Genomic DNA, 142,941 nt, shown 5'->3' on the forward strand with positions numbered 1-142,941 from the left:
ACATCACCAGTATGCTGAACATGATAGGCTGTCCATTGCTGCTGGCCTGCATGTGTGTTGAGCGATATGTGGCCGTGATCAAACCTGTGCTGTACCTGAGAGTCAGGAGATGGGAGTATCGCGTTGCTGTTTCTGCTGTGGTCTGGCTGTTTACTCTGTTCTTCTGCTTGGGTACAGGTGAGATGCAGCCAGGAATTCAGCAAATAAATATAAAAAAAATTAAAGGAATTACTTTATCTCTCTCTCTCTATATCTATCTATCTATCTATCTATCTATCTATCTATCTATCTATCTATCTATCTATCTATCTATCTATCTATCTATCTATCTATCTATCTATCTATCTATCTATCTATCTATCTATATAGTTGTTTGATCTTGTGTTATTTTATCTTAATGCTTTGGAATTAAAATGTTTTAAAATCCTTTGATGAAATCCACAAAAAAAATTTGCAATGTCATTTATTTTAGGATTGTATCGTATATGATCCGTTGGGTCAATAGTTTAGTTTTTGTTCGCAAGAATGTTAGTGTAACCCTTGTGCTAACCGAGTTGGGTCATCTAGACCCACTGGACAGTGCTCTGAACCTTTTTTCTTCAATGATTTGTGATCTTCACTGGTGTCCATGGATTACATGAAATCTTTCCACCTTTATCCACCTTTGTCATGGTAGGGAGAACACGTCAATGGAAGGGTGGGGTCATAGGATAGCACAAGGGTTAAGATGCAAAAATATTAGCATGGGTTTTCAGGAGAATAGCACCTTATTTACACCCCTGTCATAAATTTGATCTAGACATTTTTAACATAGTGTAACTTTGTCTATGAAGACTCTCATTCATCAAAGTTGATTCCATCATAGTAGTAGGTTTAGGGGCTGTCATCTGGACTTAGATTTTTAAAGTTAGAAGACGTTTCAACTCTTATCCAAGAGGCTAAACCTACTACTATGATAGTGTAACTGTGTTTTGAAGAATTATTTTTGTCAACAAATGTTACATTCTTTCAATGCAGAAAGTTGTCATTTAAAAAATAAATAACAAAAGATCATTCATTCACTCTATAAAGTTTAGAAAATTAGCTAAACCTCTCCCACCAAAAAGGGTTTTTGAAATTTCACGGAAGCACCCGTTTTGAAATGAGCAAGAAAAGCCCTTCAACTGCCCCTAGTGGAATGATGAGGAACTACAGGACAGAAAACAGGAAAAGTTTGATACAGTGGGTTTATGAGGGAAGTTTGAGATAGGGGACTCAGAAATACATGTAACAGATACGACATAAAAGGTTAAATAGGCTGAAATGATTTTTTAAGACCCTTCATTATCTAAGCTTTTGTCTCTCACAGCCTGAAGTATTTTAAGCCTAATTTTTTGGTGTTTTTGTTGACATTTGCAGGATTGTTGAACGACATGGTTCTCACGATGGTCCCTGTGACCATCATCATCTGTATCCTCTTCGTCCTGATGCTGGCCAGCCTCGTGGCCATGATCTGGTCGCTCCGGAGCCAAAGTCCCGCCCTGATCAAAGGGGGAAATCAAGGCCAGAGCTCATCACCCATGAGGAGGAGGGCAGTGGGAAATGTGATGGCTGTGGTGATACCTGCAGTGATGTCCTACCTGCCCGTCTTGGTGATGTTGCCCCTGGTCTTATACAAATTCTACTGGAATAATGGCATGGACAATGAGACGTGTACCGTGTATGAATTATCAAAGCTCTTTCCAAAGTTTGGTCTCTTAATTGGACCTTTTTTCTATCTCTCCAAGGCAAAACAATTCTGTTGTCTTAGCAAGAAGACAAAAGTCAAATGAGTAGAACCACAAATGACTGAGCTCTGCAGTGGAAAAAGTAGGCTCCACTGCCCATAAACATGGCTTTAATAGTAAAGAAGTAGAACATCGTAAGATGACCAGTGGAGAAAGTACAATCAACCAAACTCAAATTTTAAAGCTTACTTAGGTTTACTAGCATAGGTCGCTCACATCGGAGAAGCAAAATGTCGAAGCGGTGAAAAACTGGTGAATCTCGCTCCGGGCTTTTTCTTTCACAGCTTTATTCTAGTACATGAAAGACTTGGTGTCATAGGATTCCAGCCGGGCACAAACCTCAATTACTCATTTCTCCTTCATGATCAACGGTTGGCACTTCTGTGAATTAAAAGGGACATATGGACGACACTAAGTCACCGATTGGTTTAACTTTAACGTGGGTTCAATGGCTGCACATTTTGTACAAAGAAGTCATAGAAACGTGCGTAGCAATGCATGAAAACAAAATTTTGAATGTGGAAGCCCGACACGCGCACATATACGTTAACGTAGACTTTGCCTTGGAAGTGCTCGTTTCAACGCTACTTGCGGAGGCTGGTGTGAATGCAGCTTATGCAGCTTAAGCTACGGTCAGCTAAGCAAAAGTGACACCATGCGCCAACTTAAATGCCAGTTTTTCAGCAAATTTCATAGGTGGCCCCGCAATGGCCATGTGGAGGAACAGGTAATCAGGCAGCTGCAGTCGCATTTTTCCACCCGTACAGCGGCCACCGAGGTTTAAGAAAAAGTTCAAACTCAACGGTGACTTGACGATTTGTTGACATTAGTCAGTAACCTTCCTGGCACATAGGGCGGTGGCTGTCCCATGGAAGGAATGCTCCCTCTAATATCACGCAGCGGCAGCTAATCTTGAAGATTCCGCCGATGCGTCTCCATCGCGCGGTGGCCGTTGTTTATCTAACCGTAGCTTCAGGGAGAACAAGAACAGTCTGGGTTTTCACGAAGCTGACTGTCAGAAGTCAGAATGCTGTGTCCCTTTCTGGTCACCGGCGGGAGCCATCCCCAGAGTTCTAGACACACTACATCTCCCAGCAACCCCAGCGCACACTTCTGGATGATATACACCTGACAATCGTGTACAATCAATCACACAATCCTAAACACTGTACTGAGCCTCACTCAGTGCGTAGTATTGTTCTGCCTTTTTTACAGAGCGTTATATATCTGGATCTGATCTTGTTTTCTGACGCTGCTTCTGTCACTGTTAGCTTGCCGCCTGCCCCGAATCTCGCCTGGATCCCAACTACCCTGTCTCTCCTCTGATGAACTTATGCTTGTTGTCGACTCTTGCCTGCCTGACCCTGATTTAGCTTTGCTAAATTGTAGCTGAGCTAAACAACCTGCTGCATTTGGATTCGACCGTCTGCCTTCTCTTGTGACACTGACTCCGGGTGGTTTCAAAAGGCAGCTAAAGGTTTTAGTTGTCAAGACTTTTTGATGTCATTCTAAACCTTTTTTGTCTTTTGCGGTTTTTATTTCTTTCCTCTGAGTTTGTAACACCCTTTGTGTTGTCTATTTGGAAAATGTGCAGGGCAAATAAACTTTCATATTTATGGACATTTTCAAAGATTTGGGTTTTCTAAGGAATTTTGCACCAAGGGCATAATTTTAAACTCAAAGCGTAACATAACCCCTTCATCCTTCTGTTGTCTTTCACATCACACGTCCACATAAACTTAAAAATAAGAGAATAAGAATTGTAAGTCACGGGGTTTTCAAAATATTGCCCTTAAATCCATCATAAATTCTTTGAGGAGTTAAGTCTGAATAATACACACTTCAGAAACCAAACATCTGTCTTTTCTTAACAATTTGTATTACTAGCACATTCTTCTAAGGACATCTTGAGAGCTTTAATTCTATAGATTTAGGTCTAATTTTTTTGGCAAGAAAAAAATAATTTTCATTTCGTATTGTGTGGGAATTGTACCACAGTTCAATTATTTAAAAAGGTAAACTGCATCTCTCTGTTTCTGAACTTTGCTGTAAGACTGAATGGGGGGGGGGCTATGCTGCCTTTATTTTGTAAATAATGGCAGCATTATGGAAGTCAAAATTTACATTTTGTAAATCACTTTTACTAAGCTCTGGAAAATAAATCCCTGGCAACATTAATAAATGAATTATATTTTAGTTATTGCTTTTTGGCTAAATCATACATTCATATATATCCTTTAGTTGTACTCTAATAGATTTGTAATAACTTATGGTATATTTTGAACAGGTTCTACAGTAATTTTAAATTTCAAATTACTTCTGATGGGCTGTAATTAAATCTGAGTAATTCATTTTAACTAATTTCAACCTAACGTCTGCTCATTTTAATAATAATTTTTTTCAAATAATTCCAACAGTTTATGGAGGAGAGGTGTTGGCTGTGTTTCATAAAACAAACTATCATCTGCATAACAGGGCATTTTATTCTCTCTTTCAATGACATCTGTGCTTTTGCTTCACATGTTGTTGTTTATGGGATAACCATAAGCGCATATTCATTGGACAGATAATCTAATGTTATCTAACGGATGCTGCACGGCAAACATAAAACTTTAAGTGGCACCCCCAACTCAATGACATTCTAAAACTGGACTTAGTACTGTTTGAGGGTCTGCTGGCTTCCTCTTTCACAGCCTGACCTTAACCCTTGTGCTATCCTAGGCACTTTAACATTGGGAGTTGGGTCATCTAGACCCACTAGACAGAGCTCTGAACCTTTTTTCTTCAATGATTTGTGATCTTCACTGGTGTCCATGGATTACATGAAATCTTTCCACCTTTATCCACCTTTGTCATGGTAGGGAGAACACGTCAATGTAAGGGTGGGGTCATCTAAGATAGAACAAGGGTTAAGCTCAAAGGAACTTGACATGAGGTGTCAGACAAGACAGATATTTGTATAAAAATTTATTCAGTATTGCATTTTTTAAAGTCTTTGTGGACTCCAGTTGGTTGATGAACAGTTTTGCAAAAGCTGTACATAAAACTAGTTTGCCGAAGCACCACAGTCAGCATTTCAGTCACTTCTATACAAGTCCATCTTTGACAAATTCAGATGTTGGAGTCTAGCTTTAAATGAAAAAAAAAACGTTGACAGTTTATCAAACTATTTTACCGTCGTTCACATGGACTTCCATTCCTAGTTACAGCAGATGTCTGACGAGTTTTCACCTACAAACGGCAAACATTTAGTCTTTTGAAAGCGGGCTGTGATCCGAGGGCTCCAGGTTCCATTTTCAAACGGCACAGATGGCGACAGCAGGGACCATCAGAACTGTCGATTTGCAACAGAACCTTTGTCAGAAGCAACAACGGCATGAGGCAATTCAGTCACATGATATTTCTGAGAACCACAGACGGTTCTGGAGTGTTTCAGAGCCGGACTCCATGTTAGATCCACACACAGCTCGGCCTTCACTTTTAGTATCTGTCTACAGGGGTTCATTTCTCCGTTGAGCTTCTTTTCTCCTGGGGTCATGGTGTTTGGGTGAGAATAACTGCTTTTCCCCCCATCATCTCCATGGCAAACACAACCTGTTAGCATGAATGAACCTGATTTAGATAAGACTTGAGGAAGCAGGACTTTACATCTCTCATCATCAGAGAGAACCAAAACCCTCCAACTACGAACATTTCTCATCCTTCTAAAGTTTATCAAGTTGAAAGGTTTTAGGTTAAATTCCTTTGCCTTTGTTTTCTCTGCAACTGTTTTCATCCAGTTTGCAGCTAAACATTTGATTTTTGTCTAAAACTGATATGTTTAAGTCTGAAATTCTCAAAAACAGGAACTTAACCCTTAGCGGTCTGAACTCGTTGATGTGTTTGCCAATCACATCGAATGATAACAATGATGTAGGAATAACAGAGACCCCCTTATCAGTACAGTTTTCACTCATAATTTGATAAGATTTCAAAATATTAGTTTTGAAATCTTTCATTTAAAATAAACAACACAGAATTGTTACAAACTTTGAAATAAATCCAGTTAAGTGAAGCTTTTTAGACATTTTATAACAGTTTTCGTCTTTGCTTTGTTTTTGGATATGTATTTAACCTTTGGCCTTTGTTAGATAACCTGAAAACTGTTTGCTTCTCAATTTATATGATTTTTGCAGTAGGAAGTGACTTGGAATTAGCCTTTTTGTACAGTTTTGGGATTATATCGGATGTATTGTGCAATTTAATATAAAATGTATCTAAAAAAAATTCAAGAAGCTGGGGTCTCACTAAAAGAAAGGATGTCAACCATTGCCGTAAAACCCAGTTATAGATTAGATATAAGATTAATTAACAAAGCAAATGGAAAGGAAAAATACGGTTAAGTTGCTGTTTTTTGGACATCTGATCTGTTTTCTTGATTTAGTCAGAAACATATTTTTATGTAGCTCTTGACCTTCTGAACTCTCAAGAGCTAAATCAAGGATAACGAGTTTCCACGTCACGTTTTCTTTGCTCTTGTGGTCACAGAGGAGTGTTGGATTCTAGAAATGTCAAGAAGAAGGTACCACTAAGTGCATCTGGATGATCTAACAGAGGGAGAAACTCGCTCGGTTGGAGGTCATATTGCACTAAACAAGCTGGGACCCGCTGAGGACCTAGTGCCTCCCTCCACCTCCTGCCGTCTGGCTTTTCAGTCTTTTTAGTGCGGCGGATTTGTTTTGCAGTTCTGTGTTATCGTCACTTCCTTTGTGCACTCACACTGCACGCACACATTACAAGGATTTTTAGGGGCGGACTACGGTTGGAGTGGATGCACTGTCAGACCACAGGAGCCTGATCCACCAAAGGCTGATGATTTGAATAAGTCAGGGGTTTGTAGTGTTGGTTAATTTCTAAATGTCGTCAGGTTTTAACAGGATAATGCATCCGTAATGACGGAAAAAGCCACGTTTGCTGGCTTTGTTGGATTTTATTTTGAAAGGAACTTGGATGTGCTGATGGCAAAAGCAAAAGAAGTTATTTGTAGAAAAATATAACCCCGTTATAGTTCAATGTTTGTTGATATTTAAAATCTGCATGTTATAAATGAATGGCTTCATGGCCACAGAGTATTTTTTAACGATGACTTGGGACTTAACGGCTCTCGCTGAGTTTAGATCAGTAAAAAACTGAACCAAATGGCTCCTTCACTGTCAACAGTTGCAGAGCCCTGAGCTAGCCTCATTAGCACTGCAGGCTGTTCAGGGAAATGCTTCTCCTGTTCTGTCCTGTTAGTAACACACTAATAATGAATGTGTTCCAAATATTTTTGAACACAACGCGGGAGAGTCGAGGGTTTCTCTAGCAGCAGTGCGCATGGCAGTCGGATCGTGGTCACCGAGGCCAGCAGAGCAGACGCATTGTTCTGCTGCAGTAGGCCGTGGCTTCGGGCCCCTTCAGATAATGTCTCAGAGGAAGACACTGGGCCACCACAGGCTCCAGGGGCACTTTAACCTCGCCTTCCTTCAAGCAAGAACCAGGCGACCGTCAGGGGAGACTCAACAGTTCCTATCAGCTTCTTCCCAGCGGTCATCAAGTATGAAAAGTTGCGGCCTTTGGCGCCAGTCTAATGAGTTCAAGGCCGGGTAAGTCTTCAGACGATTGACTGGACTGTGAGGCTCTCGCCGAATGGCAACAAACAAAACGGCACAACGGAGGGGCGCTGAGCTCCCTCTAGAAAGGCCAGTGAAGGTCTTCAAAGTCCCCCGATTGACCCATGTTCACGTCCGTCTCCAGCAGGCTCATGATGACCGCCATGGCCGCCTCGTCGCTGCTGAAGCTGCTCAGCCCCGAAACCCCCATGATCTCCAAGTCCAGCTGGGAGGACTCGCCTGAAATCCAGAAAAAGTCGGAATGAAACAAGTTCTCAACAAAAGATCAGAGGAACAGAAAGGTTTTGTTTGAAATGACAGTAAAGATGACCTCCTTCTACGCCTTTATTCATCATCACAGTGACTCAATTTTTAAACCATCTCCCTGCAGACTTAAAGGCTCCACTTTTAAAGGGACAAAGCATTCAATGAAAGCAATCTTCCTTAATGCCTTGCTCAGAAACAAAATGGTCACTGGACTGAAAGACCAGTGGAAATACTCAGGTCTATCATCTTGTATGTATTGATTGACTGCGTATCTTTTTTTATTGTTTGTTTTTTACTTGAATGGGCGTCTAAAGTTGAATGTTGGGGTTGGAGGGGGGGTTGATATCCTTTTGCATCCTCTGGCTTTTTTGCTTAAATTGTTTAAATGTTTTTTTTCTGTCTGAATTGTTCAGATTTTGAAAACAATAAATAAACAAATTGGAAAATAATAATAAATAATAATAACACCGTACACACATAACATAGAAAATTAGTTAAAAAATCCAGGATTGCTTTGCTTTTTTGGAAAAAAACACTTTATATTTGAGCAGTCGGTGCTAAATCAGCTTCAGTTTGCGAACACTAAAGCTGTTTCTATGACATTGTTCAGCACCAAACCTGCTGCTATTTGCTGTAGAGTAACCTCACAGACCCTGAGCTGTCCGAGCTGCACTTCTTATGAAATTGTGTTTTTTCAGCCCGAAATAATGAATTTTTGCGTTTCAAAACAACCCCCTCCTTTAGGTTGCTATAAGATGCTGCAGTTCCATAAGTTACCACTAGAGGCTGGTTTTAAAAGGGAGATATTTTTCATGATTCATCATAGAGTTGTGCATCTTTCCCTCTCACATGATTGAATACACATCCCTTCTGCTGCAGCTACACATATATCTGTGTTACCTTTACACCAGAACAGAGTTAGGTTCTAAAAATAACCGTGATCGGTTAAATCTGATTCCAGACGTTTATGGCAGTAAAACTCCTCACTGCCCACTTTCTACACTTTTCTCACACAGACATGAACATTTTCACACTTTTCTCTCTTATTTAAAATCTCAAACCTTCTTTGAAATCAAGTCCAGGATCTTAGAATCAAAACAAAGATCCGATCGATCACAGATTTCTGTGGACCTGAAAAGCTCCGCTGAGTTTGCTGCATTTGGAGGTCGTATTTACTCAAATCAACATCTATTCTAATCAAAAACATCTTCATTGGTCAAGTTCCAAATGAACATAAGAGCTTTTTTTTCAGCAGCTTCACAATCCCTAAAACCGTTAAACTTTTTGGAGACTTTCGGCTTGAATTTCTTTGGAGGACGTCAGAATAGCCTCTTTGAGCTGCTGTCTGGATGTGAAATGCCTCCCTCCCTCAGGGATACTTTGCTTGAGGATGTTCCTAAGGTTCTCAATAGGGTTGAGGTCAGGGGAGGATGGGGGCCACACCACGGGTTTATCTCCTGTTCTGCCCATAGCAGCCAATCACAGAGGTAGTCATTGGCTGCTATGAGAGGGTGCAGTGTCATTCATGAAGGCTGTCATTAGGGATGGCCCGTTTGACACGACGCCACTACTGCGCGGTTCACTTTCATGAAACAGAGTGTTTCGGCACAGCGTGTGTCAACTAGCGCAGATCACATGGTGGATGACGTATGACGTGCCAAATGCTTCGTTCGGTCGAACCACGCTTCAGATGTCACTTGTGTTTTGAACAGTTGGGCGCGCTATTCTCTAGAAATCTGAAATGAATCCTGAACGTTTCCCCGACCAGTTCCATTGTTTCCCCTGTATTGGAATCAGCATCAGTTCATTGCACTTTACCATGGCTCCCATTAAAAACGTTCTGTGGCTCAGGATTGTTTCAACTTGGTTTTCCTAATGAAGCACTACATCATGAACGTTGTGTATAGAAAAAAAACACTGCAATGAATCTTTGATGGCACGCCATTTTCTTGTGATTAGAGATAGCTCAGTGGAATAGTCAATGGCGTATACAATCGGAGGTTCTAGGTTCAAGTCTAGCACTATACATATTCTTTCTGCATGTATTTTTTCTTCATGTGATATGTATTTTGCTGTGTCAAGCACTTCTCACAGAAAGCGTCACATGTTGTGTTGTTTGACATTTTTTTTATCATCATTAACAAAGTTTTTCTGTTTTACGTTTTGTCATCATTATTTCCACACTGAAGTGTTACAAGGAGCTTTGTTGAAACGTATGTTGAAATACAACCAGTCCGCCACCAGATGCCGCTGTTCTGTGTGGTTTCAAAGCCCTGAATGGGTGGTTCATTTTTCCGGCACAATTACATGAACCCCAATGAGGCTTCATGGGGCTTCTGTTCCCATCCCTAGTTGTCATACCTTGTCCAAGGCATTTAACAACTGTACACTTTTCAGCAGCAGAGATCCTTTTCCTTTTAAAAATGTTGGTCTGCTAAATAATGTGGAGCGTCTTTCTTTAGTAGTTTTTCCTTTAACTGAACTCACCTGGTAAACTAATTATCACAGGTGTCTGAGATTGATGTCGATGATCCAAAGAGCCCGAGGCACAATATCATCCAGTTTAATTGAAAAAGAAAGAATTCGATCTTTTTCACACTTAAATACAATTTGCATAATACTTTGGAATGCACTGTAGAACCATCTATTAACCCTCCTGATATGTTCATTTGTGAGAAACAGAAATTATGTTCCCGGGTCAGTTTGACCTAGTGCATGTTTAATTATCCAAAATAATACTAACAAGCAGTGTGAATAGTTTATATATTATCAATATTTGTGGTTCAATTATTAGATAATTCACTCGTTTTTCATTAAAAATATACATGTTCAAACTTTTTTTACTTTTGAAAGACCAACATATAAAATACAATAGTTTTACATAACATTGAAACATAAAATAGAAATTTTGTTTTACATATATGCACTATGAACCAGAAATGTCTGTGCGTATGTGTGTTTGGGGTGAAATATGTTTCACAGCTGCTAAGAAAGAAATACTCTGACATTTCCAACACCCTTGTACCTCCAGTTTGACTGCTGGGTCAAATCGACCCGAACAGTATCTATGTCATATAACATGCAGGTGGGGGTTGTAAATATGCAAGATGAACCAATTTTATATTATATGTTAATCGCACTAATTAAGGCAAGCAGAAGAAGTTTGAAACTGAAAAGATAAATTGAACTATTTTCCCTACATGTTCAAATATTTTTAAACGGATCAATTTGACCCGTAACATAACAGGAGGGTTACATGTTTGTAGCTTAATTAACAACTGAGTGTGTGAGAGGAAGGGGGGTTCATGATCTGTAGATCTCTGCCTTTTTGTTGGGGAGGTTTTAGCCATTGTGGTTCTGTATGTTTAACCTTCATAGTTCTGACGGCTTCCATCAAACCCACCTGTGTTCTCCGACGCTGCACCGCTCACACTTTCGTCTGTCCTGGAGCCCGACTGAGACTGGGAGGAGCTGCCCGCTTCCTCGTCTCTGCTCGCCTGAAACGATCCAGCGCTTACGTCAGAACACACAACATGTAGATCCCCGCTTCTAAATTGTGTTTAAAAAACACACAGCCAGACCTGAACAGGAAGTACTTCTGCCTCCGGCGGCGGCTCACTGGCGCTCTTACTAGCCGGCGGACATTTCTCCAGCGCAGGGCCGAAAGGACTTGAAGCACCGCTTGATGGAGACGAGTTTGCTCTGAGAAAAATGGACCAAAGCTGCAGTTTATTCACATGGAGACAATTAAAAAAGAAAACATTTTGAAGATGCTGCCCACGATTTTATGCATATGTGAGAAATGCACCTTTCAGTGACAAAAAATAAGTTTGATTGAATTTAAAGTGGTAACTTAAGTTAAAAAAGAAAGACATAAGAAGATGAGGTTATTTCCTGTAAAAAGGCACTTAATTTTAAATAAATAGAGTTGAATTGAATGATGTAACTTTTTAGTAAAATGTAGTTCCTGTCTGAGGAAGAAAGCAACTGAACTTAAACCACTTTAAAGAGTCACTCCAATGAAAATTGTGTTCTTGTAGCATTTGTCACATATTGGAACAACTCACAGAGGAATTTCTAATGAATTCTTGCCGTTCTGCAGAAACTATGTCCTAGAAAACAACACGGGTTTTTGGAGTTTTGCCTGAAAACGGCATCATCACAGTTAAAATAATTTTACAATAGAAAAAAATATAGTTGCAGTGGGACTTTAAAGGATTTATAACAATTTCTACATGATTTTATATCAATCTATTCATTTTCCAAATCCACTTAATCCTTTTTAGGATCATGGAGTTGCTGGAGCCTATCTTGGCTACCGTTGCCTGAAGACGGGGTAGAGAGGTTACCGGTCTGCTGCAGGCCTACAGACACAGTCACTCCAGAGAGATGATCTAGAACAGGGGTGGGCAATTATTTTAAGTCGCCACAGTCGCATGAAGTGAGAATAATTTAACATGTAGAAGAAAACATTTGGATTGAAAATTATCTTCTAAAACAGAATATTCTAGAGTTTTTGGTTTAAAACTTTTGTTCCCATTTTAGATCAATTTTTTATGGTGAAGCCCTTTGGTTCCTTCAAGGAGTTGTAAAGTGCTACATGAATAAAGTTTCATTCATTCATGATCCTTTTAATAAAATAAATAACATTATTTATGAAATAAAACAATGACCAAATAACACTTTCTATGATTTTCAAAGAAAAATATTCAGGATAAATATACCGACACATTAAAAAGAAAAACCAATAAATAGTGGATCCTCTTCTGTCATTTTCCCGCTGAGACTTTTAGGGCTGCAGCTCCTCACGTCTCAGTTTGCACTAAAACTGAGCAGCTGTGTCCTGCACGTCTGTTTCTCATCAGGGATAATGAAAAAAACACATTTCTATGTCTTCTGCTGCAGCTAAGCTTATATGTGTGTTACCTTTTCACCAGAACAGAGTTCCCTCGTTTATTGCAGGAGTTATGTTCTAAAAATAACCGTGATCTGTGAAATCCACGGAGTCTGATTCCAGACGTTTATGACAGTAAAACTCCTCACAGCCTAAACACACTTTTCTCACACAGACATGAACTTTTTCACACTTATGTCTTGTTTAAATTCTCAAACCTTCCTAGAAATAAAGTCCAGGATCTTAGAATGAAAACAAAGATCTGATCGATCACAGATTTCTGATCTGAAGAGCTCCGCGTTTCTGTACAGGAGACACGGAGGAGATTGATTGACAGGGTCTCCAGCCAATCAGGACACAGAACAGGGTGCTCTAGTTAAAAAAAGCAGCATGGTCGCTCTAAAAGAACGAGCTAAAGATGAACTGCGACATAGAAAAGAAAGAATGTCTTCTGTTCTCTTTGACAGAGACTTTTAGGGTTTCAGGAACAAAACAAACAAACACGGGTCTCTGATATTGTTCAGTGGGCCGGACCAAACATGGAGGCGGGCCGGATCCAGCCCTCGGGCCGCAGTTTGGCCCCCCCTGCTCTAGAATCAACCTGTGAAGCATGTTTTTGGACTGTGGATGAGGAGAACATGCAAACTCCACACAGGAAGGAAGCGGCCGGGATTTGAACTAGGACATGGGTTCCTGGGTGAAAAGCCTCGTCGTTCTGCCTGCCGTGGTTTTCGTACCTGCAGGTGTCGATGAGCTCGTTTGCGATTTGAGTCCCTATGCTTCCTGCGTAAATCATGGTGCCAACGCTGTCGGCGAGGCCGGGGATGTCGCTCAATGTCTTCGCTTCTTCTGGGAAAACATAAAATGAAGTCCATTAAGGATTAGGATCTAAACGAATTGCGTTAGAACTGCGGGTCATTTTTACCATGAAGTGCTTTTGAGGCTCCCGCCTGCTCGTCTTCAGTGCGACCAGGCCCCCTGTTGGTGGAAACCAGTAGCCGACCTCCATCATGTACTTCACACAAAAGACTATAGGAATGAAGCGATACTTACGAGATAACCCTGTTTAAAGACACGATAAATTCCACTTCTTTGGTCCACGGATTGGTGAAGCTGAACCACTGACTTTGGAGGGAGACATAGGAGCCGTGTTTTGTTTTGAACTTGTAGCATTGCGTCTCAATCTTCTCTTTGCTTCTAAGAACTGTGAAACAAAAAGATGCTCTACAGTCAGAATCGGGTGGAAAAAGCGATTCCTCTGCTGAGTAAAAAGGCGGTGTTCTTCATCACCCTGTCTGTGTTTGGCTGCGAGGTGCTGCAGGTCGTCCTGGTGGAAGTATTCGTAACAAGACGTGCCGAGAACTTCCTGAGGCAAATACCCAATAACGGTCGTGGCTCTGGGGGAGAAAAGAAAAGAAAAAAAAAAGCACAGAGATAGTTCAGCTGCTCCGGAAGGGCTGCGGCTGCTGAAACATGTCAGTTTGGCTCCGCTGCAAGGACCAAACTCATTGGTCTCAACTGGGAAGAAGTGCTTCCCGCCACATATGTACAAAGGTGTGTAATTACTTTCCAAAAAATGAGAAGAGCATTTCATGTGATGCCATCAAGGTGCACAGCGTCGTCTGAGAAACAACGGCAAAGACAGAAAGGATTATCTGCACTGACGGTCGAACGGACAAAACTCATGCTGGTCCTGCTCTCTCTGCCATTCCTTTCTCAGCAGAACTGTGTCGGCCACAGAAATATGCAAAGATGCGAAGAAACTGGAAACTCACTGCTGATCTACAAAAGTGAACTTGCCGTCGATTGCACAGCGGGTGACGAACTCCGTGGCTCTGACGCGGACGTCTTTGGGGGCCTGGTAGGAGGCGTGGGAGTGCAGGCGGCACATGGTCACCAGGCAACTCATGCTGGAGGTTTCCTTGTCGACGGTGTCGCCCTCTGGGTCCAGCTGGCCGCTCGGCCAGCTGCGCATGTATCCGGTGCAGTGCAGTGTGCAGTATCTGTAACCGTCTGCGAGCGCAGAAAGAAAGACCGATTCACAAGCGAGGAGGGATTTATTCCCATTGAATTTCCAATCATTAAAGCAATGAACCCATTTGCTTTTAAAATATATTTCTATTCAGTCTCTTAGTAATAATACAAGTATAAGACATTAACAAGCATTAGTAATGTGTTTAAAAGCATTTACAGGACATGTAGTATTTGTTCATTGCTTTTCAATGGTCAGTTAATCTAATATCTGTCTTTCTTAATAGTTTTATTGTTTTGCAGTCTCTCAGTCTAAAGCCTGGTTTTTACTTTACGGCTCCATTCTGATTTATGAAAGACTTGGTGTAATAGAATTCCAGTCGGGCACTAAGCACAAGTATTAGTTTCCCCTCCAGGATCAATTTTCAAACGGTTGGTACTTCCATGATTTAAAGGGGACGTCATCCGTACAACGTGCCCGTCTCTCACCCTCACAAGGCGTTGTGTTCTGCAGCCTCCTAATCTAAAGTCTGGACGGCGTCTTGCCACAAAGAACGACAACAAAGAATGAACATTTACTGTAAAACACGTCAAGCCACAGACATGCAACAACACTGTGATCATGTGTGGAACAAATGCAGTTGTGTTCATGTGGGACAAAGAGATGTGAGTCGAAATGTTTCATGTTGGTTGCCAGAACTTTGTTAAAAAATTGTGCCAAGTGTGTTACTTTCTACAACAATATGTTAACAGGACAGGTACTTCCTGTGTGTACCTCTTGTTATAGTCACAACTGTCCTTATGGGTGGAAGCTGGAAAGAAATGGTCAAACCTGTACGGAGCTCGCACAAAATATCAAAGTCATAGGCCAAAATGAACCCGTAGAGAAAAAATGTTGCGCACAGTTTTTTATGGCATGCTGCAAGCGACAGGTGACACATAAGGGTGACGTAGGTGAGACAAAAGCATGTGGTACAGATCCTGCAGGCAGCACAAGAAGCCCATTGGTGCTGTACAAGTGACAAGTGCACGTTCATTGCAAGCTACGTTCACGCCGCCGTCAGCAGGCAGCCACTTCCCATGAAAAGTCCACGTAAACGCACTTCAATGTGCCTTTCAGGCTTCCACGTTCAAAATTCTCGCGTTCATGTGTTGCTACACCCAAGACAGTTTTAAGCTCTGCGTACAAAACGCGTGGCCATTGAACGCCCCGTTGAAAGCGAACCCAGCTGAACTTTGAACAATCAGGGACTCGGGTTTGGTAGTGACGTATGGACGGCGTCCCCTTCAATTCCGCCAACCGTTTGGAAGTTGGTCATGAAAGAGAAACTAATAATTGTGGTTTGTGCCTGACTGGAATTCAGACAGAAAAACAGTTGTTTGGTCTCAAGGAACCTGCAGGACCAGATTATCAGTCATTGAATCCAACCGAAAATCTGTGGAAACACAAACAATTCTACAAAGATGCTCAACACTCAATATGAGTAAGCGTTGCGCCAACAAAACAGAAAATTGCTTTAGACATTTACAAGAAAAAACAAATAAAACTGAGAAATTATAATGAGACATCAAAAAGATCCAGCTAAATCTTGATTATATGTGATTTTCTTTTTTTTTTGGGGGGGGGGTTATGACTTTATGCTTCACAGCCTTTATGCTAGATCTGCTGGAAAGACAAATGTTGAAAGACAAGAGTGAAAATCTGACACTAAGATATCTGTCCATCACTACACTGTGGTTAGGAGGAGGGATGAAGCAGACAGGAAGCAGTGTGGTTTACCTTTCCAAAGGAATTGGAAGATAAATGAGTCTAATGATTTGAACCAAGTGGTTGGCGGAGGTGACTGTTTGTAGTATAATAGATAATGGGTTTAGATAGTTGCAATTAATTGGCAGAATTGTGCTTTTAGATCAAAAGTATTCCAACAGCTGGGACAGGGGTCGGCAACCAGCGGCTCCGGAGCCGCATGCGGCTCCTTCCTCCCTGTGCTGCGGCTCTCTGAGTTTTTGTAAAATAACTATCACGTTCTCAGATTGTCACGGTGCCTTTAACACCGTTTTTTCCCCCTTAGACTAAAACCACCCATTTCCGCGTAAATTGAATTAAATTTGCGTCAGGGCGCCCCCACTATCCTGTCACCTTGCTGCTATGATGACCATATGTTGCTCTGTCTGTGTAGAACACACTGGAGCCCCCCTCCAGCGTGCACGCGGGGGAAAACAATGAACAGGTAGAGAGGCGGGGGCGGGGCTTGGACTCACCGCTTGTGATTCCAGACAAACTGACAGCTGCTTCCTAATAAAAACTAGTTGTCATCCATAAAATTAATAATTTCTTTTTTACTCTTTACTGGATTTAAAGAAAAAAAAATAGAAAGCAGTCTGCATCAAAGTGAATTTGTTATGAAAGATGGAAAAGTCTATTCAAGGTTGTGGAAAATGGACAAAAGATCAAAGGAAACATCACGCTCATAAAGAATAAAAATAATTAAAATAAATATTTAAATAATTATCCTGACAACATTTTGAATCCATGCAAGTATTGCCAAATGAACTATTGCGATATATCGGCAAAAACATTTTTTCCAACACCCCTATTGTTGCGGCTCCCTGTGCTTTCATCTCAGTGGGAAAACCGATCATAATGGGTCTTTGAGAGGTTCAGGTGGCCGACCCCTGACCTGGGAGAATGTATTACTTAGGGAGATGGTTTTGCAAATGAAAGTTTGCTAATTTGGAGTAAATATTAAAACATCATCTGCGTAAAGACTTATTTTATGTTCTACATTTCTGGTCTGAATGCCTTCCATATCTTGGCTTTGCCTGATTGCAGCTGCTAGAGGTTCAATAAAGAGTGCAAATAAGGAGGGTGATAGTGGACAGACTTGTCCGGAACCTCTTTGTAAGTTAAAGCTTGATGATCAATTGTTTTGACACGAGCGTTAGGAGAAGCGTATAATATTTTAATCTGGTAAATAAAGGATTTTTCAAGGCCAAATTTATTCAAGGTGGCTATTTGAAATTTCCAGTTGACCCGATCAAATGCCTTTTCTGCATCCAGTGACACAATGGTTGCTTCTTGGTTATTGATAGTTATGTATTTTATGAGGTTGATTAATCTGTGCATCTTGGTAGATGAATGTCGACCCTTTATAAAGCCTGTTTTGTCAGGATGTATGAGAGAAGACACTACCTTCTCCAGCCTTCCTGCCAAAGCTTTGCAGATTATTTTGAGGTCTGCATTAATCACAGATATGGGTCGATAGCTGGATGGTGATGTGGGATCTTCCCCAGGTTTCAGAAGTAAAATAATGTTTGCAGAGTTCATATTTGGAGGTAGATAATTGTTTTCCTTAATTTCTGTTGTCAAGTTGGCCAGAACTCTTTATAAAATGTATATAATGTATATAAAATATACTAATATCATAGTCAGAAGGGTCAATTTGGGATGAGGCAAGACATTGGCATAAAGTTTTTAAAGACAGAGTTTATTGCAACGGGACCATGTGATCTATGACTGATCAAATAATCGTCTTTTCTTTGTTTAGTTTGAGCTGATTTGCGAAATATTTGCCAGATTTGTTACTGTGACCAAGCCACTCTAAGCATCATTTTGTGTAGTTTATTGATGTAGTTCAAGTTTAACTTTCCTTATTTGTTGCAAAGTTTGTTCATCCAGAAAGTAGCTGTAGGCTTCTTCTAAGAATGTACATTTTTTGCTCTAAATTCACAAACTTAGAGTTTTCCTTTTTTGTTTCTTAAAGGATGAGAAGGCGATTATTTTGCTTCTCTTGACCGCGTTGTTCCCATTGAAGGCATAAGGGAAATTCCTGGGTGTTGGTTCCTTTGTAAATATAGGACCATTCTGTAACAAATGATGTAATGATGATTTTTATGAGGAAACTTCCAGTATTTTACAAATTACTGACACTTTAAACTGCTTAGTACAGATCAATGAATGTCCCTTTGCCGCTGGCAAAAGAATTTCCCTATCAAGGGATAAATAAAGGCTTATCTTAACTTATATCATTTGAGTCCACGTGAGTCCAATTTGTATTCTTCTAATTCAAACTGAAATTTAAAAAAACATTGTTGTAATCATATTTAAACTAATAGTTTATTATTTTACATTTTCTTCATGCCTTTGCATCACAAAAAGCAGATCTAAGTATCAAACTGATCCAAAGTAAATGTCACTTAAATAACAGAGAGGAATTTTTTTTAAGAAGTTGTATTAAATCAGAATTAGTTTACTGTTGTTAGATTTGATCTGTAGATCCATTTACAAATGTTATTAACTCCTAAACATCACAACTTTGTCTTCATGATTAGTGTTTTTGCTTTGAGTCTGGCAATTTTCTTTTTCTTTGAAAAAAGAAATGCTAATTGACAATAAACAGAAGTCTGCTTTAATGGAGGCTCAGTGTGTGTCAGTCACAAACTTTAAATGTATTTCTCAGTAAAAAGTTATGTTTTCGGCTGATTTTGTTTGCTTTTGAAACTTTTTTTTAATTTTTCATGTAATATTCTTATAATATTCACAAATGTAAATGCAAAAGATTGACTTTTTGAAATTCAGATGTTGATTATTTAAGCTCTCAGACAAAATTGATGTAAACATGTATTTAAGGTTTAAATTGTAATAAATATAAAGTTTTCTTTTCAACGTTAACAGGAAAATGTGATTTAAGTCCATTTATTTAAGAGCAGCAACTAAAGTGCAGTGCTTCAGGTTTGCCACAGGTTGGCGCCAAACCTTTAGGTTTGGTTGTTAGTTGCACCGTTTTCTCTTATTTGTAGAATAAATGTTATTTTATCTTTAAGGAAAAAGTTCAGAGCATATTGTTATCCATACAACAGAGACTCCCAGCAATTTAATTGGCAGCTAAAGATTTTGAAGCAATTTTTTAAATGCTGAGCAAAGATTTATAACAGTTTTGTGATTTAAATAAGCTTCTAAACATCTCAGGATTCTGACATTATTTAATTGAAAAACAAACTAGAGTCACGAATACGATTAAAGCAGCGAGTGGCGTTGTATGGTCCGCAGACGCCATTCCCCTCCACCTACCCCCATCGGCTGCTACATGCCCCTCACTCTCTCCCTCACACCTTTTTCAAAATGGCGGATTTTCCGTTGGTTTTATCTCCATAGCAACCATATTATGTTTTGGTCATCTGGAGGTCACAAACAGATCTATGTAATCGTTAGAAGGAACGGCAAAAGTAAATTTTTGGATTTCCTTGACAACTGCGGTTTTTTTTGTTAACCACGCCCACATTCCTTATATGTTGATATCGTCTGTTATATTATTTCATTCAGCTTGAGCCAACGATTCAGGTATTAAATGTTCACAATATTTCTGTTAACAATGTGCAAGCAACGGGGAAGGCCACTTTTGCGAGCTCGCCACGCGATCGCCGTTCAAACTCTACAACTTCTAATTCCAATGGTTTTCTTCCTCAAGCAGCTTCCCAGTGATGGACGAGGAGTCCGGAGGTGACGGATAGAAAACTCTAAGAGGAGTTTAAATTATTATTTTGGTACTTAAGGGGATTTTTGGGGGGAAAATTAAAGATGGGAGCCTCATCCTTAGGGGTCAAAGGTCAACCCGAACCTTGGTGGTGGTTGTAGACTTAATCTTTGAGTGTAAAATTTCGTGACATTTCTTGAACCAAAGTTTTCCATAAAATGTGAAATTTCCCAGCTGAAGATGGTGTGGCCATCCCATAATAATTTCAAAACTTCCTTTGGAGATGCCAAGTTTCCAAAAAATGTAAGCTCCCGTTCGAGATTTTTGGCCGCATTCACTGTTTTGACGGTTTCTGCTGCTGCGTACGAAAAACAAAACAAAAAAAAAACAATAAAAGTAAAAAAGAAAAAGAAAAACAGTTAGTGCTAACTGGTCCTTTAGGGGCTCCGTAGCTGTGATGTCATCGGGTTTGTTTGTTGTTGTTTTTTGAGGATGTGGTGGGGGTCAAACTGCCCAAACAATCTGATCTTTATTTTCTAGGACCAGATTAAACCACCTTACTTATTTCAAGGTTACTTGATTTGTTTTCATATCAAAAGGATTCAAGCATTTCAGCCATAGTGATCATTATTCAATACCTTGATAAATGTTCATGATGCAAAGGCTTCTCCCAGTTTCACAGCCTGCGTGTTTTACCCAGAATTCCTCACAGAGCGGAGTAGCAGAGCTGGATCTGAGCATCTGCTGGTCATGCGAACCTCAGAGCTGCTCCGCTGGGATCAGTCGATAAGCATCGGCCGGTCCGGTCATGCCTCCCTATCTCACTCCCCATCGGCAGCAGCGCGGCTTTCAGCTAACCGTCACATGTCCGCCACAGGGGCCACAACCTGACGCTTCACCTGCGGAGAGAGGAGCTGGCCTCGGCCCCCACTCACCTTTCTTTTTGGAGGCGTTGGGCAGAATGTGCTTGTCCTCGTGCTTCCCTGCAACCCGGCTGTGCTTCATGCGGCAGAAGAAGGATCGGCGAGCTCCGGTGGACATGTGGTGCGTCCGGACGGGCGCCTCCACCGGGATCTGAACTCCAGCTACACACAGAGGCGACTCCAGACTTTAGGGACTTCCTGCTTACTAACCACATACAGCAAATGATTCCTGCCAGCGTTCTTACTGGATGCGTCGATGAGGCGCTGGCGAGGGAGCACCTCTGAGGACGACAGCTGTTCCTTCACTTTGTTGATGTCTTTGGGGTGGAGGAAATCGAACAAGCTCTGGCCGGTCAGATCCAACTGCAGACGAACACATCTCTGAGCTGGTTGACATGACCTCTGATTCCATTTAAAGCACGTTTATGTTTTCTGAAACTGAAGAACTTTAAGAGTTTAAACACCAAACCACACAGAGAGGCAGCTCGTGCAGGTCTTTGCGTATGGCAGCAGTCCTGGACACAGTTCTTCTTTCATACAGTGTCTTGCGAAAGTATTCGGCCCCCTTGACCTTCTCAACCTTTTGCCCACATTTCAGGCTTCATACATAAAGATATGAAACTGTAATCTTTTGTGAAGAATCAACAACAAGTTGGATATTTAAAACTCTTTCGACAAATAAAAAACTGAAAAACTGGGCGTGCAAAATGATTCAGCCCCTTTACTTTCAGTGCAACAAACTCTCCGGTCAGGATCTCTGAATGATCCAATGTTGACCTAAATGACTAAAGATGATAAATAGAATCCCCGTGTATGTCATCGAGTCTCTGTATAGATGCAGCTGCTCTGTCATGGTCTGCCGGTCTCAAAAGGTCCGTTTAAAGCGCAGTGAGCATATTTGGCTCCAAGCTTGCCAATCTGGAGGAGGTGGTGGGGGACAGACTACTGGCTAAACTGGGGACCATCATGGACAATCCCTCCCATCCCCTCTTCAGGGAGGTGGACCAACTGAGAAGCAGTTTTACTACCTTTCACAGTTTGACTGTTTCAGTGCAGTTTTGCAAGTCTTTTCTCTCTCTCTCTCTCTCTCTCTCTCTCTCTAGGGCGCACCCTGTTCTGCGTCCTGATTGGCTGAAAAACCTTCAGTTTCTCAGAGTTGCATAAATCTTCGATCACAATCAGATTTTTGTTTTATTATTCAATAAAACTGGACTTTTTTTTTCCATGACGGCGTGAACTTTGAGAGAAAAGCGTGAAAATGTTCACGAGAAAAGAGGATAAAGTGTGCAGTGAGACTTTTTACAGCCTTAAAACATCTAGAAACCTACTCTGCAGACGTCACCTATCGTGGATTATCTATTGTAAGAATGTAATTCCTCCCATTAACACTATGGTGTAAGGCTTTTGAACATTAGTGTTGGACGCTGCGTAACACACTCCTAGTGAGCCGTGGAGGTCATCGGTTCCTTTCCTCTTTACAGTTTTGTCCAAATTCATGAAGTTCACGGGGCAGCTATCTATTACAGCCCTTTAAAGTTCCCTTTCAGTGATGATTGCCTCCAACTGGCCCGTCGTTGAACCTGGACTGATGTCTTTTCAGCTGTCCTGCTGCCGGTTTGTGTGTTTGGGATAATTATCCCAACGGAAAACTGACGGTGATCCTTATCTCGCCTGGTTTTAAGCCGAGCCTCAGCTGTCAGACAGATGGCCTCACATCCTCTGTTCCGCTCTGCGTTACAATGCGGATCTTTGTCTCGTGGCGGCAAGGCGAGCCCACATCATCACCCCTCCACCACCATGTTTGGAAACGTGCGTTTGTGCCGACGTTTGGTTTTTGTCTCATCAGACAAAAGTGACACTTTGTGTTTGGTTTTTTAAAGGTTCAGGAGCAACTTTCACATTTTCAGAGGAAATATGATCCATGTTGTCAAAGTTCTGTTAATAAATTAATCAACTTTATTAACAGAACTAATAAGAAGAGAAATCAAGTTATTCTGGGGTCAAACTTTATTTTATGACAGAGTATTATAGCCACCATGAAAGAGGAAAAATTATATGAGTAATAAAAGAAAAAAGTCATAAAGTGACGAGAAAAAAGTTGAACTTTTGGGAGACCAAAGTCATGAAAATGTGAGACAAAAGTTGAAGTTTTACTAGAATAAAGTTATGAGAAAAAACGCCATAAAATTAGTTGAAAAACAGTAAACAATTTACAGAACAAAGTTGTAAATTTGTGCTTCAAAATGTCATAATTTTACAAGGAAAGTCCCACTTTTTTTTCAAGATAAAATGTTTCATTTCGCTTTTAAAATGTTTCAGCAAAGACGACGTTTTGATTTTTCACACAGATCTAGAATCTCACTGAATTGAATGGCATTTTTTTTTGGAATAAAAGCTTTATTTTGATGAAATTACAGCTTTATTTTGGAAAAAGCAAGACTTTGGTCCTTTTTAAACTATAAAATTCTGATTTTATTCTTGTAAAATTCTGACTTTTCTCATACATGTATCATTTTTTTTCCTTTTTGGTGGTTGTAATACTCTGTTTTAATGCTTAGTTCAATTGGAATTTAGTAAAAGAGCTAAACCAACAGGGATGTGGATGTATCCAGCCCTGGATGAATGCTTAAGTCCCCTCATCCTGACCTTTGGTGTCAGATTTCTTCAGAAGCTTTTCCAGTAGATCCCTCCTAATCTCCGCTCCGATCTGCCCGCTCAGAGTCATTAAACTGAAAAAGTGGTTTCCCTTTCATGGCTCTGCTGGGCCAGATCACAGAAAGTCAAAAAGGATTTGACCTCCATGAGGAGGACGACCTTCAGACTTTGCTAAATCGGGAGGATCCGACTCGGATCGGGTAACCGGAGGACGTTTCTGCGGTCAGTGAAGGTGCAACACACCTGACTGAAGTTGAGGATCTTGGACACGGACTCGGAGATGAAGAGGATCTTAGCGCGGTCGCATCTCACGACTAGCAGGAAGCCGTTGGCCGTCTGGTGAGGAGGGAGAGCAGGTGTGAGGAGGCAGGCAGACAGGTGGGGTGGGGTAATTAAAGAAACTCTTGAATGAGCGCTCACCCGGAGCAGAAGGTGCCAGAGGTCGTCCTGAGGCAGCAGAGAAGGCTTGCAGGTGGAGTCTGCGAAGGCGCCGCTCGCCCCAGCTGTGAACACAAGGAGATCCCTTTGCCGCTGACATTTTCTGCAGGCACATGGTGCATTGTGGGTTACCTTTAAGGGATTTCAGGTACTGGACAGCTTTTCGCAGCACGGTGAGCTTGTCCAGTTTTCGAGCCATGGGCTGACAGGCGGGGATCATGGCGGACAGCTCGTCGATGAGATTGTTCATTTTGTCTCTTCGCCGCTTTTCGATCTGGCGGTGAGGCTCCCTGCAGGCACACAGACCCACCACATACGAAAAGACTAAATGTTGCTCAAAGCAGGAAACTTTTGTGCTTTAGACGTGGCGCCGAAGCGGAATCAAAGCGCACAGAAGAACTGGTTGGAAGAATTCACCTGAAACATTTCATTTTGACCTGCTGATCCTCGCCTTCAGATCTGCGGAGAACAGGCTCGACGTTTAATTTGAAACCAGCAACGTCAACACACAAAGACGAGCGTTGAGTGTACCTGCTGACGTGATCGTCCATTTGGCAGTCGTGCCTGTAATCAGATTACATTCTTGAGGAAGAAGTTTGAGGTAAAAATGGCGGCCAAGCGTGCGTGACAGAGCGGGCTCTTACTGGGCGTCTGACCTCTCCTCCACAGCTCCCTTTCGTTTTCTTGGCTGCTCGACAGCTGGCGTCGAGGATCCCGCCGTGCACGACCCCTCCTCCTCCTCCTCGCCACGATCTGACACATGCAAACAACCATTAGAGGGAGGGGCTAAACAAAGCTCGAGATGTTCCTGATTTATATAAACAAATGGATGAAAGGGAGACTCGCTCTGTGGAAACGTTCAAACCTCTGGTGAATCTGAGTCTAACATCTGGGTCAGAGAGGTCAGGACCATGTGGCAGCAGACGCGTGACAGACGGTAGCTGCTTCAAATATTTCTCTCACATGGTCGGCTAATCCTAATCTCAGATACACACAGGCAAAAGAATGGAGGAGCACGGTGGAGGCAGTGTGATGCTAAGGGCAACGCTGTTGTCAAGGCGACAGCAGTCTCTTTGCTGCACGTCACATCTGGATTTTCAGACAGAACTAAAACCACAAAAAGGTTCGTTTTTATCATATTAACAGTCGATCCCAGAATCTGATCAACTGTTTTGACTTTTTTTGCATAAATTCAATAGAGTGACTATAAATACCAGTGTTTATGCATTATCATGCTGCATTATTATCATATTTTCGTGTTTTTAACATGTTCTTGTGGTATTTTTCTGATGAAGGAAGACACCCATAAGTAAAATAAAGCTTAAAATTGAATTTCTGAGTATTTTCTTTTATTGAAAATGGAGCAAATCAGGAGCAGACGTAACAACGCCGCTTTTTTGTGATGTCGAAAATGGGCGGGGCCACAAGCTCCCTGCCCCGCCCCATTCTGCTGCATCCACCTGCAGACAAATAGATCCATGAACGTCATTGTTTTCCTGGTCTGAGCTGGAATCTGGATCAGAACTGGACTGATGGATAGAACTGATACGACTGGCCCTTTTTGCTGCGCCGCTAATGCTATGTTGGTATTGTGAGGGGCTGTAAGCTAGCAGGAGAGCATGTAAACAGATGGGTGTCAGGAAGTGGGGGTGGACTTACTCCGCCCACAACTCAAGAGGTAAATTTCTAATAAACTCCTGCCGCTCTGCAGAAACTATGTGCTAGAAAATGACACGTTTTTAGATTTGGGCTAAAAACAGCCTCCTGGTAGTCAAGAACTTTTACAATGGATCAAAAGATGATCAGAGCGGGACTTCAACCGTCCACCTATCATAAACAACAAACAGACACCTCCCCTGGCGGCATTCATGTCTCATCCCGGTCTGAACGCAGTGGCTAAACGCCACGGCGAATTGTTGCCAACTCTCCTCTCTGCCGTTTGGGGGGTTTAGAAGACCCGTCAGGATCCACAGGGTCCTGGCTGCTTGTCTTACTGCTCAAATAACGCTGACCTACTTTCTTCCAGGATCAAATATTTCCAGTTGTGACATCATTTCAGGCAAAACCGGGATAAAAACTCGTCAAGGAGACCAGGACTCCCTCTGCTTTCTCTCTAGAGAGGAAGAACTTGGGTGAAAACTGAAAACACGTTGATCCAGGTGACTAAAAACTGTTTTTCACTTGTTCTGAACCGATTTCCCGTGAAAAGGAGTTTCAGTGACGTTGTCATTCTTTGGTTGAATCCCTGCTGTGGAGTTTAGTGGGTCATGATGGATGTGGGAGTGAAGGCCTGGGAGGCCGATTTCCTCTGACCTCGTCATCCCGGACGTTTCTCCTCCTCACCTGTGTGAGTCCTTCCTTCCTGCCTGCCTGCCCACCCACCCACCACCACCTCCACCACCACCACACTCCGGAAGTGACGCCCCCGGCTTTCGGCACGATCCGCCGCCAATAAAAGTGAGTCACGCGGGAGCACTGATGAAAAGACCGGGTCTGCGGGACAGCGGGGGACACGCCGCCTCACTGAAACACGCCATGAGCTCCCGCCGAGGAAGAATATGCAGGAGATGACCCACAAACACGTCTGCACTATTGTGGGCCCCTTTAATACCCACATGAATCACTTCCCAGTGAACAATATCTGACCCAATTTAGATGAAACAAAAGCAGGAAAATCACAGCAAGCTTTAATGAGAAAGCAGTAAAACACCGATGTACTGGAACATCCTAACTTCAGGAAATTTGATTCATTTTTCGTTGAATGTGTTACATATTGACAAAAATGACCTCATTTGGATGTAAATCCAACTTTGTTTTTTTTTCCCGTCCATTATTATTTTGATTATTTGTATGTGCTTTTACTTCTCTGTACTTTACTCTGGAGTTTTAGTGTTTTGGTCCTCCACTCAGTGCCCAACCCTTCTGGTGGAATGGCGTCGTTGCAGTGGGACCTCCAGGGTGGGGCTGCTCGCCTCGATCAGGAGGTAACCCACGGTGACGTCCTTTGTGGTCATGACATGTGGCGTGGATGGATCCCCAAAAGATCATCAAGCCAGATTTTCCACCTCAGGTTCTATTTCTATTCCTACTTTGAGTGCGATTTATGTGCCGTTTTATGTGACATGATGTTGGGTGCGGGGGCCCCAGGTGTGCATCGATGCTAACTAGATACATAGACCACAATGCAATGCGTCGGAACAACAACCAATACTATAATTTCCATTTCACTGCAACAGTTCAATCTAAATAAGAGTTAATCCTCGTCTACAGGAGGGGAACATCTAACATAAAAAGGGCGCCATCCCATTGGTCAACAGCATTGGCCATCTCAGTGGCTCTGTGGAAGAGTGTCTGCCCTATGACTGGAAGGTCTTGGGTTCAAATCCAGGCTGAGTCATACCACATACTCTAAAAATGGGACCCAATGCCCCCCTGCTTGACGCTTTAAGGGGTTTGATTGGGGGGGGTTAATCCACCAAATGGTTCTCTAGCGCGGCTGTGTCTGCAGCTCACCGTTCTCCCAGGAGATGGGTCAAATGCGGAGAACATATAGATATCGCAGTAACGATAAATTTGCGTTTTTTTTTTAATAGCCCTAATTTAAATGTATTTTTTTAAATAAAATATCAACGTTTTTTATCTTTAGAAGACAGTGGATTCATAAATGGTCGTCCGAAATCATCCGTTCGATTTTAACTTTGTGAAATTGATGACGTCCTGATTCGCCGTTTAAAAAAAAAAAGGAGTGAACATGGGGAATGAATTGCTTTTAAAATCCACGGCACTAGATAGCCCCACATGATATCGTTTTTTAGTAGTCAGGGAGGGAATTCAGACACAAGTTTCATCTCCAGCAGCATTTTGAACCTGAAATCTGTGTGCAACAGCCCAACCGGGCCACATGGGGGCGCTGCTGCTGCTGCTGCTGCTGCTGCAGGGTTGGTCGTCTCAGGTGTCACCACATACTTCGGATTTCTTGGATTTGCTCAGCAAAGGTGGTTTTAGTTGTGAACGACCCCACGACAGTTCTTTGTTCACAAAAGAGGTTTAGCCGAGGCGGCAGTGGATGCAGTTTGTTTTTCCCAGACATTAATGTTACTTTTAAGGCTTTTTCGTCCATTTGACTTCAAACAGAGGAATAATACCATTAAATAAGGGGGCTGAATTTAACAGGGACAACTCAAAGTCCCACTGCAATCAGCGTTTGATCTATTGTAAAACGTTCCCAGCGAGCTTTTATTTATGATTATTCCGCTTTTAGCCAAAATTTTAAAATAATGTTGTTTTCAAAGGCAAATTTTCTGCAAGGTAGCAATAGTTCAGGAGAAATTTGCCTCTGAGGTGTGGGTGGGACCGGAGTAATTCCGCCCCCCTTCCTGTTGCTAAGAGCTCGGACCAGGGAGCTTGTGACCCACCCAGCATATTTTCCACATCACAAACAGCTTTTGTTCGTCTGCTCCAAATTCACATGGATTTAAGTAGAGAGATATTTAGAAATGCAATTTTCAGCCTCATTTTTTTTTATAAATGTCCTCCATCATCAGAAAAATGCCACAAGAACATGTTAAAAAAAAAACATCAAAGCTTTATAAATAAAGCCTGCTACTTCTTCCATCCTCTTTCCTTCTTCTCGTAGCTGAAACTGTGTCACAATAAATATGTTACAGGGGCAGCTTTGTTCTGCGTTGCTGTGAATTTCCATGATAATAAAATCTCTTTAAACTGCAGCAGACAGAGAAACGAAGACAAAAATCTTCTGAAGTCCTCTGAAGCTTTGACTGCTAAAATCTATGACATGATTCCCTCTTTTCTCCGGCTCAGTCCACTGTGCTCTTTATAGACTGCTCTCCCAGACACGATCTCGTTTTTCCAGAGCTCAGCATCGCCGCTCGCCTCGAGGATCGCACTAGTGCTATAGTTTTGAACCCATCCAGGGAGGTCAAGCGTGAAATTCTAGAGTTATTGTGCAGCAAAATCTGGGTAGTTTCTGCTTGAGTCACAAATGGCAGAAAAATTAACCTTGTTTTCTGTAGCTTTTCCATCACATGTTTGGTTATGAAACCCACATGGAGGAGTTAGCGGAATATTTGGGTTTTTTTTTTTTTGTAGGGTAGTGTTTCGTAGTAGTGTGTAAAAGTTTTTTTTTCATCCTAGTTTCTTTTTTTTTAATAATAGTTAAATATTTTAAATCATGAAAAAAATTTAAATTGTAAAAAAGGGGAATCAAAAACCTTAGCATAAGTAACAGTACAGTAAAAACTGTAAAAAAACAAAACATCAACGTTCCTTTATTTACCGGTAAACAAAAACTTGAGTATTTTTGAACAAGTTACTGGCTTCTACAAAATAAACAGTATAAAGTATTACTCGTTTAAAAGAGGTAACACATTTTAAAATACTTGTAAAGGTAATATAACCTCCCCCCTCCCCCAAAAGCCCCTATGACGCAGTCATTTCGAGCATTTAATTGAAGTTTCCTAGTAGGGTTCTCCTGCTCAGGAGTGAGTGGCTCCCTCTGCTGGACGAAGCGGGTATCGCTGCTCCACTGATCTACTGACCCACTTTCTGCAAGGAAAAGGGGGGAAAAAAACTCGTAGACGCACGTGACCCAACGCCCTCCACCCCCGATTTGCTTAACGTTTAGATAGATGCATTTAAATTCCTCAAAAAAGGAAAGACCTCCACGATTTAGCGGGAAGCAGGAGGAACGAACGAACGAACGTGACAGCGGAGAAATGTGTCGTCATGGTTACGGTGACGTTCCATTGAAGTTTTTCGGGAGGCTACCCCCCACCCTCCCACCCCTTCTCTCAGGGCGCGTGCAGGCGGGGACGAGCACGTAGTACCAGTGGGTGAAGGAGGGGACCGTGACCGTGAACCATCTTCTGGTACCGGATTTAAATCCCCCGTAGACTAAACTGAACAGTCACTTTTTTAAAATAAGAAATAAAAAAGTTTAACCATCCCTTCACATGAGTTAATGGGGGAAAATGTTGCAAATTGCTCAAATAATAATAATAATAATAAAACAGAAGATTTCGTGAATAGAACCGGCAGCAGCGCTGCAGCATCAGCGTAAATAGAAATGATTTACCTGCCGGTTTGTCCGCGGCCGGGTCCGGACTGTCGGCCGACATGCCTGCAGAGCGGAGCCGGCGGTCCCGGTGGAGGCTACGCGGAGCCGCGGCGCATGCTGAGCCCCCAGCGGCAGTGGTTCAGGAGAGGAGGGAGCTTCATGGAGCCGGGCGCTTGTATAATTGACTTCATTTTCCCTCTCCTATCACCCTCCTCTTCCCCCTCGTCGCGTGAGAGAGGAGGAGGAGGAGGAGGAGAGGGAGGAGGGGAGATGGAAACGTGAGAGACCTCCGTCCTGTAGGAAAGGAGGGCAGGGTTCACGCGCGCGCGCCTCTCCTCCTTTTGTCTCATTCATGGCTCGTTTCAGGTGTGTGTTCATTCATGTCTGTCCACGCGCGCGCGCGCGTCTGTTGGTCGCACGTGAGCTCGTTTAAACTCCAAGGCTCATGTTCTGAATGGAGACCTAAGCTGGGGAGGGACAGCCCGAACTAAGCCGGCGACACATCGCTCCCACGGTGTCCCGCGTATTTTTTTTTTTTTTTTTGGGGGGGTGACCTGAATAAAAGCCTCGCGCGCATCACCGGTGGGGTCTGACTTTGCTCCGAGTTGTGCTAGTTGCCTCGCGCCTTGACCTCGGCGGGAGTGACGTCTCACTCTGACTCTACTTCCTGGTCTCCTCCAGCGGATGAATACGAGTGTTGATTGACGGTCGGACTGCCCGGACAGGAAAGTTCACTGTCGCACTGGAGTATCCGTCCGCGCTGAGCGCAGAGGATTTCTGCTGTTACTACATCCACTATCAGCGCTTTCAAACCACAAATATAAAATAAATTCTTTACATGTTTTTATAAATACAAATTAATGTGACTAATGTCCCAGTATGAACAAAATTAACTTCCGGTATGTTAAAAAGTTTGTTTTTATGCAAAAAATAAAAATAGATCCAGTCATTAAATGACAAAATACCAAATCGATTGGGTTTTTATTACCAAATCCTTTTTTTATTTCTTTTCCAAAAAACATCAACATGTTGAAAACAACAGCTTTCATTTGACTACTGTTTAAACATGCATTGAACTGTCTCCATACATGTATTTATTTGCATTAGATTTCTAAACAAAAGTTTTTAGAAAATAAAATCAGAATTCATTAATGGTTCAAATAATTCAAGTGAAAATCTGATCAATTATGAATAATCATGTTTTTCTCACTCACTGTCTTAACAGTAACATGATGATTGTTTATCCCCTAACTTTTTAATATTTGTAACATTTATTCTGAGAATGATTGGTAATGTTGACATAATGGATATCAGCAAAAAGAGCATGATGGGTAATCGTCAGAAAAATATGTTTATGAAGATTTCGGTCGGTGTAGCTGAGGTGTAAACAGGCCATTTTGCTGCAATGTTAGGCAGCGATGGACCTATGTGCTGGTTCAAATCCCGGCTGGGTGGAGTTTGTACGTTCAGCACTCCAGTTTCTCCCCACAGTCCAAAAACATGCTTCTGGGGTTCATTTATGAATCTTAATTGCACTTAGGTTCCCGAGCGCGGCTGTGTCTGCAGCACACGGCTCCCCCAGGGGACGGCTCAAATGTGGGGAACAAATGTTCACACTCCTAAATGGACTTTAACTGTTAATGTGAGTGTGGCCCCTGCAGCAGACTGGAGACCTGCTCCGGGGGAACCCTAACCCTAACCCACCCAACAGAGGCTGGGATAGGCTCCAGCAACCCTGGGACTCTAAAAGGAATTCAGCGGGTTCTGAAGATGGATGGATGATTGACTGTACGCAAGACGTGGACTGAGTGAGTGTGACGCATCCCACGGAAAATGGATTGCCTGCGGTTCCATTCCACGTTGGATCCCGATGAGGTTAGTAAGCAGCGAGTGGATTGAGTCGGTCTGAGTCAGCGTTCTTATGGCAACCACTCCCACCAATCAGGAGTGAGCTTGTTGGAAATATACACACCTATCATTTCAAAGGGTCTGAACGTTTGACGTGAGGCCACGTGCTTTCATGGAGGCATCTGATTGGTCATTTGTTGACTTGAACTACAGAAAAAATATTATAAAAACAAGAGGAATTTTAAGATGTTAATAAAAAAAAAAGTATTAGATCTAGAATGGTTATTCTGACTAACAGCTGTTTATTTCTCTATAGAAGTCTATGGGATTTTGGCTCCTTGGAACCAGCAGGAGTCACTCAGTCCAGTTCTTAAATACAGCCTGGGTGGATGGCACCTCCACCTCCTAAAAGCCTCGAAATATTGAAATAATGTTATCATGTAACGGACTGTGTAAGGGTTAATGGCCGATGTAGTTTGCATTATTACTTTTTAACGCACGCCGTCCGCTTCGCGTCGGAAGGTTGCTTCCACGAAGAGCGCTAAAAAGTAATAATGCATTAACCCGCTTAAACCATGGTCACTTACAAAAGCAATACATATTAACCAGGTTTTAGTCCTTAATTCTTCATATTTTTTCTGATTTGGATGGCTTTTCTCACAAAAAGCGGACTATTTGATACGTGGTGTGGCGCGACGTAACAAATAGTCCGCGTCGCGCTGCACCACCGCTGCAGTCAAGATTCGGCGATATATAAATGCTGATCTTTCCGATGGGTTGAATAAAGCATCAGTTCAGAGAGAAAGTTTATCTCTTACTGCTTGTTTTTGTCCAAATGATGAAGCAAAAGGTTGTTTTAAAGAAGCCGGCGCAGTGATACAAAACATTTAAGCTAGGTGACCGGAACTTCTTTTTTCACCGTGCGGTTATCACTGTGGTTTATCACTTTTTAATGTACAGCCAGCAGCCAATCAGAATCAAGTACAGTAAACCCTTGTTTTTCGCGGGGGTTACATTCCAAAAAGAACCCGTGATAGGCAAAATCCAGTACAGAGAAGGTCAGAAGGAGCTGCATTGTGTGTTCGTAGATTTAGAGAAGGCATATGACAGGGTGCCGAGGGAGGAGCTGTGGTACTGTATGAGGTCGTCTGGAGTGGCAGAGAAGTATGTCAGAGTAGTTCAGGACATGTATGAGAGAAGTATGACGGTGGTGAGATGTGCTGTAGGTCAGACAGAGGAGTTCAAGGTGGAGATGGGACTACACCAAGGATCAGCTTTGAGTCCTTTTTTGTTTGCTATGCTGATGGACAGGCTGACAGACGAGGTAAGACAGGAATCTCCCTGGACAATGATGTTTGCGGATGACATTGTAATTTGCAGTGAGAGTAGAGAGCAGGTGGAGGAACAGCTAGAGAGGTGGAGGTTTGCTCTGGAAAGAAGAGGCATGAAGGTCAGTCGTAGTAAGACAGAATACATGTGTCTGAACGAGAGGGATCAAGGTAGAAGCGTTAGGCTACAGGGGGCTGAGGTGAAGAAGGTGCAGGAGTTTAAGTACTTGGGGTCAACAGTTCAGTGTGATGGGGAGTGTGGAAAAGAGGTGAAGAGGCGAGTGCAGGCAGGTTGGAGCGGTTGGAGGAAAGTGTCAGGAGTGTTGTGTGACAGAAGAGTGCCAGCAAGACTCAAAGGAAAGGTGTACAAGACAGTGGTGAGACCAGCTCTGCTCTATGGGTTAGAGACGGTAGCAGTGAGACAGAGACAAGAGGCTGAGATGGAGGTAGCGGAGATGAAGATGTTGAGGTTCTCCTTAGGAGTGACCAGGTTAGACAGGATAAGGAACGAGTACATCAGAGGGACGGCTCATGTTGCCTGTGTTAGCGACAAAGTCAGAGAAGCCAGACTGAGATGGTTTGGACATGTTCAGAGGAGGGATAGTGGATATATTGGTAGAAGGATGTTGGAGATGGAGCTGCCTGGCAGGAGGGCAAGAGGACGGCCAAAGAGGAGATACATGGATGTCTTAACAGAGGACATGAAGTTGGCTAACGTTAGGGTAGAAGATGTTCATGATAGAGTGAGGTGGAAAAGGATGATTCGCTGTGGCGACCCCTGATGGGAAAAGCCGAAAGAGAAAGAAAGATAGGCAAAATCCGTGAAGTAGAAACCTCTATTTTTTTTTACAATTATTATACAATTATACATTGATAAGGAAGAATAAACAGGCTCAAGCATTTGTTTCACAAATAAAAGTACTTTAGAAACGATTTTTTTCAACAAATAACTTCTATACTAAACTGTCACATAATAACTTTAATCATCAATGTGAACAGAAGGCTTCAAATTGCGGAGATTAGCCCCGCCCACCGCGACCCGAGTAATTGGATTAAACGGGAGAAATTTTAAAATGATCATGAAAAAAATACAAAGTACAGTCGGACAAATAGTGGCTCAGGTGTATTTCACTGATCTTCAGACTGAGCCGCTGCATCCTGACTCCGCTCTGCAGTGTTTTCTTCTTTTGAAGTCTGCGGTGCAGGTGTGTTTGTTCGGGAGAAGAACATAGTGATAGACAGTTGTTGTCGCTCTTTTTCTATAAGTTTTAGAGAAACTCGAAATTGCAAGAGAATTTGCACGTACGTGCTGTAAATTTGGCATGCTGTTTTACGTACGTGCACATATTAAACCGCAACGTTATTGACGAAACAGGTAGAGAAGAGTCCGAGTGCCTTTTTAGCCAATCAGAATGCAGAACACAATACACGATGCAAATCCGTGAAGTAGCGAAACCGTGAAAAGTAAACCGTGTTATAGCGAGGGATCACTGTATTCACCCGGACCAAAAGCAGTTTTCTCATACAAAAGGGAAGCAAACTTCCTAAAAAATGTATTTTGTCCAATTATTGTGGAAAAAAAAAAGATGACTCATGTTGAGGGTTTTTCATTACTGTATCCTAAAGGGAATTGTTTGCATTTTTTTAACATGACAAAATGGTATCATTATTTTCCCGGAAAAGAAATACTCAGAAATTCAACTTTAAGCTCAAATTTTATTTATAAATGTCCTCCATCATCAGAAAAATGTCCCAAGAACATCTTAAAAACTCAGGAGTGAGTCTTTCCTCAAACAGCTACAATCTGGTGCAAATGTAACCTTTACTTTTAATCAGTGCTGAGGAAAACTGTCCCGTACTCCGAATGTGAAGCTGCATTGATGTTTTGTGGTGAAACAACCTTTACATAAAGCAAAACATGTATATATAAAAAAGAGATTTAACTTCTAATGAGGGAAAGGTTGTTAGGCATCAGTGTTAGATGTTGCAAAATTAGTATTTTACTGTAATTTATTAGAAGAAACTCATTCTTTAGAGCTTTCCTTTTCACTTCTGTGCATTTAAAATGTTTATTTCAGAGTCTAAATACATTGAAATGTGGGCAAAAATTGTTTCGATCAATCAGTTTTAGTTTTTTATTCTAAATAAGGATAGTTTTTGTTTGTTCTATATTTATTTTAGAAATTGCTTCTTTGGATGACTACTAGACTACTTTAGTAGATTTACTACTTTACTACTGCTACTTTAGTTTTAGTAAAAACAATATACTTTAGTAGAATTATTACTTTACTACTACTACTACTTCAGTTTTAGTAAAAAGGATCTACTTTAGTAGAATCACTACTTTTCTACTGCCACTTTAGTTTGAGTAAAAATGATGTACTTTAGTAGAATTACTTTGAAGTGTTGTCTTTTTGGGTTCCTAACCCGGCCCAGCTCAGGATCAAGTGTGTCACCTGTTGGTGATCCAGCTCAGAGCAGCAGCACGTTTGTGTTCTCCATGCTGTTCAGCTCTGGCACCCACAAGTGTTGTGTGAACATTTGCTGGGCCGGACCCGGTTAAACCGTGTGCTGTATGGCCTTCATGCCACGACCTGGCTTCCACGTGTTTTTCCAAGAAAGGCCAACAGAACGAAGGCTTGGATCAAGTCTTGCGTGACAGAAGTTATTCTGGCACGCACCTTCAGTCAACACAATCAACCAGTCAAGGCCAGATGTGGGACAAATAAAATCCTCATGTGTGGAGAAAAGTACATCCCAAAAGTCACGATCATTCATAAGAGGCTGGTATACGGCGGTAATTTTTATTTGAAAAAACAAGTTCTGTGAAAGCTTTTCTCACAAATACCATAAACACATAGTTTAGCTTCTTTGGGTCAACAATCTTAGTTTTAAGATAATTCACTTTAAATTTGTCTCAAAGTGATGCATCTTGCCGGGCATTGACGATCTTTGGTGTTCACCTACATAGTGTAATTCGAGACCTTTGCACGAGACTTTACGTAAGAAAGGAGGCTGCACGTGCCAGCGAGAAACGTGTTGACCTATATATTATATAACTTGATGATCACGTGGCGCCGCCTGGCTCAGTAACCCATTTCCAGGACTTTGAGGAGAAAGTCCCGGAAATGCCGCAGAAGGGGGGCAGGAGACACCCAAAACGTCACGAATAGTAACGCTGTCACCGAGTATCCGGTGGGGCCAGGCGGCACTCTGATTGGATAAATACTTTTTGATAAGAAAATGTTAGAACTTTGCTTCAGAAAGTGAGCCCACGTGCGGCATTTGATGTGACGTCATCAGAAAGATTTCAAATGAGTCTTTTATTTTTATTTTTTTACACATTTTCCTGCTTTACCTGTTGTGAGAATCTAATAGCTTGGAAAATAATTCACAAGTATTGAACATTTAGAAATGTATTGATGCTTGGTTTTAAGTTTGGGCGATAAAAATCCCACATTCATCATGTTTTATATCAAAGACAAGCCTCCGACATATCGTTTTTTGTACCTTTACTCTTAAATTCTTAGACTACTTATGTAAAAGTCAGAAAATTTCAACTTTCTTATCAGGTATTTGCTTTCTTCTTCTTTTTTTATTTATTTAGTTGTTTCACTTTTTTTAATAAGTGCTGCATCACGACCCATCTCAAATTTATTTTGAGATATTATGGTCTGGTGCTGTTAGAAACTGTAAAAATCTATTTAATAAAATAAATAATAAAGCTACAAACACCTTAAATCTTATAGTTTATAATTATTAATAAAAGTTCTTCATGTGCTCCAATATGTATGACTAATTTTAATGACTGCAATGGATTATTTTTTGTTTCAAAACTATATTTTCTGTATTTTACATTTTAGAATAAGATAAGATACTGAGAGGGGCACATCAGATCCATGCTTTTCAAAACTGATCAATAAAAATATATTTCCTTAAACTTTATTAGATAAAATAAATTGACATAATTCAAAAATAAACAGATTACTTAAGATTCCCACACCAGCTGCTCGTTTGTAATATCCTGCTTGAAATCAGAAGTTATAATTTCCTTTATCTCTGACCACCATTTATTTAAAGGAACATTTGGAAATTGAGTTTTTCCGAAAATAAAGAAATAAGATAAAAAACAATCAGTCAAGCAGATGGTTTATTTTATGAGCACAAACTATCATGTCTATCTCCGTTGTAATTACTCTGAATAAAAACAAATCTTCTTTCACTTTTGGCTTTCCCCATCAGGGGTTGCCAGAGTGAAGCAACCTCTCTTTGAGGATGAGTTGCATGTTCAACTTGGCAATGTTTTACCCGGATGCCCTTCCTGATGCAACCCTCTCAATGTATCCGGGCTTGGGACCGGCACAGAAGGGAATAGGGAGCAGCCTGGATTAACGGACGGAAGGCGCCGCAAACCAGCACGAGCTAAACCGGCTCCCCTTCTGAATAAGAACAAATAAAGTTAATAAAAAACCGTTACCTCCATTAAGTATAAAAACCAAAGATTTCTTTTCCAGCCTTTATTTGCAAAATGTTAAAAAACAAACAAACACCCACCTCCTCTTGATTTCAAAATCAGGACTACTCACTGGTCATTTGTCTTGATTATATTTAGATTTATGCCATTTTTTACTCATAATTCAAAGTAATAAATTGACAACTCATACAACATTTTCAAAATGTATGATCCAATTGAAAATTGAGTTTAGAGTATGACTTTGAATCATACAAAACTATCTAAGAATTGTCATTTATTTACTTTTATTTTTCATTTTCCCAAGTTTCAATGTTTGTGTTCTCCGTCACTCTTATGTAATCAGATTATTTTCACATACATTTTTTTGTGACCTTTGATTTTTGGGTTTCAGGTGGCAGAAACATATTTTAAAGTTTAAAAGAATCTTTTGAACAAAGGGTTCACTTGTATCACAACCTCTTTATAGTGCTAACCTCTACAAACTATAAGTAGACTCTGCCAAAAACAAAAAATAAAATAAAATAAAGAGGTGGAAGTAAGTTGAATGGAAAAAAAAATTCCACACATAAATCACAGATGCAACAACAGGGTTAGTTTTTTTTTTTTTTTTTTTGGGGGGGGGGGGTGATGACCTTAAGAAGTAATAAACAAAACGTTTTATTTATTTTTTTCACCCTTTTTCTACTGTTTTTTTTTAATCAGACATCAATAAACGAAATGATACCAGAGGGACGTAATCAGCGCTTCAGAATAAATTGAATGATAGAAGTAGTAGAGCACTCGCTCGCCCTCTAGTGGCGGCTTTGAAACACAACATGTTCAAAGATGCGTTTCACAAAAAAAAGTCATTAAATAAAAGGAGCCTCCAGATCTTTTTACCACTATATATATATATATATATATATATATATATATATATATATATATATATTCCAAAGCGGTTCATCTGCTTTACTTCCACACTAAACTCACTCAGCTGTGGTAGGATGTTACCTGAAGACATGACATGGATGGGTGACCCGACCGCTGCAGCAAAGTTGTATTTGGCACTAAAAACAGTGATTGTCAAATATATTATAGAGGAAATGAAAGTGAGAGACAGAAGTGAGAATAATGTGAAATGTTTAAGAGGAGGTAAAGATAACATTTAACAGTCAAATGACCTCTTATTAAACGCTACAATATTTTCCTCTAATTTATATCGTCATGTGTGGGATTCATGGGATTTCAGTCAAACTACTGTAACAAACATTTATAATGATTTGGGATCTGAAACGTCAGAGGACTAAATTCAGTTTTTTGCTTTGAAAAGCACAAAATAAAAACAGATTCTTCAGTTGACTTAAATAACTTTTTTTTAATTATTATTATTGTGCATTTTTTAAACATAAAAACGGTGAATGTGCACACGAATGAGCATCTTCCTTCTTCCTTTCACAGACGTGGAAATGACTAACACAATTACACAGCTAACTCACAACATAACAGCGCATTCCTGACCCGCTCAGGGAGTTTAGAGGTTATCTACGCCCAATCACTGCTTTTTTATTTTTAAAGTTTCCTAAATCCACCTTAATAAAATAGCTTTTTTTATTTTAAATATGCACAGGTCCCTGCTCTGTCTGTACTACCTGCCTTACATCTGCTATCTGCCTATAGGGGGCGACAGCAAGCCGGTTTGGTCCATCACACATTCATCATCTACAGGAATAAAGAGGCAAACATGTCCGCATTTGTTTTAAATTTGAGTCATCTGTATGTATTAACAGAGCTATTTACTTCCCCTTTTATCCTGCCAAAATAAAAGCAGCGTTTTTCATCTGAAAATTCAAATAGGTTATGTCTAAATATCTTGGCCAAGAGGAATTGTTCCATCAACTGACCCACCCTTGTCTTCACTTGGGTCACATTGCATTGACTGCATAAGAGAGCTGGACTGACTCCTCCCCTCCTGGCGTTCCAAACAGGAAGTACCCGCTGGCTCCAAGAAGCCAGAATCCCATAGACTTCTATAGAGAAACAAACAGCTGTTGCTCAGTCTTTTTGTTGATCAGAAGAACCATTCTGGATCTGATACCTTCTTTAAAAAAAAAAACAACTTGATAATCCTCATTTTTTGTCATCATTTTAAGTTACTCAAGTTAAACAACTGACCAATCAGACACCTTAATAAAAGAAGGTGGCCTCACGTCCAGCGAAAGACGTGTGGATTTCCAACAAGCACGCTCCTAATTGGTGAGCGTGGTTGCCATGGAAACGTTGACCACCGACTCGGACCGGTCACAGCCCACTGAATCGACACGATTTCATTGGAGCCGGAAGTTAAGTCGCTTTCTGTGTGTGTGTGTGACGTCACACTCGCTCGGCCCAGTTACCATATGCAGTCAATAGTCGCATGCTAGTGCGCTGACCAACAGGATGCAGTGTTGACTGCTAAAGGGGGGCGGGGCTACCCTTTTAACTGCATGTGGCTGTGGAAAACCCTGACTATGTCACAGTGATGTCACTCTGGCGTCTGTGACTCCTTCCTGGCTGTGACGTCTGGAAGATAGGAGCACATGGAGCCGACGACAGGAAGCCTAGCTGCATCGTTTTGGCGCGAGTTTTACAGTAGTGCAAGGCTGATCAGCAAGAGTACCCCTTTTTAGTGAATCCTGTGGAAAACAGCTACTTCAAACACATTAAAAAAACAGCATAAATAATACAAAAGCAAACACACCTATAACCTTGATATGTCTCCATTCAGACACTTTGTAACTCCAGGTTTACAGGCAGACGATGAAGGACCTGTTTTTTGAAAGCACAGCTACAGCAGGACACTCCCACGCAGGCGCAGTTTTCCCCGCCTTCTACACACAGCCGGCCCCTCCCCTTTTCTTTTTTTCTTTTTTAGGTAGTTTAACGATAAGTGCAGTAAGCCACAGCTACATCCGTTTTTCCAGAACGGGTGAGGATTTCCAGTTCTTTGGTAACTCTTTATGGCGCTGTGCAGAGTCACACCTCGAAGCAGGTTAGATCTGTGACAGAGCGGAAGTTCCCGTCCACGTTTGACAAAAACCTAGCACACGCTTAAAGATGCAAAAACAACCCCCGCTTTGCTTGATTAGGATGTTTTCCTCTCTTTCTTATAGTTTTTTCCTTGTTTTTACAACTGTCCTGTTTCAAACTCCTGATCTTGCTGTTTTATTTAAGATTTTAAACTTAAGAACTTTAAGCCCCTCCCCCTTTTCAAAGCCTCATGTTAGTCTAGCCTATGTCTTTAATAATCCCTGCTAAATTCAAGCTAAACATCTGGTTGAAGATTTCTCAGCTACATAAAAAGGCACTTTGCAACGTTCTATCCATTGGGTCCTTAACTAGTGAAAATTCAGGCAAATATCAGTCAGTGCAGCGGCAACCGAAGAGAAATTATGAAATGCACGTTAGTTTGAGAACAAACACCATTTTTTGTACTTAACACTTGACAACAGTTTGAGTTTATCCTACTTATTTTTGAAATGTATCACCACATTTCGAGGAGGGTTCCAGCATGACTTGAGAGTTTTCTTGTTTGTTTTGCCTCATTATCTCATTGAAAGGCGCAGAAATGACGCACAAAAAGTCATAACAACACAGTGGAGGAACTGCACAGGAAAGGCAGCAGCAAACTTTCAGCAGTCAGAATTTATCTAAAAAATACTGCATTAAGTGAGTGGAGGGGGTAAGAAATGCAGATTTACACATTAGCAATGAAACAGGGTGGCTAATGTTAGCACCAGTCAATGCTAGCACAAACTGACAGATGTTATTACCAATTGGCTGATGCTAGCAACAATCGACAGATGCTAGCACCTATTGGCTAAAGCTAACACCAAGTAATGCTAGCACAAATTGCCTAATGATCGCACCAATCGACAGATGTTAGCACAAAAAACTGATGCTAGCATCAATTGGTTAATGCTTGCTTGCATCAATCGATCCTAGCACTAACTGATTGATGTTATTACCAATTGGCTGCTGCTACCACCAATTGACAGATGCTAGCACCTTTTGCCTAAAGCTAGAAACAATCAATGCTAGCACAAATCATAATGATCGCACCTATTGGCAGATGGTACGACAAATAAACTGATGGTAGCATCAATTGGCTAATGCTAGCATCAATCAATCCTAGCACAAACTGACAGATGTTATTACCAATTGAAAGATGCTAGCACCTTTGGCTAAAGCTAGCACAAATTGATTAATGATCACACTAATCAACTAATGCTAGCATCAATTGCCTAATGCTTGCATCAATCAATAGCAATAATCAAATGATGCTAGCACCAATCAATGTTAGCACCTGTTGACTGATACAAGCACCAAGTGGCTGATGCTAGCATCAAATCTGCAATGTTTTCTTTGTATATTCTGAAACTGCTATGGCTACAAAATGTTTCCCAAATTTATGAAATTTCTCAAAACAATTCTGGGATTCTACATTTCTTTAGGAGGTTTCTAGCTCTCTGCCTTGTATGGCTCAAATTTGTAACATGTTTGAAAAAAATCTAATGTTTTTTTTTTTTAAATACCTGTTGAGTCCTCATGTATGTATCAAACGTCTTTATGCTTACTCAATTTAATTTTGTAAATCTGAAATTGTAAAAAGTTTGAGCTTACATGATGGACTGGAGACCCAGTGAACTGAACTGAGTCTTACATTATTTTGTTAACGCTTTTGTCCCACTTGTGACCAGAGGGACATTAGCTTAAGTGGTGAAGCTGATCTGTAATTTACTTTGACAGTCCGCTCATGCAAAAACAATTGTTGGAACTCTTAGTAAAAAATGTTCTTTAAATAATGCATTTGCTTGCAGTTTTCAATATCTGAATTATTTTATTGCAGCCTAATGTGATGCTAACTTTAGTCTTTGCAAATAACCCTAAGCCAAGAGACAACTTTGTTTTTGGTAATCCTTGATGCAGATTGTACCATTACCATTATGGAAATAAATAAGTAAATCAATCCTTTCGCTGTTGCTATTTTACTCTTTCTTTTTTTCTTATTTTTTACTCTTTTTTACTTTCTTTGGAGCAGCTGCGGTTAGTCTAGTCTTGTCAGGAACAACTGGTGCAAATAGATGAAAATTACATTACTGTATGAGATTTTGGGTCAAATTAATTTAGAGAATCCTGTAAAATATTTTCGTCAGCCATTTTTCATGGATGTCATTGATAAGATTAAGCGTCTCATCCTCTTTAACACTTTTTAAAAATAAGAATCCTCCGGAGCAGTTGATCTTGTTTGGTTAAAGAAAAACCCCAGTAAATCATGCTGGAACAATCCTTACAGTAAAGAGCGTCTGCTTTGTTGTTTCCAATAGTTCATCCAGAGTTTGACTACAGTAAACTGAGCTTCAGTTTGCATTAGAGGTTCTTTAGCCAGCAGTGTAGTCACTATTGTTGTCAGGCCAACAAGGCGGTGGTCGGCATTGAACCCTCATCTCCATTAGAACGAGGTCAAATTAGAAACTAAAACCAAAATAAACAAAGACGTTTTGCCACTGAACATGCAGATGTCCTGATTTGGAGTCACAGTTAGTGACCTGGCTTGAGCGCTATGGCTAAATACGGCACAAATGATACAAATAACCGAGGTAATGCGGTGATGCTCCTTAGTGAGCTCCTGCAGCTCTTGTGCAGCTCTGCAGACCTAAGTAACTCTGGATGAGGGTTAAGTTTGACTGACAGGCCAGCGGCGTGGCCTTCAGCACCAGCGGGGCTCCGTGGCCCGACCCTGTGTCCGTAAAGTTTTTTCTCCGAGGTGCGGCCTCCACGCCCTCCGCTGCGTCAGGCCTTTCCCGCCTTCATGTAGGTGGGGATGGTGCCTCGCTGGGTGAGACCTTCAAAGCGCTTGTATGTGTAGTTGAGGAACACCCAGTCCTTTGACTTGAAGTCAGGTTCTGTGGAGTTGGCTGTTTGGAAACACAGAACACAAGGATTAGCTCAAAATATTAAACAGAAACTAGAACAGCAGACTTGATCCAGTGACCAAATATCACAATCGTAAAATCGTGTGTGGATTTCCGCGTCAAACGTGAGACTAGAGGACACCTTTAACTTGTATAAAAATGGTTGGGCAGCCGTCTATAGACACCAACTTGCAGTCTAAATAAAAGTGATTCAGTGATTCAGTTGGCAAAGAACCAACCAATCAGGGACTCAGCTTTGGCGAGTGATATGTTGGTGACATGATCAGGGGGTGGAGACCAAAACCAACATAAAGCAGCGGTCCCCAACCTTTTGAACGCCACGGACCGGCATGACGTCACATAAAGTTTTCACGAAACAGTCTTGAAATTGTAGGCGGATGATTGTTTTCGCTACGCTACGATGGAGGAACAGAGTCGTCACAAGACGAACCCTGAGCTTTTATTTTGACACCCATGACATTGTACATCGCACAGGTGTCATCATCCTCTCCTTTTCACACTCATGGTGCAAAAAAGTAGTACTGTCTATTAAAAGTAGCTTTCTTTTTTTTAGGAAGGGGAAGGCTCCTCTTCTGTCTCCTGGCTGGGCGTTTTCCCAAAGACGTTTGTTTTTTACTCATTTTGCTTTATTTTAGCGGTATCCTATCACGTGACCCAGAAGAGCGCCTTGGCCTGCGTCAAGAGTGACATAGACGGATGGAACAGAGAATCGGGAGATTTTTCAAAATAAAACATCTTTCAGATTCCGAAATAAATAAAACGGAATTAATGTAAGTTCTTTATTCTTTCTGTGCGGCCCGGTACCAAATGACCCACGGAGCGGTACCAGTCCGCGGCCCGGGGGTGGGGGACCACTGGTTTAGAGGAAAGAGAGGAGGATGGATTTTGTCTTCAATTTTGCCAACATTTTTAGGGAAACACCTGTCTGGAATTGCAGTACCAAAGGGTGACACGGTTACCATAGCAGTGACATGCGGTGAGGTTGATGGCTGGTGAGGCACCGACTCCTCTGGAGTCAGATTTACAATCAAACTGAATATTTCAGCTTTCATCCAACAGCAGCTAACAGCGTATAAGATACACACAAGAACATATTTGTCCTACAAAGAATATTTCTTTTATAGACACGGATAGAACACTCTTACCATTATAAAATTATTATATATACTGCATATGAATGAAAACGAGATAAGAGGAACCTTGGGCTTTTACTTTGGAACACTTAATGTTGTACATCACACCGCGGTCATCACCCCCCTCCCCCCCCCCCCCCCCCCCCACACACACACACACACAGTCATAGTGCAAAACAGAAGTATCCACAACAGGATGAAATAACCGAGGGTGAAACAACATAAAACATCCAGATGAAAGGACACACAGGCAAAAGAAAAACCCGTGCTCAACGAGCAGGCAAAGGGGATTGTATCCCACAATCCCCGCGCTGCCGTCTCCAACAACAGACCCAACGTGCAAGTGACCGCCGATACAGTCTGTCATGCAGAGAATGACCTCTCCACTGATGCTGTTGCCTCTGGAACCGTCTGGATTAGCTTCCAGCAGCTTGAACTGCGTCAGTAAAGCCACAAAGCAGCTGTCAGCTCACGTCTGCCCCTTAGTGAGGCTCGCCTCACCAGCAGCCTTTTCTCCGCCCTGACAGCAGCGCCCTGACCGTACGTCACTGTTTAAACTGAGTCCTGCAGTCAGACACGGGCGAAGCGCTCCGGAGACTCACCCGGAGTTTTTTCCGCTACGTCTGTGATGGCGCTGTGATGGTGACACTCAAATTCGTCTATTTTAACCTCAGAAACTGTGGAAAATCCGTCGAGTCAACTGAAAATGCATCTTTAACCCGGATCAGTGGAAGAAAATATTTACTTAATATACTTTTTTCTGTTTTATCACGATGACCGGTGTGGCTGAGCCTCACTTTCCTCACCTGACCGCACGTCACGACCATTGTTTTTTTGTTTGTTTTTTGTCCATGTCTGGATTATTATTATTATTATTAAATTTCACCTCAATACTCCTTAATCCCACCCATTTCAAAATAAATGATACATTTCATGAAGACTGAGGTGAGACGGATTTGCAAACAAATCCAAGCATCCAAGTGTTTTGTTCTTACAGCCTGTGAGAAGAAGACATTTCTGGCATCTTTGGAGGTTTCTGCTGCTAACCGACACTCACAGCACTTTTAGGGACATGACAGGGAATTTGAAGGGATCCTTACTTTCAGTTGATGAACCGTAAATGTGAAGGTCCCATCGTTTATTACAGAAATTACATTCTAAAAATGAGTAGTCACTCTTTACAATTATAAGAGATGTTTTAAGGGAGTAAAACTCCACACTACAGACTTTCTACACCTTTCTCAGACAGACATGAACATTTTCACACTTTTCTCACGTATAACTCTTACAATTCAAAACTTCGTTGAAAAATAAGCCGAGTATTGTAGAATGAAAAAAGATTTTTGAAAGCTAAACACATTCTGTACAGGAGGAGATTGCCCTCATTAACTGTTCTAAAAACATTTTCCATCTCCAGGATATCAGCTCTGTGTTCATCCAAACAGGCCCTGATAAAACACTGAGTAGTTAGGAATATGAAAGATCATAAAAGATCATAAAATACTTTTTTCTTTGTGTTTATTTGATTAAATTAAAGACATTTTGATTAGAATGGCGGTACCGTGATTTAGCAATAGCGTCATCTGTTTTCGGAAAAGTCCCGCCCCCTTAACTGTCTCCACCAATCATTCTTGGAGGCTTAATCACACATAATCAGTCTAACCAATCAAAAATGCTTAAAGTTCCTTCCTTGTTCAGTTTCTGCTCATAAAGTCCCTCAGTTCCAACAAAAATACCAGCTAAAGCTCATATTTAGCGGTGTAGCTTTCTGCGGGATACGGTGTCAGACTGTGGAAAAGTGATCAAAACAATGAAGCTCAGAGACGCGAGTCTGTCTGCGTTTGGCGGCTTTTTGCACTACATATCCCATGATGCATTGGGTTAAAGTGACAGCATCTCAGCGCACAATGAGTCTTCCTTTGACACCTTGAAACCTCAACGAACACACACCAAACAGTTTTTAAATCTTCTAACTTAACTTTTATTACATCTTTTAGAAAAAACAGCTGCAGCTTCCAGCTTTTTCTGCCACAATTATCACAAAAATGCATGTGAAATTGCAGAGGAGCTGTAGATCAATGCAGACTATGAGTTTCTCCTTTTTTTTTTGGATGCTGGTGTGCCGCGAGATTTTTGACAAGGTTAAAGTGTGCCGTGGCTCAAAAAAGGTTGAAAAACACTGGTCTACAGAATGCATAGTTGCAATAACATGCACACGGGAAAAAAAAGCAAAACTGCAAGTCCGTGAAAGCTGAACCGCAATATAGCGAGGGAACACTGTGTGTTGGTATTTTGGAAATAAGTGTAATTTCATTCAGTGGTAAACTATTACCTCATGTCCACTGAGCAGTCCGGTCAGTCCAGTATTTTGAGCATTGCCACTATAAAATCAAACCATTTTAGGGACCACATTGGTTTTAGGTCCATAGAGAAATGGAACGTCCTGGTTAGGGCGGAGCTTCCGCTGAAACCTATTCATTGGCTGAAGGTCATGACAATATTTTTCCTCTTCCATATTCGTCTTTGCCGCCCGCAATCTTCTCTGAAACATTAATGTTTTGTTTATACAAAGTCCCAAAGGCCGTAAATAACAAGCAGCTGGATGACCTCCATTGTTGTTGTTAGCTCACCCTGCATGCGCCGTGGCAGTCCAACTTTGATTGAAAACGCTCACCTGAACTTGCCTGGACCATTCTAAACCGGACCGTACCACACCGGACCGCTCAGTGGATACGAGGCTTATGGTTCAGGTCATTAGTTCTTGACCAAATCTACATCAAGACAAAGTATTTTACCCAACAAACCTGGCTGGAGGATGTCTGACTCGGGAAAGTCGTCAAAGTTTGACGTGTCATCAATACTCTTGATTTCAATGGAAATGGCTGCTGGCCGCTCCCTGTGGACACAAGCGAGATGATGTGCTGTCAAAGCAGCTCTCAAAGCCGCCTGATTTGCATGTTGCTTTTGGGTACCTGATGTGCTCCCAGTCCACTGACTCAAAGAACTGGTGACTCTTGATTTCATCTACACTCCCCGCTCCGACTCTGTTTTCCGCATCAGTGCAATACCTTCAAAAGACAACACAAGCCGTTTACATGCACCGCAGTAACCGGTTTTCTGACCCAAACCACATCAACATCAGGCTCTTGAGGAAAGGGGGTTTTCCTGGGAGAAAACTACCAGAGCAAACCCTGTTTTCCAAATCCACATGACATTAAAGCTCCACTCCGATCATCTTGCCTGTGCCCGAATTCCTTCACTATTTACTATCTAGTGCACTATATAGTGCGTTCGCCATTTTGAAGTGCTGTCGGAATCTACAATTCCAAAATCAAGTGCCCTAGAAATCTCCCAGAAATCTCTGCAAAAATCCAGTGTGCACCAATGCTCACTAGATTGGGGAATATAGACCAGGTAGTTAGGGAGTAGGGAGGGAATTCGGACACAGCCCTTCTGATCTATTTTCAAAGTGTTGCCAGACAAAGACAGCTCAATTTCTTTCTGTTAAAGGAAAAATAATCATTGGTATCACCCAAATATGGGTTTGAACCCATAACTCTACCACAGGCACATTTAGTGGAGGGTGGACTATTCCTGAAATGTGAGCTGGTTTTTTGGGAAAGCAGGTGATGAAAAACACATCCACTGTTAGTTTCTGATATTTAAAAATCCTCAACAAATCAGTCTTTAGTCACTGTGAATCTCAAACCGGCACTGAAAATGTGTTGCACCTTAGGATCAGGTCTTTGGCCTTCTCTGAGATGGGGACTTCCGGTGGGAAGACGAGAGTTTCCTTCCAGTTCATGACCTTTCTGTACGTCTCCTGTGGCGTCTCTGAACAGAAAGGCGGGTAACCTGCAGAGAGTGCCATCCAAAAGAAAGTGAGCTTCGTTGATTTCTTCTCCGTAAATCAGGTGGATGTGCTGTGTTTATGATCTCTGTCCTGCTGCTGAACCCAAATATGCTTCAGCTTCAAGTCAACAACTGATGAAGGACTTTAATAGTTTTTAAGAGTATATTGGGGAAAAAAGCACGATTTATGGCGATTTATGGGTTCATTAACGCAGGTCTTCCAGGTCCTGAAGTAGCAAAGAAACCCCAGATCATCACGCTACCACCACCGTGTTTGATTGTACCAGCTTTTCCCAAAGGTCTTTGGGTTCACCAAGAAGTTTTGAGTCAAAATGCCTGTTTTAAATTCTGCAGTGTCTTGTTATGGTAGTCATGAACTTTATTTTGTATTTTGTGAATTCTTAGATGAGTCGTCACGGCGCTCACGGCGTACTTTTGGTTGAACTTCTACTCCAGGGAAGGTTCTCAACTGTTCTATGGTTTATTCATTTGTGGAGGATGGTTTCAGGCTGGTTCTCTGGAACCCTTGAGGTGTAGAAATATGCTCACAACCTTTTCCAGACTGAAAGATCTCAGTGACTTTCTGATTAAATGGCGGCTCATGCTACCGGTCCGTGGGTCAATTGGTACCGGGCCGCACAGAAAAAATAAAACAACTTACATGACTTCCGTTTTATTTATTTCGGAATCTGAAAGTTGTTTTATTTTGAAAAATTGCCCGATTCTCTGTTACATCCGTCTGTGTTACTCTTGACGCAGACCAAGGCGCTCTTCTGGGTCACTGGGATACCGCTAAAATAAAACCCAGGAACTAGCAAAAGTAGTAAAAAACAAACATCTTCGGAACGTTTCTTTGCCAAGTGGGAAAGGCCCAGCCAGGAGACAAAAGAGGACCTCCACTCCCAAAAAAAGAAAGCCACATTTAATAGACAGTATCAGGAGTCCTACTTAAAATACGGATTTATCCCAATGCGCAGTAATGGTCAGAAATTCGGCGGGCGGGATGAAGAAATTTTCTAGCTCACGCTCTCCCACCACTGTAGGAGACACATCAGCTCATCCTGACCTAAATTTGTACCCACAAAGACGATGAGTAACTTGCCTATGTCAAACCAAACATTTCTTCCTATTAGTTTGGATAGCAGATGGAGGTTTTCTTACCGATTAGCATTTCATACATGATGACCCCCAGAGACCACCAGTCACAAAGCTTGTTGTACCCCGTCTGCATGAAAACCTCTGGAGCGATGTAGTCTGGTGTTCCCACAGTGGAATAAGCCTAAAAACAAGAGGTTACAGGTATCACAGACTAAATACTGAATCCGTTTGATTCACTAGTTTTGGTTTGGTTTAAAATTCGATTTGATTAAATGTGCAATTATTTCCTCCTGAACCAGTTTTGTTTAGTTCCAAAAAGCCTTTTAACCAAACAAAGGTGGAACTCTGGTTGCTGGACTTGATAAATGGGTTTATTATTTCTATAATTTCCGTCTCGTTTTGCATATGGCGGGTGTGAGTGTACCAGCTGTCTCCTGTTCTTCTTCCAAGTCTCTGCTTTCCTCTTGGAGTTCATGTTTTGAAAAGCTGAATAAAAAAAGCAGAGAGGACAAGGTTACGCCGGTCTCCGTGGAACCCCAACCTCCCGTCTGTTCGCGTTTGATGACTCACAGAAGTCGCTGGGGGGGTTGTGCGTCAGGTTCCGGTAGAACTCTGTGCGATGCGCCTTCTTGAGTCCCGTACACAGACCAAAGTCCGACAGCTTGACGTGGCCCTGTGTGAGGAAACAGTCTGTGAGGAGCTTTTCTTTGTTCACCCTGGTCGCAGGTGCGTGATGGGTCGGTGCTCTCACCCTGGAGTCCAGCAGCAGATTGTCTGGTTTGATGTCTCTGTGGATGAAGCCCAGCTGGTGGATGGAGTCGATGGCCAGGACGGTCTCTGCGATGTAAAACTGCGTGGCCTCCTCAGACAGGGTGTCCTTTTTCATTAGCAACGTCATCATGTCACCTAAAAGGGAAGCTCAGAGGTTAGAACTCCCTCAGTTCATCAGATGATAAATGGTGTGTACTTAAACAGCGCTTCACTGCGGGGCTTACCAATCGCAGTCCCATTCACCCATGCACATACATATTCACACACTGATAGTGACTCCACTGATGAACACTGGCGCCACCGGGAGCAATGAGGGGTTCATTGTCTTAGTCAAGGACACTTCGACACATGGGCTAGCAAAGCGGGAACCAAATCTGCGATCTTCTGATCAGAGATCGACCGCTCTACCTCTGCACCTCAGCCGTGGTGTTTACTTTACTTGTAGAATTTGCGGTAAGTGCTTCAAGAAAAAAAAGGACATACATTCATCTGGTTTGGTGCTTTCGGAAGTGAACAAAGCACAGAAATGGACCAAACCGCCAGGAAAATACCTGCAGTTCCAAAGGTTGCTCACTAGGGGTCAGTATTGTCCAAAGAAGATACAGGCAGAAAGCACAAAGAAGAAACATAGGTGTCTGGTTCTCATAGCTCCCCACATTTAGCCGGCTGGAAAGTTTCTCTACTCTTGTATTTGTAATTTTATAGTTTTTGCAGTAATTCGTAGCATCACACACGGATCATTCAGTTCAAAGGTTGAATGTAGCTTTTATGAACTTTGCATTTTTTAACCAACATATTACAGCTACTTTACTGGACAACAACAATCCATCTTAAAAGGCGTTTACTTATATAGTGGCGTTTTGCAGTCACAGTCCCATTCATTCACTGATGGGGGTGCGCTGCCAAACACTGGCGCTACCTTCTAACCACCAGGAGCAATGCCGGGTTCAGTGTCTTGCCCAAGAAAACTTTGGCACATTGGTGGGTGGAGTGGGAACCAAACCTGCGATCTTCTGATCAGAGGTTGACCGTTCTACCTTTGGCCACGGCCAGTTTCTACAATTTGTTTTTTGTTAACTGACGGTTTAAATGAAAGAGAAAGAAGAGAATTTATGTTTTAAGATCAAATAAATGTAAACACCCATTGTCAGAACCTTTATATGACTAAAAAAAGGGTATATTTTGAAGGCTTATAATAACTTTTGTGCTACTAATATAGGAACAAAAATCCCAGTTTTGAATTGATTAAACTACAATCAAAAGTTACAGTTTAAAAAAATGTTTAAATTGCAAACATATGTAAAAAAAATTCTTTCTAAATCTCTTTCTTTGGTTATAAAACCTTTTTTTTCATTTATGATCTTCATAAATCTATTTAAGAATGTGTTATTTCACAAAACAGTTTTCAGATGCGTATTTTTGTTTTGATCAGTATATTTACGTGCAGCCAAGATGTACATTCTGGATTTGACTGCATCGATTTTAAGTTCATCCACTCCGTTTGCCCAATAATAAAGCTCTGGCCGCACAAGCACTTAATAATAATCATAACAATAATAAAAGCACATTTAGAAGATCATCTCGTTCCATGCCTCAGCTTTGCTTGTTTACAACGGAAATCGCTATTTCTTCTTCTACGTCCGTTTCCGGTATTTTAGAGAGTTCTGCGCTTGTCCAAATGATTTATTCCGATCCAAAGTGTGGCGTTTGTAAATGTTTGTTATAATCGGACAAAGTTTTATGGGCCCATGCATACAGTTAAATTCTAATCCGAGCTTCACTCCGATCAAATACATGTTGCACATGTGACCCCAGCTAATGAAAGGTTTGTGTAAACACACGTTTCGGGCTTCCGCGTTCCAAAATATCGCATTCACGTATCGCTCGGCATGTTTGTTTCAAGTTAAACCAAGTTAGCCTTGGATTCAAAGATTCAAAGATTTTTATTGTCATTGTATTTCTACAACGAAAATTTGTTGGCACTCAGTCAAAAAGAAGAAGTAGACATCAAAGAATAAAAACCAATATAAGAATATTTAAAAAATCAGAAAATACATTAAGAAGTTTGAAATAAAAATGTGGTAACGTCCCTTTTGAAACACGGAAGTGCCAACCGCTTGAAAATTGATCATAGAGGAGTAATTAACTGCGCTTTGTGCCACGACAGAATTCTATGACACCAAGTCTCATTTAATTTATCGGAATAAAACTGTAAAAGAAAAAGTCTGTCAGTCCAAATTCACCAGATTGGAGCCACATTTCGCACCAAGCCTCTTCCAACCGTGAGTACAGGCGCTAGTATCGAGTAGCAACAGTCTAGTGTTAACACCACATGCTAAAAACACATTCAACAACCTGTGTGTTCTTGAACGGGCACACATCCCTGATGCGTTCTTCGGTGGGATCCGCTCCCTCTGGGTGGGGTATTAGTCCGCCGCTGCGGCTCTATCGCAACCTTGCTGTGATGTCGCTGGGTCCCCGCCTACGAGGCTGCACCTGGCTGGCTATGCAGGTGTCCACAGAGATGGGGGGGTTGGTTCCAAACTATCAGCGTTTCCACCAATCAACTTTTTCCATGCTCAGCCTGTTTCCTATTGTTTATCTCTATCGGTTAAGGGGGTGAGAGGTTTGAAAGGGGGTTGGGGGTTGTGTGTGGGTCCAACAGGAAGGGGGCGGCTCTATTTTCGTTGTTTTAAAAAATGTGTTGTTTGTTTGCTTCGTTTTACTTTTATTCCTTTTGTGTTACATGTGAAATGAAAAGTGCTATTTAAATAAAGATCAAATTGGTTTGATTTGAGTTGATTAGGATTGAATTGAATTGTTTTGATTTGATACGTAAAACAATGAAAGATTTCCACACAAGTTTGGGATTTTCTCAGTGTGGCGTACAAACCTCCAGGCAGGAACTCCATGATGAGGTAGAGGTTCCTCTTGTCCTGGAAGCTGTAGAACATCTTAACAACCCAGGCGCTGTCTGCCTCCACCAGGATGTCCCTCTCCGCCCGGATGTGAGCCACCTGCTCTTTCTCCAGCATGTCCGCTTTCCTCAAAATCTTCATGGCGTAAATGTGGCCCGTGTCTTTTTTCTGTACCAACCGAACCTGGATGAGGCGACAGCGCCAAAAAAACAAAAAGAGTCAACAAAGTTGCCTGGATACTTCTATCGCCTTCAATCCATTCAAGGCCTTTTTTATTGATAACACACCTCTCCAAACGCCCCTCGTCCGATGACCTTCAGTGACTCAAAGTCGTCCAGGCCAAGTCTCGTCCTCTTCAGTCTTAGAAACTCTGTCTCCTTACGGGCATGCTGCGAGCGCCGCATTACTTTCTGCAGGTAGATAAGTACACATTACAGGCAGATAAGTACACAAAAAACCCAGCGGGTGAAAACGAAGAGCTCCCAGTACCTCCTCGTCTGGTAGACCCTCCTCTTCCATTGCCTTCTCTAGCTTCTTTTGCCTGGAGGGAGCCAGAACAAAACATCTATTGCAATGAGCAAAGTACAACCAGAAGAACAGTAATTTAGTAAAAACAGAGTTTATAGGGATTAGACTGGTAAACAGTGTTTCACAGCAGGTACTGAACTGTTTACCCAAAGCTCAGAGCAACTCTCGGGTTGTGTTTACGCATTCACGTCTACACTGTTGATCCAGTTGTGTAAGAGTCGACACCTGATCCCTTAAACAACAGCTACATGTGTGTGGAGTAAACGGCTCCTGTGTTTCACATTACAGGCTGCTCTGCAGAATAATTCATTAACCGGCGGATGGTTGGGTCCTGGATCTGTGAAGGTGAAGGAAGTCAGCTTTACCTCATCTCGCGCTCTTCGTGCTGCGTGAGCAGAGTGCTGTAGAAGTTTTCCAGCGTCAGCTTGGCCACGGTCACCCTCTCCCGGGTGTGGTTGCTCATGGGAAGGGCAGCTGCCGTCCCTCCCGTCATGGCCATACTATCCTGAGAGGGACAACAGTCTATCAGTCCATACTCGGAAAAAGTCTGGATCTCCCATTGATGCCCAACAGAAGTAACCTTTTATTGTGATCCTATCATTTGGCGGCTCACGTGGTGTAAAAACCATTGTGAAGCGTTGTCTCTTGAGAATCTGGTGCATCAACATCACTGTATGTGTCGCTCGTCACATCAGATGATGTGCTCCACGCCATCTGTTGTGTTACCGTTTAGGGGCTCAGACGCACACGGAAGCCAGACGGCTTTCTGCCACTACTACCAACGAGCAGTGAGAGGACATATGGGAAGCTGATGGGAAAACTTTCCTTTGAAAAGTGTCAAGAATTGAGATGGCACACGGAAATACCGGACTTCATGTCCGAGTTTCTTTTCCTCAGATCTAACACAAAAGCTGGGATCCCTTCTTTTATTAGTCTGATTAAATTAAGATTTAAGGGTCTAACAAATCTGACAGTCAATGTATTAAACACTAATTGTTCAAAGTCAAACTGATCTGGAAAATTCATATGAATTTATTAAATCCATTTCTATTGGAAGTATTTTTAAGGCTGGTGTCAGGTGTACGGTGGGAAATTACCCATTTTCACTGATCTAAAAACATTTTCCATCTCCAGGATTTCAGCTCTGTGTTCATCCAAACAGGCCCTGATAAAACACTGAGTAGTTAGGATATGAAAGATCATAAAATACTTTTTTCTTTGTGTTTATTTGATTCTATTAAAGACACTTTGCTAAGAATGACAGAACCGGGATTTAGCCGTAGCTTCAGCTCTGTTTTCTGAAAAGTCCCGCCCCTTTAACTGTCTCCACCAATCATTCTTGGAGGCTTAATCACACGTCATCAGTTTGACCAATCAGAAATGGTTAAAAGTCTTCACTTCCTTGTTCAGATTCTGCTCATAAAGTCTCTCAGTTCCAACAAAAATACCAGCTAAAGCTCGTCTTTAGCGGTGTAGCTTTCCACAGAATCCGGTATCAGACCGTGGAACAAGTGAACAAAACAATGAAGCTCAGAGAAGAGAGTCTGTCTGCGGTCGGCGTATTATTGCACTACATCTCCCATGATGCATTGGGTTAAAGTGACAGCATCTCAGCGTACAATGAGTCTTCCCTGTTAAACGTCTTGAAACCACAGCGAACACACAAACAGTTTTAAAATCTTCTTGATGAAATCAGAGGTCAACAGTTTAGTTCTCCTTCAAGGTTTGTGTTTATTAAGAGCCAAACATCCCAGAGTTTGGTCCAAGTCATCTTTCTAACTGAAACACTTTTCTAATGACGTTTATGTTTATTTAAGAAGAAGTAAGAACAACATTTAAGAAACAGGATTAAGGTGAAGTGGCCAACAGACACAATTAAACTAAATTGAAACAATTTAATCATCTAAAAAGAAATAAAACATTTTTGTTAAAGTTTTCAAAGACTTCATCTTTGATTAAGACAAAAGAAAAACTAATAAAATTTCAACATGTTCACATTTTGTGTAGCTACAGAAAACATAAATATAATGTTGGTCTTTTTGTGTAAAATATATCAAACATAATGTGATCATGTTAAAAAATTACAGTTGCCTTTGCACGAACATTGAAATAAATATAAAAAATTAATAAATCACTATTTGTGAAGAATATATTTGTTTTTTTGTGAGGTTACAAAAAATTGCATGTTAATAAAATGGAGGGTAAAACAACTACCAGGGTAAATTTTCAAATAATTTAGTTGAAAATAATTACTGAAAACTAACTTTTAGAAAAAACAGCTGCAACTTCCAGTTTTTTCTGTCACAATTATCACAAAAATGCATGTGAGATTGTAGAAAGACTGTCCATCAATACAGACTTTTTTAATTTTTGGATGCTGGTGTGCCGCGGGATTTTTGTCAAGGTTAAAGTGTACCTTGGCTCAAAAAAGGTTGAAAAGCACTGATTTAGAGGCCTAAAAATGTTTCATGAGGGGTTGAGTGATTCAGACGTAGCTCTACTGAAGGCCCAGGTGTGTAGGCTCCAGTAACCCTGTGACCCCGAAAGGGATTCAGCGGGTTCCGAAACTGGATGGATGGATCGTGTGTCAGCACCAATGGCACATTGCAAATCAAGTCCAACCCTTCCTGTCACCCATAAGTAAGATATCTGTTGAAACGCTCTCCAGCCGTAAAGGTCGGATCCAGATTCCAGCTCAGACGATGAAAGCAAAGACCTTCATTTGTCTGCCAGTCCGTATCAGAATGGAGCGGAGCAGAGAGCTTGAGGTACAACCTTTTTCAAACGACATTTTTTCATCTGTTCCTGACTCACAACTATTTAAATTTAAAAGCAATTCACAAAACTCCAATTTTCATTACCTATGTCCTCCATTATCAGCAAAATGACCCACGAACATGTTAAAAAAACACCTTTTTCATCGGAGTGGGTCTTTAGAGGACAGGTGAAACAGAGCAGAAAAGTCATCAGTTTGAATCCCTTCTGCCCAGCAACCACTGTTACTTGTCAGTGGCTGTTAAAGCCTTTATAATAGACACAAGGAAGGAGCGTAAGGTTTTTGGCTGATGTATGAACCCATAAATTTCACAGCATTGGCTCCATAAAAGAGGATCCTAAGCAGGAGCCACTAAAAAGGCTAAACTGCCTTCAGATCCAATCTAACGTGAATTTATAGCAGATGTGTTTCCACAGGCACTCACAGAGACTGTGCAGAGACCTGCGAGGCTGTGTGTTTACCATAATCGGCTGCATCAAAGCCTCAAAAAGGACAATGGACGTGTGGATACAAGCGAGTCTCAAGAGGACGAAACTCCAGACAAGCAGACAGAGTGAGCTCAACCAAAGAGACGAGCTCTTCCTGTGAGGGCAGATGAAGGCTCTGTAGGGGTTTCTCCCAGAGGAATTATACAATATACATGATTTTTATTTTTGCGTTTCTAGAGTATAAAACAGAACCAAAGGAAAAGCTAAGCTGGTGTTGACACAAAACTGTAGGTGGCAAATAAAACCTCAGATAAGCAGCACCATTCCTGTGTTCCTGTGGGCAGCACTAAGTACCCCAGACTGCTTTTAAAAGGTTTAAGAGGGTTAACAACCGTGGCTCACTATCAGTGCCTGCCATAGTGTGGACCATTACAGAGGCAGTGGTGTTCTGTAGCATCAAAAAGGCTGCGTTTTTACAAGTATCCCAAACATAAAAAACAAAATGGTGTTAATCTGGTGCAGTAGTAAAAGAAACCTTTCCACACTGGAGTGTTTGGAAACTCACTCGGCATGTCCGACTTCATATTAGCTGCTTTATGAAGCTTTTTCTCTTCACGTTGCTTTAATGCTCAGGCCATGTCATTTTTAAAGGATCTTATAATACTTATTCATTTTTCTTTGAACTCACTGAATCCCTTTTGGGGGCAATGGGTTGCTGGAGCCTATCCCAGCTCTTGGGTGAAGATGGTTGTACACTCTGGAAGGTTTGGCTGTTAATCACGGGGACACACAATTACACAATTTGGGATAAAACGAATCAATTTATGCAGCTTTTGTGGAACTGGACGAGGAAACTCCAAACTCCACACAGAAAGAGCCCAGCCGGGATTTGAACACTAACAACAACAACTTTTTGGGCTAAACAAATAATGAAACTGGGAATATTCTGAGCCTGTACTTCCCTATAACTTAAGTGTAATACAATCATCTGATATTTATATTTTTTTTACAGACTGCAGTTTGTTTAGAAGAGTACCAAAACGTTCCTGGTAAGTTAAGCAGATGGTATATGGTTATGATAAACAAATACTACAAGATAAAGCAGATTTTCAACATTGCGGCCAACGCCAAAACCCTATGTCGTTATTGAATATACCTGAAGATAATGAATAATTGGAAAAAGAAAAACTATACAAGCTAAGGACCAAAATGGTTGCCGAAATTAGCTAAACAAGCTAGCGTAACCCAAAGATTAGGAAAGTTTCATCTATTTTATTTTTTTACTTGCCCTGTCCAGCAGCTGAGCAGACAGACAAGAGCTGAAGGCCTCTTGTGTTGGACAGATGTTACTGTTACAACAAGGGTTCTGGATCTTTTGACACACAGGGAGTTTATTTGGATAAACCCCTTTTTTATTCTATTTATGTTTGTATCCATCTGTTTATATGTGCCAAATTAGCTTTTAAAAAGTGGAAAGGCCAAAACTAGCTAAGGCGCTACATTGGTGTTGACAACATCAAAATCTGTTAAGACTATTAGGCTTATTGGAAAATTCTGTTAACCCATAGAAACCCAGGCCCATTTTTTCTTAAAAAGATAAAATTATTTGTATTTTACCACACACGAAGTGGACCACATAGTCCATTTTTGATATCACCATGGGTTCTTATGGGTTAAAAAAAAAGGAAATACCAAAACTACCTAAAGAAACTAGCTTACTTTTAAAAGCAACATTAGCTAAATGAGTTTTTCTCAGATATTTATCAGGCTAACTTCCAAATAAACTTTGAAAAAAAGTGCTGTGCATAAAATACAATAAAATTTAAAAACAAGATGAAAAGACAAACAGTGCCGACACCCCCCCCCACACACACACAAACGCACACACACAGACACTTTTATTGTATTAACTGGTCAATATGCGTTTGTAAGCCTGAATTTAAATAATACAACTTAAAAAATATATCATTTATGAAATATAAATAGTTTAAAGAGCTTTGGGGAGTTACATTTTTTGTAGAGGGTACATAAAATTTCAATGCTATTTTGGGTGTCAAAAATTGTATTGTTGCTCTATTGCCCCACTTCATTACATTTTAAAACTTCATCCAATAAAATGATGTCGCTACCTCAAACACAGTGGGAGGACATAGATTTCAAACAAAAGGATAGTTGAGGAAAATTATTTATTGACTTCACTTGAAGTAAGAAATATTATATCGTATTATATATAAAAAGTACTGTAAATATGTGAAATGTTATGTATATTTGTGTAAATGTGCAAGGGTTGCAACGGCCGGCACAATTAATCGCAAATTTATCGTTATCGCAATTTTGAAGCTTCGCAATATCCATATCGCAAAAGTCGGCGCAGATCGTAATAAATGGTAAACCTTAAATGTGCTAAAGCAATCTTATGGCAACTTGAACTATTAATGAATTGAATAAATCCCTTTATCCGTTTTACCAATCGGATCGGGTCATATTTGGAGAATAATTTAAGGTATTTTGACTCTTATTTAAATTAAACCTTTGCAGTGAAATGGAAATTCTTTTGTTGTTTTTGCTATTGGTTCATTTATCGCAAGTTATATCGTCATGGCAATATTAATCACTAATATTGCGACATTTCCTCATATCGTGCAGCCCTAGTTTCAACAGTATTTTTAAATGGCTTTAAATGCCACCTGTTGCTGAGCAAAATGACAGTTGAATAATTTCCATAAGCGGGGATAGGCTCCAGCAACCCAATGAGCCTTAGAAAGGGATTCAGTGGGTTTGAAGAAGGCACGAATGGCTGAGAGTCATGCTGACGTCAGGGCAGACGTACGTTTGAGCCTGTTCCTTTTTAGAGGCAAAAATGTGCTGTTGTCCTAAAAGTGGCTGGAAAGAAAAGCTGAAGAGAGCAATGAAGTCTCCAGAGAAATGAACGTTCAGATATGTGAGCATCTGAAATCAGCTGTGAACGGACGGAAAAGGTAAAACAGAGGAATAAAAGGAAACTAAAGAGAGGACAAAAGTTTGATTACTTAACATAATAGAAATAGAAATATATTTTTTGTCATTGTACATGTAGAACGAAATTACAGTGCAATTCTTCCGTCAAAAGTCAAATTAAAAAAAAACTGCGATATAATACAATATAAGATAAAATGTAAAAAATATACAAAAATATAAAAAGGAGGTTACACCTTCTCGAGCTATTGCACACTTCCCTAATAAATTAACTTTATTTAGCAGCGTTTAAGCTCACAATGGCTCTTGGATAGAAGCTGTTTTTTAATCTGTTTTTCATTGTCCTGTATCTTTAATTGTCCTGTAACAAGTTAAGTCTAAAAAGTCTAGTCCATATCCAGAGGGGGAAAAAAACAAAACCTTATAGGGATGTAGAAGGACGTCTTACTGAAATTAAGCAAATACTGCTAAGATTTAAAGACCCGCTCCGATGCAAATGATGGTTTTGGTGTTTTTAGCATGTTCTTGTGGAGGGCACACAAAGAAAATTAAGCCTGAAATTGTATTTTTACTCAAATCGTGTGATGCAGAAACAGACAAAAGAATGCATTTTGAAGAAGATTAGAAAACACACTGGGCGGGCGGCCCATAAACTCCCTGCTCCTCTCCATTCTGATCATCCACTTGCAGACAAATAGATCCATGAACGTCTTCGTTTTCCTCGCCTGAGTTGGACTCTGCTTCAACATTGCTCACCATTTCTGTTGCACTGGTAATGACAGGCTGGGGGTGTGAGGGGCTGTAAGCTAGCTGGTGAATGTGTAAACAAAGGAGTCATTGGGAAATGAGGGCAGGCTTACTCTGCTCCAACGGTCCCGCCCATAACTCAGAGGTGAATTTCTAATGAACTCCTGCCGCTCTGCAGAAACTATGTCCTAGAAAACAACACAGGTTTTTAGATTTTGGCTAAAAACGGCATCATTGTAATTAAAAAGATCGCTGGGAACGCTTTTAAAATAGATCAAAAGCTGATCGCAGTGGGACTTCAAAGGACAAGCACCAGAAGTTTATTTAGGCTTTCTTTAATTAACTGATTATTAACAAGATCAGATTATGAACGTATTTATGTAACACAAGGAAGCGAGACGGCAGGAATGATTAACTCACAAAGAGATTAAAAAGATGTCCAGCTCAGAGATACCAGCCATGTTTGGTCTATTCGTTGGTCCGTTTTCCCATTTTAGCCCCAACTGCCCCACAACAAGAAACGTCCTGTGTTGTTTTGTTTGGAAGGAGACAGATCAGCGAGGACTTTACCTCGACATGTGTTTGTGCGTACGCGCCTGCTGCCTCAGAGTCCATCCAGGCTGATGCAAACTTTATGAAAACCATCCCTGGGGATGTTTTGAGAGGATGAGAGGCCATGCGAAGCAGACTGTTTGAATATGGCTCTAAGAGGAGGCATCCCGCTGCACCGGCGGCAGGAGCATCAGAGCGGGACGTGCAGACTGTCTGCAGGGGGAAAACACTTCACCTGAAACTGAACCACGCCTCACTTCCTGTCAGAGTCGTCGCTCCACTGAGCAGATCAGGCGACAGACGCCCCCCCCCCCCCCACCACCACCACCACCCTGCTTTGAATAACAAACAGTCCCACTGAAAAATGCTGCAGAAGCCTGTGAGGAGGGCAAACTGACGTGTGGTGAAATGAATCCACCTTCACCTGAGACCACCTGAAAAGAAAGTACTTTTAAAAAATGTGACAGACTTCGTTTACTGAATTCTTGTTTGTGTGTTTTTCTCAAAAAACAACATAAATGAATGCTTTTCGGTAAGGTTATGATTATTTCTTTAGTTGGGCAAATTTTTTTATTTATTTTTACTTCATTTTGTATTCTATGCATAACCGTTGTGCTATCCTATGGGGTCCAGATGACCCAATCCTTCCATTGAGGTGTTCTCCCGACCATGACAAAGGTGGATAAAGGTGGAAAGATTTCATGTAATCCATGGACACCAGTGAAGATCACAAATCATTGAAGAAAAAAGGTTCAGAGTACTGCCTAGTGGGTCTAGACGACCCAACTCCCAACGTTAATGGGCCTAGGATAGCACAAGGGGAATATGGTTTATTTAACAGCTATAGTTTCTGCGTAACCCAGACGAAGCATGTCCACCTTAAATTAACATCCAACCAGCTCCGCCAATGGAGCAATCGACTTTTCTAAATTAAAACGTAGCCAAACCGAAAAAGTTTCAAGTTCAATTAAATGCTTTGGTTAGGTAATAGAGTTGCATTTTAGGTTTTATGTAAAAATCCAGATGTGGATGACAGATGTGAACAAGCAGAGCTCCAACATAATCATTTATTATCGAGAATTAGTCTCATAATTATCCTTTCACCTAGAGCTGTACCAAATAAGCGGAACTCGCGATTTCTGTTACTAGTGATCAATATTGACGATATAACTTGAAATAAATGAAACAATAGCAAAACAACTAAATAAATCATTTCCATTTCACTGCAACACTTTAATTCAAATAAGAGTCAACATTACTTAAATTATACTCCAAAGACCTTCGTCTACATAGGAGTTGAACATCTAACATAAGAGCTCCTTCTGATTGGTCAATGATGTAAAGGAGTCCATCCAATTGGTCAAATGTATAAAGGAGTTTATTTGGTTTGTTAAATACTTCAAGCTGCCATAAGATTGTTTTAGCACATTAAAATCATTTATTGCAATTTTCACCGCCTTTTGCGATGTACGCATTGCACATCTTAATATCGCGATAACGATAAATTTGCGATTTATTGTGCAGGTCTACTTTCAACACTAAGCTAGTCCAGAAACCCTTTAGAAATGTCTGTGAACAGATTTCTGTTAAGCTACTTTCACTCTGACGCATAGACACGTCAGAGGCCAACGACTTCCGCGTTTAGTATATGCCGTTCACGCCGGACTCTACTTGATACTAGCGCATGCCTGCCACCTACAGTTGGAGGATTCTTGGTGCAAAATGTCCAAACAGTGCAAATCTGGTGAATCTTGCTCCAGGCTTTTTCTTTCCCAGCTCTATTCCGACATATGAAAGACTTGGCGTCACACATTTCCAGTGGGGCAAAAACCGCAATTCTTAATTTCTCCTCCATGACCAATTTTCAAACGGTTGGCACGTCCCTGATATTGAAAGGGCTCCATCCATAGGTCACTACCAACGTCAAATCCCTGTCAAAGTTCAACCTGGTTTAACTTTCAACACATGTTCAATGGACGCACATTTTGTACTTGGAGCCCGAAAACGGTCGTAGAAACTTGCATAGCCCAAACCACACATATAAGCACGTTTACATTGTTTTTTCGTTGAAAGTGGTCACTTAAACCCACATTGTGAACATAGCTGTACAGTGTGGAAAACCCTCCCCCTACTCATAATACTGTAACATGAACAAGAACATGACTATTTTAAGCTCCTCCCATCCTTTCCCAGCTGTAAGCAAACCGGTGAAGTCGTCACCTGAACAGTTGCTTCCCAGCTGAGCAAAGCAGGCTTTCTAGCAGCACCTGAGGAGATTCAGCTCCTCTTGAAGGTAAACAGATCCACCCTTCAGCTTAACAAACAAGAACCGGCACTCAGGAGCACCAACAAGGGAGGCTGTAGAAAAGCAAACTGGCTTTTTAAAGGGCAGAAGCACTAAATTTAACAGTCAAAACCTGAAACCATGAAAACTACGATTGAGCAACTGGTGGCAAAAAAAAAAAAAGTAAACCCCAAGAACTGAATGAGTCTGAAGTTTTAGAAGGAGTTATGGAGCAATTTTACTGATCAAAAAGACGGTGTAGAGAGTTCATATGTATGGCTCTATAGGGTAAAACCGCATGTTGAATCACCAGAACCAAGGACTGTTTCTTGTAAGAAGTCTCTTTTCTCCCATAAAAGGATCTCTGAGTTTGGTGTAAAATTCTTCCGTTGGTGACTGTCAACAGCCTCCACCCTGAGAGGGCTGTGCAGGAAGCCTTTTCGGCTGTGAAAGCGAGCCTCTGTCTGCTGTTTTCCTCCACCACGCACTACCCTAACACAACACATCTGAGCTGGACTTCCATTGAAGACAGGTATCAAAACAGATGGGCGTTAATCTGTGCGACCCAAAGTTCTAACTCTTTTTGGTCTGGAATTTCTCTTCTGTCACCATCAGCTGGAAAAACGCTGAAACAATGAGAGCGACCGAGGCGGTGGACCTTATCAGCCGCCCAATTTGCCCCAAACAGGAAAAATGAGATTCTTTGGGTATTTGTCGGTAGGGACAAATGTGATGACGACCGAGAAGGAACTGGCTTTTTGTTACCATGTAAGGGGTGAGAAGTAGGGCAGTTTCTCCTGCTTCTATCAGCCCGCAGGTCCAATCTTTTTAAACTTTATTGGTAACAATTGTGTTCTGAAGTGTCTCTGGTTCCAAAACAAGGATGTAGTTTCACCAGAAGAAGCCCATAAAATGACATCGAGAAACTTTTTACCTCATTTCACCTGCTAATGTAACACGACCAACGTGAATTGAGATGGAGGCAACACCTCCTGGAGGATTTTAGAATATTGCTCTAAAGAACATTACAGAAACAAAGCTTACTTTAAAGTTTTGAGGCAAGAATATTTTTTCTTTCCATGAAAAGAAATTGTTCTTAACATACCCCTCATATATTTGTTCATTAAAAAGTGTGATTTGTTTGTATCTTGTATCATTCTTTAATCAAATCTTTCACTTTTTAAAATCCGTAACCCTTTAACACAAGAGCTTTAGCTCTAATGTTGACATTCTTTTGACGACGATAATGTTTCAACCATTTACACAACGTAAAGCAGGTGATCCTACTGCAGAGAAAACTGGCTTTGCACCATTGCATATCGATGCAAAACCAAAATGAAAAGGCGCTTATCTCCACATAAGAATCAGCTGATTCGAGTTGATTGTGCAAACAGTGAAAAAGTTCCGGTATGTCAAAAGGAGTGTAGCCTTTATGTGTTGGTGTTGGGGTAAGGGTTGGGGTTAGGTTCGGGGTTGGGGTTGGGGTTACTGTTAGGGTTGGGGTTGGGGTTAGGGTTAGCGGTTTGTTGAATCCAAATCTCCTCCTAGAGGAATTCCCTAAAAGAGAACAATCTTCCCTTGGGCCGACTGGGTTTTTAGTTCACAGTCAAAGCATAGAAACACTGGAGTGGGGAACTTTGTAAACTAAACACTTTCTTTTCTGATATTTTATTTATATCATTTTTTTCAAATTTGAGTTAAAACGTTTTCACTTGGTACAGTACACACCTTAGGGCAGTGTTTTTCAACCAGTGTGCCGTGGGAGATGGTCAGGTGTGCCGTTGGAAATTACCCTCATTAACTGATTTCAGGCAGTTTTCAGCTCTGTGTTCATCCAAACAGGCCCTGATAAAACACTGAGTAGTTAGGAATATGAAAGATATTAAAATACTTTTTTCTTTGTGTTTATTTGATTGTATTAAAGACACTTTGATAAGTAACACGGTACCGTGATTTAGCTGCAGCTTCAGCTCTGTTTTCATTTAACCGTCTCCACCAATCATTCTTGGAGGGGTTAATCATACATCCAATCAGAAGTGGTTAAAGTCTTCACTTCCTTTTTCAGATTCTGCTCATAAAGTCTCTCAGTTCTAACAAAAATTCCAGATAAAGCTCGTCTTTAGCGGTGTAGCTTTCCACAGAATCTGGTGTCAGACCGTGGAACAAGTGAACAAAACAATGAAGCTCAGACAAGAGAGTCTGTCTGCCATCTGTGGCAGTTTTTGCACTACATTTCCCATGATGCATTGGGTTAAAATGACAGCGTCTCAGCATACAATGAGTTGTCCCTGTTAAACGTCTTGAAACCACAGCAAACACAACATGTTCACTTTTTGTGTAGCTACAGAAAACATAAATATAATGTTTGTTATTTAGTATAAAATTTTCAAGCATATTGTGATCATATATTTGTTCAAAAATTACAGTTGCCTTTGCACTAACATTGAAATAAATGTTTAAAAAATAAATCACTCTTTAGAAAGAATATATTGGTTTTTTGTGAGGTTACATAAAATTGCATGTTTAATAAACTGAAGGGTAAAACAACTACCAGGGTATATTTTCAAATAATTTAATTGAAAATTATTACTGAAAACTAACTTAACTTTTATTACATCTTTTAGAAAAAACAGATGCAACTTCCAATTTTTTCTGCCACAATTATCATAAAAATGCATGTGAGGTTGCAGAGGGACTGTACATCAATACAGACTATAGAGTTTCTCCTTTTTTCAATTTTTGGATGCTGGTGTGCCGCAGGATTTTTGTCAAGGATAAAGTGTGCCTTTGCTCAAAAAAGTTTGAAAAACACTGATTTAGGGGAACAGTCTAATAAAGCTGTGAAGGGATCCCTCTGACTAAAATAAACTGCATCCACTGCTGTCAGGTATTTTTGGAACGGGAAACAACTCTGCCGTCCATCCCAGCAATAAACAGTTCCCCCGCATCCTGATAAATCCACGAGATATGGTGTGTCTCTGCCATTGACTGCACATGGGAACTGGACTGAGTGACCCATCCGCCCTCGCGCTCCAATCCTCTTTTCTCATGATATTTTGTCTGGCCATTCGGAAAGCCTCAATGAAAGCATGTGGTGCCTGTTGGCCCCCACGTCCAACGTTTGACAGATTCTCCCAAGCCTGCTTTGAAGTGGAAGGGGTGTGGACGTCCAACAGGCTCACTCCTGACTGGACAGTGGTTGCCATAGAAACAATGACTCAGATTGACTCTGATCAATAACTGCTTACTGGGATCGTTTGGCTTCAACATGGCGGCGTTCGTATTGCGAAAAAGCGTCAACTGAATTGACCTCATTTGGTTAGAGCCAGAAGTAAGCCGCCTTCTATGGTTGATAAGAGTTTCTGCTAAGCAGGACGCCAGGCGTGCGTATGAATTTCACCGAGACAACCAAAACTGAAACCTCATCCCCCGTTAAAGGTTTTGTGACGATTAGGGTTACGAACAAGACAACCCTTAGGGTCATTTCTGAGACGTGAAGTAAAAGGTACACTTTGAGACAGGGCAACCTTAAATTTTACCCATAATTCAGTGTGTGTGATCTATGTGCGTGTGTGGGGGGGGTTGATCTACAAATCTCGCTTGCTGCGACTTTCAAAAAAACTTTCTTGCATTAGCATGGATGGAAGCTTCTGGAATCCGATATCACTGGTCCAAACAAAGAGACATTTAAGGATACTGTAATTAAAACATGAGGGATGAGTTATTCCTTTAACATTCTGTTTTAAAAGACACTTAAATTCTAAACAGCAGTTCTGCATAATTCCGATGTTTAGTGTTTTACGCAGCATCCTGCTTGGTTGATCTGAAGACACCGAGCCTGACCCTCACCCTCCATCCAGGATAAGCCGCCTGCCCAGCTCCATCCCCGACTACTAACGGACACAACGACGGCTGTTCGAGCCCGACTGACTCACGGTGGTGGTTCAGAACTGGAATTAGTGCCGGTGGGAAACCCTTCAGCAGCTGAGGGTTCAATGGAAAAGGAGGCTGTTTTGCTTTTCTCCCATTAAAAGGGTCTTTCTTTTCTGTTCAGACAGCATCAATGGAAGCAGCTTTCAGATTAAAGGTTCTGTTTAGGAATAAATTGCGACCTACCTCCGTGTCCTGCTCCAGAGTCAATTTTGGCGTGTCGCCGGCCACGACCCAGTACAAAAAAAGAGAAAAAAGAGAAAGAAAATTTCCTTTTTTTCTGCCTAAAATTTAGGCAGTTGGGGGCTGGAGGCACCAGAGGAAGTCAGAGAAACCTAACAGTAAACATCAGACCGACATCAGCGCCAAATCATAACAAAAGTCCTCTAGTGGCGCCGGGAACAAAAGCAAAAATAATAAAACAACATTTTAGTTTCTCCTTTTTAATCTTTTACTCTCAAAAATCGAGCGCTTCTCTCGTCTTTGTCGCAACAAAATATGAAATGAGCAGCGATGCTTCCTGACACCCGTCGGGTTCATCAGACGTTTAGGCGACGCAAGGACGTCGCCCTGACTGACGTCAAGCAGACCAATCAGAAACGACCTAGCGTGCCGCTACCCAATCACATCGGTGAACTGCTGTGAGTGACAGGCGCGTTAGCCAATGAGACGGCGAGAGCTCCCACAAGGGCGCAGGTTCACTTGCAGCAGAGTAAAACTACTGTACTACCTACAGTTGAAGCTTTGTTACATCACTGTTGGGCGAAGCAGACCCTTTCTAAAAATAGCCAACATAATTGGAGCTTATTTAGAGAAATTTAAATAAAACGATAAGCCCAAAACTTTATTGACATGCTTTGTATTAAAGAATAAAAGGTCACAATGACCACCACATTTTGCTGCAAACGTTTTATTAAAATATTGAGTAAAAGGCCAGAATAAAATACACAAAATGCTTCCAGAAATAGGAGGTCAAGACCCTACGGACATGTCACAGCCCTGGATTTTTCCAGAGACAATGAACAAAAGAAGATAAAACATCATAAAGTGTGATAAGAGTCCAGCAGATGCTTGTTTTCCCAGAAATCTTCCTCCTCAAACTGATAGACTTTGATCCAACGGCTGGAAAGACTGAAGCTCGCGTGCAGCAGTGACGTCAACAGCCACATCGTTGATTGCTTTGCTTTCCTGCAAAGTGCAGGTGAGCAGGTCCTCTGAAAATGGAGACAACCAGCAGCGGGAAAACGATTCCCTGCCATAAAATCTCCATATTTGGGCGGGTGTGGGCTTCTGGTTACAGCCATGATGTCAGCAGGCCAAAGGCGGTGGACCCTGCTAACACGTCTGGGTGTGGTGTCACAGCAGACAAGGCAGTTTTTATATTTCTCACATCAATGGGGCCCTCTGAGCTGTGACACCTATATTTAGATTGGGGCTGGGAACTCTCTGGCCTGCAGCCCACGCTGCTCCAGGTTCAGTCTGAGATGCATTCAGACCACTGAGGCCCATTTGGAACTAACACGGAGCCGAAACACGTCATCCTAAATATGGGAAAATGTTGCACAACTTTTGTGAAAAAACGCCTCATATCCGTTTCCTTTGTGATGTTACAGCCTCAGCGCGTTATTTCGGTTCCTGAGAAATCATGAAATGTCACCAGCTATTATTAAAACGCAGTTCCTTAAAAGCCCTGAAAGTGTTCGGAGGTTTTTTGTTTTCATCTTTTCCCAAAAAATGTTAGATTGTTTCTAAAAAAATAAAAATAAAGAAGAAAACTTTTTAAATCAGCCAGCAAATCTTTTTCACAAAATAATGATGAGTTTTGTTAGAACATATGATGCCAAACTTTCTCCATAATTGATCAGATGATTAAAAATGACTGGAAAATAAAGATGTTCTAGAAGAGCTTTATATTTTAAAAGTTCAGTAAGTTTAAGGCTCTGCTGGTGTGACGTAAAATCAATCAGACAGCTTCCACTTGCATCTATAAAGACGCAAATAACTTCATATTAGGGCTGTAATGATTTCTTTTGTTTTTTATAACTTTTATTTTTCATTTTCTGTCAATAACCACATACACAACAAAACAGTACATAGGAAGACATAAGCAAAAGCAAACAAGCAGAAAGGAAAACCAACCCTATATCCCAATAATACAGAAAAAATAAAATTGGCAGCCGGAGAAAAGACAAACCAATTCCAGATAAGACGAGTCGATGAGTCGGGCACATCAAAGCGTTTCCAGCACAGTCCATTAACAATGCAAAGGGAGTCTGGATGAATGTGCAATAAAGTGAATAAATAAAATCTAATAGAATAGAAAGAACGTACACTTCTGCACAAATGCTCTTATCATGATGGCAGAGATGTTCACATTAATGTAGTCAAGGAAGGGCCTCCAAGTTTTCCTAAAAAGATCAGTTTTGGAGTGTGAGAGAGGAGTCAAGCGGTCCAGAGGAATAAATTCCAATAACGTTCTCTGCCATTCAGAAATTGAGGGGTTTTTGTCCTTAATATCCTATGACCCGGTCCTTCCATTGACATGGTCTCCCTACCATGACAAAGGTGGATAAAGGTGGAAAGATTTCATGTAATCCATGGACACCAGTGAAGATCACAAATCATTGAAGGAAAAAGGTTCAGAGCACTGTCTAGTGGGGTCCAGATGACCCAACTCCCAAGGTTGAAGTGCCTAGGATAGCACAAGGATTACTCCAGTTCTGAAGGATGTTTTTTTGTAAAACAGAATGCCAATATGTTATAAAGCCTTTTATGATTTATGTTAGTAATCCTACTGCTGTGAAGGCCAAGAACCAGAGAAACTGGGTCAAACTTAATGTCCTCTTTCAGAATTTTCCACATTTCGAGTAAGACATTTCTCCAGTAATTCTGTGTCCTAGTACAAGACTAGAAATAATGAGTGAGATCGCGATCTCCATCTTACATTAGAGACAGAATGGAGAGGCATCCTTTCTGTATCTGGAGAGGCTCGATGTAGAATCGTTAGTTGAATTGCTCTTGTCCGGTTACACACTGTTATTTTCCTTCCATTATCCCAAATATCTTCCCACATCTCTTCTGTTATTCCAACACCAGGCTGCTTCTCCCAGACCCCTTCAACCCGTATCCGAAAACTAGCATTGGAGCAGTTCTCCAGGGCAGCATAAAAGGCTCCGATGGAGGCCGCTCCCTGACGAAGGAGCAGCAGTTTTCCATCTGTGTGACTCTCACTTCAGCCAACAGTGAAGTATCCTTGAAAATAAAGTCTCTGATCTGGAAATACCGGAACAAATCGTTCCTTGACACATCATATTTGTCCATAATTTGGGGCCGTTAAATAGATCCCCCAAAGAACAGATTCCCTTAGCTGACTACTTTTTGAAGGCCAAGTCCAAAGTACCGGGAAGGAAGTCAGGGTGATTGGAGTGAGAGCCGATGTACAGCCTTGCCCACCTTCCCTTTGTTGTGCAAGTCTCCATGCTTTGACTGCATTGACGGGAACTCATAGGTAATATCGATCCATTTTGAACAATTCCAATTCACTGACCAAAGATCAATCCAGAACATCTTCATCCAGAACTTCAACCAGTGGGACTCAGAGAGAAAAACCTGGTACCGAACAGTGAAGTTTTCCAGATTCCTTGTTTTTTTTACAAGATCATCAAGTGTAAATTAAATATGTGTCCAAACGAACAAGTAAACATGAATTCTAGTTTCCTAAAGTTCAGTCCACTGTTGTTTTTCCAGATCCAAAGAATCCAAAGGGAACATTCTTAGAACATTCTAGACACTGGATGGTCACATGACTTTGCTAAATTCCAAGTGTTTCCACACGTTGGACTGGAATGATGGACCGATCCGTTTTTTCTGACATCACATGTGCGTTCACATGTGAACATGCTCACGTGTGGAGTCCTGCGACTGACTGGCGACCTCTCCAGGGTGTCTCCTGCCTTCGCCCACAAGTGGCCGGGATAGGCTCCAGCAGCCCCGTGACCCCGTCACATACGTGTTGTCTGCTGTGATGCACTTGATTGTTTTTATGTTATAGTAAAATGAACCTATCATACCTCAATCCTGGTGGCATTTTCCAATATCAATTATCAATTTATTTCATTTTGAAACGATTTTTTAATGGTTTCGGTTTTTCGATTAACATCTTGCCTCGGATAGATCAGTCTGGTTGGATCGTAGGAATAGAAATCGGTTCACCAATTCATCGATACACCCCTACTTTACATGAATTATGCACAATAATCTGTCTGATTTGGAGAAGACACTTTTCATTTCTGTAACAGCAGCAGCATGGCACGAAGGCTGTGTTCTCAATGTGCCAACGTTTGAAAACGTAAAGCTATCAGCTCATTCTGGAGTGACGAAGAAAAGATATTTTTGGGTTTTTAAAGTTTTGAGTTTGCCAGTGAACCAACTAAAGCAAAAGCAGCAAAAAGACACATTCGAGTCAAAAATGCTAAATGTATTCTGGTGTTTATCAACACAGCCTTTGTAGGAATGAAATGCAATCAAACGCATCCAAGTTGTTTCATTTTAATAGCAAAGTTTGGTCTGTCATGTTCATCATAGAAAGAAACTCTGAACTTGTAGTGACAGAATAAAAAAAAACAATCCAGGAAATACATTTTTTTATTTTTAAACAATTTATTTGTATAATGGTGCAGAAAATAGGTATTTCTCTCCTCCAAATAAGAATTCATTCTGTTCCTCAAAGAACTGTTACTTCTTCTTTAAGACGCTCTCCCATCCTCCTGTATTGATATCACCTATTTGAATTCGTCGTCTGTTTAAAGACACCTGTCCAAACCCTTAAGCAGTCACACTGCAACCCCTCTACCAAGACCAAAGAGGACCAGATTGTAGGCCTGAACAAGACTGGAATGAACTAATCTGCAATTAGAAAACGGCTTGATGAGAAGGAATCAACTGCTGGAGCAAATACTAGAAAATGGAAGAAATACAAGATTACTGACAATTTCCCTCCACCTGGAGCTCCAGCAAAGATCTCACCTGGTGGAGAACCAATGATCGGTGAGGAAAACAGCCCACAACTACACTTGGGAACTGGTCAATGGCCCGGAAAGAGCTAACAAAGGTTACTGTAGTAACACACTATGTTATCATGGATTCAGATCCCGTAGTTCTTTGAAGGTCCTCCTGCTTAAACCAGCACAAGTCCAGAACCGCCTCAAGTTCTCCAGAGACCTTCTGGATGATCCACAGGAGGATAGGGAGAAGGTCGTGTGATCAGAAACCGAAATGGAACACTCTTTGGCACGAACGTCACTCTGTAGTTAGAAGAATGCCGAGTGCCATCCCAAGAGCGTTAGACTCACTGTGAAGCATGGGGGTGTAAACATCATGGTTTGGGGCTGTTTTCCTGCAAAGGACACAGAACGACTGATCCACAGAAGGAAAGGATGAATGGATTCATGAATGGAGAGATTTTGGGCAAAAACCTCCTTCCTTCCACAACGTTGAGCCTACGTGCTCCACTGTAACAATGATCCCAAACACGTCACCATGGCAACCAAGGAGCGTCTCCATATAAAGCATCTCAAGGTTGTGTAGTGTTCCATTTGATCAGTTCCATTAAGCTCAGAATCGGGTTGATTTACATGATTACTTTGAGCTCGGAGGGTTCAGGTTGTTTTTTCGCCGTACGTTTTATTTTGAAAGTCTTGTGGTAACATGGTTACAGGACAATCCTGATTATGTGCTTCTGCGATGACAGAATGCTAAGAAGGGAACAAAGTCGGAATTAATTTCCTGATTTTTCTTTTCTTTTTCTTTTCCGGGAAGCTCTGACTTCTTTTTGTTCAACAAGACAGCGGGGATGTGACTGACCTTATCTGTAGAGTTGTAAAAGTTAATAAGAGATCCAATCAACAGATCAAATAATCTAGTCTTTTCTGAATTCTTGAAATTGTAGATCAAAGCAGAAAGCACAGCACCTGTAAATGTAGAAGATTCCTTTATAGCACTGAGGCCCCCGGGGGCCTCAGTGCTATAAAGGAATCTTCTACATTTACAGGCTGATCTTCTGATGGACCCCTCCTCCCAGTCCTGAGGCTCCTTATCCTCCAGGACTTCCAGAGTTCGCTCAACCGATGGCGCCTCGTCTCTCATAAGGACATGAAGGGCAGCTGCCTCGTCCTGACCACAAACTGAACCCCCAGGCCACAGCTGAAGCGGCCCACCTGCAGAGACACGCACCGGGCCCAAACCCGTTTCATGATGGGCTGTGATATAAGGAGACGGAGGCGTGTGTGGTTAAAATGAAGAAGTGCTGCCACTCAGATCAAAACGGTGTTTTTAACATCTTCGTGAGGCTTTTTTCTCATGATGGAGAACGTGCATTTAGAAAATTAGTGTTTCTTTATAAAACTCGTGACGTAGAAAAGAAGCTGGGCGGGGCCACAAGCTCCCAGCTCCGCTCCATTCTGATGGACTCAGTTGAACGGATCCATGAACGACCTTGTTTTCCTCGTCTGAGCTGGAATCTGGGTCTAAGCTGCACGGCTGGACAGCTACGATGTTGCTCGCCGCTAATCGTCACCGCTAATGCTAGGTTGTAGGCTAGCGGGGGAGAGTGTAAACAGGTGGGTGACGGGAAGAGGGGGGGTTGCTCCACTCCAACAGTCCATCCAACGGCTCAAAGGTGAATTTCTAATGAACTCCTGCCACTCTGGAGAAACTATGTCCTTGAAAACGAGACAGTTTTTTCATTTTATTTTGGCTAAAACAGCATTATCATAATTAAAAGACCACTAGGAACACTTTGAAGTAGATCAAAAGATTAGTGGGACTTTAAACACCAGATTAACCAAATTAAATGAGTTTTTTTATTAAAGACTTTACCCTCGTGACAAACCACAAATAAAAAAACAACACACACTGTTATAAATATACAAAAGAAAACTGACAAAACATACAAAAGCAGGGGTTTGCAAGTTGAAATGTAGGTCTGACAGCAAAGCGAGACTTTGAGGGTTTCATTCCGTATCCTGTCACTCCTATTTTCACCCCTGTTTTCCATCGTTCCTTCCCAGTCCTCCATGCAGGGAAAACCCTTCAATCCGACCCAGTCAGGACTCGGCCGGCGACGGCTGGCCATTCGCTCCGCTGCGAGTGCGCAGCTGAGACTGGGCGATGTCTGCCAGCGCGTGCTGGATCCTCTTCAACAGCATGTCGCCGCGGAAAACCACCTCCTCCAGACGAGCGGCCGCCTCGTGGTTCTCCTCCTCCAGCTGCCGCAGACTGGCTGCCTGGCGACGGGTCACATGGTCCATTCAGAAAAACACATATTTACAACAGACTTCATGCTGATCCAGTGTTACCCTTGTGCTATCTTGTGGGGTCCAGATGACCCCGCCCTTACATTGACTCTGCGCCAGATTGACTCAATTGAGTGTTTTAAAGCTCAAGTTAAGACAATTTTATTCAGGAGAGCTTTTAGCTGACTTTTACTTGTGTTCACTTCTGCCTGTTTGTTTACTTCTATGCCTGTGTGTGTTTTATTGGGTATTGCTACTGATTTTATATTGTTTTAACATTGTGAAGCACTTTGTGAGTCGCTCTCTGTGAAAAGTGCTATATAAATAAAGAGTTATTTTACTTTACTTACATTGGCGTGTTCTCCCTACCATGACAAAGGTGGATAAAGGTGGAAAGATTTCATGTAATCCATGGACACCAGTGAAGATCACAAATCATTGAAGAAAAAAGGTTCAGCGCACTGTCTAGTGGGTCTAGATGACCCAACTCCCAATGTTAACGTGCCTAACATTGGGAGTTGGGTCATCTAGACCCCAAAAGACAGCACAAGGGGATGTGTGCTCTGTCATCAGACCATAGAAAAACTATTAAACAAAGACTTCTCCTTATAGATGTGTCAACATGTCTGAAGAAATGTTTTTATGTACTTTAATACCTAAAAAGAAGGAAAAGCGTATAAGAGAGCATGCCAAGTCTAGTCTAAGAACAGAATTCTCAGTAAAAACTTGTCCCAGTGAGTCGATATTTTATAGTAGCAATCTTGAGTCTATGCAGCTGTATCATTTACCATGAGAATGACTTTGATCAGTCTAATTGATAGGAGCCGGTTGATTTCATCTACTGACAGCAGGAACCTTTCCAGATTTTGCTCTGGCTCCCTCTGCTGTCTGGAAGCTGTAAACGCTCCAAACTTTTCCCCCTGACTTGCTGCTGGTGGTTCCTGGAGTTTGTGGCTCAGTGAGGAAGTGTGGGTGCGTGACCATGCTGACCTGCAGAGCCGCCGTGGACTCCTCGCTGGGCAGAGAGTCGATGAGAACGTCCACATCTTTGGCGGTTCTGGCTATGAGAGCCGCAAACAGCTGAGCGTATTCTAAAAATAAAAAAAGAGGAAGAAAAGTCACTGTAGAGAAGGTAATGTTACGTTATTTCTGGTATTTTAACGCTTCAGCTTTCACTGAATAGAGGATTCCTCTCACACACTTAAGAAATTTGTGCAGTTTTATTTATGAAAGTCAGATTTTCTTTTTTTTCTTAAAGTCTGGACAGTTACTCAGTAACAAAGTATGTATCTCATTAGTCACCATTTATGTTTCGTCAAATTTGTATCATTTATTTTTAAATATGGACAGTCGTATTAGAAAATCATCAGTATATGGTAATAATTCCATAAATTACGACACTTATCTGAACAGTTACTTATTTGTTTACTCCTACATTGAGTGAAGTCTTTGGATTACTACTTTTAGACATTCCATAGTATTATTAGGAAACAATAACTTCTCTTACAGTCTTTTGCAAAAGTATTCCCTCCCTTGGATGTTTGTCCCTTTAGTCGCTTTCATAAACCCCCCTTGGTCTATAAAATGTGTCTTTCCTCACACCAAATTCTCTATGGGATCTAGGTCTGGGCTTTGACTCGCCCACTCCAGAACATTTCCCCGGTTCTTTTGAAACCATTCCTGTGTAGCTTCTGCCGTTTGCTACCTGGAGAACAAATCTCCTCCCAAGCCGTAGTTCTCTTGCAGACCGATAAAGATTGTCCTCAAAGATTTCAGTGTATTTTGCAGCATTTGTTCTGCCCTCCATCTTTACACGCCTTCTGCTGAGAAACATCCCCACAGCATGATGCTGCCACCACCATGCTTCACAGTGGGGAAGGTGTATTTTGGATGGGTTGCGTCGTGTCTGATGGCCAAAAAGCTCAATTTTTGGTCTCATCAGACCAAAGTATCTTCTTCCACCTGGTCATGGAGTCTTCCACATGCCTTTTGGTGAACTTTGTGGCTTTCTTGTTGCCCGTCTCCCATAAAGCGTTGGTCGGTAAAGAACCCTAAATGCACCGTCTCAGCATCCTGAGCAGCAGCTTGTAACTCCTTCAAATTAGTCGTAGGGTCTTGGTGGGTGGGGTCTCGGTGGCGTCTGTCACAAGGCTCCTCCTTGTACGGTCACTCAGTTTATGAGGGCGGCCTGATCTAGGGAGAGTCCCACATGTGCCACATACCTTCCATTTCTGGATGGATTTCACTAAACTCCAGGGATGTTCAATGCCTTGGAAATGTTTTTGTATCCACCCCCTGACTTTTACCTTTCAACAACCCTTTCTCTGAGCTGCTTGGAGTGTTTCTCTGTCTTCACGGGGAAATGGTAGCCAGGAATACCGCTCCACCAGTACCTGGACCCTCCATAGGCTGGTTTGGGACACAACCACACCACTCGGGTGATCTTCATTTCACTAATTGTGAGACTATTGGGACTAATTGGATGGACTTCAACTGAATTAGACCATTACATTTAAAAGGGGGGTGAATAATTATGCAAACAATTATATTTCATTAGATATTACTTTGTAGAAATCTGTTTGAAGGTTCTTTTCTAGCAAATGTTTGTGTGAGGAAAGACAAATGTTATTGACCACGAGTGATTTATGAAAGCAACTAAAGGGACAAGCATTCAAGGGGGTGAATACTGTTGCAAGGCCCTGTGTGTAACGACAGCCTTCATGCTCAAATGTTTGAGCAAAAAACGTAAATTAAGTGAGTCTTTCTGGACCCTAACCCACACCAACAACACGCCGCTCTACCTCGCCTGTTTCTGAACAGAAAGGTGTCACTATTCTGCGCAGTCTCTAGAAAGCATCGCTACTTTACACATTTTGAACGTTTGGCAGAGCATGGGACACTTTAGTGACCTTCTCACTTAACACTATAGTAGACCTTATTGTCATATATGTACTGAAATGTCTTTTTCATATGGAGCATATGTGTCAAACTCAAGGCCCGCGGGCCAAATGTGGCCCTCCAAGTTTAATAGTTGGCCCCCCGAAAGCATGAAAGCTTTTAAATTCTTAAAATAAAAATGTATTTTAGTTGATTACATATCATTTATGTGTAGCTGCAGTTGTAATTATTCAGTGTTTGCAGGTCTTTTGTGTGTATGCAGACAAATTGTTGTCATCAAACCAACAGTTGGGTGCAAGGCTGTGTGCAGCCTTTTTTGGTAAAATGTTACACTATATTAAATGCTCTTTCTAGCTCCGTTTTATGTTATTTTTCTTTATTCACTTGGACAGTTTGATCCTTCATTAATGGAGTTATGTGGGTTTTAATAAGCTGACAAAATTTAAACGGATTTATGCTAGAGTTACAAGCAAACATATGTTTTCTATGCAACTGTAATTGTCACTTTAAAAAGTTATAATAAATAAATAATGACTTATTTAGAATTAAGGAGTAGTTACATTTATTTTTCATTACATTTAGTTACATGTATAAGTTACATCTGGCCCTTTGAGGACAGCCACTATGCTGATATGGCCCTCGATTAAAATGGGTTTGACAGTAACCCAACTTGAAGCATTTTTCATACTCACTGCTCTTAGTTCTGTGTTGGACAGTCGCGCCACCTGGGTCATCCCTCCTCTGAGCAGAGATGATGCTCTGCCTACGTTTGGTACATCAGAGGAGGGATAACTCAGGCGGTGGCAACAGCAGACGCTGTTTTGGAGCAGAAGTGATGCGTCTGGGTGATTCTCTGAAATGAGTGCGCTTTGAGTCCCACACGTTTCCCTCAAAGATTTTCATATCAATTAAGCCACAAAATGCATTTTTAAACAATAAATGGAAGGATCCACGTGTTTCTGCATTACAGCACACTAAAATAGTTTAAAAATTATGTTTTGAAAAATGTCATGTGTTGCTGAGGTGTAAAGGTCAGCCAAATGAGCATGTCCCCACCAACCAAGGGCTACGTTCACACTGCAGGGTTTAATGCTCAATTACGATTTTTTGAAAAAATCTGTTTTTTTTGCAAGGCCGTTCACATTTCCAATTAAATGCGAACTTTTGTGATCTCCTGTGTGAACATGAAATGACCCAGAAGTGACCCGCATGCGCAGAAGAGTTCTCAACGGTGAACGACGACACGCGTCGTTTGCAGAAGTAGTTAACGCTAACAATGGATGTCAACAACAGTGTTGTCAACAGAGGAGCTCTTTTGGCAGTATTAAATTTATTTTCACAAAGGAGCCAGCACAATTACAATCTTATCATTTTAAGAAGGCACTGTGTGTGTAATAAGAGAGAGGAGAGAGCGCGTAGAGCGCCGGAGGGAGTGTGTGTGTGTGGGGGGGGGGATGGGGGGGGGGGGGGCAGCGGAAGTGTGTCGGGTGCGTGCATTCATGTTGTGTGTTACAGAGGAAGGAGAACGATAATAAAAGAAGGCTTCCCCCAGAATAAATGCTATAATTGACTCTTTATTAACCCGCTCTGGAGAATCTGAGGGTCCGAACGGGGAAGTTAATTCCGGAGGAGGATCTTCCTTCAGCCCTGGAGAAGATCCCCCCCCCCTGCTTCCGACCACAGTCGGAAAGAAAAAAAAGTCAGGTGGGAAAGGTTCAACACCACGCTCGGCCATTTTGCTGGAAATATTTTCAAAAACTGCCCGGTTGCGATAAGAGCCCTGGAGTTTGGCCTGAATGGAGCTGTCACCCCAAATATGAATCCAATCGGTGACCTCGCTTCCCTTCCACTGACTGGTCTCAGCAGCATCGTCCGCCATGGTTGATGTTTATCTTCTGGTTCCGCCTACTTCAACGCAGAATTATGACGTTTGAGAACGTATCAATGAGGTACGGGTCGGATTCATGTGGCCTGGCCGTTCAGACGGAGGTCGCATTTGAAAAGATCGGATACGTATTGGATTCAGGACCACATACCCAAGTGGCCTGGTTCACATTTGAAAAGATGGGATCTGTGTCGTTCAGACTGTCATGAAAAGATCAGATACAGGTCGCATGGGGGAAGAAAATCAGAATTGGGTCGTTTCAGCCTGCAGTATGAACGAAGCCAAAGTTACCTTTTCAGCTAATGCAAAACTGATAAAAACAGCCACTAACTACATGCTTTTTCTGCTAACATAAACATATGCCTATTTAGTTTCACTTAAATAAAAGAAGTATGACAAAAATAAATGAATCTTTATGAAATTTCACCGTTTATTCCTGTCCCTCAGTTTTGTTCAACCCGTAACAGCCTATCAATCCCCCTTTAAAAAAAAATAATAGTTCAGTCCAACTTCTTCAGCAGCCAGGAAGTGACATCACTGAATATTTTCCTGCTCATACTCTGAAGACAGGTAAGTATTAGCCTCCTTTCTTACCCATATTTCATAGTTTCTGTTGTCAGATTGACTTTGTCAAGCTCAACCTTTCAACTCTGTTAAATTAATAAATGATATTTACTATTGTTTGGGAAAAAGCTAACGATTGCTTTGAAATATGTATTAAATTCTTGTTTTCCTCATGCCATATGTAGCTTCATATCCTAGCTAATGTAGACACGTGACAACTTCAACCTCGTAATATTCTACTCCGTAACAAAACACACTGTCACAGTGACAAACTTTCTAACAATTTGGGGGATTTCATGTCTAAAGTGGGAAAACATCTTTTCTCAGAGGTTTAAATAGTCCTTAATCTGATGTAATGTTAAGAAACACACATTTTTTAGGTAAGATTTTCAATTACCAATGTGCACCGAATTCAGAGAATGACCCGTCTAGCCCCTGATATCAATCATGTCCCAATATCCAACGGCATCGAAGGCCCACCCCAACGTAAAATGAGGCTGTACTCCGAAAGTGAAAATTCAGAATTGAAACTGTAAACCGAGGACTGAAGGTGAAGAGCAGGCGGCGACCCAGTGGGTCTTTAGAGACAGTCGGCGTCAGACTAACCTTCAGTGGGGTTGGCCGGCTGGTCCTTGTTGATAGCGGTCTGGATGTTGCTGAAGGACGCAGGGGGAGCAAATTGTTGCAAAACACCGATGGCGTTACAAAACTGATCTGCAAGCTGCCCACGCAAAAGCAGAACACACAGTTCAGACCGAGCTGAAGCCGACCTGCACCACACATCCCGAATAGATTCATTTTATGTTTGAAACACAGACAGAAAGGTCAAAACAATCAAGCTTGGATTATAACAAAGCACAGCAGGAAATTCTACTCATTGGAAATGAATGGATATTATATTAAACATTTCATTTTAAAAACATTTTTGGTATAATTGTCTTCCATTATTCTTTATCTGGCTGTATGCAAATATTTCAAGCATTTTCAGCAAGATTTTGGTTTTATTTAAGACGGTTAAAATCTTTCATAGAGAAAAGAGAATTATGAAGTAGTACACTTCTTGTAAGTTAGAATATTTTTAGGTTTTTGCTCCTTCTTCATGTAATCATATGTATTATGCCCTTCAGGCATTTATTTCGAAATGTCATGAAGATTAAGTGTAGGGGTTGGAGTGCCTGAAGTTCAATATTGTCATATGTTATATACATATGTATATCTTTAGTCCATATGCTAGTAAGAAATGTCATCCGGCTGACCTAAACAATAACAGAACGGTTGGCCTGTACCACCACACATCATGATTCCTATAATATTCCAGCTAAATGAGCAAACAAGCTGCTTAGTGCTTTCAGGAGTTTCCTGATAGAGCTACACTAAAGGATGGCTAGCATGCTAAGAACAAATGGGACTCTAACTTTGTTTGACAGCATATTTTGACCGGCAGGATTAGGATAAGTCTCAAAACGAACAATTTATAGGGTAACTTCCTGGTTTGGGTACCTTTTTAAATAATTTCCACTTCCTTTCATGCGTCTTCAACTTTAATTCCAATCTACTTCAGCATTTTGGCAAACAGCTTCAGCAAACACCAAGTAAGTAATGCTATTTATTAAGTTAGCATTAGCATTGTTAGCTGCTGTGATGTTACGCCCTCAGTAAATAAATTAGGAAACAACTTCCATTAAAACCTATATATAATGCACATTTCATATTTAAATGTATATGTGACAGTCTTTCTATATCACAATTTTTGTCAAATATTTAACATTTTTATTTTACCGAGTTGACAGCATCTTGTAGTTGCGTTAGCCGGTCCGCCATATTTACCTGTATTTGACAAAAGTCCGTCGTCAACTATCGCGAGAGCATTGACAAAATCTCGCAGAAATTGACGTCATTTCGGAAGACAAGATAGCTAAAGAAAGTTAGCCCGTCAACAACCTTAAACCTGTTATTTTAGACTTGAATACCATAGAGACTTTTGCGAAATTCATTTTTTGTACTTTAGTATATTTTTTTATGTCTTAAAGAAACAAAGTTTAAGTTTAACGTATAATCCGATATTCGTGTTAGCATAAGCATGATGTTGCTATTCTGAGCTACAACATAAAATATCAGGAAGAAGATCTATTTTCTGGTTGCACTTTGAACTCTTCAGGTAAGACCACTTCAGTGTTAAATTAAGACACCTTTACATGCTTTGGTACACTGTTTATGAGGTACGTTTGTATGTTTTGTTGGAAAATTTGTCAGGATTTAGAGAGCAGCTTCGTTAGTTGTAACTACTTTACTACTACGTAAGCAAAGACATAATTAGCTGTTTGTTTCTGCTTGCTTAATTTTTTTGTCATAAGAAAGTATATTTCATGATCATAAATCTCCTGCAGTTCGACATCCTCTTTTTTCCCCTTTTAAACTGTGACACATTCGTTAACATCCTGCTTTAGTGGGTGAGCAGGAGGGTCATACCCGGTAAAGTTACATTGTTTGGTGGTGGCAGTGTGATGGTATGGGGCAGCATCTCCTGCTCGTTATTACTGGAGGAAATCTTGATGTAGAAGTTATACATCGAATTCTGCTAAAATAAATATTTAGTGTGTTTTTAAACCTGAATTACCCAAACACGACATTGGCAAAATTAGATGCTTAGCAGCGAATGTTCAACCAGTCATGATGGGTGCATTTCATAAACGGAGCTACGTATTCCCTTAAACTCTAAACAAAGATTTAAGATAAGTATTGTAACTAAAAAGTAATCTGCTTAAAACCAATTTCCCTGCTTTTTGTACTGTTTACATCACTTTCTATCATTTAACTTTCCATCTTAAATCTGTAAGACGCTGAGTATCTTAACGCTAATGTGTAAGTAAATGAAAAATGCAGGGATCTACTACTCTTTACTTCCAGATGTTCATTACTCACCACAGTAATTAGGTTTTTATCTCACTAAAACTGAACAAACAGAAAGCAAAAGAGTAAAACAGTTTTATGAAGGAAATTGCCCAATTTGTTATATTACTTACAGACTTGAACTCGATGTTTTTTTTCTTCTTAAGTTTTCACATTTCTTTAAAACCAGATTGATATTTTCTAAAAAATGTCCTGCTCATCGATTTTACTTTAATGTTTTCCCCTTTAGACATGAACTGTACGTTAGAGAAAGTCCTGGCAGATGCTAAGTCCTTGGTAGAAAGGCTCCGTAACCATGACAACGTAGCCGAGATGTTAATCGAACAGACAACATCTCTCAACAAGAGGGTAGAAGCCATGAAACAGGTAAGATTCTGCTTGGATTTTGATGTTTTATTTTATTTTATTTTAAATATTTTCCTCATGAGCCGACTGACGTCCTGCCCAGGATGAACCGTGCCTCCGTCCAACAGCTGCAGGGATAGGCTCCAGCAACCCTGAGACCCCAAAAGGGATACAAGAAAATGGATGAATAGATTGATTTTCCTCCTGAAAGCAAAGTTAACTGTACTAAAGCTTTTTGACCACTGGGGGGCAGCATCCTTTTTAGAAAAGTGTGATGTAAATTTTCTCTTTTTTGTTTTATTTCTGCTGTGAGAAACTAGAGAGCTTAGTGCCTGATCAAATCATGAGTTAGATTGAAGGAAACATTTATTTTAAAGTCAATATATTAAACTAATATTGAAACAGAAAAACAAAAAAGTATTTCTTTCTCTGTTAAACCAGATGTGAAGTATCATTCTGTGTTTGCAGTACCAGGAGGAGATTGATGGACTAAACCAGGTCGCACGACATCGGCCTCGTTCCAGTCTGGTGTTAGGAATCCAGCAGGAGAACCGTCAGATCCGAGAGCTGCAGCAGGAAAACAAAGGTGGCTGTTTGTCCGTTGGTTTGTCGGGAAGTGTCTGTGGCTCAGAACCTTTTATTTGTTCTTCCACTTTACCTTGATAAAGCACCAAACCAGTGAGTGTTTGTCATGCAGAGCTACGAACATCTTTAGAGGAGCATCAGTCTGCGTTGGAACTCATCATGACCAAATACAGGGAGCAGGTTTTTAGGCTCCTCATGGCCAGCAAGAGGGACGACCCCACCATCGTCACCCAGCTGAAGGAGCAGCACACAACGGTGAGAGGAAGGAGCGCCCTGCTCCTTTGATGAAGCAGGTCAAAGGTTATCAGCAATATGCCCAAAAAAACAAAATCTCCCATTTTTTGGCACCAAATTTGATTCCTTATTTGAACCCAAAAGGACATAAATCCAACAAAAACCGTTTCATTTTAACGTCTCCTTAGGAAGATGGCCTAAATTTAGAAGGGCAACTAAATCCAAGCTGTGAAAATGTTTGTAGATCAGTGCGGCAGGTGTTTTGCCGTTAGCCTGAAGAGAAACATCTTCTCGCACTCGACAGCTTCAGGCGTTGAATGTTGTTAGCAACAGCCTTCAAACTGGTTTTGCACACATGGGGTTTGATGCCTGAAGTCCCAAAACTAAACCAGTTTCATAGACCTGAAGAAACGGTTTCTGTTTTGGGAACAAGCTAGTTAACATTTTAACGAGAAACGGGGGCAAAAGCTGAACTTTACCCCGGACAGCGGAAGCCAAAGTGAGCAGGATGCTGAGAAAATTCAGAATCCAGGTTTATTCCCCCCAAAAAAATCTTTTTAAACCCCAAATTTAAGGTAATACGTTTATTGCCCAGCCCTGATGTCGTGTGTTTGTTTGGATCAAATATTCGAGCTTTTTGAGTTTTCCTCATTTCTTCTCTGTGTTTGTAGGAAATGCAGGCACACATAGACAAGATCAACGAGATGGCCTCTGTGATGCGGAAGGCGATAGAGGTGGACGAGGAGCGCGTTTGTGAGGACGAAGAGAGGATTAAACAATTAGAGGTAACCTGAAGGCTTGTATATAAATGCATTTATTCGTTACCTTGACAGCAGGTTGGGTTAGGTAGTAACAGGTTATTTTTATCCATTTGGACTTTTATAAAGTGAGTTCTTTACTTTTTCTGAGTGGTTTCTTACTCAGGAACATTGGGCTACTTTTGTCAATGAGTTTGGAAATCTGGTGAGTGGACTCATGGGTAAATTCACCTACCTTTGTTGTGTCCAACTCCCTCACTACCACATAGTGCATTTGCTATATTTTTCTACAGTTCCAATATCCAGTGCCTTGAAATTTCCCAGAAGTCTCTGTAAAAAAATCTAGTGTACTGATGCGTACTAGTTTGGAGAATTCAGACCACAATGCATTGCATTTGAATTATTTGTCATTTGAAAAAAAAAAAATTTTGAATTTCTTTTAATAAATCCTTCAAGCTCATCTTCAGAACACAGTGGATTCATGAATAGTTCTCATCAAATGTTCACATTTATTAGGTTTTTATGGCGGCAAACGGGTTACCGTTTAAAAAATGCTGGTCAATATGGCCGCCGGACTTTCAATGTCACTTCAGCAGTTCCGAATCCAAAGGGTGGCGTCAGAGTTTATCCGTCCCGTCTTCATATGTCTCTAATAGCAAAGCCTAAAGAAGTTTATATGTGTCCAAAACATTTGCATTAAGTCTTTAGAAACTGCATTGAAGCAACCTTTGAACACAGAAAAAGGGTTTTAGTGTTTTTTCCAGCATGTTGCAGAGGGATGCTGCCAACAGGAGACAGCAGAAGTCCAAACCAACAACATTTCTGGTTCTGGTTCTGGTTCTGGGTTTGTGTCGGTGGATGAAATCTGCTCTCTGTAACTGGAAACCGTAGCTGGTGTTTCCCCTTAAAGCCTGAGCAATTGAATAATGTAGAGAATTAAGAGGAGAATATCTACTATTATTTTTTTAATATTCTTAATCTTTGTTTAGCTAGGATGTTCTCATTTACATGAAAATCTTTTTAGCAAAGAAGTTCTGGTCAAGTCTGTTTAAATCATTAGCACAATGGAAACATGATAAAAAAATAGTGCTGTCATACAATTTAATTATTTTGTGGAATTAATCAATTCTGACCTGTAGTTCAAAAATCCTCATTTTGAGGTATTTTCATTGAAAGTTGTGACATTGTGGCGCAGTAAGACATCAAAATCCAACCCAAAAACTGGCTTTCTGAACTTTTCTTCTATAGTAACTGACATTTTCTGTTGTTTTTTTTTTTAATAACCTTTCCTCTACAGCAGCTGAGCAAAGCAAACGATTTCAGACTTTCAGTTCTTACTTTAACACCACTGAGGGGGATTCTGGAGGGCTCTCATCAAAAACATAAATAAAAACAGTAGGAAGACTTTCCTGAGCAATCCCAAAAATAATGAACACAAACCTTTTAGATATACCACCATACATGTGTTGATAGACCTTATTCAGCAGTTTATCCCAACACATAGACAGTAGAAAATACATGAGCAGGGCTCCAGACTAACTTTTTTCACTAGGAGCACAGTGGCCCCAACTGAAAATTTTAGGGGCAAAACCAGAAAATTTAGGGGCGCATACCGTAAATCAACATGCTAACCAATTCTACTAATTTCCACTGTATTACTAATAAATACTTTAATAATAGATGCAGAGATTACAATGTGCTGTTTCTAATTCAGTGTCACATTTTAATCTGCACTTTTGAAGATGCAACAAGAAGGTAAACTGACAAAAGCATCGCTGTCATGACAGTACAAATACTAAACAAAACAGATGGAAATTTATCTTGGTGACACCAAATAAGTGCAGCCAAGATGCGCAATAAGCGTGTTTGAGATCACCCAGGTGGACAAAACGCTGCACAGATCACCTGGTGGGAGACAGATATTTTTGTTTTTGCTCCAACATCAACTGTCAATCATCAAAAAAATATCACGAGAAAGGGGTGGGAGCAAGGGGCAAACCTACCCGGACACAGCTGGAAATTTAGCACTGCACTGACTGAAAGCTGCCCTACAGACTACAAAACAATGCATTATGGGACATGTGTCCTGATGGTTTTTGTAGTTCAGTGATCAATTAAAATAATTTAAAATACCAATTGATTAAAAAAAGGCTGAATACATTACAAAACATTCAAATAAATATAAAATATATAATAACACATATCCAACTAAGGGGGACAGGCATATTAAAACTAAATTGAATGGTAAGGACACCCCCCCCCCCTCCCCGCCTGGTCTCCCCAACGATCCAGGCGCGGCGCTGGATCATCTTAAACACGTCTATCGTTGCATTTTCCCCGACGTGTTTTCAGTGTGTCTAAGACTAAATCTTGTCACTCGCACATATTTAAAGTTCCAGCCCCGTTAGCTGTCACGCATGTAGGTGTGGGACACCTAGCGGCCGTGCATAAACCGTTTGTGGTCGGGGGTGACACGCCGCCGCGCGCTTGACCAAAACCTAAACCTTCCTCCGGGTCTGTGCGACCCAGAGAAAAGTTCAGCACGGACTGCATGTATTTAGAAAATTACGAACTAATAAATACGTTCTAAAAAGGAAAGTAAGGAACTCCTTAATGTGGTCTGGGGAGGGGGCGGTCAGGTTTCCTGCTTTCAAGCCCTGTCATTGTCACGCCCCCAAGAGTAATTTACTCCACTGTGATTGGTTGGTCAGCTCCGCGCACGACAATGTAAAAGTGTCATTCATACAAACTGGCGGGCCGCACTAAAATTGAACTTTTTCATATTAAGGCGGGGGCCGCAAAATATCATCTTGGAGGCCGCGAGTTTGAGACCCCTGCTGTAGACTCTGGCCCTGGTGCACTAGCCGCAGGTCGGAAGAACGAATCAATAGTTCGCTTATTCATAGCTCAGACGCACATATCAGGTTGTGATGATATTTGTCTCCGTTTCCTTCCCACAGATGTTTACGCGCGCGCGATTATCTCTAGGCCCCTCCCCTACACGCATTTTAGCCACTCACAGTGGCTTTCCCTATTCTTCTAACACGCATTCGCCGCCTCACAGACAGGCATCACGCGAGTGTGTGCTTGCGTTTCATGAATATGTGCACGAGTGTGTGTGTCTGCCTGCGTGCGTGTGCGCTCGCGTATCATTGATTATTTCATTGATCATTGACGTGCCCCTTCCACGTTTAATGTATAAAAAAATACGGAGGGTGGGGGAGGCAAATTTACTGGTAGCACATGTGCGACTGGATGTAAAATTCAGTCGCACACTCTCAAATTTTGGTCGCAGTCTGGAGCCCTGGTGGGATTTGATAGTTTCCTTTGACCTGTTTGAGGAATTTGATCATTTTGAAGACAAAGAGAGAAGACAACCTTTAAAGTTTAGCTTCATCTGAACAAAATCCAACATTTAGAGGTGAGCTTTCCCTCTGAAATGATGCTTTGTTCCTCTTTTCGTTAAAAACAATTTAAACTTTAAAATATGACATGATTGAAGTTCTGATACTTAATCTTTATGTTTTTGTGAGTGAGCATGGTATAAGCGGGACAATGCTCTTCAAGGTGTACATTTTCAGGCATGGCCAGACTTTAAGGAAGTAACCATCCAACGCAAAAAAAAAAAAAAAAAAAAAAAAAAGATTAACCCGATAAAAATAGAGACAAATAAAAAAGGCAAGAAAGTTTGTAATTTATTAATCGCAATTAACATAATAATTTGACACCACTAGAAAAAATGCTTAAAAAATGTAAAAAATGACAGATAAAACTGAATTATAAATGAGTGAAAACTGTGATCAAGACGGTCACAGTAATCTGTGCAATTCTCTGTTGGTTTGGCCTTAAAGACATTTAATGGTAGTTCAATTAGTCTCCAACTTTTTTGTCAGATTTTCCAGGCCGCAGGAGTTGCACGTTCAAAAGTTTCCATCAGGGTTCCTGTTAGGGATGGGCGATAAATTGGTTCCTGTATCTGTATTGCACAATATTTGCATAATTTGCATTTCAGATATTCAAAATCTACCATGATCTCCTGACTGTTTTTTAATAACATTTGAACCTATGTGCAAAAAGAAACACAAAGTTGTGTAAATGGCTGCAATGTGCCTGCTTCGTGCTACACATCTTTTCAAAACAAGGTTGCAGGTTTGTTACTGCAGCAACTCTCAAGTCCTGCTCATTATTGAGCCTAGCTCTGTGCTTTGTTTTCAAAGTGGTAACAGCAGAAAATGGAACGTAAAATGGAAGCAGAATGCCCCCAGCCTTTTGCCCTTTGAGTGAATGCTCCCTCTCTCTACACCCAGCAGGATTCAGGGGGTGTCTGTGCTGTAAACCTCATCTTCAGGGTGGAGTCTGACGGGATTTCAATGGACTGATCCTCCTCAGCAGAGCTCGCATCAGCAGCTGGATCTATCAGCCAGTCGTATTGAGAACTGTTGTCTAAGAAACATTTGAGAAAGAATCCTCGCAGGGAAGACGTGTACAAGTGAATGATCCTTAATAAATTAAATAAAGGATCATTGATTTTGTATGTTCTCAAACTGTAGGACACGCCTCCCTTGGGGGGCGCGGAGGCATTAGCCATTATACATGCTTTTCTCCATTCTTCAACAAATCACAGTTTCCAATCTGTACCGGTCGCATGTGCTAAATGCGTCAACGTCCAGGCGGCATTAGCGTTATTTTAAGATGTTAAACCGCAGTTGACAACCATAATTACGTCTTCAAATGTCACGGTTAGGATCAGCTCGATGTAAGTGACGTGACACCCGCGGATATGCAGTCCCGAACCGCGGTTTGTTTGTGTTCCGCTGCGAAAAAAATTCCGATGTCCAAACATTAGTCGTCCTCCCCACTTCCCAGCCTTGTCCCACCCAGTGACTCGCACCCCCCCCATGGAGGTGCGCTCCACAGTTTGAGAGCCACACCTGTGGACACTTAAGTATCGGTATCGGCAAATATCGGCTATCAGCCACACAGTTGTAGGGGAAATACGGGTTATCGGTATCGGACGTAAAAAAAATTATATCGCCCATCCCTAATTTTTATGACCTCAAAAGAGAGATGATCCGCAACAAGAAATAATCGTGTCATCAGCATAAAAGTGCAAGTTAGCTGTTGAGACATTTTGACCGTGTCGTTGACATAGAACATAAAAAAGTGGTTCTAAAAGTGAACCCAACACTGTCAGCTTTGGGAAAAGACAATGAATTGTTGATGTCGAGCCTAATTCACTGTGGGAGGCTTAATTTGATTGCTTATACATGATCGGACAAACTGTTGATATTGAACACGTTTTTTAAAGCATATGTGTGAATCTTGCTCCTCTCTGTCTGCCGTAGCCGTTCAGAGACTTTAGAGGTGGGTTGTGTTTGTGCGTTCCAGATGGAGAACTGTGGCCTCCGAGAGCTGCTGGGGATCAGCCGTGAGGCCTTCCTCATCCTGAAGAGGGAGGAGCCGTCGGAGAACACGTCGCTGTCGCCGCTGCTGAGCAGCACCGACGTCAGCCTACGAAAGACTTAGTGTCCGCTCCCACCCCGCCACACTACTGCCAAAGCAGCCAGCGGCCCAGAATGCATTGCGTCATGTCTTTGTTACAGCATGTATGAGCCTGTGGTGCCTGTGTACCTCCTAACCCGGGAAGAAGAGAGGTGTTGCTTGAAATGAAATAAATGATTATCAGGTGGTTTGGATTGAGTTTTGAACGTCCTCACAGACTCACAGTGTTCTGATTCTGGTGAACTGCCTCTCTCTTTCCAGTGCTTGTGTTATTGATGTTTATCGCCCACATCTGCTCCAAAAACAGGAAGAGAAATCCACCACAGCAGGCGTGACCCAACATGCTGTTTCACTGCTGCTGGCAGCATTCAGCTCACAGACGCTGAAATGCAGAAATATTCAGGTAGCAAACACGTAGGCGTCACCAAAACGGGCCCGGATTGCTGTGTCTGAGCAGACCCCTGGAATGGTTCAAAAAGAAGAAAAGAGAGTGATGTGGAAGTTTGGTGGCAAACCACGGCGGGGGAGTTGCTTGATCTGAAGTCACTGCAGATAGAATTATTGTGGACTCTCTGCTTCATACCTGAAAACTGTAGACAGCATCTGAAGATCAACCTGCTCTGAGGCACACACCGAACAGAGAAGCTGTGAGAAAAGAGTCAAACTGTTGCCTCTCGCTTCCTCGTGTCATCTTTACTTTTAATGAAGTAAATGATACCTGACAGTTTAGGACTCGTGAAAAGAGGAACATCCCTTTGAACGTGGACTCCAAGCACTTTCATTTTATTGCAGCTTTGTTGTCTTTCATTCAAAGTGAACTAAATTCTTCTTCTGTAGATGTAGTTATGAGGACCCAAACACAAAGTCCCTGAGGTCGGTTATTTGCATGAAAGGTGCACAGAAGTGGAAAAAAGTCACTTTTAAAAATATCTCCAGTTTATTGTCAAAAAGTTCCACAGGGCTCTGTTTTAGGACCCAAACCATTTTATGAATATCAGTAATTTAACATGTCATTTATATTCCTTAAAGATTACATTTTTTTGTTCAGAAAATGGATTTAAAAACTTTTTAAAAATGGGAATGTGAAAAATAATCATTTGATCTCAAAGGATATTTGATCTGTATTAATAAGAAAATGATGAATGGATCCATGCATGGTGAGGTTTTGGACAAAAACCTTGAGGATGAAACATGTTTGGATTTTTTTCAGCATGGCAGTGATCCCAAACTCATCGCAATGGCAACCAAGGAGTGTCTAGCATTTTCTAGGCTTCCAGGGACCTCAGACCAACAGGGGTAGGTTTGTGTTGGCCACCAACAGCCCCTAAAAACATCACAGCTCTAGAGAAGATCTGCATGGAAGAATGGACCAAAATAGCACAAACCTGGTGGTCGTGGTGCAGATGTGGAGCGGTCCACCTCAGGTCAGATGGTTACAGACGTGGTTTCTGTCTTGCTCGCCCATGTGCCGAAGTGTCTCTGAGCAAGACCCTAAACCCCCCATTGCTCCTGGTGGTTATGGGTTGGTGCCAGTGTTCGGCCGTGGAGGCGCCATCGGTGTGTGAGCGTGTTTTGGTGAATGGGAGTACAACTCAGCCTTCAAGGAAAAGTGGTTTATAAGTATTTGCCATTTACCTTCAGGAAACCTTTATGCGAAATATTTGATAACCAGCATTACACTATAAAATATCGACGTGAAGTTTTGTTATTGATTGAATGCTTATTTTCTGCACCATTATAGAAATAAGTTATTCATAAAAAATCATATAATGTGTCTCTCACTGTGGAAGTATTTCTTTTCAAATCAACACAACATTATGTTTTAATCTGTGCAACAGAAAACCCAAAAGATTATTATCAGGAACCTCACAGGAAAACAAGCTTTTTATGAAAACAAGATGAATCAAAAGACAAATGTTCTGTCAAGTTCTTACCGGCTTTGTAAGGAAAATCAGAACTTTAATTGAACTGTAATAGTTTGGTTTTTTTAAATAGTGTTTTAGTTTTTGAAATAAATATGTGGAATGTATTAGATAATCCTATGAGGGGACAATTTAATATCTCAGTTCAAGGAGATTTAAAGACAGTACTGAAAAATATAAAGCTTAGAATAAAAAAAGAACCAGAGATTCTATTTAACTTTTTAGCCTATTTGGGAAAATAATTGTAATTCTTTTATCATATAAAATACAGTGTGTTCCACTGGAAAGACCTGCATGGAATGGAATAATCCAAATTAGTAGAAAGAAAAGAGCAACTAGAACAGCTACAGTGAACAGAACGCATTTGCATAAGGTACACATCTATACTGCACTGATTTGATTTATTATTGTTATTAATAGACATTAAGCAGGGTTGGGTCATATTATTGCTTTTTTGGGTAACCAATTGGGACTATCGGGTGCTGTGAGATACCATAAATACTTTTCACTGGCTACCTGTCTGGGGTGTACTCCGCCTTTGCCCATCAATAGCTGGGATGGGCTCCAGCAACTCTGTGACACAAGGTGGGTGAGCAGGTTTTAGAAAATTAATGAACGCTTTAATGTGCATGTCCCAAGCCTGGCTAAAATCAAAAGGTTGAGTCAGGAAGACCAGGGTGATCTTCTGTGGTGACCACTGAAGGGAAGACCACATAAGGAAAAAGAATTATTAAAAAATAGGCAGAAATTCGTGTGGGAGATGGGTAAAAAAACGATTTAAACCTCTTCCTGCTTCTTTTCTTGTGTTTGTGTTTGTGAAATTTAAATGAGCGTGGTTGTATTGGGAATGGATTCGATCTAAATATCGCGAGATTGGGTGCGAGACCTTCATCGAGGGGCCGCAGCGGGAGAAGGAGGTCAGAAGGAGAGGAGCAGAGGAGCAGCGAGGCTAGACATGCCGCTCTCGCCTTTCCCGCACAAAGTCCTGCTATGCTGCGTTTTCTCCGATGATTTTAACGAAAGAAAGGTCAAATAGTTTTTCAGTCACATAAACGGAGCAGAAGGAGATGGTTTTGTGGGTCTGCTGCGCGCTGCTGCTGCTGCTGCTGCATGACCAGTTGGTGCCGGACGTTGGAGCTCAAGTGGAGAGTGAGTAGACACTAAAATGCTTCAATTTGCCACTTTTTTCTCTCTCTCTTATTACTTTTTATGCGGAAAACGTCAACATTTTGACGCAAAAAAAGGCGGTTCAGATTGAGCGCAGCTAGCTTAAAACCTAACAGGCTCGCGCGGCGAGGATTTCAGATTCAATCTGGTTAAAAGTTGACAGAAGAACCCAAACAAACTGTTTTCCGGTGACAGATTTACCAAATCAATAGTCTCCTGTGATCAGATCAGTCCGATCAGATGACTTGTTTTATGTCCTGATTGTGATCAGAATCCCCCTCCAGCTGTCAGGAGAACTTTATCCAAACACAACAGTGAGTCATTCATTTACAGCAGCAGCAGGTGAGCTGAACTCTGACCCCCTGGGTTCAAAAGTATCAAACCTGCTGAAAATGATTTTAAGTTGAGAGGGGGTGTAGGGGGGGGGGGGGATGAAGTCCTAGATGGGAAAAAAAGATTCCAGCACCTAGAAAGTTGTGTTATAACTTATGTTGGGATTGTTTCTTTGAGCTGGACCACAATCACCCATTTATTTATCAGCAAGGACAGTCCTGGTCACGGTGACACTTCAGGAGAAGCTGCAGACGTTATGCAACAGCTCACGATGGACCCTAAGAGGTTCTGTACTGTTGCTTTCTAGGGCTCTTGCAGAGGAAGGGTCGGTATGTCGTGTTGCACAAGTCTCAGTTGTTTTCTACACATTCCTCTTAAATAGGCCACAGCGATAGAGAGGGGAGAAAAACAGTTAATTCAGGAAATCATTTAAAAAAAGAAAGATGGAAGCATGTTTTTTTATTTCAATTGTGATTGTCATAAAACTATTTCGACTTGTTGCATCTTGAAATAGATTTTTGTGTCCGTCAGGATGAATTCAGGAGAGCATAAAGAAGGTGTGGTTTTATTTTTTTCAGCTGAAGGTCCAAGGTTAGAGCTGGTTAGGTTAGAATAGTTAGAAAAGTGTTTTTGACCATCCGAACCATTCAATGAGAACTGGACTGAGTGACCCCCACCCCCCTGGCGTTTTACCCAGGAAGCACCTGCTGGCTCCAATCCAAGAACACCCATTCTTGCTCTGATACCTTTTTTTTTTCTCTTAAGGACATGCCTGGTTGTTGACAGGGCTCCAACGTTCCAAACATTTGATTGACAGATTCTCTCAAGCGGTAGGGGCCTGGACTCCCAATAGCCCACTCCTGATTGGTGAGAGTGGTTGCCGTGGAAACACAGACTCAGATCAGCTTGGAAAAAAATCGCTGCTTACTGACGATTTCTGGTTCTCACTTGGTTCTCACGAAAAAAAGGGGGGGCGACTGAATGGACTTCATTTAGTGTATTTTTGGCGCTATAGGGCACACCGGATTCTAGGGAACACCATCAATCATATTAACTACGTTGATTATTTCTATGATGTATTGTGATTTTAATGCATTTTTCTGTTTTGTTGACATTTTCTGTTTTTTGAAGCACCTTGAATTACTTTGTGTACGAATTGTGATATACAAATAAACTTGCCGTGCCTAACTAGAACTTGTTCATAGCAGGCTATGCTTTAGCTACGTTAGCTTATTCACAGTATTTTGTTTGTAACGCATGAAAAAAACAGACTGATCCCATTGAAACTGGTGTTACTTTCACTACGCTACCTCTCAACCTTGTTAGTAACACATAAAAAACACGCTCCAACATCGCTACACGTTAGCTACCCTACCGTATTCACAACTAATGTTGAATGCAACAGAATTAATCCATGTGAGGCACTTTGGACTGTAAGCCAAACTGTGGTTTTTGTTTCAAATAATTAAGTAAATGTGCCTTACAGTGCCAAAAACCTGATAGTTGCAGCTGGAAGTAAGCCACTTTCTATGGGTGACATCACACTCACTACACAGCCAACCTGTCCTGAACTTTGAATTGTTTTTAGTGCACGTGTGTTTTTTTTTACGAGTGTCAGAGTCACCTGGCTTGTTGATCAAAACCACACGTGCGTACATGTACCCCCCCCCAGATCGGGTGACTTTCCTGCCGGGGACGTTCCAGAACGTGAGCATCCCGCAGAATGAGACGGTTCAGGCCGTGGTGTCCAGGATTCTCCCGGAGGTGGCCTTCATCACGCTGCAGTTCCACACGCAACGCCGCAACGCCACACTCTCCTACAGCAGGGTGAGGCGCCGCTCCTCCACGCGCTTTCATTTCTGCTCAACCCGTTCAGCACCGATGTTTACAGAAAACCCGCTGATCATAAAATCTTTTAAACCTCACTTTTTTGTTTTTACTCAGAGCTAAGGAAACGTGGACATGCTTTAAAAGGCTCGTATATATCAGGAGAGACCAATACATTTAGTCTAGCTATTATTGTTTTGCTGCACTTGAAAGAACTGTCTCCAGTGAATGGAAGAAACCTTTTACTGTAATTAAGTGCAAGCAAATGTAGGACATATTGCATTTGTTCAGTGTTTCTTCTGTCTGCAGCTGCAGGTTAATGTTTTTTGGGGTCAGAAAATGAAGCATCCCTGACAGAGATGAAAGCTTGAAGCTGAAGACACCAATTTTCATTTCAATGAGCAAAACAAATGCGTTTGCTCTGTTTATCCTCGGTGGAGTCATTCTGATGACTCGGTGACGCTGAACGCATGGAACCTCAGCTCTGCAGACATGTTTCTCAGCGTGTGCCCAGACGGTTAGTTCAGCCGCTGCGTGATGAATGGAGCTTTGTGCGCGAGGTCGCCTGACCCCCCCCCCCAGAGAAAGTGGCAGTCAGCTGATAAACGGCCCACGGGTCACGACATGCAGAGCAGGAGAAAATCACTTGGTGCTGGTCTCATGAGTCCCCAGAGAAAAACTCGCTCTCAGGTCGAACTTGTGGACGTATTAAGGTCAACTTTGTTGGTTTAGTCCTGATCACGGAAAAGAGAAAACAAAAATCTGGACGATAAGTGATTTCTCTCCTCTTTACAAACAGAATTTTGTTGATGTGAGTAATCGTCAGAGAAAGAGGAAGTGCAAATGAGAAACGATGAGCTTACTGTAGATTCAGTTTCCTCTGACAACTATCTGATCGCTTTCTCTGTTTTGACATTTTCAGCATCTGCCTGCAGTCTAGCAGTCTGCAGCACAGACTCTGATGAGCATCGTTTTAGGCAACTTTTCAATGAAGGTTTCAACAAATAAAAGCAAAAGATGTGATCCTGTCTGAAGGGTGCAGTTGTGTCTGGAAACTTATCATGTCTGAGAGATTCCAGTCATCCCTGAAAAGTGGGAAAAAAGCAATCATGTCTAAAAATCTGCAATTTTTTTTTTCCCCCTAAAAACTTGCAATCATGTTCAAAAACAACATTTGCGACCCTGTCAGCAAAGTTGCAATCAAGTCTAAAAAGTTGCAATAATGTCTGAAAAGTTGTGATCATGTCTAAGAAGTTGCAACCGTGTCAACAAAGTTGCAATAATGTCTAAAAAGTTGCAATAATGTCTAAGAAGTTGCAACCATGTCAACAAAATTGCAATAATGTCTAAAAAGTTGCAATAAAGTCTAAGAAATTGCAACCATGTCAACAAAGTTGCAATCACGTCTACAAAGTTGTTTTCATGTTAGAAAAGTTACAAATATGTCTGAAAAGATGGCGACAGGGCGGCTGTGGTGCAGTGCTAAGGGGGTCCACATCCAATCGTAAGGTTGTGGGTTCGATTCCCGCCTTGCCCGCCCATGTGTCAAGTGTCCTTGACACTGAACCCCACCTTGCCTCTGGTGGATGTCCAGTCCTGTCAGAAATGTTACAATGATTTCTTAAAAGCTGTGGACATGTTTTCAAACATTTTAGAAGAGTTGCAGTCGTGTATTAAAAGTGCCATCATGTCAAAAAAGTTGCGATCATTTCTTAAAATTTGCAAACAGACTAAGAGGTGTAAATACGTCTGAAGACTGTGATGATGTCTAACTCCGCGCACACATTGAGAAAGCGCTGCTTCCTGTTTTCTTTGGTAGTTACTTCAGCCGGAGCGTTCCCAACACTCGGCCGTTGCAGCAACGTCTTTGAGACAAAGCTGCAGTTTGACAACGCGGTTCTTATCACAGGCTGCACCTATGCTGGGGTGGTGCATGTGGTTGTTCAGCCGTGTCTCACTGCCCTTAGACGCCTTGGCTTTACTGTTGAGCTCTGAGACCCGTGAAGATCCAGGGTTGCTCCTCTGCTCTGCAGTGATGGGTAATCAACTCAACACCAGAGGAGACGTGGGTTGATCACACAGTTGCACAGATTCCAGTTTTCCATGTTTTTGCTGATGTTTGCATGGAAAGTTGTAGTGTCTCAGCATGTTGGCATACACAGTCCAGAACTGTTGTTTGCTTTTTCAAATGTTTACTGATGTTTTTATTCCCCAGTACAATGCAGGTCCCCACATGTACTGACAAACCCGTATGTGTGTTTATCTCAGGTGCCGGATCAGAGCAGCTCTCTGACTGGAGTGGACTCGGGGCTCCTGTCGGCTCTGGAGCCGAGCCAGACCACGCTGTCTTTGTTCCTATCGTCCCCTGACAGCGAGGCCGTGGCGGGCACCGGCGTCATCCTGCCCTACTCCGGCTCTGGTAACTGTCAGGAAGTCCTTGCAACACCCACCTGCATGCTGCCGCTCTGATTTGCTCGAGAAGCTGAAACGAGGAAGTTGGACCTTCTGAGTAATGAAAGCAGATTTCTGCTAAAACCAAACTGGCAAAAGTTTCGTAACAACTCAGTGGGTGATCTAGATACAGACTTGGAGCTGGTTCAGACCAACACTTGCACTGATTCTCCACCACAGCTCTCTGGTTTTATCATCCAAGTACCAAGAAGTCATACTAGAATGACAGGATGCTTCTAAAACCTGAAATACCCATTTACTTTGAGTTGACATCATAAAGCAGCAACGTGTACATGTTTCAGATCCAGTTCCTGGAGCCTGTAACTCCGAGTTCAGCTTGGAGGTGGACCCAAATGTCTACATACGCTACAACCTCTATGAGACCACAGTCCTCTTCGCATCGGCCAACTTAGGATACGAGAGGTAACTTCCTGTTTGGCTTGTTCTCCTGCGTGGTTTCTCGGAAAGCTGCTGTTCTTTGTTTTCTTGAGATTTATGAGATCCATTTTAATCACTACATACTACAAAACAGATGTTCCAGGACTATGTTTTAGTGTTTTGTTGATATTTATTCACAATTTTATTTATATGCAGATGACACGTCTTTTTATTTATTCTGATTCTGATCCAAAAATCACCTAATTTCTCATGTTCAATCTTAATTATCAACATTATCACAGATTCAGTGATGTCGTCGTCGTCGTAAAAGAACGTGACTATAAAAGAGAACTGGACTGAGTGAGTGTGATGTCACCCATAGAGAATGACTTACTTCTGGCTCCTACAAAATGAAGTCGATTTAGTTGCCATTTTTGCGATACCAATGTCGCCGTGTTGGAGCCAGACTACACCAGTAAGTTAGTGATTGGTCTGAGTCGGTCCTAGACATCGTATCTATGGAAACCATTCCCGCCAATCAGGAGTGAGCGTGTTGGTGGAAGACCACACCCCTACCACTGAAATCAGGCCAGAGAGAATCTGTCAATCAGACGTTTTAAGCGTTCAACTTACTTTTAGACATCTGATTGGTCGGTTTATAACTTGAACTACAGAAAAAATATCATAAAAAGAATCAGGATTATCAAGAAGATGTTAATAAAACTGTATCAGATCAAGAACGGTTAGTTTGACCAATAAAAGCTGTTTATTTCTCTATAGAAGTCTTTGGGATTTTGGCTTTTTTTGGAGCAAGTGGGCACTTCCTGTTTGGAACCCCAGGGGGGGGGAGTCGCTCAGTTCAGTTCTTATTTACAATCAATGGTTTAGCCACTAAAATCTTATATTTCTTTGGGTCACTTAAGTTGTTTTCGTGCTCATTTTTGTGGAGAAAAAGCAGGAACCTGCTGGAAATCCGATTAAAGGTCAGTCAAGGTCCATACATGTAACCATCATTCTTCGATTTCCCTGCAATCTAAATGAATTAAATTTTTCGTTTCAACACTATTCGCCCAAAACCAGACGTTTATCTCCACCAGCGTTCTCTGTGATGACTGGGTACGTCTGAGAGGTTCCTCTTTTATGTGGGCACTTGATTTTGGAAATCCCAGAGTCGGCATGTAATCGAGTTTGCAGCCCGTTAGGAACAGTGGTTTTTGGACGTCTGATGCCGATTGGTTCTTTTAAGCGTGTTTGTTCTGGAGGCTGATATGATCCGGCTGCCTCATGACCTCTCACAACTGCAGTGAGTGTGAGACCACAAAGGTGGTTTTCTGCATCCATCTGGACGGGTTCTTGGCCTTTCTGACAAAAGAAATCAGGATTTTCTTTGTTTTTGTTTTTTGCATCTTAAAAGTCTCAGCATTTGTTGACAGAAACATCTAATCAGAAACTCGGTGCTTTCAGGCGAGCATGTCGCTGAGACATGGGACGCTCTTCGTGACTTATCAATGCTGGACTCTCAGTGAATGTTTTGACTGAACATAGAAGTGGGGAAGGTCTTTCTGTTTGTTTTAAGCTTGTAGGAGCTTCTTTACAAACGCGTGTGGTTGTGGAGGAAATGAACATCCGGGTGGCACAGATGAAAGAACCGTGCCGCTCTTTGCTGTTTGTTTCCATCCTTGTGTGGTTAAAGTTAAGAGTACCCGGTAAATATGTGGGTTGTTTTTCAAGAAAAAATAGATGCATTTCTGTTTAAGGTTTTCTTTTCTGAAGTTGCATTTTCTGTGTGGATCTGCAGACGTTTGTCTGCAGGTTTGTGCAGCAGATTGTTGGACCTTCTTAATCCTCGGTGGCATTGATTCAACAAAGCTCTGGAAACATTCCTCACAGAGTTTGGTCCACGTTGACATGATGGCATCACAGTGGCTGCAGATTTGTCGGCTGCACATCCATGATGCCGATCTTCTGTTCCACCACATCCCAAAGGTTCTCTATTGGATTGAGATCTGGTGACTGTAGAGGCCGTTTGAGTCCAGAGAACTTATTGTCCTGTTGAAGAAACCAGTCTGAGATGATTCCAGCTTAATGACATGGTGCTTTATCCTGCTGGAAGCAGCCATCAGAAGATGGTTCACTACACAGAGAGATGGACACGGTCAGCAACAATTCTCAGCAAGGCTGTGGTGTTGGAACCATGTTTAACTGGTACCAAGAGGCCCAAAGTGCGCCAAGCAAATATCAGACTGTACAAACTTTATAGTAATTTTCTACTGGATCCTAAACTACTGAAGTCCAGTTTGTTAACAGAAGCGGTAAGCAGAGAAAATGAGGATGGCTTATTACAGCCATGACAAAAGACATTCTTGACATTTTCTCATTAACCTTGGAGTAACTTTCCTTCAACAGGGTGTCTTATTTTTGTTTTTACTGAAAACGTGAAAACGCAAAGAAAATTGTTTCATATATGAGATAAAAAGAAATGAAGAAATACAACTTAGTTAGTATTTTCTTTTTCTTTTTTAAACATCGCCCCCCCCCCCCCCCCAGCAAGTAAGACCTTTGTTAATCCCTCTCTCCATAATTTGAAAAGTAGGAGGAAGGAGAAGGAAACAATAGAAGACAAAGCTGTGATAAATAGGCAAATGTAGCAAAGACATGCCTCTGTATGACTAAATCAATGGGCGAATCAGACAAACCAAAGGACAACGTATAACAGAAAAATACAGGGACAATTATTGCTCAACCTTAACAAATAATTAAGAAGAGGCGGATTATAAACTATAAACTGAGGGGATGTGATGGTAGAATGTGAGGACCCCCGACTGAGAAAATGTGTCCCTCGGCCCGCTAGCTGAATATTTTAGGTTCTGGAGTTGTAATAGTTGCATAGGATCAGTCGGCCACAGGGACACCGTGGATGAGTCTTTAGATTCCAGTGCAGTAATATTCTGGCTATTAGAGTAGCAAAAACAAGTATATCTTTGTGACTATTTCTTAGTGGATGTGGGTTTTGGCGTTAAACACCACCTATGGCTGCTTCTGCACTAGGCTGGGAAGTGACATGGAGTACATCTGATAAGATTTTGAAAATTGTTGACCAATAGTTTACCAAAGCAGAGCATGACCAGAACATGGGGGTTAGATTGGCTGGACTATTTTGACATTTGTCCCAATTTGCACCCAGAGGAGGACAGGAGCACATATAGAAAAGACTTTACTGCGTTTCTGAGTATGTCTTTATTCAAATCGTTATGAATCAGGAGCCAATGAAAACACACTATTTAAAAAAAGCTCACGTTTGGGACGCAGCAACCGCCATGGGATGGGCCAAAGACTCCCTGCTCTGCTCCAATTCCAAGTCCTCCACTTGGAAACAAATAGAGACATTAACGTTCTTCTCGTCTGAACTGGTTGCTACTCTGTTAGCTTGTGGTTGTGAGGGTCTGTAAGCTAGTGGGAGAGAGTGTAAACAAAGAAATGCTGGGATTTCAAAGTAGTGCTACTTCTGCTCCTACAATCAACCACAACTCTGAGGTGGATTTCTAATGAGCTCCTACTGAGCTGCAGAAAATATGACTTAAAAAAAAACATAACTGCATAATCATAATTACCACACCACTAGGAACAATTTTACAATAGATAAAAATATAGTTGGAGTGGGACTTAGGGAGCCCTATCCTGAACTGTGGGCTTATTGCAAAAAAACAGAAAAACTGCTGATCTCTGCCACAGCTAAGCGACATTGGAGAGAGGATTCTCTATTAACAAAGAGGAGGAGTTTAACAGTATGCATGGGGACATTACATCATACAACGTGGAGGTGTTACTTACACCTCTGGCTGGACTACAAACAAACTTGTGACCAACTACGTGGATTTTCTTACTGGTTCTGATTCTCTTTTTCCAACCCAATGCCAAGGCGCTAGAACAGCTATTGGTTAGCGTAGCAGCAGCAGCCAGGGCCAGATATCACGTCCATTTGGACTTGGACTCATCTGCTGGACTATTCAATCATGTAGTTGTAGAGTTATATAAGCTAATTCTCTGTAAGAGTTCTGGTACATCGCCTGTCTGTCCTGGGGGAGGACCCCTCCTTCATGTGGACACTCCTGAGATTTTTCTCTTTTTACGGAATCCATTTTCTTTTAGGAGTTTTTCCTTACCCAGAAGGAGGGTCAAAGGGCAGGGATGCCCAGTTTAGTTTGGTTTAGCCGATACCTTTTGAATTCTATGACTTTATGCTCTTTGAGATTCATATTTTGGACACAATCACGGGGATGAAAGCCCATTGAGATGACTTTTGTTGTAAATATTGGCCTATATAAATAAAAGTGAATTGAATTGAAATAGAAAGGTAAAAGATGGGGGCAGAAGCCGAGGCTCTTTAGAAGGAAGAGAATGGAGGACTAGCTTAACCCTTGTGCTATCTTGAGGGGTCCAGATGACCCCACTCTTCCATTGACGTGTTCTCCCTACCATGACAAAGGTGGATAAAGGTGGAAAGATTTCATGTAATCCATGGACACCAGTGAAGATCACAAATCATTGAAGAAAAAAGGTTCAGAGCACTGTCTAGTGGGTCTAGATGACCCAATTCCCAACGTTAAAGTTCCTCGGATAGCACAAGGGTTAAGAGCCAAGACTGAAAAGAAGTTGCTTCCAAAAGGGTTGTGAGGGTCTGGTCATGGATGCAGACATATTCAGATGTTCTGTTCTTTTGATAACAATTGTTCCAAACTACAAGGATTTGGGTTTTTTCTCGTTAGGGCTGGGAAATGGGCAGAGAAATTGGTCTTAATTTTTGATATGCGTGGTCTTCAAAAGTCTGACATTTAACTTGAATGAAGTCGTAGGAACGCTGACTAACGTGGCCGGCTAGTGGGCGTGTTCTGGGCAGTATTTATGCCTGCAAATGTGCGGTTGTTCATAAAAAATGCCGTCCTGTCAACAACTTTGAGGCTCCTGGAGTATAAAACAGAAATAAAATCTGTCCAATCCGAGATTCGGTTCACTCAGCTGCTGGACTGGACAAATAAGGGAGAAAAGTCCGAAATCTGTGAAAGATTTTGGGCTGACGGCCGTTGTTTTCCTCCCGTCAGAGGCCAGACTCCTCCAGCCTGCGATGAATCCACGGACACCAACACCCGCTGGCGGCTGCAGTACGACGTCTACCAGTACTTCCTACCAGAGAACGACCTGTCGGAGAGCAGCCTGTTTTCCGGGCATCAGGCTGTGGCGGGCGTCCAACAGATGACGGCAGTCGGCAAACGGGTAATTTTTAGTTTGACCCAGAACTTTAGCTCTGGTGTTGAAGTTCTTTAGACTGCGGTAGCTCTTCAACCAGAAGAATCTGCTGGAATTAGGTTGAATACGGAAACGTTAGAAGAGTTACGGTGATCCAAAGACCGTCGCCACTGGAGATAAAGCTTCGCTTTTGACGGTTTAGCAATCGGATGATGGCCGTTTATGCAATAGTCTCTTGTCTTCCCCGTCACCTCTACAAAAAGAAAAATCCCGATTGACTGATCACATCGTCACGACTACAAGGGCTTTCTGAACATTATTGATCAGTATTAACCAGTGGGACAGATAGGGAAACTAATTTTTCTTTCTCTTAAATATAACCGCAACGCAGAACAAATATGTCTTTTATGCTCAAATCAACACTGGGTTTGTGAGAAAAATCCATTTGTAAGATGTGAAGACGAGAACTGTGAACCCTTCAACTCGGGACTGTTAGCTTGAGCGTAACCTTAACTCTCCAACCGTTTCGGAAATTAACGTGTTTAAATGTTGCATTTCAGCAAAAAGCTGTTGTTTTTTTTATCCACTTCAGAATCCGCTGGAATGACGATAATTGCTTAAAAGGCGTGTTATTTTGTGTCGCTGGTGTTATAGGGTTAGATGCTTTGACACAAAACGAAGCAGTTTTTTATTTTGGGATGCGACTTTGGGGAGAGTCCAGGCTTACAAAGTGATTGGTTAACAGTTTTTCCATAAAGTAGCACAAACGTACTGGGAAAACAACTGCATCCACTGCTGAATGAAAATAAGGTACAAAAAGAAGAAAATAAAAACTTCCAAAGCATTTGAATCCCATCCACTTTGATAGCACTCCTAAGCAGCACAGCAAACAATCTTATGAATTTCACCGGGTGAATGCTGAGACAACCAAAGCGGCTGCTGCGTCCTGATTGGTCCGTGGCTCTCTAATGAAGTTCCAACCAAGTCCCACAGCTCTTGAGGATTTTGACCTTGTAAACGTCTAGTGTCGATGTTCTCGGCGGTCTCCTCTGAAGGTCTGACATCTCCCGTGTTCTGTGAAGGTCATGACCCTGCTGTCCACAGACAAGACCAGCGCCGTCTTCAACTCCATCCCCGGTCAGGGGGTCATCTACTCGGTGATCGTCAGGGACCCGCTGCTGAACACCTCTGCCTCCTACGTTCCCGCCCACACCTACGCCTGCAGCTTCACCTCCGCCCTGGACGGCTGTCAGACGCTCGGTCAGCTCCTCAGGAATCCGTCAGAAGGAAACGTCAAGCTGCAAATGTGCCTCTTTTCCTGTGCTGGAATAAAGTGTCGGGTCTGTTCCAGGAAAGGTCTCCACAAAGGTCTTCTTCACCATCACCGGCCTGGCCGGCCTGTTTGTCTGCTTCTTTGGACATCGCTTCTTCAAATGTGGTGAGTGGTTCCTGTCCGCTTCCTCATTCAGCCACGGCGGAGCCAGGAAGTGGTTCTAATAATCCTCCAGAAGATGAACAGACCTTTTCCCTCCACGGTCAGAGCTCTTCTGCATGGGCTTCAGCTTCTCGGCGTTCTTCGTCTTCGTCCTCGTCACCAGAACCACCGACCTCCACTATGACGGTCCGTTCATTCTCCGCCACGAGCTGCGGCTCAGAAACCCTCCCAGACCTTCACCGCTTGCGTCCGCCTCTCCGCAGAGCGCCTGGCGGTGTCGGCCGTGGTGGGCGTGGTGGGCGGAGTCCTCCTGATGATGAGCTGGTGGCGTTTCGGCTCGGTCTTGGCCTGCGTCGCCGTGGTGGGCCTCATGCTGGGCTTCCTGGTGGCCTCCGTGGTGCTCTTCACGCCGCTGGGTGACCTGGATGCCTTCAGGAACTCTGACGCCGTTTTCTGGACGACCTTCTCCTGCATCGTCCTGGTGGTTCCTCTCTTCTTCCTGCGCTGGCCCAGAGAGGTAACACGCTTTACTGTGGCGCCATCAGGTGGCGAATAGATGAAATCCTTGGTTTCTATGACAGAAAATCTATATAAATGTTGAAATAATTTCATGTAAACGCTGAAGTCTTGACTAGAAAGGAGAGGTTTTCACAAAAACTTTGTTTTATTGAGTAAAATTTAAAAAATCTAGAAAAAGTCAAATTGATGTGAAACAAAAGAGCAGAAATAATAATTAAAACACTTAAAGCTACTGGACAAATGAGGCCAAGTAAGAATAAATCAGTTACTGAATATGCTGCTGATTCCACTGAAACATTTCTTCATGAAACACCTCAACTGTGAGAGAATCCAGGAAGTCAGGTTGTTATTTAACATCAAACTGAACTCTTAAGCTGGTTTAGCAACATGTGGTGCTTACATGCAAGTTTCTTTGAGAGCTGGGATCAAAAAAATGGATTTTCAATGACAAACAACCTCTGTCCTTTTCTGGGACATAGTCGGCGCAGAGTGCCCCCGCCCCCTGTTCCCCTCCCCAGAGCAGGAAGCCTGTGGCCCGCCCAGCGTGTGTTCTACGTCACGAGTCCGATCTATTTGAAAAGGAAGTGTTTCTGTCTGATTCACAGCGATTTGAGTGAATAAAAACTGCAGTTTAATCAGAATTCTCTCTACGTTTACAGAAGAGAATGTCAATAAGTCAATAAGTCATCAGCAATTCAAGTTGCACGTCCCCCCCTTCCCCCACTACACCTGCTTGATGGGAACTAGGAAGTCAAACTTATAACTGCTGGCAAACTGGCGTGAAAAAGGTTTTGAGGAAGTTCACTTAGATGCATTTGTACTGCTGTCTGAATCTACAATTCCAAAATCGAGTCTCTGCGAAACGCCAGCGTTCATCGATGCTCACTAGATGGGCGAATATAGACCACAATGCAATGCTTCGGCGTTTAAATGTAACCATCATCGTTTTTATCTTCAGAACTTAGTGGACTCATAAATACTCGTGGCAAAACGCTCATATTGATTAGATTTTAACTTTGTGAATCGATGGCATCGTAAACGCCGTTTAAAAAAAAAAAAAGTTGGGCCTCGATTCCAAAAGGGGTTTATTCAGACATACCTCTGGTTTGTCAGAAAATTACTAACCCCTGTTGTTAAAGTAAAATATGTCCAACAATAGAGGCCTTCAGCTCTCATCTGTCTGCCCAGCTGTTGGACAGGACAAGTTAAAAAATATATAAATAAAAAAGTAGGCATGGTGTCCAAATGGCTTTTAAAATTCAGGGCACTACATAGTGCTGCACTATAAGGTTGTTTAGTAGTTAGTTAGGGGTTAGGACAGGAATTCTGACAGAGCTTTTAACTCTTTTTATTTTTGCAGCTTCGATGGTTAAAACCGGCTTTTCTAAAGGCGTGCGTCCCTCTGATGAGTCTTCCCTCCTTGCCTTTGATCCTTGCTCTCTAGCCCCTCCCCTTTGCCCAAAAACGGTCATTTTGTCTGTTGAAACAGCCGTTCAGAGCTGAGGTGGATGTGTGCGCTGGCTTCTTTGTGCCTCAGGGGAACATCTGCACGTGCGGCGTGGTGGGCGGGTACGCGGCGGTTCTGGCCGTCAACGCCTACGTCTACACCAGCCTGTCCTTCATCACGCTGAACATCCTCAAGCGGCTGCTCAACAGCCGCTTCAGCGCCGCCTTCACCGACGTGCCCTTCCAAACCATCGGTGAGTCTTTGCTCCGCCTGCTGTCGCCGAGGCGACGGCCTCTCTCACGCCGCCCGCCCTGTCCCTTCCAGACTACGCCATGATCACGGTGTGGGTGGTGCTCGGCGTGTGCGGCGTGGTGCTGCAGCTCTACCGCGAGCGCGCCCGCCCCTTCTTCCCCCCCAGCCCGTACCTGATGTGGCAGCAGGAGCGCGAGCGCCGCAAGACCAACGTCCTGGACCCCAGCCACCACTTCCCGCCGCTGCCCAGCCGCCTGCTGGAGCGAGCGCGGCAGCTCACCAGACGGAGGGAGCCGGCGGGGGAGCACACACCTCTGCTGCTTTAACCCCTCCCTCAGTCTGGAGGGTAGGACCCTGAAAGGGGAGGGGCCTGGATCCTGCCGGGTCAGCCAACGGAGGATCTGGAGGACTGAGGCGGGCTGAAGACTAATCAGTGATGACCCTGAACAGGACGGCCCGTCACAGGCTCCGCCTCCACAGGCGTTTGCACTGAAACCACTACGTCTACAGGGCAGCGGCCCGAATTTTAGCCTGAAGTCGAAGCGATCAGTTTTAGGACTCTGCAGGCCTCATGTTGGTGCAGATGAAGCCTCTTAAAATGAAAATCTGTGGTTTTAATTTAATGTTTTGATATTTAATAAACTGCCTCAAGGATCACGCCGCTCCTTCCTGCAGGTCAGACCGCTAGGTCACACGTTCGGGTTGAACCTTCTGAAAAACAACACAAAAACTTCATGTCACCATTATGAGTTTAGTCAAGACGTCATGAGATTTCTTGACTGAAACGCATTAAAATACTAGAAGAGAAACGGGAAATGCTGCTGGAAATGAAGCAGATGAAAACGCAGAGCTCCGGTCTGAATCCAGTTTTTAGGAGGAACACAAGCTGAAGTGAATTTTCAAAAAAGGGAAGCAACAAATCAGGACTTTAAAGGGCCTACAGCATGCAATGTCAAATTTCTTTAGCTTTTAAGTGTTATGTTAATTCCTACTACGGTTGCACGATATGAGGAAAACAGGCAATATTAGTGATCAATATTGTGATGACTGTATAACTTGCGATAAATGAATAAATAGCAAAAAAAAAAGTTTACATTTCACTGCAACAGTTTAATTTAAATAGGAGTCACACTACCTTAAATTATTCTCCAAATGACCCTCGTCTAATCAGGAGGTCAACATCTAACAAAAGCTCCATCCGATTGGTCGAATGCATAAAGCGACTTACGCGATGCGTTAAATAGTTCAAGCTGCCATAAGATCGTCTTAGCACATGTAACCCTTGTGCTGTCTTAGATGACCCCACCCTTACATTGCCGTGTTCTCCCTACCATGATAAAGGTGGATAAAGGTGGAAAGATTTCATGTAATCCATGGACACCAGTGAAGATCACAAATCATTGAAGAAAAAAGGTTAAGCCCACTGTCTTGTGGGGTCTAGATGACCCCACTCCCAATGTTAACGTGCCTAGGATAGCACAAGGGATACGGTTACCATTATTGCGATTTTTGCCGACTTTTGCGATATGGATATTGCACACCTTCAAATCCCGATAAATTTTGCGATGTTGTGCAGGCCTAATTCCTACCAAAAAAAAAACAACCAAAGTGGTATTTGGATCTATTCATTACTGAGTGTTTCTTAGATACCTGGTCTCTGAACACCAGCCCCTCCCAATCCATGACAGTGAGTGGGTTCTCACATTGTGACATCACAAAGTGAGAAACCGCCCCTTCCAGGAAGCGTCTGCGAAGCCAGCTCCGCCCCCAAAATGTCCCAGCGGTTTCATCCTCACCCTGTTCTCCCACAATAATTTTCCTGACACAAACGTTCCTAGAATTCTGACTTTTGTCTTTTATTCTAAAGATTTTTTCATGTTCTATAACAGAAAATTAAGATTAATGTAAAAATTAAATAAAACCATGAAAATAATGCAGTACTAGCTTCAGACCACAAGGGGTCATCATAGCACATCTGCTGTTCTTCAGATTTTTTTTTGGTGCAGATTTACCATAAAGACAATTCTTAAAAAGTATTTAATAGTTTATTGATTAGAACAACAAAAACTACAAATAAAGATAAACATTCAGACAAGACAGATTTCTGTAAAGTGCCAAAGAAAAACATCCTAATAAAGATTTCAACAGGACCACATAAAAACTAGACCTTTAACAGATAAAACCTTTGTTCCTTTAGCGTTTTCCATAAAAGACGCTTGGATCAGTAGTTTTTCCTACAAATGAAAAGCAAAGTCATAAATGAGCAGTAAAACCTTCATCTCTTATATTGTAACCCCACTCCGCTTCCACTGAAGGCACGCGAGGAACAGACCACGCCCACAAAAGGCTGACATCAGCTTCCTGCAGATGGAGGAGCGGATCTCCTGGTTCTGAAGAACCCGTGCACAGTGCACGTGTCGACGCGTGACGCTCCGAGACTTTGCTTGCTGAGCTGAGGCTCTAACATGTGCCGACTGCTGAAGAGGCGGAGCTACCAGCCTGCTGGTCACGCCCACTGCTTCCTCCTGCAGTTCATTTCAAAATAAGGCTCCTCCCTTTTGCTGCACAGGGGGGGTTTTTTGGTGGCAGTTCTCTGCTCGACCCCATCTGTACGTTCCGGTTTGACCGTCGCTTTGGAGCCAGCTGTCATTTCTGGTCTTTGCCCCGCCTCCTTTGTGGTGGTTGGGGCTTTCTGATTGGCTCTGATGCCGGTGTTGGCCCCTGGGACCACCCTGGGGGCGTTCCCCTTGTTGGGCATCTGTAGCCGGGTTTTAGCGGGGCCAACTGTGCCTTTGGGCGGGGCAGAGGCGGGCTTTGGTGGGGTTGGGGAAGCGGTCCGTGAGCTGGGGGAGGGGGTCCTGGACTGGGGGGCTGCAGCGGCTCTCGTGGCCATCCTCGCCCGCCTAACTGCTTCCAAGCGCAGGCGTGAGGCCGGAGAGCCGGAGCGCCGCTGCGCCAGACGAGAGCGCTGGTTTGCGCCCGTTGGGGGGCGGGCATCTCTAGAGGGAGGGGCTGTTGTGGCGAGTGAGCGGGGCACGGGGGTGGCGCAGGGGCTGGAAGGTTTGGGGCATTTGGAAGACGGCTCGGGGCAAACCGGGCTCCGGGGCTTGGAGGCCGGGCCCTGAGTCCTGAGCTTACCTTTGGGGGCGGGGCTTGTACCTGCAGGATGACCTGTTGGGGTCGCAGCTCTGAGCTGTACCTGCACCCCCCGGCGCCCCAAGCAGGGGGAGCTCCCCACAGAGGCAGAGGGTGAAGGGGCGGGGGACTTTGTGGTGACTGGCAGCGGCAGCATGGTGGGCTTTCTCGGGGAGGAGCTTGGCGTCGTCTGGACAGTCTTTTTGGGGGCTGGACCTCTCCGGGGTAGTGTGGGGGTACAGGCAGGGGAGGGGGTGCAGGAGCGACAGGTGTATGCAGGTGGGGGGTGCTTACAGGCGGAGCCTGACGAAGAGGAAGAGCTGGAGGAGGAAGCAGATGAGGAGGAGGAGACGAGGTCATCCACAGCAGCCAGGGGGTCCATGTCAGGGGGCGGGGCCACACTGCTGGGGGGCCCTCTGGGACCTGGGGGGCCTTTCTGGAAGGCCAGGATCTTTTGCTCCAGGGTGGTGAATTGCAGAACTCGCAGCGGGTCGTACTTGCTGAGGAAACCTCGCAGGGTGTCCCAGCCGCCGCCAACGCGCACCATCACGTGTTTCCCATGAAGCATCTGGGCGGGGCGAAAGCAAGGAGTTTCACGACCGTCACTTTGAGTGACACTGGTGTCTCGTCACCGGGACCACTCACCCGGATGAAGATGGTCTTGTCTCCCAGCCTGTAGCGGCCCTCCGACAGATACTCGATGGAGACCCGGTTGGAGCAGCTGCACGGGGGCTCGTCCGGGTCGGGCTCCTGCAGGAAGCAGAGTGGAGGGAAACAGAAGAGGCGTTTGTTTCTACAGAAGCTGAAGCTCTTTTAAAAAGCGTTAAACTCCTCAATGCTCTTTTTGTAAAATAAAGGATCAGAAAAATAATTTATTTTTTCCGCTTTCGAAAAAAACTAAATGTTTTCCTTCATCCACATCAGAGTGAGCCGGTATTTTTAGCACACGTCTGGAGGACTCGTGTCCGCTGAGCCGGACCTAACCGGCGCCGTCACGCTGCACGTGTGATCCATCTTCACGCCGCTGGGCATCTGCAGTCACGCGGTCAGCTGCGATGCGTCACGGCTCGCACATGCAGCCCCGCCGTGACGCAGCCCGCCACACTCACCCCAGGATGGTAGAGGCCGCCGTGCTGGCAGCACACGCTGAAGGTTTTCACCGCTGGAGGGGGCTCCTCGGCCAGAAGCCGCGTCTCCTCCATCTCGATCTCCTTCTCCAGCTTCACCAACACGGGAGGCTCCACGCCGTACCTGAAAGTTCCAAATCGGTCAGAGACGTTAACCCCGCCCCCTGAAATGTGATTCGCCGGGAGGGGGACTCACTTGGAGACGATGCGGCCGATCTCCAGAAGACACAGGCAGACCTGCCGAGGATCTTTGTGCAGCACTGAAGCAGAACACAGAAGCAGTCAGAACACGCCAACAGCCACGCCACACGTGCTCCAGAGCATCCGCCAGACTGGAGGGAAAACTTCCTTTGATCATCGTGGCACTTTAGAGAGTCGACTCTGTGGGGGGGTCGTGGTGGGTTTTATTAGATAACGAGCTATTTGGTCTTTGATTGGCCGGAGAATTTCAAAAAGTTTGTCCATGTTAGGAACATTGAGGTGGGCGGAGCCAACTCCAGTCAACGTTTACCGTCCAGAACATCATCCATCAATGTGTTCATGCGGTTCAGACTCAAAGCCTCATTTCTCAGATCCATCGGCTCAACACCACCTTTAGAAGAACGGCAGTGCGAGGCCGTTACCATGACGACCCGTCGCACAGAGTTTTCAATAGTGATTAACGATTTAAACATCTAACAAAATTAAAGTAATTATCAATTTATCATTTATTGCTTTTATAAGTGACTTCATGTAAAATGAATAGACATGGCGGCAGTAGCCGTCCGACGTAAAAAAAACTAACACGATTTTTAAAAATAAATAACGCGCCAAATTGTCTGTTATTAATGAATTGGGATTAAAATGCTAATTTGATGTTAGTGAATTTAAATGCCCGTGGTCAAACCCGCTGGTGAAGGTGAAACCGTTTCGTTTACCGAGGCCCTCCGACTCAAACAGGTAGGTCTCCTCCACGCCGATGCGGCGACACCAGGCCAGGAAGTTGGCGGTGTTGTCCCGAGCGAAGAAGGAACCTGGAGAGGCGTCCCGCTTGCACGCCACCGTCTTGGTGGGGAAGAGCTGTCCGGGGGGGGACAAAAACAGAAAGAGAACTGTGTCTCACAGAGATAAAAATCTGATCAAATCATGTTCGCCTCTCAGGTTTTAGTTGATTTTTCAGCATTTTTGAAAACTGGAAGTGTTTTTAAAATACCAGGAAGTAAACAAATGGCATTAAAGTCTCTCCGATCCTCTAAACCTTTCACAGCATTTCCAGTGCTCTTTGAATCATGATGTCGTTTTCAGTCAAAATCCAAAAATCTGGGTCCTTTTCTAGGACTTAGTTTCGGCAGAGCGGCAGGAAGTCACCTCGGAGTTGTGGGCGGGACTATTCCCTCATCACCCACATCTGAGAGTTCTCCGTTTACACTCGACCTCTAGCTTACAGCCCCACACCAACATTAGCAGAGTAAGTCTTTGCAATGAAATGTTCATGAAATAGTTCATTTAACCTCTTAAGACCCAAGCTAACATATGAGCTAACTCTGCGCTAACAGAGCTCCAGTTTAGCTAAATTACTACCGTGGAACTACAGCCCAAAACGTCAAGAACGTGGACGCCAGGTCCTAAGAGGTTATTAAATAGTTCAAAGAAGGATTTAACATTTTCATCGCTGCAAAAAGTTTGGACACCCCTGATTCATTTGCCTGCAAGTGGATGCATCAGAATGGAGGAAATGCAATTGTAACCCGAATTTCCCGTCTGTACGTCCCCTTGTCACGTTAGAAACACCAAAAAAGGCTTTTCGTTGGAGTGGACCTTAAACAGCTATGATGATTTATGGGCCTGTCTCTACAGCGTGCCTTCTCTGGTTACCACGGTGATGGGTCACTACTTTGTGAACTTTTGGGGGGGGGGGGCGTGCAAACGGGAGCGTCACGTGACTCACCTTGCTGCGTTCGGGGGGGCCGTTCTGGTTGACTTTCGCCTGCAGCACGCCGATCAGCTGACAGAGCCGGACGCCGTTGTTCAGCTCCTCCATGAAGAACTCGGCCCTCACCTCCTCTCCTGGAAAGACCATTTCAAACAGCATTATGACCCGACGCCCCTGGAGGGAGGAGGTGAAAGCTTCCCTGGAGCTTACACAGCCCCCCCCTCAGCTTCTTCCCTCTGGGGGGGGGGAGACATACACACACACACATTCATTCTGGTTGGAAACACGTTTGTTTTCTTCCAGACTTGGACTGATTCTCAGATGGTTGACACGGTTCAGGACTAATAAGGGTCACGGGGGTCACGGGGCCCGTAACCACCGGGGTCAGGAGGCGACCTCGATCTTCCAGTCTGCTTCTAGTCTGCCAACAAAAGACTTGGTTTCTACCCAGATTCAGTTTCTTCCCTGCTGCATTGTTTGCATTTGGACAAAAGTGGGCGTGCGTCTCCTGTGGTCGCCTCCTCGCCGTTTCACGCCCCCCCCATTACTGGGTAACAAGTCCGACTCGGTCCTCACCCAGCAGAGAGCTCAGCCAGATGGCCAGGTCCTCCTGCATGGGCACCAGCGTGGCCTCGTGTCGCACCGCCAGCCACTGGTCGTACTGGAAGACGTCGGTGAGGCCGGGTCCGTGCCGCTGGCCCAGCAGGCCGCGGGGGCTCCTGGGGCTCAGCAGGGGGGCATCGAACTTCTCGCCGTGCCAAACCTGAAGAGAAAAGAGTCCAATAAAAAAGAAAAAAGTTCAGAAAAACATTGGTGTCGGTGTGAACCGACGGAGACTCGACCGCCTCAGTCTCTGTGCCTGGAGGCAGCAGCTGATGTCGCCTCACATCCATCCACCCCCCCCCCCACCACCACCATTACGGTGGAGTTTCTGAAGTCAGACTGAAGGAAACAAACGCATGTTTGACCCAAATTCAAGAGCACAGCTCAGATCAATCATCAGGAGTTCTTCTGTCTGAGGGGTAAATAGGAATACAAACGGTGTTTTGAAGCTTTGGACGTCTAAGTTTGAACAATGTTGTTAAAATGACCCGTCATGGGTTCAAAATCACGATGACTAATTTAGAAACAAATTTAATAAACCTACATAAAAATATATATAGATTTCATTTAACCTTTAAATGGTAAAATCTAAGTGTCTGCAGCCTAAATTTTCCTAGAAAATCAACGATTGTTTTGTATTTCAGTTGTTTCACTGCATCTTTCTCAGTTTTGTTTATGAGAGAATAAAAATGACGGACAGAAATTTTTTTCTTTTAACTTCTGAGCTGCACCATCAACAGAACAGCATCAGTTTTACCTCGACCTTTACCGACACGAACACTTTCAGCAAAAAACTGAAACTAAAAAAAGTAAAATAAAAACATTCGGCCCCGCCCCCACCTCTAAGATACTGAGCGACAACAGGTGAAAAGATAAAACCCGGCTGCTAAACCTCTGTCCCCCCCACCCCCTCCCCACATCAACTTATCGTCACTTTACTCATTTTTTACACGTCGATTTTCAAGAACATTTTGATTAAACTGAAATTTAGAGTCTTATGGTTTTTAACATCAGTGCAGCATTTCAGTACTGTGAGTAAAACTGGATTAGCTTTCAGAGCGAGGCAGGCATCCTCACAAGAAGAGGATTTGGATTTCACAATTGTTTCCAGGGAGTCCTCAGACAGTTTCCAAAGAGTCTGCAAAGAGTTTCCAGAGCGAGCGACGAGTCTCTGAAAAATCTCCAGTCCCCAAAGAGTCCCTGAAGAGTCAGCGAAGAGTCTGGAGTGTTTTAATAGTTGCAAAAGTGTTGCCACTAGGTGGACTTCATAAAAATGTTAACAAAACTGTCAAACCTGCTATACATTAATGTGGTCTTTGGTAAATGTGAAATCAGAAACTGATTATTAATGGACACCTCTGGGCCATAGAACATTTGTTTTTGTGTAGCTTTGCCATTTTAGGTTAAAGACACAAATACTTGTTTTTTTTTTAAATTGAGCAGCATTTCTGCCACAAAGACAAATGTCTTTAAAAACTAAATAAAAAAGGTATAAAACAATCTAATCTGTTCCAAATCCAATCAGACCTGCAGAGATCTGCTGCTCCCTTCAGTTGAATTGACTGCAGAAGGGAAAACACACAGCAGCAGCAGCAGATGTGTGTAAGGAAAACACACAACACAGTACCAGACATGACAACCCACTTCCACCTTTCCTGTCCGTCTGTGGAGATCAGCCTTTGATCTCCTCGGGTTGTGGGTTTCATCCGTGTTTGCAGAGAGGAAGTTCAAAAACAGGTTCAAGGGTTTGGGGGAACAGATTATTCTGCTGGTAACATCAGTCTGAGGAAACGCACTGTGTCACGATTAGAAAAGTATGTTCATTTGTAGAGACTTTTCCCCAATTCTGATCATTCTGATCAAAAAAAAAAAAAAATCATTGATAATTCAACAGCTGCATGAAGATGCTGCTCTACCACATCCAGGACAGCAGGTGGCAGTATGCACACTTCACAGTTTCAAGTAATGTTCTTTTTCTAGCATTAAAACAATTAATAGATTGATTTATTCTGGACCCTTTATTCATTTATTTCCATGACCAGTGATGACAAATGGATCAATTTAGTCGATTCATGGAGGAAAAGAGAAACATCGGTTTGTTTCTGTCCGTTTCTTGACAAACGCGCTAAATGACATCAAAGCCTCAGAGAATCGGTGTCGGGGATCTCAGCAGATCTCCTCCAGGGTTTACTGAACCGCGCTCCGGCGCCGGGGCCCGGTTTGGTTCGGCCTGGGACCGGATCTCATTTGGAAACGAGGACCGACGCTCCCGAGCCTCCAAACTGGAAAAGCTCTCCACGCTGACGTTACGCAACAGCTGAGCAGAACCCCGGTGGGTCGATTCCCTGATCACGTCAGGAAACCAGAGCAAGGGGGGGGGGCCAGATCAATGTCAGTCAGAATGGATCCGCTGTCAAACGCGCCGGATGATCCAGCGGCTGGGGTGGAGACACGCTTGCAGGAAAGTGGCCGGCCAATCCAGCCCAGAAAAGCTCAACGCTGAGGTTGTTGCAGTCGTTCCCACGGCGACCCTGACGGCTTGAGCCACTTGCGGCGCGAACCGGGTCACGGCGGCAGCTTTACGGACTCTGGAACCCAGGAAACAGAGGAGTTTTTTCTGGTTTCCCATGGTCCGGTTCCTGACCTTTGACCTGGAGGATCAACGAGCTCGCCTCAAACAACACCGTTTGTTTGGCTGGAAGATTTATGACCAAGAGGGACCCATTTGCTGAAAATACTTTTGTCAAGTACAAGGCTCTATCCATTTTAACCCTTGTGCTATCTTGTGGAGTCCAGATGACCCCACTGGGGTCATCTGGACCCCACAAGATAGTACAAGTGTTAAAAATCAGCTTTCATCTTCATTTTAACCCAGATTTTTTATCGTTTTGTCTCGTTTGTTTGAGCTGCTTTTCTGTTTTTCAGCCGTTTCGCTACATTCCAGTTGATTTTCCAAAGAGCCGACAGATAAAGCCGAGCGATGCCGATTGGAGATATTCCAGCTTTTTCCGCCTGCTCCCAAAATAAAACCTTTTCAAGGTGGATTCAGTTTTCAGTCACGCAATCTGAGGAGGAGATCGCCTGAACCGGAACAAGGTGGTGCAGAAAGATTTGGAAACATTCAAGCAGATTAGCAGAAATTCCAGAAGGGATTTTTTTTTTGTTGTTGTTGAAAAAGCTGAACTTTGAATTTGAGGATGCAGCTTTGCACACGGCGGCAGAATCCCCCCCGCAGCACCAGGAGGATCAATATCCTCACAGGAGACCGGTTCTCCAGCGTCCCTCGTGACCGGATCAGCCGTCATCTGAACATGTTTACAGTCAGAGAGCGGCCTGGGCGTGGAGCGGCGCTCCAGGATGGAGCGAAACCCGAAACACCAGCCGGTTGTTGTTGTGGGACACTTTTTGTTTCTGGGTGTGGGTTCGAGCTCAGGAACGTCAGACACCAAGAACAACAACAACCAGACGGCGAGCTGGGACACACGTGGGCCGGCCGCAGCGCCGTCTGCGACTCGTTATGAAATCCCAACAACCGTCAGACGAGAGGGAAAACGTCCTCGGAGCTCGGAGAAAGTTAGACTCTGCTCAGGAGCTCCAGGCTGAGAGTTTGAGCTGCAGAACGGGTTTTCAGGAAGTGAGCTTACCTGAATTCCACCCTGGACAGCCATGACGGAGCTCAGATTCACTTCTTCATTCTGGAACAAAAAAACAAAAAACAAATGAGAGGGTCGCTCCAGAGAGCTTCAGACAACAGCGTCTCGGTTTCTGAAACCTCAGCGAGCAACACCAGACCAGAAACCTCAGAGCTTTTCTGGAGCAAACGCGAGACGCAGGAAACGCTTCTGCACTTATTTTAAGGTCATAAATTAGAAGGAAACAAACATTTTATTGCTAAAACCACTAAGATTTTTCTTTCAAACTCATCCATTTTTAATAAAAGTCATCACGAAAAGGATGGAAATGGAGCAAATTTACCAAAATCCACAACCTCATTCTGAAATGGCTCCAAAAGCCTTTGACTTCCGGAATGAAGAGCACTCAAAAACAAAAGCGGAGCCACGTCGGTTCACCTAGTGACCACTGGGGACGGAGTCGTCCAACAATCTCACAAACCTTGATTTTCACATCGTTGTGTTAAAGTTTTACTCATTGAAGGACATGAATCCATCTTTAAGAACTTTTTTGTTTTCATACATAAATCAAAACTAAAGGAGGCGATGGGGACGAACCTTAAAACCTGCTTGGAGTTCTTTCAAGCTCCTCCCCAGAGGACATGTCTGCCTGTACGTCCACAAATGCGTGAATGACGTCTGTGGTCACATGACCTCACCGCTGCGTGTCGACAGAGTGTCGCCGTAACTCTGCAAAGCTCACTCATGATTGATGAGGGTGGTTGCCATAGAAACAATGACTCTGACCGACTCTGATCAGCCAGCGCTTAGTGGCTCCAACATGGTTTTGTCCCAAAAAAATAAATAAATAAAAAAACTCAGCCTAAATTGACTTCATTTGGTTGGAGCCAGAAGTTTGCCGTTATAAATAGGTGACATCACGCACTTCTATATTCAATAGACACACCCCCTTTTATCCAATATTGTTATTACCATGATACAATTAATAAAAATGAATGCATTCGAAAAGAGTTTAACCTTTGCTTAAATGGAGCCGGTTTACATTAAAGTGAATGAAAATGGGCCACCTAGTGGTTCTACAATGAAGTGCATCGTCTCTATTTGGTTTCAGACCAGCTTCAATCAAAGACAGACAAGTGGGTCCATTTCATTTATACAAACAAAGAAGCGATTCAAATCCTTAAATGAGACTTTTTTTTCCCTGACATCTTGACAACCAGATTTTTAGGAAACTTTGGTTCTGTTCACGCTTTGGAGCCCGATCAGGCAGAACACAGAAGACCGAATCCAAAAAGACACCAACCGGGAAAAAGAACAGATTCAGTCCAGATGTCCAGCCTCTGAAATGTGAATTTACCGAGGAGCAAAGTGTGGACAGATTGGAACAGCGTGTTGCTTTTTAGTTAAAGGGTCTGCGTCTCCTTCAAGTCCCCCTCCCATCCTCTTTTCAGCCATTTCCAAAGCGTTCCCAGCGCTCCTTTAATCCCCATTAGGACATTTTTAGCCGTTTTCTAGGACCTAGTTTCTGCAGAGCAGCAGGACATTTGAAGTTTCTTTCTGCATGTCCTCCATCTTCTTCGTGGACGTAATTCAACTTTTCCAGCTGAGGCGTCTGGTTGATCTTTTCCTCTTCAGCCGCTCGGAAGGAGCTTCATCCTGGGGGGCGGCAGACACTGATGGGAAAACCTTTGTTTTTTTTTTGGGACATTAAGCGAGTTCAACTTTCTCACGAGGATCCCCCCCACACACACACAGGATGTGCAGGATTACCCCGACCCTCTGCTGTCCCTGAGGGGGGCGTGTTCCACACCCAGGGGCCGGGTGGGGGAAGAAGGCAATCAGCAGCTCACAACACGGATCATTTGGTCACCACAGCTGAGGCGTTAGCCATCCGTCACGGTGACACCCCCACCTGCCTGCCTCCCCCCCCCAGAGAGAGGTCGGATCAACTTCAAAAAACAGGTTCAGGAAGACTTTCAGGTTTTTTGGGACAAAAACATTTCCGTCCGTCCGTCAGCCGCCCACATCCAGAAATCTGACCCCGACGCTGCACCCGGAGCAGCACCAAGGGAGGGGTGGTGAGGGGGGGCAGGTGATCTGGTCCCAACCGAGGATGGAAGGGGGAAGGGGGGGGTCAGGACACGACGACTCACCTCGGGACAGAACCGCCAAGGCACCAAGGGACGACTCTCCGGCGCACATCCTCATCCAGCCCCCGCTCGGCCACGAGTGAGCCTGGGGGAGAGAGGCCGGGAATGACAGCGAGGGAGGGGCGGGGGGGGGGGGGGGGTGTCGCAAACGGAGAGGCCCGACTAATGAAGTGGCTCCGCTTCACTAAGCCCAGCCCCCCCCCCCACCACAAACCCATCACAGCGGGACCAAAGCACAAAGCAACCATTGTTTTCTAACCCCCCCCCACTTCATTTCCAAACAGAACTCAATGACATAGAAAGAGCTGGACAGAGGTGCTGGTTCAATTCCATTCCCCCACTAAACGGTTATGTCCAACTAACCCCCCCACAACAAAATTAAACTCAGCAGCCGTGGAGCTCTTTAGGGTTCCAACAGTCCAACAACCTCCGGAGCCGTGCACGTGCCACGCACGTGACCTGGAAGGTGTTCGCCTTTGCCCCCCCGTTAACGGCAGCTGAAAACCAGAAACGCAAGACGACCTTTTCCATTCGTGAGGAGGAGGAGAGCGTCTGCACGGACAAGGCCCCAGCCTGTGGCTCCAGCTGCAAACATCTGTGCGCCCCCCCCCCGGGGACCAAAGGCACCCACTCAGTCAAATGTCAGGCCTGAAGGAGGGTCAGAGTGGACGGACGGACAAAACCCGTCTTCTTGTAGAGCTGGGCTCTGGAGGGAATCGAGTCTGTGACGCGCAGCGGCGTCCACCACGCACATTCTGCAGCAGAAAACATCCAACAATGACGGTTTTATGGGATGACCCCCCACCCCCCCCCCCCCCCCACACACACACACACACACACACACACACGGCAACAAACTGGGTTAGGCCATCGCAGAGGAACGCCATTAGGGCTTCCAGATCAGAGCAGAGCCCGTCCAGAACACAATCATCTAGATCAAACTCTGAGCCCAAACAGAACCCACACCAAACGGGCCACGTAAGAAGACTGCAACACATTACACCCCCCCCCCATGCATGACCAAAAGGCTGTCTGTCATTTTATCAGCACACCAAAGTAAACACGGGGGGGGGGGGGGGGGTCAAACTACAGCCCAGGGGCCAAATGTGGCCCGTTAACCATTTCATCAGGCTGGAATAAATTATATTGATGATCCTCAGTTTTATTTTTCCCTGTAATTCTGGCGTCTACACATAAATTGAGCTTCGCTGAAGAGCAGAAAGTTATTTTGCATTCATGTCTTAATGGAGGATTTATTTTTCTGACGTTCGTGTGTGTCGGAAAGTCATTCTTCCCAGTCATTCCAACAGCACATGAATGCAGCATTTCTAATAAACTAATAAGTTTACATCTTTTCCTTGAGGGACATCAACCCATTTGGTGCAATTGGTGCTAAAATGAGAATAAAAGCCAGTTTTACAAGAAAAAACCCAAAATGTTCTGTTTTAAAGTACATTAAAGGATATGAGGAAAAGCCCCGATTTGCGATATCCGTGATCAATATCGCCATGATAATATAACTTGGCGATACATGAAAAATAACACAACCAAAAGCATCGTTTTTGTTGCGCTGCAACAGTTTAATAAAAGTCAACATAACTTAAATTATACTCCAAATGACCCTCGTCTACACAAATTGGTTAAATGCATAAATGGATTTATTTGATTTCTCAAGCTGCCGTAAGATTGTTGCAGCCCTTTTAAGGTAACCATTACTCGCAATTGTAGCCGTCTTTTGTGATATGCGTATTGCACTGCTTCATACTGCGATAACCATAAATATGCAATTTATTGTGCTTTTGTTATTTTTTGCTCTTACATGGTGGATTTCCAAAACATCTGCTCCTGGTCTGGCCCCCATGTGGCCCACAGGTCAAAAGGTTAGCCCTCCCCCTGAGATAAAACATCAACAACTTTATTGGCGGTGATGTGCGGCTCTGGTGTTTCCTACTCTACGTTCACCAACGGCCTCGTGGTTGCAGGCAGAGGCCGTTTGGTTCTGCAGAAGTCTGGCTGCGTTCACGTCACGCTGTCGTCAAACTCCCGATCTGCACCAGAACTCCGAGGATCTTCAACAAGCGTCGGAGCAGACTGAGCGGTCCGAGTCCCGCCAGTCAGTGGCAAGGCGTCGGTAACTTCAACCACGTCGTCACCAAAACTACTCAGGCCTTTAAAATACCGCGACTCTGCAACCGTTGACGCAATTAATGCAACTCTGTCGCGACGAAAAGCAGCCCCTCTTCGCGACAGAATCCGCCGTTTCCTGACAATTGTATAGACGGTCAAAGAAAGTTTGTTATTTAGGCGTCGCCGGCGACGTGTCAGGTGTTAAAGGGTTAACTGGTTTTTACTCTAGGTCAGTAGATGCCGCTTAAAGTTCAGTTTGTCTCACTAAAAAGTCATGGAATGAATGTAAAGGATGGATGAAGGGTGTGATCACAGAACCTTTGGGTTCTATTAAACTTCTCTGGTGCATTATGGGATCTTAAAAAAATAAAAAAATAAAGAACTTCCTCCAAAGACCCAATTAATGTTCATTTTTGTTACAAAACCCAGACAACTAGACATTAAGGTGAGAGGAGACTGATGTAAGCAAAAGCCCCCAGTGGTTATTTACTGAATTGCACTCTGGGTAATTTAAGACTAGTTTTTTATTTGAAGTGGCTTCAAACAGGACTAGTTAACCACCAATGAAAATAAACGGACCGTCTTGAAACAAATTATTTTTCTGCACCATCTTCGTCACGTATCAATAACTTCAGTTTGCAACAATCAGCCAGCTTTGGGTTGTCAGGACTTCATTTCCCAGCAGCCTCAGAGTGAAAAACGCAGATTTAGACACAGAAAGCTGTTTCTAACAGGAAAAGCTGGAGAAAGGATCATTTTTATTGCGTCTACAGGAGGAAAACGGCGCGTGGCTGAGGTCGGAGCTGAACACAGACGCCGTCGGCGTGTCCGAGTCCTCCGTCTGCGTTCACGCCGCCCCGCTCCAGTCACAGCCAATAATCATTTAAGAGGATCAGAGCTATTCCAGACAGCAGAGCGCGTCCACCTCCACGACGCTCCAGCACCACAACGCGGCACACGTGGTGCACGCCTGCGGCGCCCCGAGGTGCATGTGCGCACTCGTGCATGAGGACTAGAGAGAATTACATAAGGAGTTAAAAAAGGGAAAGTTCAGGCGGTGGCGTTCCACTACAGGCAGCATGTGTCAGAGGATGAGCTCAGTATAGATGGGATTCTGCCCGTCTTTATTTGCTCAAGCGTGACCTCGGGCCGGTGACCCCCGCTTCAGGCTTTCATCCTGAACACTGCGGCCCACACGAACACATCCTCGCCTCCTGCCCCGCAGTCCAAAGCGGGTTTTTTGAACCCAACTAGTCCCTGGAGAATAGCAACTCCTCCTCCATTAGAGGCCTTCCTGCTGAGCCCTTTGTGTCTGGACTTAATTACGCTGTCAGGAGTGTTTCATTTAGAGCCGCGCCTCCTCCTCTTCCCCGCAGATGGGGCCCAGCGTCGCCGTGTCCGACAGGAAAGTCGGCTGAGAATGAAGAGAGTGAATTAAGCGTAAACAGCCTTAGTCCTCCATCTTTAATGAAACTTTTAAGGTCATTCACCCCCTCCGGGGGGGGGGGGGGGGGGGGGGGGGGGGGGGGGGTTTCAAGATTTGCTCCTGACGGTTTTCCATGGTGTTCACCTTCCGAGCAGGATTAGGTGGTCGGTTGGCGCGGACCGTCCCGTCCTGTTGGAGTGCCTAAAGCCCGTCTTAAAGGCTTGAGTTTGCGGGAGCCACCTGTCAATCCCATTTTGATTTGTTGGTCCTAATCCACAGCTGAGTGTGCGTCTCTGGCTCCAGGATATCAAAGCCCCCCCCTATGCTGACACAGGATGAGGCCGCCTACTCTTCATTGAACAACCTTGACCCTAGAGGATGAATGTGGACGAGCGAATCGCAGACTGACTGGGGGGGGGGGGGGGGGGGTGAGACCACTTCCTGACTTGAAACGGAAACGGCAGGAAATTTCTCCAAAACAGGACGGATCTTCTCTTTACACAGCGAGGCGCTAAAGTCTCAAAAAGCTGCAAACGACGGAGACAAACGTGTAAATTATCAACATTTGTTGTAGGCCTGAACAATTTACCGCAAATTTATCGTTATCGCGACATTAAGCTGTGCAATACGCATACCGCAAAAGACGGCGAAAATCGCAATAAATGGTTACCTTTAAATCTGCTATAACAATCTCATGGCAGCTTGAAATATTGAACAAATGAAATAAATCCCTTTATGCATTTAACCAATCGGAAGGACCCGTTTACGTTTTTGACCAATCAGATGAGCCCTTTTATGTTTGATGTTTGCCTCCTATGTCGACAAGGGTCATTTGGAGTATCATTTTTAAACTGTTGCAGTGAAATGGAAATTATGTTTTTGGTTGTTTTGCTATTTGTTTATATACCGCGAATTATATGGTTATCGCAATATTAATCACCAATATCGCATATCGCAAGTTTTCCTCATATCGTGCAGCCCTAATTTGTTGTGTGTGTGTGTGGGGGGGGGGGGGGGGGTAGCAATTAATCAATTTGTAACCCTACGATCCAACCAGATCGATCCGTCTGAGGAAATTTGTCTATCGAATCGACCAAAACCATCAAACATGGATTCAAGATTGACTATAGAGGCTGTAGGAAAACCCCATTTGGATTGACACACAATGGGAGTTCATTCTACTTAGGTATAGGCAATAAATCTGTGCCAGTATTGGTGTCAGCCAATATTTGCATAATTTGAATTTATTGGTGATATTTAAAAAAAAAAAAAATGAATAATCTTCCAATATTCTTCTGACTATTTTCAGAAACACTTTTTTTTTTTAAATGTATACTTGTTCCTAACAGATTATGAAGTGTAGCTTTACAAGCAATCATTGACTTTTCAGGTAAATGTTATTTTTGATAAGAATCCATGTTTCTAATAGATCCCTGCCAATCAGGAGCTTATGGTTTATAGTTACAGCCCTACTATCTGTACTAACCAAATACAAATGTTTAAAACACAATAGTGAGTGACTGAACTGTAGTTTGGAATGAAAAAAGAAAAAGAAAACCAATCATTTGCTTTAAAAATGTGAGATTGATGAAAATCGTTTAATCCATAAGTTTCATTTTTAAAGCCATTTTCGAGCTCGTGCGGCCACTGAACACAGGTCAAACTTTGAGCAATCGGGGACTTGGATTTGGTAGTGATGTATAGATGGCGTCCAATTTAATTCATTTGAAAATTGATCTGGAATTAAATGACAGCAAGCCTTTTATAAATCAGAATAGATCTGTGAAAGGAAAAAGGCTGGAGCGTGATTCACCAGATGTGCCGTCTGGTGAATCAGTAAACACTAGAGAAACAAAGAAGAAGGAGAAGCCCCTCCCTACTTGTCCAGTGTGAACACCATGGGATAAATGCACCTTCAGGACATTCTTCAATGTTTGCCACAAAACTATCTTCTGGTTTTAATAGAGCTATATGGTAACCAGGTCCCCATTGTGAGATCAATAAAGTTTTAATATATACCATCTTTGTCCCCTTAATAAAGGACAATGCCAGACAAGGCCTCCATCTTTAGAAGTGAATGCACAAGGCGGAGGTCCAAACTGCAAACCGGAGATCTTTTTACGGCCTTGCTGATTGGATAAAGTGTAGACGTTGGCGTTGTTCACGTTACCATCTGGCATTTAGGTCAGCACAATAATAAAGAACATTCAGGAGCTTTTTTTTTAATGGACACCCTGCAGCCAATCAGTATCAAGTATTCACCTGGACTTTATTTTAAAGTAACATCCTAAACATTTACAGCCGAAACAAAGTCTAAAGATACAGAAAAACCCGGCGAGACGCCCTCAAGTTCATGGCGCCGACAGTGTGGCTTTGGACGCTTTAACCAACTTTTTTTTCAACTTCTTCTATAACTGCAGTGAGTAAGAAAAACCGCCTTGGCTGTGAACAGCTTCCCTTCCCTCTGCAGGTCAATGTTTCCACGTTAAATTCCTCAGAAAGCCTCTCCGGAGTGGCGAGACCCGACAACAGTCAACGGTCCAAACACAAAGCGCCAGCTGTTGCCGAGCGCCAAAGCAACCGAGGCGAGTGCAGATAGGCCTCTGCTGACCAAACAGAGCGACTCCTCCTCAGCAGCGTCAGGCCAGCGGGTCAAAGAACAGAACTTCATTAGCAGAACCTTTCATTCTAATCAGCTTCCACTGCAAACTGAAAAAAGCTCCATCAGCCCAACCTGAGATCCGTCAGAACCGACCTACAGACCAAAGAATTAAACATTAAAGTTCTGATTTATCGATGAGTTTCGGGATGAGCTGAACTGGTTAAGTTTTAAAAAGCAGGACGTCTGTCAAACCCACAATCCATCATTTCTCCCATGGTTCTGCCCAAGGACCCTCTTGAAAACCAGATGACACATCTCAAGGAGTTTATCCTACAAACGAATAAATATGAGAAAACACCAACGTCTGTAAAAAAAAAAAAAAAAAAAAACACGAGGGCCCGTCCACCCTGAAACAAAGGCCCTCAATCCAGACCAGACAAAGGCGCCTTAATGAGTTCAAAACACACATATGGGCTGTGCCACAGCGTGTGCACAACACAATGGAGCCCATCATGGATTACCCCTCATTTATTTAGGATGCAGCTTACATTACGGAGGGCGGGGGGGGGGGGGGGGGGGGGGGGGGCTGTCCATCTTTACTTATTGAGGACCTGGCACGCTGACGACGTGAGGCCTGGTGCCAAAGATCAAGCAGATGGTGACCATGAAGATCTCCGGCGCCGAGGCTGGAGCTCCTGTCTGCACAGAGCCGACCGGCTTTGGAACAATCGCCCACCGTACCGACAGAACCACGTTTAAAACTGCAAAGGAACGAATAAACCACGCAAAGAACACGCCACCCAAAGTAGAACACGCACCGCGCACATTAGTGATTAGTGGGTCAATGACGTCATTCTACCGGGATGTTAGCCATATCCGCGATATAAAAAGATACACATCGGTGGTACATGCGGGAAAAGTCTGCTGGACAAACATGGAAAACAAATTTGCGTATTCATCTCACAACACACATGATTTGGCCCGACTTACAGAGAATGGCGTATAAACTACGTAAAATACACAAACTGTACAATTCTGAACAGACAAATAATTCTAAACAAATTCTGAACAGCACAAAACTAAATTCACGTAAATCGGCCGAAACCCTCGACGCACATCGACGAATGCCAGTAACACTTCTGATCTACGGATGTCACACATGGATCACAAAAGGACGACATTTCATACCAGGAAAAAACGCAAAATGTAGGTAGTGGCAAGAGGCGTAAAAGGACGACTGCAATGGATCCATGCGTTACCAAGAAAAAAAAAAATTTCATTAAATTTAAAAAAAATAAGATATTCGACTTTTTTATTTTTATTTTCAGACGTTCGTAAAAACTGTTTGTCTGTGAAGGAGCAGCGACGTTTTCTTGAAGCGAGCCGAGGAGTTTTTATTGAACCACCAACGCCAAAGCCGTCTGGTTTCCAGCTGGATTTCAATTGGATAGATGTGAACGATTACAGCAGCTTCTTGTGTTTTCATAGGAGTAACTGCAGTTAAAAAAAAAACTGATACCTTATAGTTGTTCCCTGTTGAGTCCCATGTGACTCAAACTGTATGTGCAACTATGATGACCCACTTAAATGTGAAACGTATGGGTCCTACAGTCATGACAGGCAACAACTAATTCTATGACCACTCATTGATCTTTCATTAGTACGCGCCAGCTAATCGTTATCCCCTTCAGAGGGCGCCACGGCCAATCAGACGATTCTCACAGGTGGTTTGGCAGAGGGACATCCAGACTTGGGGGCCCCCCCTCATGGCTACATAGTAGCGTGAAGAGTCTTGCCCGAGGACCCACAAACGGGATTGGCATCAGGGATTTGAACTCTGGTTTTCCACGTACCAGTCCTATACGCAGCCAACTGAGGCCGTCCGTGACAAGTATGTGGGGGGGGGGGGGGGGGGGTACAACAAAGCAAATATCACACAATTGAATCAAATGATCCAGTCTGGTTTCAGGAAACATTTGACAGTCTCCAATTTTCATCAGAATTGAGATTTTATGAGTTCCTGTCGTACTGCGACGACCACGCCGTCACCTCTCGGTTAACACGCTCTCCTGCTAGTTTACAGCCCCCCCTCACTCCCCAACCTAACATTTGTGGTCCAACAGAAATGGCGAGCAATATCAGAGCCAGCCAGCCGCACCGTTTGCGTCCAGATTCCCGCTCAGACGAGGAAAACAAAGACGTGGAGGCATCAGAATGGAGCAGGGAGCTCGTCGACTGCAGCACAGCAGGCTTTGGCCAACTGCATGTTTTCCATCCAACGTTACACACATTAAAGCTTCATTTTCTTAATTGATGCCCCTCATTGTCAGCAACAGAACATGTCAACAAGAACAGTGAGGAAGGCGAAAACATTTTGCACGTTTAGATGTACGTTTGCTTTAAAAAAAAAAAATTTGTAGAAATTTTGCAAACGGGATTAAAAATCGGTGACAAAACAAGCGTAAACCGCTAAGATTTACTAAAGGGAAAATTGCATTCAAGCAGCAAAAATCAATGCAACAAAAAGAGAACAATAACTACCAGCCATTACAGAACTGCTGTCTCTGAATTTCCATATTTAGTCACTGATGGAACAAACTAAAGATCAGGTTTTTGGACTCAGATTGCAACATTTAAAAAGAACATTTTCACACTTGTGAGGGAGAATAAATGGATGAAAATCTGTCTCCATGCGACCGCAGTCTGCGCCCACTCCCACCCGCCAACAGGCACCCCCCAGCAAACACCTGTCCCCCCCCAGCTTCACCCGCTTTCCTCCAGCAGGAAGGCAGGACAGAAGAGATTCTGTGCGGCTCCATTGTTCTGCAGAACCTTCAGGAAGACCAGAGCAGACAGAACTGTGGGAGGGGGGGGGGGGGGGGGTCCAAAAGCAGCATCACCTCCACCCTGATCCAGTCTGAGCATCTCCAGCAGCAGTTCTGCTGGCACCGCCCACCTACCTGTCAATCAGGGACAGGTGTCCTCACACAGGAGACAGAGCCCCCCCCCCAGAGTGTGTCTTCATGATGAAGATTAAAGCCATAATTTACTTCAATCTGTGACGGAATGTCTATTAATCCCAGTAATCTGTGAACTTCTCTGCGTCAATATTCTGTAGAACACTTTCACTAAAACTTGAAACAGAACTTTAGCTGCTTAGTTTTAGTTCGCCGGAGAACCGAGCACGCGGCTTCCCGCGAGGACTTCAAAAAGCAAGCCGACATTTGCTGAAACTCGTTTTCCCGCCTGGAGCAGTAGAACTTTCTGCTTCCGGACGGAAAGTTTGAGGATTTTCTACTCACCGGCGGTTCTGAGGATCTCACGCCGTCGGAGCTTCTTCTGCGGCAGGAATGATCCGCTCATGTTCTCCGCTGCCGCTGCAGCTGTTTATGAGCAGCGCTGTTCGAACGAGCCAATCAGAGCGCGCGGCCGGCAGGGGGCGGGGCCTCAAGCTCACCTGAGTGTCGCTTTACAGCTTGATGAAAGGCTCATTCAATGCAGGAAACAAAAGAAGCCTGAGAAGGTTTATAGAGACATGATCCACCAAAGATATAAGAATTTACTTTTAGTTGTTTATTATTTGTTTTCCTTTTCACTTTCTGACTCTGTGTCCCATTTATAACCTGCATTATATTATATTATAGTATATTGTGTCATACTATATATAATGTAATATTTTTTCTGTCTTTTTTGCTGATTTTTATGCTGCACTTTTTTCTTATTTTATTATACTTCTATTTGACAATAATATATGAGCCGAGCAGACAGATCACACTTTTATTGTTACAATAGGGGGTTATGAAACTTCTAACACACGAGGAGTATATTTTTATAAAACCCTTTTTTATTTAAGGCTAAACTGAATTTATGTTGATTATATTTGTACACAGTTCTTGTTGGGCCAGATGGAAAAGAGAGGAGAGAAGGAGAGAATGGGGTTTTACGGATGGGGACAAAAGAAAGAGGAGAAAAATAAGTCGGAGGATGAATAAGAAGTAGAAGGGGATGGGTAGAATCACAAAGTAACAAGATGCAGGAGGTTGATCATCATTACTCCACAATGTGTTCATCAAAGGGGGCGGGGCCTGTCCACAGACACACTTCAAACATACCCATCGGCTCCAAAAATCTTCATACAAATACACACGTCCAGCATTTATAGTTCCATCAGTGTTGGGCAAAGGTGAGCTGGCACCTGTGCTCAGGTGAGTGTCTGTGTTCCACTGAGATGGACCAACCTGAGCAGGGCTCCAGACTGCGAGCAATTGGTCGCATTTTGCGACCAAAATTTGAGAGTGTGCGACTGAATTTTACACCCAGTCGCACATGTGCGACCAATAAATTTGCCTCCCCCACCCTTCGTATTTTTTATACATCAAACGTGGAAGGGGCACGTCAATGATCAATGAAATAATCAATGAGACGCAAGCCACACGGACGCAGGCAGACACACACACTCGCGCACATACTCATGAAACGCGAGCACGTACGCTCTCGCGTGATACCTGTCTGTGAGGCGGCCACTGCGTGTGAGAAGAATAGGGAAAGCCACTGTGAGTGGCTAAAATGCGTGGAGGGGGCGGGGCCTAGAGATAATCGAGCGCGCGTAAAAATCTGTGGGAAGGAAACTGAGATAAATATCACAACCTGATATCTGCGTCTGAGCTATGAGCAAGCGAACTATTGATTCGTTCTTCCGACCTGCGGCTAGTGCACCAGTGCCAGAGTGTACAGCAGGGGTCTCAAACTCGCGGCCGCAGGCTATTTGCGGCCCCCAAGATGATATTTTGCGGTCCCCGCCTTAATATGAAGGTTTAATGTAACTGCAGCCCGCCAGTTTGTATGAATGACACTTTTTCATCGTCGTGCACGGAGCTGACCAACCAATCACAGTGGGGTTTATGACTCTTGGGGGCGTGACAATGACAGGGCGTGAAAGCAGGAAACCTGACAGCTCCCTCCCCAGACCACATTAAGGAGTTCTTTACTTTCTTTTATAACATATTTATTCGCTCGTAATTTTCTACATACATGCAGTCCGTGCTGAACTTTTCTCTGGGCTGCACAGAACCGGAGGAAGGTTTAGGTTTTGGTTACGGTTACGGCGGCGCATCAAACGGGTTACGGCAGCACACCGCCCCCGTCCCGCTGGAGTTGGGTCAGCTGTGGAGAATAAATGTCCCACACTTACATGCGTGACAGCTAACGGGGCTTGAACTTTAAACACGTGCGAGCAAAAACAACATTAGTTTTAGACTCACTGAAAATACGTGTGGAAAATGCAACGATAGACGTGTTTGAGATGAACCAGCACCTCGCCTGGATCGTTGGGGAGACCAGGCGGGGGGGGGCTGTGAGATGAAAGCGAATCTGCAGCAAGACTGGAGAAGAACAGTTGGAGTTGTCCTTAACATTCAATTTAGTTTTAATATTATTCTCCCCCTTAGTATGATCTGTGTTATTATATATTTTATGATTATTTTAATGTTTTGTAATGTATGTAGCCTTTTTTTAATGAATTGGTATTTTAAATTATTTTAATTAATCACTCCACTACAAAAACCATCAGGACACATGTCCCATAATGCATTGTTTTGTAGTCTCTAGTTTCCAGCTGTGTCCGGGTAGGTTTGCCCCTTGCTCCCACCCCTTTCTCGCGATATTTTTGTGATGATTGACAGTTGATGTTGGAGCAAAAACAAAAATATATGTCACACACCAGGTGATCTGCACAGCGTTGAGTTCACCTGGGTGATCTCAAACACGCTTATTGTGCATCTTGGCTGCACCTATTTAGTGTCACAAAGATAAATTTCCATCTGTTTTCTTTACTTATTTGTACTGTCATGACAGCGATGGTGCTGTCAGTTTACCTTCTTGTTGCATCTTCAAAAGTGCAGAATAAAATGTGACACTGCATTTGAAACAGCACATTGTAATTTCTGCATCTATTATTAAAGTATTTATTAGTAATACAGTGGAAATTAGTAGATTTGGTTAGAATGTTAATTTACGGTATGCGCCCCTAAATTTTCTGGTTGCGCCCCTAAAATTTTCAGTTAGGGGCCACTGTGCTCCTAGTGAAAAAAGTTAGTCTGGAGCCCTGCTGAGGCAGCATGGGCCCCCAGGGCCCCCGGACACCTGCGCACAGGGAATAAGTATTGAACACATGAAGAAAAGGAGGGGTAAAAAGGTCTGCCATTTCACTTTATTACACATAACTTCATTTATGGACATAAATGTTTGGATTTCTTTCTATGTGTGCATTACTTGGGTTGATGCCGACATCTGGTGAAAATTTCATGTCAATAGCTCGATTAGAAATGTGTTTTTTGAGAGAAATGTTGACGTGTTCAATACTCTCTCATGGATGTTTACAGGTGTGTGCAGCTCGTGTTTAAGTTTTTGGGTTACACACCCAAAATCTCACAATAATGACGGAGAAGAGGCCGTTCCAGGAGTCTGGGCTGCTTCTGAAAAAGAAGCAGAACCAGTTTTGTTGTTCTGTTTACAGATCAATGTCTTTTTACTGTCCTTTTTGGGATTACATATCAAAAAAACAAGTGCATCGGTTTGTCCGTGAAGCAGCAGCGACGTTTTCTTGAAGAGAGCCGAGGCGTTCTTATTGAACCACCAACGTCAAAGAAAGCCGTCTGGTTTCCAGCTGGATTGAAATTCGATGGATGTGAATAAATCTGTTCTATCATGATCCAAACTATCCATCCATCTCTTCCTGCTTATCCGGAGCCAGGATGTGAGGGCAGCAGCCCCCCCTCCACAGAAACTCCTGCTGAGGATCCCCAAGGTACTGTAGTTCTCTTCATGGACATGGAGTCGCCTAAAGAAACATTGTCAGGAGTGCAACCTGGCTGACTCCAGGACAGTGGAACCATCAACGTGCTTTTGCCTCTGGGTCAAAGGAGAAACAATAGGAGGCTCGCTGATCTCGTGAGGAAGAAGAAGGTCAGGTTTGGGTTTCAGCCGCACCCTCGTCTTTGTGAAGGGAAACTATCAAACGAGCTTTTTTGTCAAAAAAAAAAAAACACTTCAGGAAAATTGATGAAGCTTCTGTTGTTCCCTGAAAGTCAAACAACATTCCTTTGAAAACATCTGAAATATTTTCAACCGCTAGGAAAATGTTCCTAAAAAGGGTTTGTGGTTGTTTTCAGGAGTACACAAACTGTTAAGAGACAACGTCACAATTCTCAATGTAAATGCTACTCATGCTCAATCTGTGGAGTTTGTTCCCTCTTTTGAACCCCAACCATCATTCCTCCACCACCGTGCATGACAGGGGGCTGCGGCACATTGATCCCAGAGCCACGTGGTTTGTTCATATGGCGCTTTGTGGGCTTCGCTTCTGTTTCCTTCTTTCTTTTAGACAGAAGAGGCTTTCTTCTGGTTCTTGTTCCATCCAGCTCTGTGTGGTGTGAGCGACCCGGAAGAAGCTGCTCCGCTCTGCGTGTTTTCACACTGGAACAGCACTAAAAAAAAGTAGAATTCCTTGGAAACGGTCTAGAGTGTTTATGAGTGAATAAAACCAAACAACAGACGTTACAGTGTTCTGGGTGAGCTTTTAGAAGTGGCTCTCTGTTCTGAAATGGTTCCCCTTCAGTGTTTTGTTATAACCAACCGTTCCTACAGACTATTGAAAAACCTGCAACACCCTGAAGAAGAAAAAAACATTTTTACATTTGCTTTGATTGTTGTTCTCAGGACCGCTGGACACGACAGAAAAATCCAGTTTTTCTTCTTTTGAAGCCACTCGTGGAGAACTAAAGGCGAACAGTGACTTGGTTTCATTTAGCTGCGTGAGGGTCGGAGCGTGAAACAGAGCTGCAGCTGTGTGAAATGTGGCTGCAGCCGTGTTTACCCTGCAGTAGAACATGCTGACCCAGTTACATGTCAAGAATGCAGAAGGATGTTGTATATGATGAACATGCATGGGGAGAAAACATGGATTCCTTTTTGTTGTTGAAACGGTCAAAATGAGCCACGTCCAGCTTCAACATATATGTTGGAGGTCATGTTAGCGTTCTCGTGGAAGTAAAAGTCAATGTCATAGCAGAGTTTTTATAAAGACTAACGGTAAAATAATAAGCAATGCATGAAATAAAGAGATGGAAATATACAAACCCTTTCCAAAAAATGGGAATATCAAGAAAAAAGTGGTTTTCGTTTCCATAATTCTTTTCAAAAAATGTATCTGTCATCGAATATAGATTTACGGCTGTTTAATAGATTTCAAATATTTGTTTATTTTCTCATAAAATGGGGTTTCAAATCATAAAAACCACAAAAACAGGATTTCAAAGAATTTTGAAAACTTTAGAGAAATCTGCCCAAATTCTGCAGGACATGAATGTTTTGAGTTCCACCAACATTCACTAAACTCAAAGCACCTGCACAGGTTCCCCAGATGTCACTAAGTTGGTTCAGTTCAATCCATTGGTCTCATTTTTGTTCCTTATGGGGAAGATTTCTCACAACCAGCCAGAAGACCATTACTGATCCCCTCCATGGTCTGGGTAAGACACAAAAGCTAAGGAGGCTGGCCGTTCAACAGAACGTCCAATGGGGGGGGTCAGACGTGGCAGGAGAAGATGCGGCAGCCGAAAGGATCAACAGCAGAGCGTCAAAAGAAGCTGCAGACCTCCAGAAGGAGTGGAAGGAGCAGCTTTGGAGGACGGGTCACGACTGTCAGGTTCCTCAGGTCCAGAGACTTCTGAGCCTGGACCAACGGAGGAAACATCTCAACTGGGCCGAGGCAGGAAGACCAGGAGGTCCGAGGTTGTTTTTTTCCTGCTGGAAGTAAAGTGTGCCTTTCATTTGGGAATTGAGGTCCGAGTGTTCGGAGGAGCAGAATCCACGCTGTTGGAGGTCCAGAGTGGTATCTCCACAGTCGGCCATGATCTGGGTGGTGATGTCCAGCACTGGCGTTGGTAAACTCTGCTTCCTCCAACCCAAAACCCCTGGAACGGTCTAAGCAGAATGTTCTGGAGGACTTCAGGATTCCCGCTGCTGAGGATCTGGATGGAGATGCAGATCTTGTCTTCCAGCAGAACCTGGGCCCTGACCAGACGGAGATGGTTGACATTTCATTTGGAAAAGACTTCAATTGGACGGATTTGATGTGATCAAAATCTGTCTTTATCTTTTAGCAAAAACTGAGATGTAAATGGGGGGTTTTCTATTTTTCTGAAATTCTATTTTTGTGTGTGCCTGTGTGTGTAATGCAGTAATGAAGTGAACAGACCAAGTTTTTAGCACCTTAAATGGAACAAAAGCGCCACCTAGTGGTAATAAGAATTATAAAAAATATAAAAAACTTTCAGCATAAATTAAAATACAAGGCAAACAACAATCTGGACGCTGGATCTGTAACCATTTTGTAGCAGAATTACATCATCAATGAAAGGACTTGAGTTGTGAATACATTTGAATGAGGATAAATACAATCTGACTTCATTTTTAAAACACAGGAAATACGGCCGATCTTTTTCCATTTTTTCTTATATGATATTTTCCCAAAATCAGGGGGATGTTCACTAACTTTGTTGTCTCTTTTGACAACTTCCGGTTATAAAACAAAACATTTTTTCCTCTGAATTGTATGATAATTCTTTGACTAAGCCAGTTATGAAAATCTTGCCAGAATCTTTGGATCACTGGACATGAAAAAACCAGCTGTCTGGTTGTTTCTGGGGCTACATGACAGAAATCACACTTATCAACCTCAAAGCCAAATCTACTCCCCAACGTCTCTGCCAATGGGTAGTAATTGTTTATAATTTTGAACTGCATTTCTTTAATTTTAGGGACCACTGGCCAGTAATGATGGAGTTTTGTGGTATGTGGATGAAACGTTTCAATAATTAATCATTTCAGCACAAATATGAGGCTTAATTGTAACTTGGATTGGAAAAAAAACCCATCAGAGGTAGATGTTTTGGAGATAAATGCAGGGAAGCAGATGGAGATGGTTTGGACACGTTGAGAGGAGGAACAGTGAGGATGTTGGTGAAAGGATGCTGAGGCTGGACGAAGACCAGCGGAGGAGGTTTGTGGATGTAGAGGAGGACATGTGGATGGAAGGTGTCAGGGAGGAGGACGCAGGGGGGAGGGGTTCATCAGTAGAGCAAATAAGTATTTTTTATTTGGTCCTCCTTTGATCGATTTTCATTCCTAATGGTCCTTTAATGATGATTATGCCGTTTTTAGCCAAAATAACAAAAACCTAAGTCGTTTTCTAGGACATAGTTTCTGCAGTGGTTCATTAGAAATTTACCTCTGAGTTGTGGGCGGGACTGCTGCTGCAGAATGAACCTGCCTTCCATTTCCCATCATCACCTTGTTTATTTTCTCCCTGTTAGGAGTGATTAGAAACAGAATAGTTAGAAACTCCCTTTTACATTTTATTACACTAACTTTTACTTTTTATCACATTAATGGCTTAAACTTGATTCACCATGTATTATCATCTCAAAATTATATTACATTCGAAGACAGAGCACAACCAAGACTATTGTCTCGCAACATTCCTTTAACATCCTACCCTTTCATCTCTGTGTGTTCTGGTGTATGCGTTCTGGCAAATGTCTGTGATAACCTCAGAGAGATCTGACACTTTAGGTTCTCTGACCTTCGAACATCTAGCCTGCAGCAGTCTGTGGGTGGGTTTTTCACACCATGATCCATCGGATGAGGTTCTGAATATGCAAATGCAAGGTATATATACCAAGCCTATTTCTGAGTTCCTTTGTTCGGACAACAACTCTGTTCATCTGTCTGTAACCCTGCGTACAAATTTGTGCTCTTTGTGCGGAGTAAACCTACAAAAAGATAAGTAGCTGTCTCTGAGTCATTATTTATTTATTTCTGTGTGCAAGAAACTGACGGGGTACGAACTAATATTTAATACAGTCCTTTCTAGAGAATCCAGTTTCTTCACACTCTCCCAGTAGCTTACACTCACTGGTGGCCCACCGACTGTAGTTTGTATGTAACCAATACAAGTTTTTTCAAAAGAATCTTTTTTTTGTCTGCTCCTGATTCAGAACAGTTTGGCTTAATTTATGCATGTCCTGTGTCATCAGAAAATTTGCCACAAAACACATTAAAAACATCCAAAAACAATTTTCATTTGAGTGGGACTTAAACTGATTCTGCAGGTTGTTTCAGGGTGTAAAAACAGAAACCAGCAAATCACATAGTTTGATTTTTCAAGACTTACTTTGTATAATGCAGCAAAACATAAGTAGCTCCTACAAACAAACAAGAATTCTGATCCTCACAGACCTGCTACTCATTCTTTAGGAAGCTCTTTGATTGAACCTTCATCACCTTATCTTAAATTTCTCAGCATTACCTTATTATAAAAATAAAATTAAATGCTTAATAATTTATTGAAGATGGTTAAATTTTAGTTTTTTTCTAATGATATTACTTCACTTGCTCCAAAGATTAATTCATGATTTTTCAAAAATGAAACACAATTTGCACGTTTTTAACTTTTGATACTTGATCAATTATTGCTATAAAGATTTTTGAAAAAAGTCTATTTTACTGATATAGTATTTTTAATCATATGCATGATTTTTGTAATTAACATAATCTGTATATATTTTAGATAACTGATCTGCATTTGCCATGTTGATTTCTAAAATAGATGTGTCTATTTTTAATCTAAGTAATTCATCTTTGTCATATTGATACCTAAGGATTCTTCATTCTGTCTGATAAAAGTTATGAACCGGATACTGATAAATCATGTGATAAAATGGTTACGGTAGAACAGGGGTGGGATTATACAAGTTCTCTTCCTTTCACTCCCTTTTAAGCAATATTTAATATTATGTCTAATTATCCTAAGTTTAATACGTCTGTCATGATTTGAGGATTTAAAACAGACCCAGTTGCTGGAGCCTGGAAGGAAAACAGGAGAGATTTATGGGAAGTAATTTGGTTTATTTTCTTGCAGGATGTTTCCCAAGGACGAGGGTCTTCGGCTTAAGGCAGCAGGTGAGTAGCTGATGACGTGGCGGGGCTGGAGGGCTTCTGTGAAGGCTGAGCAGCCATGAGCAGCAGACATGGCGAGCGTGGTTTGTATGGACAGGTCCGGAGGTAATCCCAGGTAACAGTCGTGGTGAAAAAACCCTGGAAGAGAGGCGTAAAAACAAAGTTACTTGACGAGAATAATTCAAAGAAGGCAAAACCATGATTGAAACCAAAATGGAACTCTTTGCTATAAATTTCAGGAGGGAGAAGAATGCAGAGTTACATCCAGAAAATAACCACCATACCCACTGTGAAGCATGGGGGTGGAAACATCATGGTTTGGGGCTGTTTATCTGCAATGGGAACAGGACGACTATGTATGGAGAGATTTTGGACAAAATCCTCCTTTCATCAGTGAGAATACTAAGGGTGAATGTGTCTGCATCTTCCAGCCTGACAATGATCCCAAACCCGTCGCCATAGCAACCAAGGAGTGTCTGCGTAACAATAATTTCAAGGTTCTGGAGTGTTCTAGCAAGTCTTTGGACCTAAATCCAACAGAGAATCTGTGGAGGGAGTTGAAAGTTGTGTTGTCCAGCTACTTTGTATCCTCAAAACATCATGACTCTAGAGGAGACCTGTATGGAGGAATGGACCAAAACAGAGGAACAGAAACGAAAAACCAGTGATATCTTCTTTTCTGTATCAGAATTGTGATAAAACAAATATCTTTTTTAATAACCCACATGTCATCATGATGGAAACAACTTTGCCTGTTTTTTTTCCATCACAACAATTTAAATATATGTAAAATATCGTACAGATGCAAATTTTAAAAAGGTTTTGGATGCTTTTATTTTGGCATCAGCGTCGAAGATCTGAATTTACAATTTTAGGATGTAAAATTTCAAAGGAGAGTCTTTTTCAAAAAATCCTACACACTTTTGCACAGTTTTCACTCCAAATAACTTTCAGATGTCATATCTGCATCAAGTTCCACTCCGCTCATATTTTGATCTATCCAGGATCTGGCAGTCGTTTAAATAAGATGCTGCTGTTTTTAGCCAAACTTTGTGTCATTTTCTAGGACATGGTGTCCACAAAGCGTTCAGTAGAAATTCACCTCTGAAGTTAAGGCTGGGACTATTGACGTGGAGGAAGGCTCATTTCCCATCATCCCTTCTTTCAAACGGTCTCCTGCTAGCTTACAGCTCCTCACACCTCCAACCTAACATTAGTGGTGTAACAAAAACGGCAAGCAAAACTGGAGCCGTCCAGTCGAACAGTTTTGATCCATTGGTGAATCTGGAGCAGACGAAAAACAAGTATTTTTGAAGAAATTTGTAGTTGTTACATACAAGCTACAGTCGGTGGGCTACAAGCACCATGCTTCCATTCTGATGCATCCACCTGCGGACAAATAGATCAAAGAAAGTCTTTGTTTTCCTCGTCTGAGATGGAATCTGGATCTGAACAGTGCGGCTGGATAGCTCCAATATTGCTCGCTATTTCTGTTGGACCCCCAATGATTGGTTTGCGTTGTGAAGGGCTGTAAGCTAGCAGGAGAGCCTGGAAACAAAGGAATGGTGGTCTACATCAACGGTTTCACTCTTAACTTCAGAGGTGAATTTCTGATGAACTACTGCCGCTCTGCAGAAACTATGTCCTAGAAAACGACATAGGCTTTTTCAGATTTATAATTAAGAGACCACTGGGCATGCTTTAGAAAAAGACTATACAGTGGCTTGTCAAAAGAATATTGAGGAGGAAATAGCATCATGAAGTCCAAGGAACACACCAGACAGGTCAGGGATAACGATGTGGAGAAATTTAGAGCAGAGTTAGGCTATAAAACGGCTTCCCAAGCTTTGAACATCTCATGAACCACTGTTCAGTCCATCATCTGCAAACGGAAAGAGTATGGCACAACTGCAAACCTACCTAGACATGGTCGTCCACCTAAACTAACCGGCTGAACAAGGACAGCACTGATCAGAGGCCCATGGTGACTCAGGATGAACTGGAGAGATCTACAGCTCAGGTGGGGGAATCTGTCCATAGGACAACAATCGGTCGTGCACTGCACAAATCTGGACTTCTTTGGCAAGAAGACTTGCTAAATTGTCAGGTTAAAAGAAAACTACAAGAAGTCCCGTTTGCCATAAGCCACGTGAGTGACCCAGCAAACATGTGGAAGACGGTGTTATGGTCGGATGGGACCAAAGTTGAACTTTTTGGCCTAAATGCAAAGCGCCATGTGTGGCGGAAACCTAACAGTGCGCAAAACTCTGAACACACCACCCTCACTGTCAAACATGGCGGTGGCAGCATCATGCTCTGAGGCTGCTTCTCTTCAGCAGGGACAGGCAATCTGGTTAGAGTTAATGGAAAGGTGGATGTAGCCAAATACAGGGTAATATTGGAGGAAAACCTGTTTAAGTTTGTGAAACACTTGAGACTGGGGTGGAGATTTGCCCAGACCTAAATCCAATCGAAAATCTGTGGCAAGATCTAAAAACAGCTGCTCACAAACGCTCTCCGTCTAATCTAACTCGGATTCAATTGTTTTGCAGGGAAGAATGGGCAAAAATATCAGTTACTAGATGTGCAGCAAAAGGGGATTCCACAAAGTATTGACTCAGGGGGGCTGAACACTTTTGCACAATGGACTTTTTTTATTTGTAAAAAAAAAAACAAAAAAACTCTTGTGTACATTTCTTTGTACTTCAAAATTGTGTGTCAATTTGTGTTGGTCTTTCACATAAAAAAACACTAAAAATATATTTGTTTGTAGTCATAATCTGAGAAAATGGGAGTATGAATACTTTTGCAAGCCACTATTACCAAAAGTATTGGCTCACCCATCCAAATGATCAGAATCAGGTGTCCTAATGGCAACAAGTGCATAAAATCAAGCCCTCAGGCATGCAGACTTTTTTGCAAACATCTGTGAAAGAATGGGCCGCTCTCAGGAGCTCAGTGAATTCCAGCGTGGAACTGTCACAGGACGCCAACTGTGCCACAAATCCAGTTGTGGAATTTCCTCGCTCCTAAATATTCTACAGTCAACTCTCAGCTCTATCAGGACAAAAGGGAAGAGTTTGAGAACAACAGCAACTCAGCCACCAAGCGGTAGACCACGTAAACTGGTGGAGAGGGGTCAGCGGATGTGGAATGGGTTTCCATGGCAGAGCAGCTGCATCCAAGCCACACATCACTAAGTACAATGCAAAGCATCTGTGTGAAGCAGTGGTGTATAACTCGCCGCCCCTGGACTCTAGTCTGGGTTTGGAGGCTTCCTAGAGAACGGTACATTTGGGACTGCATTGTGTCAAGTGTGAAATTTGGTGGAGGAGTTATTATGGTATGGGCTGTTTTTTCAGGACTTGGACTTGGTCCCTTAGTTCCAGTGATAGGAACTCTGAATGATCCAGGATACCAAAACATTTTGGACAATTCCATGCTCCCAACCTTGTGTGAAGCTGCCCCTTCCTCTTCCAACATGACTGTGCACCACAGCACAAAACAAGCTACATAAAGACATGGAGGACAGAGTCTGGTGTGGATGAACTGGACTGGCCTGCACAGAGTCCTGACCTGAACCCCATAGAACACTTTTGGGATGAATTACAGCAGAGACTGAGAGCCAGGCCTTCTCCATCGACATCAGTGTGTGACCTCACCAATGACCTTTTGGAAGAATGGTCAAACATTCCTATAAACTCTCCTCAACATTGTGGACAGCTTTTCCAGAAGAGTTGAAGCTGTAATAGCTGCAAAAGGTGGACTGACATCCTATTGAACTCTATGGAATGGGACGGCACTTTTGGTTATATGGTGTAGATCAAAAGATGATCAGAGTGGGTCTGCTCTTTGTGATCATGCATCTTTCTTCAAAACCTTATTTATTACATTTGTGGATGATGGAACATTCATTCATTTTCTGGACCTGCTGAACCCTTTTGGGGGTCATGCCATGCATGTGTCAAACTTAAGGCCAAATATGGCCTGCCATGTCATTTTATGTGGCCCGCGAGAGCCTAAAAGTGTTTAATTTCTTTGAATAAAAAATAAAAAGTGGTGTGTATTTATTCATATCTAGAGGGAATCAGACTTGAAATATAGGATTGAGCAACTATACATTAGGACTTAAACACTGTCCATAAATCCTAACCTGTCAGAATCAAATGTAAAAGGATTTATGCTAAAGTAACAAGCAAACATATGTTTTCTATACAACTGTCACTCTAAAAAGTTATAGTAAATAAATGATGAGTTATTTAACATTAAGGGGTATTACATTTATTTTTCATTTACATTTAGTTACATGTATAAGTTATATCTGGCCGTTTGAGGACAGCCACTATGCTGATGTGGCCTCGGTGAAAATGAGTTTGACACCCCTGACCTAGAGGGTAAAGGCTGGATACACCCTGAACAGTAGTGTTGGATCGTGGATATTACCAGATAAACATCTGGAAACTTTAGGTTGCTGAAACAAGTTCTATTCCTCTTTTTGTTTTCTATAAAACTTTATATTTAATCAAATTTCTTCAGGGCCACAGCCATTCCTCTGTGGCCAACCAAAGCTGTAGTGTTGTCTTCTGATCAG

General features: G+C 42.7%; 6 protein-coding genes across 8 annotated transcripts; 2 read left to right on the plus strand and 4 right to left on the minus strand.

Moving 5' to 3' along the window:
* Positions 1-4,707: 4,707 nt before the first annotated feature.
* Positions 4,708-31,093, minus strand: LOC101175041 (aryl hydrocarbon receptor nuclear translocator-like protein 2). Of its 2 annotated transcripts, none has more exons than XM_020714150.2 (17): positions 30,113-31,093; positions 24,663-24,771; positions 24,550-24,582; positions 24,436-24,477; positions 24,151-24,308; positions 24,001-24,083; positions 23,824-23,916; positions 21,171-21,288; positions 20,938-21,087; positions 14,333-14,570; positions 13,848-13,954; positions 13,611-13,761; positions 13,483-13,535; positions 13,295-13,403; positions 11,245-11,365; positions 11,067-11,160; positions 4,708-7,636 (listed from the first exon to the last, which is right to left on the minus strand). In XM_020714150.2, exons 1-17 carry the CDS (start codon positions 30,153-30,155, stop codon positions 7,479-7,481), a joined length of 1,860 nt encoding a protein of 619 aa, XP_020569809.1. In that variant the 5' UTR covers positions 30,156-31,093; the 3' UTR covers positions 4,708-7,478. The 2 variants fall into 2 exon arrangements, with proteins under 2 accessions (XP_020569809.1, XP_004082967.1); XM_004082919.4 differs by having other exon boundaries at positions 13,295-13,406; positions 30,113-31,087.
* Positions 31,094-37,781: 6,688 nt separating this feature from the next.
* Positions 37,782-68,207, minus strand: stk38l (serine/threonine kinase 38 like). The gene is made up of 13 exons (XM_011490887.3): positions 67,857-68,207; positions 54,364-54,503; positions 53,960-54,011; positions 53,758-53,880; positions 53,446-53,653; positions 50,533-50,687; positions 50,352-50,454; positions 50,206-50,267; positions 49,845-49,962; positions 48,563-48,686; positions 47,804-47,899; positions 47,636-47,727; positions 37,782-43,680 (listed from the first exon to the last, which is right to left on the minus strand). Exons 2-13 carry the CDS (start codon positions 54,495-54,497, stop codon positions 43,556-43,558), a joined length of 1,392 nt encoding a protein of 463 aa, XP_011489189.1. The 5' UTR covers positions 54,498-54,503; positions 67,857-68,207; the 3' UTR covers positions 37,782-43,555.
* A 6,300-nt stretch (positions 68,208-74,507) lies between these two features.
* Positions 74,508-82,153, minus strand: med21 (mediator complex subunit 21). Its single transcript, XM_004082876.4, has 4 exons — positions 82,089-82,153; positions 80,916-81,030; positions 75,953-76,053; positions 74,508-74,953 (listed from the first exon to the last, which is right to left on the minus strand). Exons 1-4 carry the CDS (start codon positions 82,128-82,130, stop codon positions 74,774-74,776), a joined length of 438 nt encoding a protein of 145 aa, XP_004082924.1. The 5' UTR covers positions 82,131-82,153; the 3' UTR covers positions 74,508-74,773.
* Positions 82,154-82,177: 24 nt separating this feature from the next.
* fgfr1op2 (FGFR1 oncogene partner 2) lies at positions 82,178-90,836 on the plus strand. Its single transcript, XM_004082877.3, has 6 exons — positions 82,178-82,467; positions 83,449-83,585; positions 84,033-84,150; positions 84,262-84,404; positions 85,055-85,168; positions 90,530-90,836. The coding sequence occupies exons 2-6, from the start codon at positions 83,451-83,453 to the stop codon at positions 90,665-90,667; spliced, it is 648 nt and encodes a 215-aa protein (XP_004082925.1). The 5' UTR covers positions 82,178-82,467; positions 83,449-83,450; the 3' UTR covers positions 90,668-90,836.
* A 2,615-nt stretch (positions 90,837-93,451) lies between these two features.
* tm7sf3 (transmembrane 7 superfamily member 3) lies at positions 93,452-108,275 on the plus strand. Its single transcript, XM_004082878.4, has 11 exons — positions 93,452-93,714; positions 95,738-95,892; positions 98,161-98,311; positions 98,646-98,766; positions 103,821-103,992; positions 105,048-105,225; positions 105,317-105,403; positions 105,506-105,586; positions 105,664-105,917; positions 107,457-107,619; positions 107,691-108,275. Exons 1-11 carry the CDS (start codon positions 93,633-93,635, stop codon positions 107,942-107,944), a joined length of 1,698 nt encoding a protein of 565 aa, XP_004082926.1. The 5' UTR covers positions 93,452-93,632; the 3' UTR covers positions 107,945-108,275.
* Positions 108,276-109,641: 1,366 nt separating this feature from the next.
* LOC101175284 (GAS2-like protein 3) lies at positions 109,642-129,709 on the minus strand. 2 transcript variants are annotated; one of them, XM_023952462.1, is made up of 9 exons: positions 129,635-129,709; positions 118,040-118,090; positions 114,369-114,555; positions 113,808-113,926; positions 112,798-112,939; positions 112,077-112,140; positions 111,863-112,004; positions 111,399-111,503; positions 109,642-111,321 (listed from the first exon to the last, which is right to left on the minus strand). In XM_023952462.1, the coding sequence occupies exons 2-9, from the start codon at positions 118,061-118,063 to the stop codon at positions 110,125-110,127; spliced, it is 1,980 nt and encodes a 659-aa protein (XP_023808230.1). In that variant the 5' UTR covers positions 118,064-118,090; positions 129,635-129,709; the 3' UTR covers positions 109,642-110,124. The 2 variants fall into 2 exon arrangements, with proteins under 2 accessions (XP_023808230.1, XP_023808231.1); XM_023952463.1 differs by lacking the exon at positions 129,635-129,709 and adding an exon at positions 120,181-120,294.
* Positions 129,710-142,941: the final 13,232 nt, after the last annotated feature.

This window comes from Oryzias latipes, chromosome 23 (genome assembly GCF_002234675.1).
Source record: "Oryzias latipes chromosome 23, ASM223467v1".
In the NCBI taxonomy this organism is placed as follows: Eukaryota; Metazoa; Chordata; class Actinopteri; order Beloniformes; family Adrianichthyidae; genus Oryzias; species Oryzias latipes.

Excerpts from the sequence above, each read along its gene's own strand:
- LOC101175041 (XM_004082919.4), bottom strand. The coding sequence starts at position 30,155 with ATGTCGGCCGACAGTCCGGACCCGGCCGCGGACAAACCGGCAG. Across the intron at positions 13,762-13,847 it reads CGCAGCCAAACACAGACAGG|TTCTTAGAAGCAAAGAGAAG; the intron begins GTGATGAAGAAC and ends TTTGTTTCACAG. Across the intron at positions 7,637-11,066 it reads TGCAGCGTCGGAGAACACAG|GCGAGTCCTCCCAGCTGGAC; the intron begins GTGGGTTTGATG and ends TCTGGATTTCAG.
- stk38l (XM_011490887.3), bottom strand. The coding sequence starts at position 54,497 with ATGGCCATGACGGGAGGGACGGCAGCTGCCCTTCCCATGAGCAACCAC. Across the intron at positions 50,455-50,532 it reads ATCTGCTGCTGGACTCCAGG|GGCCACGTCAAGCTGTCGGA; the intron begins GTGAGAGCACCG and ends TTCCTCACACAG. Across the intron at positions 50,268-50,351 it reads CAACCCCCCCAGCGACTTCT|CTTTTCAAAACATGAACTCC; the intron begins GTGAGTCATCAA and ends TTTTTTATTCAG.
- med21 (XM_004082876.4), bottom strand. The coding sequence starts at position 82,130 with ATGGCGGACCGGCTAACGCAACTACAAGATGCTGTCAACTCG. Across the intron at positions 76,054-80,915 it reads GCCGGCCAACCCCACTGAAG|AATACGCTCAGCTGTTTGCG; the intron begins GTTAGTCTGACG and ends TTTTATTTTTAG. Across the intron at positions 74,954-75,952 it reads AGTCCACGGCGGCTCTGCAG|GCAGCCAGTCTGCGGCAGCT; the intron begins GTCAGCATGGTC and ends ACCCGTCGCCAG.
- fgfr1op2 (XM_004082877.3), top strand. The coding sequence starts at position 83,451 with ATGAACTGTACGTTAGAGAAAGTCCTGGCAGATGCTAAGTCCTTGGTA. Across the intron at positions 83,586-84,032 it reads GGGTAGAAGCCATGAAACAG|TACCAGGAGGAGATTGATGG; the intron begins GTAAGATTCTGC and ends CTGTGTTTGCAG. Across the intron at positions 84,151-84,261 it reads GCTGCAGCAGGAAAACAAAG|AGCTACGAACATCTTTAGAG; the intron begins GTGGCTGTTTGT and ends TTTGTCATGCAG.
- tm7sf3 (XM_004082878.4), top strand. The coding sequence starts at position 93,633 with ATGGTTTTGTGGGTCTGCTGCGCGCTGCTGCTGCTGCTGCTGCATGAC. Across the intron at positions 98,312-98,645 it reads CCTGCCCTACTCCGGCTCTG|ATCCAGTTCCTGGAGCCTGT; the intron begins GTAACTGTCAGG and ends TACATGTTTCAG. Across the intron at positions 103,993-105,047 it reads TGACGGCAGTCGGCAAACGG|GTCATGACCCTGCTGTCCAC; the intron begins GTAATTTTTAGT and ends TGTTCTGTGAAG.
- LOC101175284 (XM_023952462.1), bottom strand. The coding sequence starts at position 118,063 with ATGGCTGTCCAGGGTGGAATTCAG. Across the intron at positions 114,556-118,039 it reads CTGTCCAGGGTGGAATTCAG|GTTTGGCACGGCGAGAAGTT; the intron begins GTAAGCTCACTT and ends TTTTCTCTTCAG. Across the intron at positions 111,504-111,862 it reads GCGGCCTCTACCATCCTGGG|GAGCCCGACCCGGACGAGCC; the intron begins GTGAGTGTGGCG and ends TGCTTCCTGCAG.